General features: G+C 42.9%; 2 protein-coding genes and 1 long non-coding RNA gene across 5 annotated transcripts; 2 read left to right on the plus strand and 1 right to left on the minus strand.

Moving 5' to 3' along the window:
- The first annotated feature begins 14772 nt into the window (after nucleotides 1-14772).
- On the plus strand, nucleotides 14773-34246 carry SH3BGRL3 (SH3 domain binding glutamate rich protein like 3). Its single transcript, XM_089686225.1, has 3 exons — nucleotides 14773-14928; nucleotides 22480-22647; nucleotides 33762-34246. The coding sequence occupies exons 1-3, from the start codon at nucleotides 14857-14859 to the stop codon at nucleotides 33825-33827; spliced, it is 306 nt and encodes a 101-aa protein (XP_089542351.1). The 5' UTR covers nucleotides 14773-14856; the 3' UTR covers nucleotides 33828-34246.
- Nucleotides 34247-35492: 1246 nt separating this feature from the next.
- Nucleotides 35493-84565, minus strand: UBXN11 (UBX domain protein 11). Of its 3 annotated transcripts, none has more exons than XM_089686222.1 (14): nucleotides 84481-84565; nucleotides 84189-84229; nucleotides 66186-66254; nucleotides 66002-66102; nucleotides 65868-65925; nucleotides 65717-65796; nucleotides 62047-62131; nucleotides 61750-61964; nucleotides 60650-60727; nucleotides 54816-54933; nucleotides 46014-46117; nucleotides 37964-38031; nucleotides 36129-36263; nucleotides 35493-36052 (listed from the first exon to the last, which is right to left on the minus strand). In XM_089686222.1, exons 1-14 carry the CDS (start codon nucleotides 84489-84491, stop codon nucleotides 35926-35928), a joined length of 1290 nt encoding a protein of 429 aa, XP_089542348.1. In that variant the 5' UTR covers nucleotides 84492-84565; the 3' UTR covers nucleotides 35493-35925. The 3 variants fall into 3 exon arrangements, with proteins under 3 accessions (XP_089542348.1, XP_089542347.1, XP_089542350.1); XM_089686221.1 differs by having other exon boundaries at nucleotides 84312-84502; XM_089686224.1 differs by lacking the exons at nucleotides 35493-36052; nucleotides 36129-36263; nucleotides 37964-38031 and adding an exon at nucleotides 45047-45322 and having other exon boundaries at nucleotides 84312-84502.
- On the plus strand, nucleotides 81657-82402 carry LOC149455386 (uncharacterized). Its single transcript, XR_016314056.1, has 2 exons — nucleotides 81657-82016; nucleotides 82122-82402. It is a non-coding gene; the product is annotated as an uncharacterized LOC149455386 (long non-coding RNA).
- Nucleotides 84566-144179: the final 59614 nt, after the last annotated feature.

The raw sequence follows: 144179 nt of genomic DNA on the forward strand, positions 1-144179 counted from the left end.
GCCTAGCAGTGTACATCAATGCCACATATCAGTGCCCATCTGAGCTGCCTTTGTGTCACCTATCAATGCCAGTCAGTGCCGCTTATCAGTGCCATATATAAGTGCCGGCTTTCAGTGCCCATCATTGATGCCTGTCAATGCCACCTACTAGTGCCTCCTCATCAGTGCCACCTATCAGTGCCCATCACTGCAGCCTCATTAGCGCACATCAGTGAAGGCAAAAAAATCACTTATTTACAAAATTTTATAACAAAAACTAAGAAAAAAACGTGTTTTTTTTTTCAACATTTTCAGTTGTTTTTGGTTTGTTTAGCAAAAAATAAAAAAAACCCAGAGGTGATTAAATACCACCAAAAGAAAGTTCTATCTAAAAAAAAAAAAAAAAAAATGCTAAAAATGTTATATGGGTACAGTGTTGCATGACCGCGCAATTGTCAAAGTGCAACAGTGCTGAAAGCCAAAAACTGGCCTGGGCAGGAAGGACATATAAGTGCCCTGTAGGAAAGTGGTTAAACAGCACCCTAAAAACATGTTAGATTTTGTCTTGAACGCCTCTTGAGAAAAACAGTGCACTAACTGGTATGTGCCTAGGCACCTCTGTGCATGCAACCTAATAGCTATATATCTGCACAACAAGATAAAAGGCCCTGTTGCCTCTGACGGCTAATTTTACACGGCTCAGCATCAGATTAACCTCCCTAGCAGTATGATTATGTCCATATTTCTGTGCTGAAAGCGGTACTTTTTTTGCATGGAAATATGTTGTTGTTTTTATTGTAGGCCTGTAATTTTTTAGGAATAATTCACTGAAATCTGTCTGAACAAGAGTCTAGTAAACATCCCAGGTATGATAAAATTTGAAACACAAAATCATAAATTAACTGAAGCTCCGCAGAGGATGGGTGATGCTACAGGACAATGACCCAAAGCATACTAGTAATTCAACAAAACAATGGCTGCAACAGCACAGAATACGCCTTCTGGAGTGGCCCAGTCAGAGTCCTGACCTCAACCCAATTGAAATGCTGTGGCATGACCTTAAGAGAGCGATTCACACCAGACATCCCAAGAATATTGCTACACTGAAACAATTTTGTGAAGAGGAGTGGTCCAAAATTACTCCAGATCGTTGTGCAGGTCTGATCTGCAACTACAGGAAACGTTTGGTTGCGGTTATTGCTGCCAAAGGAGGGTCAACCAGTTATTAAGTCCAAAGGTTCACATACTTTTTCCTCCCTGCATTGTGAATGTTTACATGTTATGTGCAATTAAACCATGGCAACATCTAATGTTTGTGTAGTATTATGTTCAGCAGACTGTGTTCTTCTATTGTTGTGACTTAGATGACGTTCAGAGCGCATTTTATGCCAAATTCATGCAAAACTCCACGTAATCCCACGTTTTATTAAATAAAACGTGCTCCTAGGAAGTTATGATCACAGAACCAAAGAGACTGAAAAACATCTAAAATGACCTTGAAACGAATCAAATCCATGCCTCAAAACTTAATTTCACATTTGTCATTTTGATGGGGAAAAGGCATTACAAAGACAGCAACACAGCAAGAATGTTGAGTTATTGGTAAAAATTAAACCATTTGATAATTGCCATGTAGAGCTGCAATAAAGCTATCAGCACCATATAAGTGTGTTTCTGCCTACGTTTTACAGTCCTACATTTCCTGTTACACCTCAATGCTTATCAATTTTTAACAGAACCAGAGTTTTATGTCAACAAACATGACTGGTTGGAAATTTACTGACATAACCTGTCTTTAAACCTAACTGCATGTGAGGGACTTAATCTAGATTAACCTGGATAGAAGTTTATGATCCATGTACATTTTGGGCCTATGCTCTGCGTGAATTAAATTGAAAACCAACACAGATACCTTAGAAGAGTTCACTTTAAAGAAAACCTTTACTTGGAGAAAATACTAGCTGTCCATCCCAAAGAGGACATTTTATTACCCTCCTTTTGCACATTGCCTTCTCATTCTCTTGCAAAAGGGCCTCTATAATGAATAGTCACTGTATGCAGATGCCTCCTTGCAGCACTTTCTCTGTGTGGCCTATGGACCTCTTGTATGAATTCTTAATTTCTCTGCAGAGTCCCCCTCTCCTCATACACAGGGAATGATATATATTAGCCCAGGATCCCGGGCGGTCAGCAGTCTCTGATCGGAGGATCGATCCGTACATCTCCGGTACACACAGCCACACACGATTCTCCAGCTGTAACAAGGAGCCGGCTAGTGACCCAATGGGATGTGTCCAGTGCTGGCTCCACCTTCTTCTACAAAGCTGGAGCCAATCAATAGGCGGGGTTGTGCTCTGGTTTCAGGGTTAACCCTATCCTATGTGAGTAGGATGATTGGGGCCAGATATTTATGAGAGGGAAGCGGTGTAGTGCTTGGAGGATGCCTGTCCTCACTGAGAGCCACAGTCTGGACTCTGCACCCCAGCAGGAGCCATCAGAGGTGAGCTGAGCTGAGCCTAGGAGGATAGCAGGTCATGGAGGTGACAGGAGGAGGAGGGGGGCGGACAATGGCCGGGGTTAGGGGTGCAGATGCTGATTGATCGTATGGGATGCTGCCACGTCATGAATAATCCTTCAGCTGAGGGGAGGGGCGTCAGAGGGGGTGGAAAAAAGGACAGAGGAAGATGCTGGGTGTCTGGAGCCATTGTTACAGCTGAGCTGCCAAACCTTCTAGTGTTCCTCTCAGACTCAGTCTCTTACTGTAAGTCGGTTGGCGGCTGCTGATCACTGTGGAGTTTTTTTTAACTATGTCTCTTTTTTTTTTTTTTGGTTTCTCTTTTCTGATTGGTTAATACAGTTAATTTATATTTGGTTAATATATATTTTGTCTTTAATATAGGTGCTGGTGGCATCTTATGGCACTTATTTTGCAAATTAAAAGAAATTTAGCAGTTTCATGTTTTGTTGATTTAATATTTTCTACTGTTTTTAAAAAATTTTATTTTTATTTTTGGGAGGAGGGCCCAAGTAGCTGGACTTTCCTAAGGAGCAAAATAGTCTAGCACAGGCCCTGCCTCTTTGGCCTTATGGCACCAGACTTACCATCACCTCTGCAAGGTGAGTTTCTGAGCTAGCAGCTTTATCTTGTACAGAATCTTTTCTGGTGCTACACAGTGAAAAGGGTGTTGTGGGGCCTAGGCCTCCTTTTTTCTAAGTTGGTTCTCCCTTTCTTCTTAACCAAGACATATTGCTTCCATCTCCCTACCTTGCACATGTACACCCCAAGGAAATATCCCTTCATTGTTTGCATGTGGTAGGATTTGTTTGAATTACTTTCTTTTTAACTGACTGACCCCCTTTTCATCATTCTTGAAGATTCCTATTACTAGATGGCTCGCAGCTCATAATTAGACCTAAAGGCTTAGGTGGAGATTCAACCTTCATGTCTGGTGCACTCCACTGTATTAGCGAGTGCCTCTTGAGCTTCCGTATCCAGCATCAGTTGCACAGTCTCACAAGGCCGCCACCTGGTTTGCAGTACATGCGTTCACTAAGTTTTACCAAATGGATGCCCGGCCTTCTTCTGATGCCAACTTCAGATGTAAGGTCTTAAGGCAGCTCTTGAGCTGCATGCTACCAGGTCTTCATACAAGAAGTTATGCTGTTGTTGGTGGGCTTGTTAGCATTTCACTGCTGTGTTGCCCACCCCCTCCGTTGGATTGCATTTGAAGCCTCATTCACACCATACATGCAGAAAAACTGAAGGAAGGTGATGCACAGATTTGACGGCCGAGACATCAGAAAAGTAATAGACGCAAACTGTTCAAATGGGGATACTAGTTCTAGTGCCCTGGGGCCCCCAAGGAATTCCCTTAGTTTGCAGGGATTTTCTCTCACTTACTGTTTTGGCTATTGGAGAGGAAGTGAAGGTAAATCTCCCCAATGGGACAAAGATGGCAAAAAAATAAAATGATGGTTCTAACCCTCCCTTACTCTATCCAAAATGAAAAAAAAAGTTTTGCCTATAGTTCTTCGTTAAGGGACACAGGTCCACCCCTCTGTATTTATGCTCCACTGTTTTTCCATAAATCTGAAGCATGATGGCAGCGGGAGGGTTAATTTTTAACAAACAACTTTTTTGTTAGTGTGACATTTCCTGTAGGCAGAAGTATAACCCACTTGTCTCAGAATTAATAGTGATCTTTGGTCTCCTAATAAACTCCAAAAAAAGGATTTTATGATAAAAAAAAAAACCTGTTTTCTCCATCATTCACAAAAGAACACAGCACTGGTAATGTTCAATAACTTGTGGGACATTCAAAAGCACTCCCAAACTGAAGGGATGAGCAAGAACAGTAAAACAATAGGAAGGCAAAGCTGCCTGAAAGACCTTATGGTCAAAACTAGCATCCAACAATGCAGATACATCCATTCTGTAAAGCTTGGTAAAGGTGTGGATGAAGAAAACAAGGTCACAGCCTGACATACCTAGGAGACAGAAGGCTAGTATCAATAGGCCCAGGAAGCACGTAATACACTGGTATCTTTCTGGATAGCCTGAGTCGGGGTAGTTTGGCTTCAAGTGTGACCATGTTCAGATGTATTAGCAAGACTATTTTCCAGGCATATGATTTGAAGCATCACAATCCTCCTTTCTCTGTTACTGCTTACTCTGCCAGAGCAGTAAGTGCTTCCTGGGTCCTGTACCACCAGGCTTCTTTCTTCTTGGTTCGCAAGACTGTGACTTGTTTCTCTTCATTCACACCTTGCTAAGTCCTACAGAATAGATGTAGCTGCATTGCTGGATCCTAGCTTTGACCATAAGATCTTACAGGCTGATTTAAATTGCCCTTCAATCAGTGTAAGGCCAGTTTAAGTGTAGCATCCTCTAGTGTGCTACTAGAATAGTGTAGTATATTATAGGCAAAATCATTGTTTATAACTCATGGTAGTTATGACTCAACAAGTTGTGGCTCTATTGCCTCCTCCTGACTCTGGAGGACCATAGATCCTTCCAGAAGTTGGTAAATAGGAAGGGGCGGAGGCCTAATCTGCATATTCATGGGGGTCCAGCTAGTCCCAAGTTTGGAAGCCCTGGCAGAGTGGTGGACAGGCCCATAAGTATGGGAGAGTCAGGCTAACAGAGGAGTCGGGTGGAAGATGGAGTGTTGAGGAGACTGTCAGTGCCTAGAAGGGGTCCCCTAGGTCTGGGGGGGTGGCCTCCAATTTAAGATTGGGCTGGCTCAAGAGGATACATTCAGCAGTGAGGCATGAATGGATCAAGACCTGGAGCAGCAGGGAGCAAAAAGGACAGTGTGCGTACAGCAGCGCACTCTGGGATCTACAAGGGGAAAGACTGCCACATGCAGCAACCTTTCTAAGGACAGCACTGAGCTCAATCCTTAATCCTTGTCCCGGGAGATCTCCTGAGAAGATAAGAGGCTGGTTGTGCTTGCAGGCTGTGAAGCTAGGAGCAGCTCTATAGGGGGATAGATGTCTCTGCATGTAGCTACGAGAAGTAAAGTGATTTTTGAGGAGCTGCTAGTTCCGCCCGTAATGGGCAGCTTCTACTTATCTGCAATGACTGACAGCTTTCAGGAAAAGAACAGAACAGGATCTGCTTTTGTACTTAGGAGAGAAGTGTCCCCCTTCCATTGATTCAAGCCAAATTGGGAATCCCATAATCCCTATTTCCCTATCCAAGTTGAATTCCGCTAATAAAACAACAAAACCAAACCCATGGACTGGTCACTGTCTTTGAATGCAAATCTGTGTGAAAAATACCTGTTGCCTGGCTGTCCAGAGGGAAGCTTAGGGGTACCCATTACACAGCTGCCCTCACGAGGGTAGTGTTACATAAGGAAAGTGGTGGCATTTAGGTACACTTTTACAGCTTATGCCAGTAAAAAGAAGTGTAGAGACATTTCCTTGGAAAAGACTGGAGAGTGACAAAGGCATGGAAGAACAATGTCTTTATAGTGATGAAAAAAGGGCATAACCTTAAGCAAAATAGACATCATAGGTCCTAAAATCACTAAATCCTTATGGAGAACAAGGAAATGATTCTTGCAAGACAAGCCTGCCAGCTCTGAGACGCTCTCAGCCAAAGTGATGGCTTTATGGGTTGGAACAGAGGTTTCTAAAAATACTGAGAGAACACAAATTAGAGTCAAGGGACCACAAAGGCTGAGACCTGTCCCTTGATGGTACTGATCCACTCCCATCTGAAGGAATGCGGGTAAAACCAAGACATTTACACCACTGAAAGTAAGCCTTCCAAGTGTGGTGGTGTATCCTGCAAGAGGTCATTTTACAAGCCATAAGCGTGGTAGGAATGACAGACTCAGTGGACATCTGTTACTTAGCATACAACTTCAACAGCCATGCTGTTAAGTCCAGTGAATTAGAAGCTGAGTGCCAGAAGATTTGGTGTGAATGCATATATCATATTATTGTAACCCCAGGGAGTAAGAGCATCCACCTTCTTTGCAGTGAGTCTTTGGTTCTTGCTTGGTTTCCATGTCCAGTTTTCTGTACTGTAGACAAATCTGATGAAACACCTCCTGGTGGAAAGATCTTTTCCCATATTCGAGATATTGAGATACTGTTTTCCTTGCTTGTAATATGTACTCTGGAAAGAGCTGGGATATGTATTTCTGCATATCTGAGAATGTGTTTAACCTCCCATGCTCTGATAGTGCTTTGGGTTCCTCTCTGATTCACTGCTATGTCCATTAGGAGATCTTTAGAACCAGACTCCTTCTGCAGCTGTGTAGCGCTACCCCTGCAGGAGCCACTTGCTAATGCTTGTCCCCAGTAGTTGCCCTAGCCTTGCAAGCCTCTGGACACCTCTGACACTTTGGGTTCAGACATATTTCAACAGTATGAAATAATAACGCAAGAGACACCATTTCTTAGACCACAGAATTAAGGTTTAGGAAGTACATCTCCAGTTAATGCGTAAAAGCAAAACAGCAACAGATTATATGTTCACAAATGGTAAGCTATAACTATGTAACTGCTACAACAGCAGCAGCATACTCTGGCATAAATGAGTATATACACCCTCATTTGAATAACAGTGACTTAGATGTGAAGAGTTCCCTTTAACCAGAAATAGCAACTTGAGTCTTGAGATGTTTAAAGTTCCTGATGTGATTGCAGCAGTTGCCTTCTGCTAGCAATGGTGGGGCCCATATACAGTAGTAAGCAATGGTAATTAAATGAAGATAACAGATAAGCTGCGGCAAATGCTTAAAGCAAAGATCTCTTCATACTGAGGTGTAAATATATTTGCATGCAGTGTCTTTAGACTGCTAAAAAGCAAAAGACAAAGAGGGCATCTGCCCGCTCACCAATCCCATGGATAACACGCCTCCTAGGAACAGGGTTCTTGCATAGGCTTTTGGCTGTTTGCAGAGAAGTGTAGGGTTACTGCCTGACAGCCTGTTAACAAGGCAAGTAGAGATGACAGGCTGAAGACTGGATAGTGACAGTCCCGATGTAGAGAAGCTGATGTGATCCCAGTATGGCAATCATCATCACCCCTGTGCTGAACTGGTATGCAGAGTCCCTGGCTACAGCTGTATAAGGCCTGCACTGATTTTTGAGCTGTTTGTCTTTATTCTAAAGTGTCTGCAGCTTTCCTGATGCGGACTTCCAGCTCTTGCTGTGATGAAGCACTAGGTGAAAACACAGAAAGTGTTGGTGGCCAAAATATATAGGGAGGTGAACGTAAACATCCCAAATACTGATGGAGGCCAGAAAGTCTACTTGGTGCAGGGAGGTGAACACCAAGCAAACTTATTCCATGCAACCTTTATGGAATCATAAAAAGGCATTTAGGGACTTCAAACTGCTCTGAGTCAAGAACTGAGTCAATGAACCTTTACAAAGACAAACATTCCATAGCTTTAAAGAAAGCCTGCAAAACATTGAAAAGTGGGATAGAGAATGTAGGGGAAGAATCTTAACGAAGTAGAAAACTGGATCTCTTTTTAGCCAATTGACACCTCCAGGACCAAGCCATCCAGTCTGTTTTAAAGTCAGCAGTCTGTAAAAGTTAAAGGACATCACTCACCTTGAGAACAGTATCAGAGAAGCATTCATGCTGAGGTAGATTTATCTCCAGGTTTAAAGTTTCTCTTTCCCAAGGTCGCTTAGTGTAGGGGAGGGATCCTTATTGTTGGAACAAAAGGCATTGGTGGATGTTCCTTGCGAAAAAAGAAGGTTTGTGTACAAAAAAAAAGGTAAGAAAAACTCTTGTGTTGTGGGTTCCTAGGATTGCTAGAAAGGAGAAGACTAGTCAGCTATGTAGGAAGGTTGTGCTAGTGCCTTCTTAGAAGCCTGGTTCGCTGATCAGTATTTCAGTCCCAGAGCTCTATGCATGACTGAGGTCACACTGATGCAGCTAAAATCCAGAGATGCATCCCGAGTGCCTGCACCATCTGATCCATCAACTCAAGAAGATGCTGTGGAGAATGTTCCTGGACAAGGATATTACCTTATCTGATGGGTTTCTAAACACAAAGACCAATGACAAGTGTGACAGTTGCCTTGTTCAAGTGATGAATGGTAAGATCCACTAATGGGGAATTTTAGTGAGGTTCTCTGAAACAGGTACAGGACCAAGACAGGCTTGGCAAGGGAAAAGACAAGGTCCAGTCATTTCCAGTTCCTGTACAGAAAATCATCATAGGTTTATAGAAACTCAGAAAAGCTGCCTTAGTGAAGTAAGGCACAGGTGGACTTTCCCTTGTCCAGGTAGATATGTTTATCACAAACTGTTAAAGATCTGTCCTCTGAAATTAACCTTTAACCCTACTAAGTGCTAGACAGCCATTTGTCACTGTGTCCCAGAGCAGGGGGTTGGAGTAGATACCCAGAAGAGGGTGCTGACAGACAGTGCCACACATGCAACGTGAATATTCTGTAGTCACAAAAGAAGACTAGAAGGCACACTGAGAACACTCCACCCTTATTCTTTGGCATTGTACACCCAATTGACACCCATTATACCATAAAAGCATATCTAAAAATGAAAGTAAATGCATGATAAAGGTTGTGGGTAAACTTTAGGTTGCTGTCCTTTCCTTGGGTTTAAATAAATGTTAATCATGAAATAAACTTTAACCTTTATTACCAAAAGAGAACCATTGGCAACCATTAACAGACCAGCATGTTTAGTCATGTTAAACTGATTGTAAAGGAAATTTTTTTATTTTTAAAAAAAATTATTTATCCTCTCTGTGCAATGGTTTTGCACAGAGCAGCCCCGATCCTCGTCTTCTCGGGTACTCCACCAGCGCTCCTGGCTAATCCCCCTCCCCCCACATGAGTGCACCCATGAGTGCCCCCACAGCAACCTGCTTGCAATGGGGGCAATTATGTGGGCTCGGACTCGAGCCACCTCTTTGTGTCCATAAGACCACTGCAAAACCACTGCACACAGCAGGTAAGTATAGGTATGTTTGTTATTTTTTAAAAATTAAGCCTTTAGAATCACTTCAATTTTGATGATTATAGCCTTCAGCTAGTGAAACCCCAAAATTCAGTAACTCAGAAAGTTAGAACATTACATAAAACCAATAAAAAAAGGATTTTTAATACAGAATTGTTAGCTTACTGAAAAGTATGTCCTTGTACAGTATAGTGTGCACTCAATACTTGGTCAGGGTTCCTTTTGCATGAATTACTGCAATAATGCAGCGTGGCATGAAGGTGATCAGCCGTAGCACTGTTGAGATGTTATGGAAGCCCAGGTTGCTTTGATAGCGGCCTTCAGCCCATCTGCATTGTTGGGTCTGGTGTCTCTCATCTTCCTCTTGACAATATCCCACAGATTCTCTATGGAGTTTAGGTAAGGCGAGTTTGCTGGCCAATCAAGCACAGTGATACCATGATCATTAAACCAGGTATTGGTACTTATGGCAGTGTGGGCAGGTGCCACGTCTTGCTGGAAAATGAAACCAGCATCTCCATAAAGCTGGTCAGCAGAGGGAAGCATGAAGTGCTCCAGAACTTCCTGGTAGATGGCTGCGCTGACTTTGCACTTGATAAAATACAGTGGACCAACACCAGAGGATGACATGGCTCCCCAATCACTGACTGTGGAAACTTCACTCTGGACCTCATGCAGCTTGGATTCTGTGCCTCTCCACTCTTCCTCCAGACTCTGGGACCTTGATTTCCAAATAAAATGTAAAATGTATTTTCATCCAAAAAGAGGAAAGCGAGGATCCCTGGGTTTTTCCTGTTGGACTTCTGTGAGGAGGTAAAACCCAACTGTAGCAGAACTGAGCTCAAAGAGGAGAAATGCTTAGTGGACTTGGTTTCTTCCTTGGTTCCCCTCTATGGAACAAAGAAGATCAATGGAGGACATAGATGAGAAGAGAAAGCAGGCTAATCAATTCTGTCCAAAGCTTGGGACATGAGCTTCTCTTAGCCTGGAGGAGTTGAGTACTACCCCCACTGTTGCTGCTAATCAATTTATTCAGTAAAAGAAATTGTTCCTAAGACTTGACCTCCATGTGGGAACCTGGGGAAATGTTAGAGCATGTAATATCTGTATCTGTAATATGTCCTCTTGCCTCTGTAAGTGATCAGGTCCACTGCCCACAGAGGAGATGGACGTACATTTGTTCCTCGATCTCCTCTGTGATGATTGAAACTGGATGAGTATTTTGTCACGTGCGGTTGCAGTGCTGTGCTTCTCTAGCCAGTGAAGCAGCTGATCAAACAGAGGAGACAAATGAGGTATTAGGGGTCTAACAGACCCCTGATCTCCTCATAAACAGTATCTGTCACTGCCCAAAGCTATCACAAGGTGTTATGTTCACCTTGTGATAGCAATAAAGTTGAATAAAAAAATTTGAAAAGTGTAAAAAAAAATATAATAAAATTTTTTTTTAAAAGCACGCTTCTACCCCTTTGCTCACATGCAAATGAAAAGCGACTCTCCTGCACCAGATTATTAGGGTAGGAGATCTGTGCTCCTACGCCCTGGCTGTGCTGTGATTAGTCACAGCACAAGCCGATCAGTGGGTCTCGGCCAATGATTGCCGGCTAGGACCTGCTGATCAGTGAAGAGGAAGACATGAAAAAGCTCTTTGAATGTAAACAACACAAAGCTCTGTCCTGTCCATGGGGATGTGCCATTTTTTGTTTCCCTGCAAAGGAATAAAAAAAAACAGCACATCCGTTAGAAAAAACATCACACAGTGAATGCACCAAGCACTGTTAGGCACACAGTTAACCCTTTGATTGCCCCTAGATGTCAATCCCATCCCAGCCAGTGTCATTAGTACAATGTCAGTGTACATTATTAGCACTGATCACTGTTATAGTGTCACTGGTTCCCACAAAGTTTTGAAAGTCTCAGTGTCAGATTGCCTGCCATATTATCACAGTCCTGCCATAGGTCGCTGAGCACCACCATTACTAGTATAAAAATAAATACATAAATAAATAAAAATTCCAGTATATATACAATATGTTTGTAAATGGTATAACTTTTGCACAAATCAATCAATATACACTTATTAGGATTTTTTTACCAAAGATATGTAGCAGAATATATTTTGGCCTAAATTTATGAAGAAATTCGATTTTTTTATTTTTTTACTGGATATGTTTTGTAGCAGAGTTTTCAGTCTTTTTTCATTTATATAATAAAAATTAAAAGCCAGTGGTAATCAAATACCACCAAAAGAATGCTCTATTTGTGTGAAAAAAATTATATAGTTTTAATTTGGATACAGTGTTGCATGACCGCGCAATTGTCAGTTAAAGTAGCGCAGTGCAAATAGCAAAAAAAAATAAGCTGGTCATGAAGAGGGTAAAATCCTATGGAGGGTAAGTGGTCAAAGTTGGTTTATTGTTTAGAATTTCCTTTAAAGGATAACTAAACCTCAGAATAACAATGTAATTGTTTTGCTTCTTGCAGTCATTAGATGTGGTGGCTCCATTAGTTTTCTTATTTTTTTTAAGCTAAGAACATTTTCAGTAAATACAGAAACTATCCGTAGGGATCTGCTGCCCTCTACTGTTTGAATATGTAAATGCCTGCAAATATATTCTGTACGCACTTCCTGTCTCTGGGTTGTTGGCTTTGAAACCCTGGAAGGAGGAAGAGAGAGAGAAAAGGTCTCAGCTACATGTCCTGTCAGTGCTGCTAAACCCCAAGCAAAAAGGAATTACTATGCAAGCATTCCTATGATCTAATAGTCTAGCTGCAGGGTGCATATCTAAGTGCTTGTGACTCTGCTCTGTCATTGGTATTATTTCACATGCACAGTACTTGATAGCTAGGTCTGTGCTACTGTATGTGTGTAGTGAGCACTTTTCAGTATATTGGTAGGGATACCTGTTTATAGCAAAATAGTCGATATGCAGCTCCTGTTATTCTAGTTAACCCTAATAATTCTGGTCTTGGATTCAGTAGCTAGTTTTAGCTTAGTGCTTGATAACCAGCATAGATTACAGCCAGGTTAGGCTTTGTTGGGATCATAGGCTTTGAGGTCCAGTCGCATGCCAAATTAGAAATTATTAGGGAGGGACTAAGGCAAAGAGTAGACTGACTCTGAGTTCCAGTGCTATACCACAGTTATTGGTGAGCAGCTTTGTTCCCCACTGGTTGGACAGCAGTTGGAGGATCTACCCATGACCATTGATATTGTCTTCAGGTCCTCAGGGGCCCCTGCAACTGGACTGGCTGCAACATTCATCTGGAGGTATCTCTGTTAATAGCTATACTTGGGCATATGTGCACAATTCCGTCTGGGTTCTTGTTAGCCCTTTCGCTGATAATACCTATTTGTACATTGGATGTATGTACTGTTATTAAACATTTCTTATATAAAGCTTGTATTATTTCCATACTATTTCATTCCATGCGTGAATCTGTGTACTTATGGACTATATTATATGTGGATTGCAAGTTGGAAGAAGAATGAGAGAAGAGCGCTGAGGAAGGACGCCAGGAGGTTAGGTAAGTTAATGCTCTTTGTAATATCAATGCACAGCAGGTAAGTATAACAACTTTTTTAATTTAATAAAAAATTAACCTTTACAATCACTTTAAGAAGTAGAGGTGAGTACTCTTGCATTAGGGTCAGCCCTGTTCTTCCAGTCTAGGATTCCTAGGTCTGTTACACTGAGCAGTGGCTGACACATCTCTGGGAAATCATTTGAAATGTAGTCAGCTGTAAAGTATGATCTCCAATGGGCATGCTGGGACTTGTAGTTCTATGAGTGTGCCAGCCCCTAATAGCAGTAGTGTGGGATGTACAGGCTTGTCTCTGCAGGCATCTGGGCTCAGACATCCCTGTGGTAGCAGGTTGCAAAGAGCCACCCACAGGGACAACCCAGGATCCTTCCGTGTCAACTGTCTTCTTAAGTCACCTCCTCCAACTGCCCTACAACCCCGCCTACCCCTGGCCACCAACAACTGACATCATTGTGGCTCATACAGTGTCCATCAGTGCTGCCAGTCAATGTCCATCAGTGCAGACCTCAGTGTCCATCAGTGCTGCCAGTCATTATCCTTCAGTGCTGCCTATCAGTGTCCATCAGTGCCACCAGTCATTATCCATCAGTGCTGCCTATCAGTGCCGCCAGTCAGTGTCCATCAGTGCCACCAGTCATTATCCATCAGCGCCACCGATCAGTGAACTTCAGTGCTGCCTATCAGTATTTATCAGTGCCACCAGTCATTATCCATCAGTGCCGCCTATCAGTGACCTTCAGTGCTACCTATCTGTGTCCATCAATGCCACCAGTCATTATCCATCAGTGCCCCCTATCAGTGACCTTCGATGCTGCCTATCAGTATCCATCAGTGCCGCCTATCAGTGACCTTCAGTGCTACCTATCCGTGTCCATCAATGCCACCAGTCATTATCCATCAGTGCCCCCTATCAGTGACCTTCGGTGCTGCCTATCAGTATCCATCAGAGCCACCAGTCATTATCCATCAGTGCCGCCTGTCAGTGACCTTCAGTGCTACCTATCTGTGTCCGTCAATGCTGCCAGTGTCCGTCAATGCCGCCAGTGTCCATCAATGCCACCAGTCATTATCCATCAGTGCCCCTATCAGTGACCTTCGGTGCTGCCTATCAGTATCCATCAGAGCCACCAGTCATTATCCATCAGTGCCACCTATCAGTGACCTTCAGTGCTGCCTATCAGTGCCACATATCAGTGTAGCCTCATCAGTGCGGCCTATCAGTGACCATCAATGAACGAGAAAAATGGCCTGTTTGCAAAATTTTATAAAACCAAGAAAAAAATGTTTTAAAAATTTGGGGTCTTTTTTCGTTTAGCAAAAAAAAAACCCAGTGGTGATCAAATACCACCAAAAGAAAGTTCTCTAAGTCTCAAAAAATGATAAAAATGTCATATGGGTACAGTGCTGCATGACTGCGCAATCGCCAAAGTGCGACAACACTGAAAGCTGAAAATCGGCCTTGGCAGGAAGGTGGTGAAAGTGCCTGGTAGGCAAGCGGTTAACCGCAGCCCAAAGCTCTCCATTTTCAGCCAAATGTCATATAACTAAACTGAAAGAAACTGTCGTTTGTTCAGAAAACAAGGCTACTTATCCTGCTTCATTAACTTTGAATTGAGTCCCATGTCAGCTAAAGAATTGTCAGTCCTTCTGACACAGAGAACTGCTAACAAAGTTTTATCATGTCCCGCTCTAAGCGGCTACTACCAGCGCCCTGTTTATCCCCGGAGACAGCGGGACTTATAAATTAATAAATAACAGTTCTCCGCGGTGCACTCTGGGAAGTGTAGTTCACAGCTGCTAGTCACGTGTCACGCGGAGATCCGCGATAGGTTAGAGCGCTGTCACGTGGCTGGGAGAGGTCGGAAATCGAAATGGCAGAAAAAGAAGACGCTTGCGGGATGGTTCTGAAGATGTATATGACATCGGTGACCAGTTCCCGGGAGGTGAGGCGGGATGAGGCACCGTGGGGGGACATGTATCCGGGATTGAGGTGGTCTGCACATAGTCGGCATGGGGGGGGGGGGGGGGGGGTCAGTGCGCAGATACAACAGGTCGTGTTGCAGCATCCATGTATCCCTCCTCACAATGATTCCTGTCGGGCCACCAGCAGTCGTCCACCCTCACTAATCCAAAGCAGTGTGTCACCATTGAGGCTGTTGGGGACACGCCATGCTGATTGATTCCCGCTTGTATCTTGTCATTCATTTCATCATCAGACCTAGACAGTCTGCTCGGTCCCATTGATTGTTTCTGCATGCCAGCAATTGTGAAATCTCCGTGTTACAACACAACATTGAAATCATACTGAGAGAGGAAAGCTGCTCTGCTGAATCCAAGTCCTTACACACTGAGCGGTCTATTTAGAAATGTTTCACCCAACTTTCGCCCACGATTCACATGCTACTTGCCCTGCAGAGGATTTTACCCCCCTTCCTGACCAGGCCAATTTTTGTGTTACTTTAACTGACAATTGCGCGGTCATGCAACACTGCACCCAAATGAAATTTATGTCCTTTTCCCCACTAATTGAGCTTTCTTTTGGTCGTATTTGATCGCCTGTGCGGTTTTTATTTTTTGCACTATAAACAAAAAAAGACTGACAATTTTGAAAAAAAAACCCAATATATTGGATTTTTTGCTATTAACCACTAGCCTACAGGGCACTTACACCCCTCCTGCCCAGGCCAATTTTCAGCTTTCAGCGCTGTCACACTTTGAATGACAATTGCGTGGTCATGCAACATTGTACCCATATGAAATTTGTATCATTTTTTTTCCCACACAAATAGAGCTTTCTTTTGGTGGTATTTACTCGCCGCTGGGGGGTTTATTTTTTATAAACAAAAAAAAGAGCAAAAAAATTGAAAAAAAAAACGTTTTTCTTTGTATCGATTTATAACATTTTGCAAACAGGTAGTTTTCTCCTTCACTGATGTGCGTTGATGAGGCGGCACTGACAGACGGCACTGATTAGCTGGCACTGATAGGTGGCACTGTTGAGCTGGCACTGATGGGCACAGGTGGGTGGCACTGCAGGGCACAGGTGGGTGGCACTGCTGGGGACTGATGAGCTGGCACAGGTTGGTGGCACTGCAGGGCACAGGTGGGTGGCAAAGGTGGGTGGCACTGCTGGGGACTGATGAGGTGGCACTGTTGAGCTGGCACTGATAGGTGGCACTGTTGAGCTGGCACTGATGGGCACAGGTGGGTGGCACTGCAGGGCACAGATGGGTGGCACTGCTGGGGACTGATGAGCTGGCACTGATAGGTGGCACTGTTGAGCTGGCACAGGTGGGTGGCACTGCTGGGGACTGATGAGCTGGCACAGGTGGGTGGCACTGCTGGGGTCTGATGAGCTGGCACTGATGGGCACAGGTGGGTGGCACTGCAGGGCACAGGTGGGTGGCAAAGGTGGGTGGCACTGCTGGGGACTGATGAGCTGGCACTGATAGGTGGCACTGTTGAGCTGGCACAGGTGGTTGGCACTGCTGGGGACTGATGAGCTGGCACTGATATGTGGTACTGTTGAGCTGGCACAGGTGGGTGGCACTGCTGGGGTCTGATGAGCTGGCACTGATAGGTGGCACTGCAGGGCACAGGTGGGTGGCACTGCAGGGCACAGGTGGGTGGCACTGCTGGGGACTGATGAGCTGGCACTGATAGGTGGCACTGTTGAGCTGGCACAGGTGGGTGGCACTGCTGGGGACTGATGAGCTGGCACTGATATGTGGCACTGTTGAGCTAGCACAGGTTGGTGGCACTGCTGGGGACTGATGAGCTGGCACTGCAGGGCACAGGTGGGTGGCAAAGGTGGGCGGCACTGCTGGGGACTGATCATCAGTGCCGATCCCTTCGCTGACAATTGCCAGTTCTCAGCAGTACTTTCCTTACGCGGCAACAGCGTGAGGAAAGTGCAGCTGATAACCAGCAACTGCATTTACCCAGTGATGGCTGTGTCATTGGACACAGCTGATCACGTGGTAAAAGGCCACCGTGATTGGCTAATTACCGTACTTCGTGATCAGCTGTGTCTGTCGGACACAGTGATCACCAGCGGGGCCACTGGGCTGGGTACACGCAGGGGGGCGTGTCCTGGAATGACATCCCTGGATGTCGTCCCAGGATTACACAACCGCGCTGTAGCCGTCCTTCGACTATAGCGCAGTTGGGAACTGGTTAAACATATCCAGTAAAAAAAAAAATTAAAAATCAAATTTCGCCATAAATTTAGGCCAAAATATTCTGCGACATGTCTTTACTAAAAAAAAAAATCCCAATATGTGTAAATTAATTGGTTTACGTGAAAGTGATAGCGTTTACAACTGGTATATATACTGGGATTTTTTGTTTTATTTTTACTAGTAATGGCGGCGATCAGCAACTTCTAGCGGGACTGCGGCGGGCATTCTGACACTGGGGGGAACTGCTTTGGTGTCACTGACATCCGCAGTGACACCTATACAGTGATCAGTGCTAATAAAAAGTACAGACACTGTACTAATGGCACTGGGCAGGAAGGGGTTAACATGTGGGGCGCTCAAAGGGTTAACTGTGTGCTGTTTTACTATGTGGGCTGTGTGTGTGCTTCACTGTAAGCGCACTGCTTTGTATGGCTGTGCTGTGCAAAGCCATGCATAGCAGTGTGCAGGAGCCAATGGGGGAAAGGGGAGAGAACTGTATTGTTTACATTTATTTATATATTGTATTGTTTACATACAGTTCTCTCCCCCCCCCTTTCAGTAAAGCTCCTCGATCACCAGGTGCCCGGCGAGTAGTCACCAGCCTGGACCCAGTGATTGACAGCTGAGGCCATGAATAGTGGCGTGGGTAGCGCACGTGCGCCCCCTACCTGGAACTGCAAAATTATATATATATATTATATATTGCACACCCCTGGACAGGAAGCAGTTAAATGACAACATTAATAAACAGATCCTTTTTTATTTTTTTAATTTGACATCCCCAAACACTACTCTAATATCTCTAATCGTACCAAAACTGCATAGCTGTGCGTGGCAACCAATCAGCTTCAGCTTGTTCAGTAAGGCTCCATTCACACTTGTGCTGCAAAGTCCTGCGCTTCCCATTGCGACTTTGATGCAGCTTTGGATGGGTGCGACTTGGATAAGACTTTAGTTGTTACACCCCAGTTACACCGGTCCAACTTTGAAATTGTGCGACTTCCGTTGAAGTGTGGTAGTGATCAGGGATACTGAATGGTGACAGTATGCAAAAAAAATAAAAAAATTAACATTTAATTTTTTTTTTTTGTATATATTTTTAACCACATGCCGCCCAGCCACTGTATAAATACGGTGGCAGGGCGGCACGGCTGGGCAAAGCCACGTTTTAAAACGTGTGTTTTGTAAACATGTAGGGGGCGCGCACGAGGCAATTGTCAGCCTTTTTTTTTTTTTATAGAAAATAAAATAAAAACCGCACAGGCGATCAAATACCACTGAAAGAAAGCTCAATTTGTTGGGGAAAAAAAGATGTAAATTTCATTTATGTACCGTATTGCATGACTGTGCAATTGTCCGTTAAACTAGCGCAGCGCTGTATAGCAAAAAAATGGTGTAAATTGCAGTATCTACACCATAGTTTGTAGACGCTATAACTTTCACACAAAGCAATCATTATACACTTATTGGGATTTTTTTTACCAAAAACATGTAGCAGAATACATTTTGGCCTAAATTTATAACCAACTTTGAGTTTACTATATATTTTTTATAGCTGAAAGTAAAAAATATTGTTTTTCTTCAAAATGTTTGGCCTTTTTTTGTTTACAGCGTGAAAAATAAAAAGCACACAGGTGATCAAATACCACCGAAAGAAAGCTTTATTTGTGTGAAAAAAAGGATGTAAATTTCGTTTGGGTGCAGCATTGCATGACCACGCAATTATCAGTTGAATTAGTGCAGCGCCGAGTACCAAAAAGAGGCCGGGTCATTAAGGAGGGTAAATCCTCTGGAGGTCAAGTGGTTAATACATAATTCTTTCTTTTTTTTTTTACAAATTTTTTTTTTTCAACAGAACACGGTGACCAAAGCAATACAGTGTTACCATAGTAACATTGAACTATTCTGGGCAAGTGATCAGGATTTTTTTTTTTTTTACACATTATGATTGCTAATACCAATGTATTTCATTAACCACTTGCCTACCAGGCACTTATACCCCCTTATTTACCAGGCCAATTTCCAGCTTTCAGCGCTGCCGCACTTTGACAATTGCGCGGTCATGCAACATTGTACCCATATGAAATTTTGATCATTTTTTTCTCACAAATAGAGCTTTCTTTTGGTGGTATTTAATTGCCACTGGGCGCTTTACTTTTTGCGCTATAAATAAAAAAAGTGCAAAAAATTTGAAAACAAAAAAAAGTTTCTTTGTTTCTATTATAAAATTTTTCAAACAGGTAATTTTTCTCCTTCACTGATGTGCGTTGATGAGGCAGCACTGATGGGCACTGATAGGCGGCACTGATGGGCACTGATAGGCAGCACTAATAAGGTGGAACGGATAGGCGGCACTGATAGACAGCACTAATGAGGTGTCACGGATAGGCGGCACTAATATGCAGCACTGATAGGCGGCACTGATGATGGGTAGTGATAGATGGCACTGACTGGCATCACCACTAGGCACTGACTGGCACAACCGCTGGGCACTGGTGGGCTGCACTGGTGGGCTGCACTGGTGGGTGGGCACAGGTGGGTGGCACTGGTGGGCACAGGTGGGTGGGCACAGGTGGGTGGCACTTCTGGGCACAGGTAGGTGGCACTTCTGGGCACAGGTGTGTGACACTGCAGAGTGGCACAGGTGGGTGCACTGCTGGGCACAGGTGGGTGATCTGCTGGGCACAGGTGGGCGGAGCTAGTGGGCGCACTGCTGGGCACAGGTGGGCAGAACTTGCGGGTGGCACTGCTGGGCACCGATCATCAGGGCACTGATCATCAGTGCCCTGATGATCGGTGCCGATCCTCGCTCTGACAACTGCCGGTTCTCGGCAGTACTTTCCTCACGATCTGACAGCGTGAGGAAAGTGCAGCCGAGAACCGGCACTTGCATTTCCCTGTGATCAGCGTGTCATTGGACACCGCTGATCACGTGGTAAAAGGCCACTGTGATTGGCCTTTTACCACATCACGTGATCAGCTGTGTCCGTAGGACACAGCGATCACGGAGATCGACGGGGGCGCGCAGGAGAGCGCGTTCTGGGAGGACGTCATATGATGTCCACCCAGAACTGGCCGGCCGCAGTGCAGCCGTCATTCGGCTATCTGCGGTCGGCAACTAGTTAATATTTGCAATCATTGTTACTGAATGAAACAGATTCATTCAGTCTTTTGTTGTGATTAGCTGTAATTGGGCAAAACTCATTACATGATATAGATGGGCTGTGATTGGCCGTGTCTGTACAATGTGACTGCTTTGACCAATCCCAGCTAACGACACAATTGTATACAATGGATGGTATGACAGGAAGCCATCCTTTGTATACAATTGACATGTGATCTGCTGTGATTGGTCACAGCAGTCACATGACACTAGCAACAGGCCGGTGTAGTGATATGTTATCGGCTGTGTCCCATGGCCACAGCCGATGACAGATTGAGCAAGCCCCACGGCCATGTGAGCAGCTCCTTTTGACAGGACATCATATGATGCCTTGTCACAACGAGGAGTGGCCTATAGCAGATTGATGGCTGGGTGGGAAAGTGTTAAAGATTTACTGCTGTTCAGGGGCTCTGGGCTTCAACAAAATGACAGCCTCCAGCAAGAAGAAACATGAGCAATGCTGGAGGCAATTTACAGCACACACTAATTTTGGAAGCATAATTATTAATGTGGAATATATGTTCCTTGCCAAAGAACATTATTTTTTATCAAGTTGTTATAGGTATATTAAGCTTTGAAAATGAAAACTAGAAGCTGATTGGTTGCCATGCACAGCTGGTCCAGTAAACTCCCCTCAATATGCAGCATTGTCCATTTTCTTCTAATATTTTTACTTCCCCATTTTGCGGTGACACATCTTTCCCTTTTTTATGTTTGTCGTCTGCAGTTATAATGGTGACATCCTTATTCAATATTTGCTCTGTCATACTTTCCCCAGCCATTTCCTCTTCTGTTTGAGTACCGGCCTGTTTACACCCTTTCATTGCCACATCATTTTTTTACATTTCAGCATAATGATACAGTTTCTCGGTCTTACAACACTGTACCCAATTTAATTTTTTATTATTTTGAGACAGAGCTTCTTTTTTTTTTGGCAGTTTTTAATAATGTTTATAATAGGTGTTTTTTTGTTTTTGGTTTTTTTTTTTTACTGCAGATAGGAATAAAGACCAAAAATTTTGAACAAAAATAGTTTTTCTTACTTTCTTTTTTAAGGATACACTTAGATGGGCACTGAGACCCATCCTCCATGCTGAGCTGCTTTTTGCAGCGTGTGCATCCACCTCGGAGCTGTGTGCAAGCAGCCCATAGAAGGGGATGCAGACACAGTGGTTGCACAGATACAGTCGCATGTCAAAATTTGACATGTGTGCAGGCGCACAGATTTAAATGCAAATGGTCTGGTTTCACACATGCTTCAGCTTGTATAAGAACAGTGTGAACAGCAAGCTCTGATAAAGCATTTCCAAAGCTCTTAGTAAGCTTTTAAAGTACCATTCAGTTCCAGTTTGTAAATCTTGAACACACATCCTAATGGGAGTGCTGATTGCCACTTTAAACAAACTGGTAGCACGCTTCATCATTGCTTGAAGCTTGACGAAAGCCTGATGATCATCACAGTGATCACATGGTACAGAACTGCTCAGATTGGCTTTGAAAGGTGTCTTGTGACCTGAGCTGTCTGCTGATGGCTAAGCTTGCGGTGATTATTGGGTGCGCTGGCTTCCTGTGCATTGTCTGTAATGATGGTTAAACAGCACTTAAGAAATAGACGGACATCCACCACCCGACTTTTTTTTTTTTTACAATATGGCAGTAGGGAGGTGGTTATAGTGTATCTAAAGCCGTTTTTTGTTTTTTTTTTAATTTTTAGTTTTATAACAATTCCTGTTTTTGTCTCCAGGACAGGAAATGAGGGGGAATCTCCCCAGTTGAATACAGAAAGCTGAAGATATACTGACAGGGTTCTAACCCTCCGCTACTTTGCACAAAACAAACAGTTTGGGCTTTACATACACATTAAACCTAGTCTGCCTTCCCAGTACAAAAGTGATGTTTGGATATTAGGAGGTTCACTAAATACAATCAAGTCCATGAATATTTCATGGAAGATATGCAGAGAATCATGACATTTGGAAACCTAGCCAATGGTGATTCCTGATTTGTTGTTTTGACAGATCTGAACATGTATTTTTAGGTCAACAAACATTGTGCAATTTGCCAATTCACAAGGCTTGCTAATCTGATTGCTTCTCATAGATGGTAACCCCACAGTGAGCTACCAATAACATTTCTTATTTAACTTCTAGACAAAGTCTAAACAGCTGGAAATGGTTCGGGTTTTGGACACTTGTGGACAACCCTATTCAACAGTGGATATAGCCGTGGACAACAATTTACGAACAGAAATGAGAGAGAAATGTGGCAACCCCAATGCACTTCCTCCTCAGTTGTGCCTGGGTGACAAGTACCTTGGGGTAAGAGTTCTCATATTTCTTCATTACCTTGCAATTTTGAGTTCATTTATTTTTATAGGTAAAGCAAGCTGGATTTTACTCCACTGGTGTATTGGCTCAGAAACACGACGTGAGTGGATAGTTAGTTCTGGTGTCTATGCCAGGATTCATTTTATTTCTTTTTAGATGAAAAGCATTGAAAAGGTACAAAAATCGCACAAACAGTACACAGAGGAGTTCTATTTATTAAGTGTTAAAACAAAGTGGCCTCTTCCAACTTCCCAGCCGTCAGATGCAACCCACACGATATGTCCAGTAGCAGGGCTGAGGTTTGAAGCTGTCAGTTTTCCAGACAGGATGTCTCCACAGATTCGAAGGTGGCTGCAATAGCGGTCTCTCTCTCCCATGGACCCATGGTTCAAGCTGAATTAAGGAGAGGGACTATGGATTGCATCTAGAGGTTTTTTTTCTCACATTGTCAAGCTAAAGAAGGAGGTGGCAATAGCTGGTGGATATGTAAATCCTTCAAAACGCATTACCTAGTCCCCCTCCTTGATACAGCTTGCCTCCAATGTCCTTAGAGGTGCCACAGAGAGACCGTTATCACCACCACCTTGTGATCTCTCTGTGAAACTTCACAAAGAGGGAAATCCCTTGAAATGCATTGCATAGTCCCCCTCCTCGATGCAGCTTGCATCTTGTGTCCTTGGAGCTGCTGCCCTGATATAGCTATTGCCACCACCATGCAATCTGTCTTTCAGGCTTGAGAAGAGGGAAATCCCTCTAAATGCATTGCCTAGTCCTTGATACAGCTTGCCTCTGATGTTCTTAGAGCTTCCTCCGGGACACCATTATCACCACCATCTTGTGATCTCTCTGTGCTTGACAAAGAGGGAATTCCCTTAAAACATGTTGCCTAGAGAGACCGAGATACTTTTATCACTACCACCTTGTGGTCTGTCGGTGCTTGACAAAGGGAATTCCCTTAAAACGTGTTGCCTAGAGAGACCAAGATACCTTTTATCACCACCACCTTGTGGTCTGTCGGTGCTTGACAAAGAGGGAATTCCCTTAAAACATGTTGCCTTGAGAGACCAAGATACCTTTTATCACCACCACCTTGTGGTCTGTTGGTGCTTGACAGAGAGGGAATACCCTTAAAACGTGTTGCCTAGAGCAGTGTTTCTCAAACTTTTTTTTTAGTCAAGGCACCCTTTAAAATTATGGACAGTCTGGAGGCACCCCATTCATAAATGTGAAAAACGTTTCTAATAGGTTTATATAACACAGCAACATCCACACATGTAGGACACCCAACATTAGAGGTGATTTATTCTTCCAAAGCAAATGCACTTTTGCACACCAAGTAGTATTCCAGGATTTCTCTTCTCCCTCAGTTTTTCTCCATCACTTAGCTAATGTGACCCCAGCACTGATGGAGAGGGGCAGGGGAGGGTAAAACTAGGATGCTGTACAGGCAGCTGACATCCTCCTTAACTGATGATGTCATTGGTTGTGAGGACGCCGGCAGCTAGAAGGTGGTAATGGTGCACAATGAAAACCTGACGCTTTGTGTAAGGTAATAGGTGTGGGAGGATGAGCTGATGGAGGAAATAAATGGTAGTTTACTAGCTAGAAGCAAGATGGGCTTCTTTAAAGAGAAAGAAAGAAAGGTTTTCAGGGATCGTCTAAAGGTGGATAGATTAGGAGATGGCCAGACAGATTGGGGTAGGGAGTTCCATAGGATGGGAGAAGCTCGGGAGAAGTTCTGGAGGCGAGCATGGGAGGAGGTGACACGGGAACTAGGCAGCAGAAGGTCTTGGGAGGATAAAAGAGAGCACTTTGGTTGATATTTTGAGCCCAGGTTGGTGATGTACCTGGGGACAGAGTTGTGGATGGCTCTGTAAGTTGTTGTCAGTATTTTGAATTTTATTCGTTGGGTGAATGGAAGCCAGTGGAGGGATTGGCAGAGAGGGGTAGCAGACACTGAACGGTTGGTAAGGTGGATGAGCCTGGCAGCAGTATTCATGATGGACTGGAGGGGGGATAGGCTATGTAAGATAAAACAAAGAGGAGGGAGTTGCAGTAGTCGAGGCGAGAGATAACCAGGGAGTGAATTAGGAGCTTTGTGGTATCATTGGTTAAAAATGGGCGTATTCTGAAGATGTTGCGGAGGTTGAGGCAGCATGATTTGGACAGGGAATGGATGTGGGCCTGAAAGGATAGTTCAGAATCCAGGGTTACCCCTAGCACTCTGGAATGCAGGGATGGGTTGATAATGGTGCTATTGATCCTGTCCTAGAAATCTGGGGGCAGAGGCACGTGGGGAAGGAAATATTATGATCTCAGTTTTGGATAGATTGAGTTTTAGGAAATGCAGTGACATCCAGTCTGATATGTCTGTTAGTAAATCGGTGATGTGTGAAGAAATTGATTGGGTGAGGTGAGGAGTAGAGAGAGATCTGTGTGTCATCAGAATAGAAATGATATTGGAAACCATGGGAAGCTATCAGCTGACCCAAGGAAGAAGTGTAGATCGAGAATAGGAGAGGTCCATGGGCAGAACCTTGGGGGACCCTGACAGTAAGAGGAGTAGGAGAGGATGAAGTAGAGTTGTAAGTGACACTGAAGGTGCAGTGAGGTAGGTAAGAATCAAACCAACGGAAAGTACAGTCATGGAGACCAAGTGCATAGAGTTTTTTGAGGAGGAGGGGGTGGTCAACTGTGTCAAAGGCAGCGGAGAGGTCCAAGAGTAAGAGTATGGAATAGTGACCATTGGTCTTAGCGGTTAGTAAGTAGTTTTAGGAGAGCAGTTCACTATGTCTGGTCTCCCACTGTACACAACACGGAAGTGCAATTATTTTAGTAAATATAAACTACTAAATACCTTTTCTCATGAGCAGTCTTGTGACTTCTATCAGTGTCCAGCTGAGCACTGGTTAAAGCTTGGAGGAGGAGTTTTCTTTCTGCTCAAGGAAGATGCAGAACCCCTGACCTCTGTTTGGACAGCGAAGATCGGCCCTGTGCTGATCACATGCACTCTCCCAAAGAAAAAAAAAAACCTCTAGCAATACACACCAAACTGAGCATGTGCTGCTTGCTTCTGAGCCTCTGTTCTATCAGGACATATATTGGGGACAGTGGAAGGGGAGGGTCAGAGAAGACAGGATCAAACATCTTTTACACAATGCAAAGGATTAACCCCTTCGGTTCCACAGTGATTATAACAAGCATGCTTTACTGCATATACAGACTGATTTTACTGTTGTGGGTTTTGTAACACTTTAAAACATTTTTCCTCCTTTTTTATTGCTTGACATTTGTGTGCTCTTGTGTTTTTGCCATTGTTGTAGCTTTGTGCATAAACTTGATTTCTGTGAAGCAGCAGGATGAAATGCACCCTGAATTATGCATTGCCCATTCCTTCCCAAGTCCTGTGGACTGCAAAATTCTGCTTTTTAGAGGACACTGCTTTTCAGTACTGTTCCCTTTTTTGTGTTGACATTTCTCTTGCAAATCTGTCTGTTGGCAGTAACCTGTAAAGAGGCTTCCATAGCTAACCTTCCCTTCTGAAATACTCATTTTCTGGCTGTCATGCTGATCCAAATGCTTCAGTACCTTTTCGGGACCTGTTCACACTAGTGGGTTGCAGCAACAATTGTTTTGCTGCAACACATGAAGCACAGTGCTGCTGTCCATGGACATTTTCTTTGAATGGCATTACAAAGCACCTAGGCAGTGTAGCACAAGGCAGTTGTATGTTACAGCAACTCCGCACACGGATGTCTGCTTTCTGTGTGTTGTGGTGAGCTGGGTTAGCAACATGCTGCATGTCCAGGACTGTAGTGAACTGACTATCCTAATGCAGTGCACATTAACACACATGCATGACTGCAACTTGTAGAATTGTATTAGTTTTGTCACTATGCTGGACTTCAATACTTTCAGTCACTGCTGTAAAACAAGCATGTGGAATCAGTGTGTGGTCCCAGTGCCTATGCACACCTCTGGGACAACATCTCACCAAGTACTGAAGGTCCCAGTGCCTATGCACACCTCTGGGACGACATCTCACCAAGTACTGAAGGTCCCAGTGCCTATGCACACCTCTGGGGCGACATCTCACCAAGTACTGAAGGTCCCAGTGCCTATGCACACCTCTGGGACGACATCTCACCAAGTACTGAAGGTCCCAATGCCTATGCACACCTCTGGGACGACATCTCACCAAGTACTGAAGGTCCCAGTGCCTATTCACACCTCTGGGACGACATCTCACCAAGTACTGAAGGTCCCAGTGCCTATGCACACCTCTGGGACATCATCTCACCAAGTACTGAAGGTCCCAGTGCCTATGCGCACCTCTGGGACGACATCTCACCAAGTACTGAAGGTCCCAGTGCCTATTCGCACCTCTGGGACGACATCTCACCAAGTACTGAAGGTCCCAGTGCCTATTCACACCTCTGGGACGACATCTCACCAAGTACTGAAGGTCCCAGTGCCTATGCACACCTCTGGGACGACATCTCACCAAGTACTGAAGGTCCCAGTGCCTATGCACACCTCTGGGACGACATCTCACCAAGTACTGAAGGTCCCAGTGCCTATGCACACCTCTGGGACATCATCTCACCAAGTACTGAAGGTCCCAGTGCCTATGCACACCTCTGGGACATCATCTCACCAAGTACTGAAGGTCCCAGTGCCTATGCACACCTCTGGGACATCATCTCACCAAGTACTGAAGGTCCCAGTGCCTATTCACACCTCTGGGACGACATCTCACCAAGTACTGAAGGTCCCAGTGCCTATTCACACCTCTGGGACGACATCTCACCACGTACTGAAGGTCCCAGTGCCTATGCACACCTCTGGGACATCATCTCACCAAGTACTGAAGGTCCCAGTGCCTATGCACACCTCTGGGACATCATCTCACTAAGTACTGAAGGTCCCAGTGCCTATGCACACCTTTAGTAGGACAACATCTCACCAAGTACTGAAGCTATTGTATTTGCATAAGAGCCAAGCAACTAGCATTTCCAGAGAGGTCAGTAATGGAATCTTTCACATTGCTTTTTACCACCCCCTGCCTGCCCTTAGCAGGTGAGTCCCCCCCCCCCCCCTCCCGAATGCCCACCTAAACAAAGACGTGCAGCCAGTCTGGACTGTACACTTGCAGCAGCTGAGATGCATTTGGTAGTACTGCGTCTGAACACCACTAATTAAAAGTAATGGAGCCACACCAAAACTGCATGCAGTGTATGCGATTGCGGCACAGTGGTTTGGCCGGTTTAGGGTTAAAACAGGTGGCGACGAGGTGACATGTCAGCTGCCTGTCAACTGCCCTTTGAAAAGTGATTCACAGCAGATCACTTTTCAGAGAGTGGCTAGGGCTGCCGCATTTGAGAATGACCCCTAAAGTTTTTTTGGGTTTTTTTTTGGTTTTTTTCTTTTTGTTCATATGCATATGATATATTTTTTGATTTGGTAGCCAAAAGAGGAAACCTTTTTCAGAAAAATAATTAAACAAAGCTTGCCACTATGCGTTTTTGTTACTGAAGCTCTCACTAAGAGCCTGTGCCGATGGGCTTTTGTTCACATCAAACAGGTTTTGCAGTCCTATACAAGTCCATTTGAATGCAAACCCTTCTTGAGCCTTGGTTCACATATATGTGAATTCTGATGCGATTAGAACATCAGATTTGCATGATATGTGAACTAAAATGCTTTTCTGTGGAGTCCATTTACACACATGCAGGCCAGCCGTAGTGCAATATTATTATTTTTTTCCTCCCTAAAAATGGCCCTGTGCGATTTTTCAGTGCGGTGCTGGTGCGATTTCCTGCCTGATACACGTTAACAATTCACTTCAGAATTGCACCTGTATCGAATTAACAAAATCGCACCACACCAGCCTTTAAAATCGCACCGCACCATGCATATGTGAACTGTGGCTGAAGCTGCTCAGGATATCAACTGCAGTTCAGATACACCTGACTGAATTCTGATTGGTATCAGAATTGTATCAAATTGCGGTCAATGACACAGGGCCTAAAGGTTGCTTTCTTTCTTCGCTCTCCTCAACAGATGCATAGTAGTGAACACCAGAACTCAGATCAGAGCTGTTTTCAGATGGCTATCCTATGCTCTATACTGGATTTGATTACATCGTAGCCCCATTGCTGAGCAGGCACTGGCAGTGTCTATTGATTACAATGGGCTGTTTTTTGGCAGCTCATTATAGTCAGTAGATGCACACTGGGCCCTGCGTAATGCTGTGTAAGGCTCCATGCACACGGGGCGTTTTGACAACGCTGGTAACGTTCGCTGTGTAAAGCCACGTTAAAAACTTTTTTTTAGCATTTTTGCATTCGCATTTACCTGCGATTAGCGGCGTTTTCCCGCGCTTGCGTTTTTTAGCATTTTTTTTTCCAAATAAAAAAATTTCTTTTTTTTTTGGTCAAAAAAAGTCCAAAAATGTTGGTTTTTGGCATTTTACCACGTTTTTCAGCGTTAGAGCATTTTTACAGCTAAACAACTCTAGAAACCCACTAGTTCTGTTTTTTGTTTTTTTTTTCCAGCCAAAAAATTTTGATTCCAGTCTATGTGTATGGACACATAGGGTAACATGCTGGGGGGTTTACTGGCTGTAAAAAAAATGTCAAAAGCCAAAAACAGCAGCTGTAAAAACGTCCAGTGTGCATGAGGACTTAATGTCATGATGCTCATGGAAGTAAATTTGGGCTCCATGTACAGAGGACGTTTGGAAAACACTTCTGAATGATGGAAACTGACTGCTGGAAAACGTAGGTTAAAAAAAGTCTGTTTGCATACCGCGTTTATGCACGTTTCCGTTTTAGAAGCGTTTTTTTTTTTTTAAGATAACCTCAGGAGACCTTCCCAAATGCCCAGAATGCACTGAAAAACCGTAAAAAATTTACTATTTCAGACATTTTGAGAGAAATAGAGAGAGCAGTATGTGTTGAGATCACCTTTCTTTTCTGGTTGTATTCACTATGGATCCCATCATGAGCATAATGCAGCACGTTCTACCATTTTTTTCCTTCACGCAAAACATGGAACTGACTGCACTGGTGTACCGGTCCATTTGAATACATGGAAAACACTTTGCATGCATTTCTGATGATGAAAAAAGGACAGCATTTGGATATGGAACAGTTAAAAAACGCTTCTAAACGCAAACACTTATAAACGCGGTTAGCCGCATTTACACGCATTTGGCGTTTGAAACACTGATAAAATCTACTGAACGCAAGTTTGGTGCATTAAAAAAAACGACTGTAAACTCAACTGCCTGTAAAAGAAGATGTGTACATGGACACATAGGAAATCATTAGGGAGAGTTCAGGGGCTGCTGAAAAAAACGCAGAAAATCTCCTAAACGTGAGTTTCAGCTGCAGTGTACATGAACCCTTAAAGTGCAGACTGTCATCCTGAAAGCAGAGTACGGGTGGTGGTGGCGGGTTTGGGAAAACCTTTTATTAAAGCTTCAGCATGAAGGTCATGTTGATCTGAATAATGTGATGCATGACATTGAGATTGCATGTAGTGTTTACTAGAAAGAAGGGCAAAGTGGAACTTGTTCAGAGAAACCGAATATCTTGTAGAGCAGGAATGTGTAGTTGAAGCGAGGGCCTGGAATTCCACATTGATTTTTTAAATAAACCCGTTGAATCACACATGAGAAGTATTCATTTTATTTATGTTATTTTTAGAGTGACTTCATGCATTCGTTGGTTAATTGGATGCTTTGCGCACAGTAGCATTGTGAGAAACACTATTTTACCTGATAACATAAAGCTTGTAAAATATAGTTAAGTATTTCATTCTGGCGCTGGAAATTGTGATTAAAAAAAAAGTCGATTAGCTTGCTAAGAGAAGGCGCCTACAGCACACAATCGCACTGAATGCCACACCACTCCTTTATTGTTACGGAGATTATTATCTACCGTCTACACGTCACCTCTGCCAATTTTCAGTTTCCATGTGTAAGCAGATCAAACGGGCATGCATTCCTACCCAGTAGTCTTCGTACAGAAATGTTACCTTCACCAAGTTACAGTGAAGATAAAAACCCACGGTAATGGTTCATAAAAGTAGAGTCAAAGGTTTCACATGGTCATAGTCTATATAGGTTTTAAAAGCCTAAAAACTGAACGCCAGCCAAGTAGCTAAATATATAGTGGAAATATATTTATAAGAAACACTACCTACAAGAGAATTTGTCATTCTGAGCAGCTAGTTATGAAATCTAGACACTCCTGGCAGAAAGCAGAGACCCGCTCGCCCCATAAACTGGCAGAGGCATGCGTCAGTCTGTGCATGCATGAGATCTCTTACTAAAATACTACTACCTGGGATATGATGTAGACATCCCAGGAGGCAGTTGGTCATCTAGGCAAGGATTCAGGAAGTAAAACTCTGCAAAAAGGTATTTAGGCCTCGTTCACACCAAACGTGCAGAGAAACTGATCAGCAGATTTCACTTGCAGAGACGGTCAGTTTTCATGCAAGCTTCAATGAGTTATACACGTTTCAGATTCCTGCGTAGAAAAAAAATCTGCACGTGATAATAATGTTGTGGTGTGAACATGGCACATTATTATTATTATACAGGATTTATATAGCGCCAACAGTTTGCGCAGTGCTTTATAATATAACGGAGACAATACAATTACAATACATTTCAGTACAGAAGGAATAGGAAGGCCCTGATCCTGGGAGCTTACAATCTAAAGGAAGGCACAAAGAGAACAATTGATATTTTGTTGTGTCGTTGCAGAATGTGTGCAGAAAAACTGTTGTCTCTGCACCATGGTGTTAGCGAGCCCTTACTGTTGAAAAAAAACCTAAAAATTCAGTTGCGTGAGTGAGGGACCAGATGAGAGGACATGCTTTTCATGGGTGATAGCCTGCTTTAAAATGTTACTAAACCCACAACAGTAAAATCGGTCTGTATATGCAGTAAAGCATGCTTGTTATACTCACTGTGGAACCTAAGGGGTTAATCCTCTGCATTGTGTAAAAAAGGCTGTTTAGTCCTGACTTCTCTGATCCTCCCCTTCTTCCAGTGTCCCCCTCTTATCTCATGATAAGACATATCATGTGGAGGCACTCTGCACATGTTCAGTTTGGTGTGTATTGCTAGAGTTTTTTTTTTTTCTTGGGAGAGTGCATGTGATCAGCACAGGGCCAATCGGCACTGTCCAGACAGAGGTCAGGGGTTTTGCATCCTCCTACAGCAGAAAGAAAACTTCTCCTACAAGCTTTAACCAGTGCTTGGCTGGACACTAATAGAAGTCAGACTGCTCTAACTGCTAAGAAGTATTTAGCAGTTTATATTTACTAAAATAATTGCACGTCAATGTTGTGTGTACTGTGAGAGACCAGATATAGTGAATGCAGGGTCCGGGGTTTAAGATAGGTGGGTTTGGATGCTTATGAGTGTGGCAAGAGATGTAAAAATATTGGTACATGTTTTTTAAATCCATCATTCCACTGTAAGGAAAATTATCTACAAGTGGCATACAAATGACTGCTAATTTGTCTAGGACTGGCCAGACCAGCAACTTTAGCCCAAGAGCTGACTGTTTGATGCTAAAATAAGGCACCAAAAAACCCTAACATTTCATAGCGGATTCTAAAATTATTAACTTATTGAAGTGCATTCATCTACAATCAGTAGATTACACCAATTTAAGTGATTGGAGTTATTTATGTTTTGTTAAATAACAAACGTCATACTTACTTGCTCTATGTAATGGTTTTGCACAGAGCAGAACCCAATTTTCTTCTTCTGTGGTCCCCGCCATCGCTCTGGGCTCCTCCTCTTCTCTGTGGGCCACCATAGGAAGCAGCTTCCTACGAGTCTGAGTCCATTGACACACACACAGTGCGGCTCGACCCTGCTCACCACTGTTTTGTCACTGGATTTGATTGACCGCAGCAGGAGCCACAAAAACTTTTTTTTTTTTTTTTTTACATTTTCACTGGAAATCTGCTTTAAAGTTCTATTTCTAAAAACTATTATTTTAGTTATGACAAACAAGAAGAGAGCAGTGTGGGATTCCTGGTAAAATACAGAGTAAAAGTTTTCCATAAAAACAATATAACACACTTACATGTACAAATCTTGACAATCAGCTTCAGTAGGAATGAAGACACTGCAGAGCGGTCAGCGAAGCTGTTTTAACTCTGGTTCACATATATGCGGCTGTGCAGGCCGCGTTTTGCACGGGCAAGAGAGCCCAGTCATTTGAATGGACTCCCGTGCCCGTGACACGCAGCGAAGAAGCCCCTGCACTTCTTTTGAAAACGCAGCCCACACGGGAACCTTGGTTCTCAGAACGGTTGCGTTTTCCAGTGCGGGCGGCGTGCCATTAGAAGTAATGGCACACGCCCTCGGGTCCGCATTTCTCTGTGCGAGTGGTGCATGGATTTTCGTGCGGATCTGCAGCGGCACCACTCGCACTGATGTGAACCTAGGGTAAGTCATTCTCTCTCTGGCCATCTTTGAGATTTGGGAAACAGTAGTCTGTTTCCTGCACTTGAACAACTGCCTCGTGGCGACTCCTTCATGTCTGCTGAAAGTAGGGGGTGGTGCTAGGGGCCCTCTTTTTGCTCTCTTCTTGTTTGTCTATGAGCTCCTTGGATCACCCCATATCTTTTGGCAAGCTGCAGGATCTCCTGTTTACTGGAATATTACTCCCCCCCCCCCCCCCCCCCGACTTTGAGTGAACTGGACTTTGTAGTAGTGCGCTACAAGCGGTTTGTGTGTTTTCTTTATTACTTTAGTTATGGGTGAAGCTTGGTGAGATTACTATGACATAGCAGGGATCTGAAAGAGGCCCAGATAAGTCCATTTCAGTGCAAATGTCTGCATGCAATACTTAAAGAATTCATAGTTGATATAGGGTGTTCTTCTACAATACTAGAACTCCTTTGTCTCAGAGATGGTCCAAATAAATGATGACCTCGCTGTGTAAATCCAATCACATTGTTGGTGCCATGTATGAAAAAATATCTTGAAATGGATTCTCAGATGTATTATCTATTGTGTTTCTATTTTATTTATATACAGAACCTATTTTTCACTATTTCATTTGCAGGGCTATGAAGAGGTGATGGCTGCAGTGGAAGATGGTACATTGAATAACTTCCTAGGACAAAACTAGGACTTTATCTTTGCAGTAAAAGTGGAATATCGGCAACCATTCTATACTTCCAGAGCTTGCTCCCAACACGCCTTATATCATTCCCTAGTATTCTGTAATCTACTTAAGTAGAGTAGCTTTTTTATACATGTATACTTTTTGTTTTTTTGTTGTTTTTTTGTTTTTTATTACTAAAACTTCTGGTCATTCCTGTTTTTTTAAAAAAAAAAACATTCCTAAATTGATCACCATTCCCAAAGTAGTGCAGATAAACTGGAAAGTAAGAGACCATTGACTGCCTTCCAATGTTACAGAACCCCCTTATTTCTGCTGGCAGCTAAGTGGTCATCTATCCCATTTCGACTGTGAATTCAACATGTATATTTCCTGCCAAAGAGGAAGCAAGTCTTCCAGACTATTAATAAATTTGTTTATCATCATGTAAGTTCTTGTTATTTTGCATGCTGAATTTTAGATGAGTAAATTGGTATCTAACGATCACAATAAATTTGGCACACAACAATTTGTGGACTGATATTTAAAACCTTTTGTTCAAGAAAATAAGTAGAAACTGATCTTCAGATCATTTTACTAATATGTACTTTCCCCATTTGTTTTGCTGATAATTTTACAGCCCTAAATCAGATGCAAGCTGTTATTTTTCATGATGCTTTTTTTTCAATGATTTACCAGGGAGGCAATGAGCAAGTCATCTTCTATTCCATTGTGTATAAAAATATAGATAACTTACTAGAACTTGACTTGCTGCAATCTGTTCTCCACTTTTCTTTTTTTTTCTTGCAAATACTTTTGATTTCCCAGTCCCAAAACCTTTAGGCAAGTAAGCTGGCTTCCACTTAAAGGCCAACTCCAGTGTACGGCTGGCCATACATTATACAATTTTCTGCCCAATTTCCTTTAGATTTACCTTCAACTATGTAGTGCAAGGGCCTGCCTAATTGGATACAATTGAAAGTGTTCTTTAGGTTTGAACTCATATTATATGATCCCAACCCTGGCACCACCTGCCTGGAGTTTGCATGTTCTCCCTGTGACTGCGTGGGTTTTCTCCGGGTACTCCGGTTTCCTTCCACACTCCAGGACATGCTGGCAGGTTAATTGGCTCCTGTCTAAATTGGCCCTAGTATGTATATGTATGAGTTAGGGACTTTAGATTGTATGCCCCTTGAGGGTTAGGGACTGATGTGAATGTACACTATATATGTAAAGCGCTGCGTAAATTGATGGCGCTATATAAGTACCTGAAATAAATAAATATGGTTTTTGGTAAATCTAAAGCAAAATTCCAAGAAAATTGTTTAATGTATGGCCAGCCTAAAAGTGTATTTAGTTTTGGGTTGAATGAGGAGGGGGTTCAAAGCTCAGGTTTTCATAGCAGTTTTTTTTCCCTGGTAGGGGAAATTTCCCCTCACCTCCTGTTTGGACATGAAGTGATGGAAAAGCTCTCCAGTGAAGACTAAAACACATTTATAGTAGAGTGGAAAAGAGGTAGAATTGGTGTCACAAACATGGGAAAAGAGGGCAACGTCCCCAGTGGGGTAACATACAGAAGTAAAAAAACTGACAAATTTTAACTCTTCCTCACTCTATTCAAAATCAAATATCTGGAGTTAGGCTTTAATGATAATACAAGTCACCTTGGTGTTTTGGATAGGATGGAGAAAATTCAAGTTGTATGTCAGGTTTTATTATTAGAAACCCATAATCATCGGTAGAGGTTTTGGTCAAAAGTACAAGAAATGAGGGAGAGTGTCCTAATTCCACCCAAAACTACAAGTCTATAATACCATGGCTGTTGTGTTTGGGGAAGGAACAGGTATGAATTATACTCTGAAAAGCATGGTGCTTTGTAATCAATAATCAAAGCAGAGATGTCATTTTTGATACTATTTAAATAGTTTAAATCTTATTTCTTTATAACTTTAGTTGTAGTTCTTATATGCAGTGCATTTTCTATAAAATGTAATCTCTTTCTAATATAAATTACATAGAAGCAGCATAAAAACACTCATAATTACGCCTAATTACAAAGTCTGATTCTAGTAGATTCTTAAAAGGTTGTTTGATTGCCATATGATACCCATTTACCAGAGTTATTTTAAAGTTTTCTTCTTAGAAGGAGAAAAGCATTGGGTACAAGGGCAGCTTCTTGTAGAGTACATTCATTGTTGTCATAAACTCGATAAGGCAATCGATTGATGATTTCAAAGTCATCTTCAGTAGTTCTGTGAATAAAGGAAAACAAAAGATTAAGTATGATGGAAGCATATTTCATGGTGAGTATATGAAACTACTATTCACCTGTGATTTGATAGGTACTTCCGCAGATCCCCAAGAGTCTCAGAGGACAACATTCGTACTTTGTATGTGTCTTCTCCATTCTCAGACTTGACTCGCAGCGTGCAGACAACCACATTTGTCAGGGACTTGGAATGACTTCAAAAGAATGCAAGACTAGCATGATTGTGTTCTATTCTAAATGTTTATTACTTCAGTACACTACAATGAAACACCTCGAAAATTTCACTATACACCGAGTTCGGTTTTTGGTCTTTTCTGCTGTTCTCAGTTGGTGGACCAAACACTGGAAGCAAGCACTCATACCAGCAGCTGCCCTGCGTTATCTACTTGAGCTGCTTTGAGTTTATTTACTCTTCAATGGAATTCACTGTAACTGCTGGGTCATAGGGCAAAAAGTGTGTAAGAATAGTACAACTTGCACTTTATTCTTACATATATATTACTGTGAGTTTCTGTCATTCATTGCCCAGTATGCACATGTGAATATTCTGTAGAGTAAGTGCCCGTTCACATATGTGGTTTGAACCGCATCCAATCTGCATAACCTGTGAAATAACATTGCTTCCTATGGTGCCTGTTCACATATGTCTGGTGCAGATTCAGTGCAGTTTTAAAGGGTCATGTGCGATTTCTGAGCAGTGGCTTCAGGTGAGGATTACAGACTATTGACTTCTATGGGAACCATGCCTAAACTGCATATGTGTGAACAGGATAAGATCCTGAGCTAATCCTGTCCTGTACTTATGTAAACCTGACATGAACCAGTGAACAGCTACTGTATCAGTTATCTGTGAAACCTGAGCTTCAATCCGCACCGCATAAATGTGAATCAGCTCTAAGGGTCCTTCCAAAAAGAGCACTACATTCAGCAGGGGATCTGCGAACATATTCCCTGCTGAACTGGAGTTTAATGTGATGGATGTCAGTTCTTTGACATCTGTGCCCATTCAGCTTGTCCACATTTTGACAGTAGACTCTGGTGGACCCATGGCAGATGTAAATAGACAAGTCTCTTTACATCTGCCTGCATGGAGTTTCTGATCGGGTCTGCCTGAAAAGCTGAAAATGTAGCTGAACTACATTCATCACCCAGTTAGATGGGTCATATTCAGGCATGAAACACACAACTTATTGTCCTTGACTAACTGATCTTGCAAAAAAAAAAAAGATTTGACTGACCCATTTAGTTTTTCACTGATAAGACGGTGCTGGGGATGTCCTGGCTAGCAATATCATCTAACATTTACAGCTAGTTAGAATTTTTATTTTCTTCAAAGTAGAGTTCAGCATCTGTTTATATTATCACCCCCTGTGTAATGGCATAATGCAGTATAGTTCTCACATGTATTTTCTACTGTAGTAGCTTAAAGCATCTTCAATGGGAAAGATCTGCCTGCCAAAGCCAAAATAGGCTGCTCAGAAACAGACACCAGCAGTCTATATGTGCCATTTTATTATACTTGCTAAATATTTGTCTGTTTAAAGTGACGCAAAACAGTCAACTACAGTAACTATTGATAAAAAGTCTATTACCTATGTTGGAAATATTCACCCTACAGACTGCTTATCAATAGAAACAAACATCTGGGTGTTTATGCAGAAAAATAAAAATGCAGCCCTACTCTTGAATCATTTCCTATCTGTTATTTATTGCGTATAGGGCCAGCATAAAGGCAGAGGGGATTAGGGGCTGGATGCCCACTGCAGAGACTTTTTTTTTTATTACCCAACCACTGACACAAAAAAAATAAAGTAAAATTTTGGGTAAACAGGGCCATGGAAAGCATACATATTACCCTATTATGCAAGTAAATCTATTCTCAAACTGGGCTTACCTTTTGTCCATTAATAACACATGCGGAGAGTCTATTAAGATTTCTTGTATTTTTTCTCCTTTAGATCCCTATAACAGAGACAAACAAGATAGGGAGCAAGTCTTAAACAGAGCTGCAGCTGTAAATCAGACCTATAGCGATTAAATCTAATAATTTACAGCTGGCTAGAGTAGCAGCAATTAAAATGAATGCTTGAAAAAAAATGTGAAGCTTTCAAAGTACCACATAACTTCATGACTTGAAGAATATGTAAAACCAACATTTGATATTAATTATATGTCTGCTGTACCATGTACTTGTATGAAAAAGTATCCTGTTCACTTTGTATTGTTTCCTTTGTGTGAAATCCCTGGTGTTCCTACCCCTGTTCCTATCCCTCTGTTTCCTACATTTTCTGGGAACTAAGCATGCTTTCCTCCAATGATCAGACTTGTCCTGACACCCCCCTTTCCCTGGCACAATCATTAAAGTGTTACTAAACCCACAACAGTAAAATCAGTCTGTATATGCAGTAAAGCATGCTTGTTATATTCAATGAGGAACCTAAGGGGTTAATCTTCCATATTGTGTAAAAAGGCTGTTTGATCCTCCCCTTCTTCCACAGTCCCCACAGTGGCGCGGAGTGGGGGGCGCGGAGAGGCTGGCACTGTGTGGAAGCAATCGCCAGCAGCGCTGCCGCCAAATTCTTCCACCTGACAGGTGAGCCCACTGCTTGCCCGCAGCAGGGCTAAAAAGGTAGAAAAAAAACTACCTGCCCAGAACTACATGTGTCGGGCGATAGGAATCCAACATCCCTGGATATAATAAAATATTTACAAAAATGTGAGGGATCTACTCACTTCTGCGAGATACTGTAGGTGTATGTATACACGCACGCACGCACACACACGCGATAACCACGGCTTCAGACCCCAGGCCTTCTCACCAAACTCATGACCGAAGGACTAGCCAATCTAAAACCGCGCTGTCACGTGCATAACAATGCCGTGCCCAGCTGCACTCTGCACAAAGATTTCCAGCTAATGGACCACAATCTGTGTACTTGCAGCCTGGGAGCGATTGTTACTGGGTCAGGTTAATTATGCAATTAACTCTTCACACTGCTACCACCTCCTTTTTGTACAGAGAAAGAGGAAACTCGGCAATATCAGCAATAACACTATGATGTTTGCATAAGCGTCGGTATACCACTATCACCGCAGGCCGAGATATACCGAAGCTCAAAACACACACACAGTAGCGCTCTTCAGAGGCAGGGGTTCTTAGGTTGCATTAAAGAGCTTTAAAAACAGTTCAACACTATCAGAAAGTAAGATTTATTACTAAAAGGTCAAATGGGTGCAATAAAAATATTTACAGAAAAAGATGTAGCCTATATATATATATATATAAATATACAAAGAGCAATAGCACAGAAAAGAGATAACAGAAAGTAATTCATGGAGGTAAAGCACTTGCCAAACGTCCTGGTCCAAGCAGATCAAGCTTCCCGAGCCAAAAGGGTGCTTCATCTCCCAAAGTTAGTTCCGATGCCAAAAGGGAAAATCCTCAACTCAGCTCAGCCCTCCTCTCCAAGCACAACAGCCTCACCAGCAACCCAGCATGGTGTCTCCTTGAAGCAGAGAACCAATCGCCCCACCGAGGGAGGGAGCCATAGGCGGAGGCCCAAGCTAGGACCAAAATCCCTCACAAGCTGATATCAGGGCAATAACTTTCCCTGGATACATATAACATTCTATCCACGAGTAGATTATTACGCAGAATCGACTGCTGAACGTCTAGGCATGAAACACGACACACCTGCTGGGACGGCCAAGGAGATCATTTTCTGTTCTCCTGTTGATGCCAGCTAAGGGATGTAATATATCAGAGGCCTTGTATTAACGAGACCAATCTAAATACATGCCTGGTTTTTATGTACATCTTTCATAGTCCATGACATGTAATCATAGGGGAAAAGGGGATGTTTAAATGTGAGTCCGTTTTACGACTACCTGGAATGTCTTTGAGTTCAGTGAAGGACTTGGTTTATGGTTTTACAATCCTTCTCCAAGCAGAGTCTCGCAAACATCTGGGGGCCAGGCTAATTGGGGTTTATAAACATGAGTTCTCCCACTGGACTTGATGCCTTTGATCTCTACCTCAAACAGACCACATGTCACTCAACAGAGAGGGAGGGGGGATATCGGAGGAATCTAATTTGGGAGTAGAAAATGATACAAGATGGAGGCCTTTGCCAAAATGGAGGTTCACATCCATCTCTGTGTGCGCGATTGCTACAACACACTGCTCAAAAAAATTAATCAGAGTATAGCATCAAGTCAATTAAACTCCTGGGATATTGATCTGGTCAGTTTAGTAGAGGGGGTTGTTAATTTAACACCAATGCAACAAACTGATTAACAACAGGTGTACTAGATGGGCAACAATGAGACAACCCCCAAAACAGGAATGGTTTTTAGAGGAGGCCGCCACTGACATTTTTTTCCCTACTCGTCTGTTTTTCACTAGTTTTGGCTAGGGTCAGTGTCACTACTGGTAGCATGATGCGATACCTGGACCCTACAGAAGTTGCACAGGCAGTCCAACTCCTCCAGGATGGCATATCAATATGTGCTATTGCCAGAAGATTTGCTGTGTCTCCCAGCATAGTCTCAAGAGCATGGAGGAGATTCCAGGAGACAGGCAGTTACTCTAAGAGAGCTGAACAGGGCCATAGAAGGTCCTTAACCCATCAGCAGGACCAGTATCTGCTCCTTTGTGCAGGGAGGAACAGGATGAACACTGCCAGAGCCCTACAAAATGACCTCCAGCTGGTCACTGGTGTGAATGTCTCTGACCAAACAATCAGAAACAGACTTCATAAGGGTGGCCTGAGGGCCCGACGTCCTCTAGGAGGCCCTGTGCTCACGGCCCGGCACCATAGAGCTCGATTGGCATTTGCCAATGAACACCAGAATTGGCCATTGGTGCCCTGTGCTTTTCACAGATGAGAGCAGGTTCACCCTGAGCACATGTGACAGATGTGAAAGGGTCTAGAGAAGCCGTTTTGGTGGTGGGTCAGTGATGGTTTGGGGAGGCATATCCATGGAGGGACGCACAGACCTTTACAGGCTAGACAATAGCACTTTGACTGCCATTAGGTATCGGGATGAAATCCTTGGACCCATTATCAGACCCTATGCTGGTGTAGTGGGTCCTGGGTTCCTCCTGGTGCACGACAATGCCCGGCCTCATGCCGAGTATGCAGGTAGTTCCTGGAGGATGAAGAAATTGATACCACCGAATGGCCCTTACGTTTGCCTGGCCTATCTCTGGGATATCATGTTTTGGTCCATCTGATGCTGCCAGGTTGCACCTCAGACTATCCAGGAGCTCAGTGATGCACTGGTCCAGATCTGGGAGGAATTACCCCAGGACACCATCTGTTGTCTCTTTAGGAGCATGCCCCGACGTTGTATGGCATGCATACAAGCACGTGGGGGCCATACATACTGAGTACCATTCTAAGTTGCTGCAATGAAATTTCAGCAAAACTAGACTGGACTAGTCTGCAGCATAATTTTTTCACTTTGATTTTCAGGGTTGAATTCAGTCTTCTGTAGGTTGATAATTTTCATGTTCATCAAACGATGGGGCATCCTTACATTCCTAACACATTACCCAGTTTATATCAGTATAGATATCCAGCATGAAATTTTTCCCAATTGAGATCTGATGTGTTTTCAAAGTGTTCCTTTCATTTTTTTTGATCTCTCTCTCTCTCCTTAACTTTTGCCGCATTTTGTTATGTTACAGCCTCATTCCAAAATGGATTAAATTCATTTTTTTCCTCAACATTCTATAAACAATACCTCATAATGACAACATGAAAGAAGTTTGTTTTGAAATCTTTGCAATTTAATAAAAATGAAAAAAAAAACACGTACATACGTATTCACAGCCTTTGCCATGACACTCATGACTGAATATCCATGAGATGTTTCCACAACTTGATTAGAGTCCACCCATGGCAAATTCAGTTGATTGGACATGATTAGGAAAGGCATAAACCTGTCTGTCTACATAAGGTCCAACAGTTAACAGGGCATGTCAGAGCACAAACCAAGCCATGAAGTCCAAGGAATTGTCCGTAGACCTCAGAGACTTGTATCAAGACACAGATCTGGGAAAGGGTACAGAAAAATTTCTGCAGCATTGAAGGTCTCAATGAGCACAGTGCCCTCCATCATCCGTACACGGAAGAGGTTTGGAACCACCACGAGTCTTCCTAGAGTTGGCTTGCCCGGCCAAAATTAGCAATTGAGGGAGAAGGGCCTTAGCCAGGGAGGTAACCAAGCACCCCCTCCAGCGTTTCTCTGTGGAGAAAGGAGAACCTTCCAGAAGAACAACCATCTCTGCAGTACTCCATCAATCAGGCCTGTATGGTAGAGTGGCCAGACCGAAGCCACTCCTCCCTAAAAGACAAATGGTAGCCCACCTGGAGTTTGCCAAAAGCACCTGAGGGACTCTCAGACTATGAGAAACAAAACTCTCTGGTCTGATGAAACAAAGATTGAACTCTTTGGCCTGAATGCCAAGCGTCGTGTCTGGAGGAAACGTTCACCACCTGGCCAATACCACCCCAACAGTGAAGCATGGTGGTGGCAGCATCATGCTGTGGAGGTGTTTTTCAGTGGCAGGAACTGGGAGACTAGTCAGGGTTGAAGAAAAGATGAATGCAGCAATGTACAGAGACATTCTTGATGAAAATCTGTTCCAGAGTGCTCTGGACCTTAGACTGGGGCGACGGTTCATCTTTCAACAGGACAAAGACCTTAAGCACACAGCCCACATAACAAAGGAGTGGCTGCAGGCCAGCTCTGTGAATGTCTTGGAGGCCCAGCCAGAGCCCAGACTTGAACCCGATTGAACATCTGAAAATGGTTGTGCACCGACGCTTCCCATCCAACCTGATTGAGCTTGAGAGGTACTGCAAAGAAGAATGGAAGAAATTGCCCAAAAATAGGCGTGCCAAGCTTGTAGCATCATACTCAAAATGACTTGAGGTTGTAATTGGTGCTAAAGGTGCTTCAACAAAATATTGAGCAAAGGCTGTTAATACTTACAGTTGTGTTCAAAATAATAGTAGTCAGACATCACTACCCTGATCAATCACTGTTTTTGGTAGAAATGATATTTCTACATGGCAAATAATTTACTAGCAGGTGTAGTAGAGTAATAGAAATCCAACAGACCCAACAGTCATGACATGCATGCTGCTGATTCTGTGTAATTGAATCACTAATTGAAAGGGGCATGTTCAAAATAATAGCAGTGTGGAGTTCTATTAGTGAGGTCATTCATTCTTTGAAAAACAGGTAGCATCATGGATCAGTTTGAATACATCAGAATACTTGAAGAGGTCATGCTGCCTTATGCTGAAGAGGAAATGCCCTTGAAATGGGTGTTCCAACAAGACAACAACCCCAAACACACCAGTAAATGTGCAACATCTTGGTTCCAGACCAACAAGATTGACGTTATGGAGTGGCCAGCCCAATCCCCGGATCTTAATCCAATAGAAAACTTGTGGGGTGACATCAAAAATGCAGTTTCTGCGGCAAAACCAAGAAATGGAGAAGAACTGTGGAATGTAGTCCAATCATCCTGGGCTGGAATACCTGATCACAGGTGCCAGAAGTTGGTTGACTCCATACAACACAGATGTACAGCAGTTCTCAGAAACAGTGCTTATACAACTAAATATTAATTAAGTGATTCAAAGGAAAGCAAAATCTTCAAACATTTTTCAGTTTATATAGTGAATGTTTGAGTTTGTAAAGAAGAATACAAACACTATTTTTTTGAACAGTCTAATATTCACTTTTCTTCAATTTTTTTAGAGGAACAACACAAATTTGATATATTTTTCTTCATGTTTTGATTTGGAATAGAATGTGTAGTGTTCCCAATGCATTTGTGTGTATGGAAATAAAAGCTATTAGAAGGATTTTGAGCTTTATTCACTTTTTTCAACACACTGCTATTATTTTGAACACAACTGTATATACATGTGCTTTTTTTTTTCATTTTTTATTTTTAATACATTCCAAAGATTTCTTTCACCTTGTCATTATGGGGTATTGTTTGTAGAATGTTGGGAAAAAAATGAATTTAATCCATTTTGGAATAAGGCTGTAACATAACAAAATGTTGTGAAAGTTAACTGCTGTGAATACTTTCTGGATGCATTGTGTATATATATATATATTATTATTATACAGTATTTATAAAGCGCCAACAGTTCGCTCAGCGCTGTACATTACAATGGGAGACAGAACATGCGACAGTACAATAACAATACAATGCGATACACAAGGGGTTCGAGGGCCCTGCTCCTTGGAGCTTACAATCTAGAAGGGAGGGGATAGTGGTACAGGAGGAAATAGCTGTGGGGGATGGAGTGGTAGGAAGAGTGGAGGAGGTCGGGAATTAGCAGGGGGTGGGGTAGGCTTCCCTGAAGAGGTGGGTTTTCAGGATGCGCCTAAAGGAGAGGAAAGTAGGTGATAGTCTGATGGATTGGGGTAAGGAGTTCCAGAGTATGGGTGATGCCCTGGAGAAGTCCTGGAGGCGGGCATGGGAGGAGGAGACCAGGGAACTAGAGAGAAGGAGGTCCCGTGAGGAGCGGAGAGTGCGTGTAGGGTGGTACTTGGATATTAGGTTGGTGATGTAGTTTGGGACAGTATGATGGACAGCTTTGTACGTCAGTGTTAGGATTTTGAATTTGATCCATTGGGCAATCGGAAGCCAGTGGAGGGATTGGCAGGGGGGGTGGTGGAAACGGAGCGGTTGGTAAGGTGGATGAGTCTGGCTGCCGTACTCAGGATCGACTGAATCGGGGATAGCCTGTGGCGAGGCAGGCCAGTGAGGAGGGAGTTGCAGTAATCGAGTCGTGATATGATGAGGGAGTGGATGAGCTGCTTAGTGGTTTCTGGGGTTAGGAACATGCGGATTTTGGCGATGTTGCAGAGGTAGAGTCTGCATGAGTTTGTTAGTGATTGGACTTGGGGCTGGAAGGATAGATTGGAGTCAAGAATGACACCAAGTACATATATATTTATTTACTACACATATACATACACACATCGGTTTGACTTTCATTTCTTTGTTAGACAGAATGGGTTGTTTTATATATACTTTTAGTCACCGGCCACACCGCTGCAATATAAAAGCGCACAATTTGTGTGCAATTTCAGCGTGATTTCAGCTACAATTTCTAAAAGGCTTTCTTGCTCCTTGTGAAGATTTTCTTGAAGGTTTCTTGTAATTTGCAGTGTGATTTCCATTATATTCTATGTCTATGAAAACGCAACAAAACTGCAGAAAAAAGTAATGCAAAAATGACTTTAGAAACCGCACTGCAGGAAATCGCACATGTTAAGACACTGACATTCACAATCATTGCATGATTTCAATTCGCATTGGTATGACCGGGCACTAAAAGAGAAGTTCACTTTTAAAAATATAAATAATAAATCCCATTTTTTTGCAGGTAAAACATGTGCATTTACTAAATTTTTTTGGAGCCTAGAAAGCATTGCGTCAGTGAGCTGCAGATTGCTGTTGCCATAGAGAACTGCCAACCTGTCAGTGTATAAGTGTGCCTGTACAGGCAAGCAGATACAGTCTGACAGGAAGACTCAAAGAACTACCACAGCTCAACAGAGCTGTGGTAGTTCATTGAGAACCACACTTGACAACTATGAATGAATGACGCAGCCATGCAGGTGGAGCCCTGCAAAGCTGCCCTGTTTTCAAAAAGTGACAGCTAGTATGCGGAACTTCTCACTGTACTGCTGCCACAGGGAGGGGGCATCAGGTAGCAGCTGCAGCAGTGGGAACATGTTACATGTTCCACCTTAAAAATGGGTGGAACTTGTAACATGTTCCCAAAGGTGAACTTATTAAGGTCTGTGCAGTAATATTTTATAATAAACACATAAGACTTGTTATGAATATAACAGAATAGAAATTCCCAGTGTGTCACAGATAAAGGAGTTATTCCTACCTGCAGGGCTTCTCTTATTGGACCCTGAATATCCAAGACCCGGCCACCATGCACAACAGATTTTGGAAGTCGGCTTAAAAACTGATCAACAGATAGCTGGTGACCTGTTTATTAAAAAAAGACATCAATATACCAATTTGGTTTTAATGAATTTCCTTTCCAAAGATCACATGGAAAAGCCACCACAAGTACAGTGAAGGAAATAAGTATTTGATCCCCTGCTGAGTTTGAATATTTGTCCACTCACAAACAAATGATCAGTCTAAAAATCGAATGGTAGGTGTATTGAGACAGAATAGCAACAAAATAATCAAAAGAAATGCATGTCTAACAAATTCTGCACTGATTTGCATGTTCATGAGGGAAATAAGTATTTGTTCCCCTATCATTCAGCAGGATTTCTGGCTACCAGGTGTCTTTCATACAGGTAACAAGCTGAGATTAGAAGCAGTCTCAAAGGGAGTGCTGCTAATCTCATTTTGTTACCTGTATAAAAAGACACCTGACCACAGGAGCAATCAAACCATCAGATTCCAAACTCTCCACCATGGCAAAGACCAAAGAGCTGTCCAAGGATGTCAGGGACAAGATTATAGAACTACACAAGGCTGCACTGGGCTACCAAACTATCGCCAAGCATCTTGGTGGGAAGGTGACAAATGTTGGCGCAATCATTCGCAAATGGAAGAAACACAAAACATCATGAAATCCAGAAGCTAACTGCACATTCCCTTGAGATTTTGACTTGTACAGTATTATGTTTTTATGCACGTGTGTAGCACGGTTTTTAATAAATATTGTTTACCATTGACTTTTCTACTAGGTGGAGCATTTTCATTTTTCCATGCACATTCCCCTTTGTGGCTGTCAATATATATGGTGGAGTGAAGTGGTGACATACTATATTCAGGATCTGAGCTAATCATTTTCAAGCACTATAGGACTTATCATTATGAGGGTCATACTGTTCCGGTAAGCCTTTGATTTGGACACTGGTGTGGGAGCACGGAGTGCATTGTTTTTTCCACTTGGAGGAGTCTTTTTACACCATATGAAGACTTTCATCTTTAATTCATAGTGTACTTTATTTGCATGGATATTCTGTTACAGATACACATTCTGGACTGTTATTAGTTTTGTTTTATGAGCGCTGCTCTTCAATTTGGACCCATTAGAATTATAGGTTACGTAATCTTGAGGAAAACCCAGACAGCTCCCTAGACGTGTATGTTTTCAATTTTAACACAGATTAAGCCAGAACGTTCGTCATGCTGCACACGTACATCACAGTACCCTTCGCTGCCAGGGACTGTTTGCCAATTGGAATACAAAGCATGATCCTCATAACCTTTTGGGCATGAAAAAATTCCAGTTCTTGCATTGCACATAATTTATAATTCAGTCCCACAAGCCTATTTTTCTACCTGCATGATTGGTGTGGAATATTTTTGTCCTTGTGATGAATCAATTGTGTTCTAATACAGGGTTAGTAAGGATCAAAGCCTTCAATCCAGTTTATCTATTATGTTCCTGTGAAGTTTACTCATACTGTAGCACAAAGTATGTTGTCTTAGATCCACATTGGCTAAATATATACTTGATACTGCTTGCACTTGCATCTGGAAAAATAATAAATATTAAGATGACCATACAAGGTACCTGTGGATAAAGTGACCTTATTGGTGCTGCACTTTAAACAAACATAATATGTTCAGAATAAATGGTTGGGCTCAACCTCCTCATTTTATAGAATTCAACCAGTGTTTATGTTGATATTGATACACAGCAGCTGAAACATTATAGATTCATAGTTTACCTGTTTAATATTTGGTAAAATAGCGAGCCATTCAAGTCATATTCCGTTTCCCTGTAGCAGGATGAAAACTAACCCCCTCCATTATCAGACATGGGTGCCACAACTTCTAAACAACTGGCTGATTTTGTATGGTAAGTAGGATTCAAAACTAAGAGGATGCAAATGAGGATTTTAGGCCTAAAACCCCACAATTTGTAGGCAAGTATAAAATGGAAAGCAAGTGTGAAGAACTGTGGCAACCCAGTCATACAAACACCTTGGCAAAATAAATTAGCCAGTGTTATTGAAAAAATAAACGAGTTGTTCTGCCCCCATCAATAAATGTCAAACAGAAAAGCAGGTCCTTTCCGATAAATGTGAAATCCACATCTGTGGCTAACTTGACCTGACACATAGTAAGCTTGGGTGCATCAGTGATCAACAGGAAATGACTTGGTGGGGAAACGCATGGCAAATAACTGGAGATCCAGTCATTCACCCCTTTAAAAGTATAACCTTACTTTAGAAAAACAGTATTTTTATTTCTCTAGGGCAATGCTGTCAAATTTAAAACCGCTGCAGCTCCACCAACACAGCTATGTCATTCAATCACAATTAATAGGTTACAAGGCTTGTAGTTCTAAATAGACTACAAGTGTGGTAATCAGCACATTCATAGTCCACCCACATGTTGGAGGTAGAGTGCATAGGACCCTGACATCACACCCGCAATCCAGTGATCGTAGGTGCAATGCTTTGCAGGCTCCTGTGAAAAAAAATTATGAATACACATTTTTTTTCTTGCAAAAATATATGCATTTAATTTTATTTTACTTCTTAACCACTTGCATACTGGGCACCTCTACCCCCTTCCTTACCAGACCAAATTTCAGCTTTCAGCGCTGCCGCACTTTGAATGACAATTGCGCAGTCATGCAACGCTGTACCCATATGAAATTTGCAGCACTGATGGGCACTGATAGGCAGCACTAATGAGGTGGCACTGATGAGCTTGCACTGATGATGGGTACTGATAGTCGGCACTGCTGGACACTGACTGGCGGCACTGCTGGGCACTGACTGGCACAACTGCTGGGCTGCACTGATGGGCACTGATGGACACAGGTGGGTGACACTGCTGAGCACAGATGGGTGGCACTGCTGGGCACAGGTGGGCGGCACTGCTGGGCACAGGTGGGCAGCCATTGGGCATCGGTCATCAGGGCACTGATCATTGGTGCCAATCCCTGCTCTGACAACTGCCGGTTCTCGGCAGTACTTACCTCACGCTCTGACAGCATGAGGAAAGTGCATCCGAGAACCGGCAATTGCATTTCCCAGTAATCAGCATGTCATTGGACGCGGCTGATCACGTGGTAAAAGGCCGCTGTGATTAGCCTTTTACCACATCACGTGATCAGCTGTGTCCTTAGGACACAGCGATCACGGAGATCGCCAGGTGCGTGCCCCCCGGGGGTGTGCAGGAGAGCGCGTTCTGGGAGGGCGTCATGACGCCCTCCAAGAACTGGCCGGCCGCAGTGCAGATATCATTTGGCTATCTGCGGTCGGCAACTAGTTAAAGTGGTTGAAAATTCTTACATACAGTGCTCAGCATAAGTGAGTACACCCCAACAAATTTGTCAGAAAACCTTTACTTCCTTTCAGAATCAACATTGCCTATGGGACACTATACTACAAAATACTTCCACAAATGCAGGCCACTGATTGCACACAAGACTTGCACACACAAAATATTATTTTACTAACAAATTAATTCAAGACCATGTTGTAAAAATGAATACACCACAATGAAAGCCTTAACAGCAAAGCTAAATTTTAGACAACAAAATCCTAATTAACAAGAATTCAACTACAGGTGAGTCTAATTATTCATTAAACAGGTGCCCAGCAGCCAGTTGATTATAAAAGGGCCTTATTTAACAAAGAAAACCCCTTCCTGTGTCAGCAATGGCACCACATGGAAGAGAAATGTCACAAGGCCTGAGAAAGAAAATCATTTCTTTACACAAGAAAGGTGAAGGCCAAAGGATCAGCAAAGCATCACTTATCCGTCAGAATACTGTAGCAAAAGTGATACAAAAATTAAACAAAATGGAACTGCAACCATCTCACAGAGATGTCCAGGCCATCCACGGAAATTAACACCTCAACAAGAGCATCTTCTGATTAGAAGGGTTGAAGGATATTGCCATGCAAGTTCACTGCAGTTAGCAAAAGAAGTAGAAAGCCAAACTAGTGTGATCGTTTTCCGTGGCACAATACGGTGTACACTGCAGAAGAATGGCATGCATGGGCGTCATCCATGAAGGAAGCCTCTCCTAAAGCTCATGCACAAAAAAAGCCCACCTAAAATTTTCCATGCTGAAAAGAAGACGACTACTGGGACTCTGTACTCTGAAGTGATGAGGCCAAGATATATGTTTTTGGAACAGATGGCTTCAAAACTGTATGGCGCTGCAAAGGTGAGGAGTACAAAGAAACATGCATGGTGCCTACAGTGAAACATGGTAGTGGCAGTGTCCTTCTGTGGGGCTGCACGAGTGCTGCTGGTATCGGGGAGCTGCATTTCATTGATGGTATCATGAATTCACAGATGTACTGCTCTATATTGAAAGAGAAGATGCTACCATCACTCCGTGCCCTTGGTCATCGTGTACGTTTCCAACATGACAATGATCCAAAACACACATCTAAGACCACTGTTGCATTTCTGAAGAAGAACAGGGTGAAAGCAATTCAGTGGCCAAGTATGCAAGTGTACAATCCAAATGCACACATTCCAACGTTAAAAATGGCTGTGTGTATAAGTGGGTGCTGCAGCGACCGGCGGCTGGTACCGAACAGAATCAGCAAGGGAGAATGTCACCAGCACTCCGAGGATCACCAATATGGGTCCAAAAGTTTTAATAAACAATCACATAGTTACAGCAAAGCAACATTTCAGAGTCTTGCAGGACCCCTTCATCAGGCATGTGACCAAACCAAAAGTTATATACAAAGCTATATACACTTCAATCATGAAGTCATCATCTGCTATCCAAAAAGCACAAATATGATGTATTGATATTACGTCCCCTCGGTGGTGTCATGTTGAGGGTATGCATCCAATAAGCTTCATGATGGAGGAGGAAGTTGTCACTATCTCCTCCTCTCACAGATCGACTGACGTGTTCGGTGGTCCTGCCTCTGAATTCATGTACCTGGTGTCCTGCCGAAATTAAATGGACTGCTATGGGTTTGCTCAAATCAGTAGGTTCACCCTTGATACTCTTGACTAGAGCTGCTCTAATGTCACTCCTGTGTTTCTAAAACCTACGCTTAAAAGGGACCTTTTTTTTGCCCACATAAAACTAGTGAGCAGGGGAATTTCCGAATATAAAAGCAGTAAATCAGTGTTACAGTTCAGGTAACCCTGTATCTGGTAACATTTCTCACCATGGGGATTTGTCAAATATTCCCCACAGATCAAAGAGTTGCATACATTACAATTGTAACAACCCTGTTTTTTTGAGAACTTGAACGTTCTCTTAGCGTACTTGGTCCTAGGGTCCACTTGAACTAATAGGTCACGTAGGGATCTACCTCACTTATGTGCCAATAACAGTAGATTCTTTAACCTCTTGCCGTCCGCCTGCTGTTTATAAACGGCAGGGCGGTGGCAGTCCAGGGTCGGGTTGCCGTCCATAAACAGCACCCGCCTTTTCTAGCTGTGCGCGCTCCCTGGGAGCGCGCACCACCGCAATCCGGTGCCCGCTGTGTCCTCCGGACACAGTGAAACACCGATCCTCGGACGGGACCTCTGTACGAGGTCCCGATCATGTGATCACTGATTGGCAAATCAGTGATCACATGCAAAGTAGTAAGCAAGATGTCACTTGTGACATCATTGCTTACTATTTGTGAAATCTGTGAATGATCACAGAGGTCACATGGTACAAGGCTATACACAACAGCCTTGTACCATGTGACAAGCTGTGACCACTCACAGCTCACTCAGTAATTCTCAATGACTGCAGGAATGCAGACAGAGAGAAAGAGAAATGATTGCTTTTACATCCTATATATGTGTAAAAGCAATCAGTGTAAAAAAAAAAAAAAAAAATCTTCATCACCCTCCACAAGTAGTACAGTGTCACCATGGTGACAGTGTACTGCTAGGGTGACAGTATGTAAAAAAAATTAAAAAATAAAAAATAATAATATAAAAAAAATAAAATAAAATGTAAAAAAAAATGTTTAAAAATTATAATTTTTGGTTATAAACTAATTTGGATTTTTTTTTTTACTAAAAAAATAACGGAATAAATTTTGGCTAAGATTTATGATGAAATATTATTTATTTGCAAAATTTTATTTAAAAAAACACTTTTTTTCAAAATTTTGGAACTTTTTCATTTACATAGTAAAAAAAATAAAAATCCCAGTGGTGAATAAATACCACCAAAATAAAGCTTTATCTGTCTCAAAAAAATGGTAAAAAATTCATATGGGTACAGTGTTGCATGACCGCGCAATTGTCATTCAAAGTGTGATAGCGCTGAAAGCTAAAAATTGCCCTGGACAGGAAGGGGGTAAAAGTGTCCGGACAGGAAGTGGTTAAGTCGTGTGAGTGTCATCAGCCCTAAGGATGTTCATGTTATGCATAACCGTGTTTAATATGCTCATTTTCCTGATTGAAGCCATGTATAAATCATGGCCTGCTGGTGGCCCTAGAGCTGCCTTCAAAATTTGCTGTAGCTCTTGCTAATGCCTGGTCAAGTACTCGAGTAGGATAACCTCGTTCCACAAATTTTATGTACATGGCCTCAAGTTGTTCTATCCTGTCAATTAGTGTCAGACACCACCTGGCGGTACCTCTAGCAATCCACAGGACAGGATTCCCCAGAGCGCGGGGTCTAAGCCCCAGTCTGCTTGTTCACCAGGGCCCCTGATGGTGGGATGGACTTGGAGCAGACAGTGACCAGGTCGCGGCCCCTGAGTACACTTGCCTGTGGTAGAGGGATCCGCCAGAGGTATATACTGGTAGAGAGCCTGATGTGAAGAGGTGAATAGGCCTGAGCAGCGGTGACCGGATCTGTACAGGATGGATGGATGGCAGGGTAGTGAAGCGTGATCAGACAGGTCGGGTCGGTAACAGTGGGGACAGCACAGTACAAAGCAGCAAAGAGTAGTCAGGTCACTCGCCGGGTTCGGTAACAGGAGTTCAGATCAATAGGGATATCCAGAAGAGTAGTCAAACGAGCCAGGGATCAGAGCAGAGCGCATGCGCAGACCCGTGCGCCGCCATGATTGCTGACAATTAGACAGCATTAAATGCGTAACACGCTCTTGAACTGTGAGATAGGCAGGCTATCAAGGAGATGCTTGGGATGTGCGCTCTGGTAATGCAGTGGGGTGTTCCTGTCTGTTGGTTTGGAGAACACAGATGTCTGGAATGTAGCCTGGTTATTAGTGATCCTGACATCAAGATATGTATTGCTATTAGGGGGATATCTCAGGGTTGAAAATGATACCGGGAAAAATGCTGTTAAACTGATTGACAAACTCGTAAAAAATAGATGTTTCCCCTTCCCAAATAAGGAAGATATATTGTCAATATATCTTAGCCAGCATTTGATATGATCAATGAACAAAGGCATGTTGTGCTCCTCCATAAACCCAACAAATAAATTTGCAAAGGAATGGGCAGCAGAATTGCCCATGGCAGTGCCACGTATTTGGGCAGAGATGGTCCCCTCAAACGCAAAAAAATAGCTTTCAAGTACAAAACGCAAACATTCAATAAGGTATTCCCACGGACATTTTGGGCCGTCGATCCGGACCAGAAATGTGTAACCGCCACCAAAGCTGCTTCATTAAGTATGCTTGTATACAAGGATGAAAAATCCATTGTTGCTAATTTCCAATTTACATCAAATGCCTGATGATGAAGGGGTCCTGTGAGACTCTGAAATGTTGCCTTGCTTTAACTATGCGATCGTTCATTAAAACATTTGGACCCATATTGGAGGTTCTCGGTGTGCTGGTGACATTCTCCCTCAGTGGCCAAGTATGTCTCCTGATCTGAACCCAATCGAACACCTATGGAGAATTCTGAAGAGACAAGTTGAGCACCACTCTCCTTCCAGCATCCAGGCTCTAAAAGGGGTTGTTCTTAAAGAATGTAAAAAGATAGATATTGCAATAAGTCGCCAACTTGTTCACTGCCTAAAAGACTTGGTGCTGTCCTTACAAATCATGGAGGTCATACAAAATACTAGATGGCGTAGTTTCTGTTGTGGGGTGTATTCATTTTTGCATCAACTACTTTGAATAAAACTGAAGATTTTGTAATCTAACTTATATTACTAACCTTACTTTCATGTAATGAGCTAAACAAATGTTCTATAAAACTCAGTTTTGTCAAAATTTTGGAAATTGTTTTTGTGTTCATTGAGATATTGTTTAAAATCTTGCTTTTCAAAAATTAGTGTACTCATTTATGCTGAGCACTGTATATCCATTAAAGTGGCTAGCCCTAGGTGATAAAGAGAGATGAAATAAATCCTCCTAAATATGTTATACCTGTTTATCTGCAGCCATCTCTTCTGTACAGCCGTCTAAAACACAGATTTGACACATTTCTTAGCTCTAAAAATTAGGGGCGGGGATCAAAAGTAAAACACTGCATAGCTCAGAGAGAAGAGCTCTGAGCCCTAAATGGAGGTACTTCTTCACAGTACACAGGGAATGTGCCCAGCTGAGGTTGTCAATCACACGCTGTGTGCTGGAGCTCCTCTCCCTGTCACCCTTTATTTCCTGGAGTCAAGAAAAGCTGTCAGAACTGACCAATGCAGATAACAGAGGAAGGAGGTGGCAGACAGAATTCATACTCAGTGCTTTGGGTAGAGGCAAGTGCAGTTTAGAAAGATGTGCTTTCATATTTCATGACTAAAGTGTACAACCACTTTAAAGGTAAACTTATCTTTTAACATGTATGGTCTTACCCGGTAACTCGCTGGTCTCTCTTTCAGTTCCCTCTGTGCCTCCAATAGTGTGACCAGTACCAGGAAATTCATCCCATGATCTTCTTTCTCGAAACACTACACCACGCAAGTCTTTAACCTGCACAGAAGTATAAATCTCTATATCCAGTGCTCAATTTGTGTTATAATGAACCATCCTATAACCATATGTGCAGCATAATGGAAGAACTGATTGAAGGTCACTTACAACAAGAGATTAATTTAGACCCAACCATTATAGTGATGATCAATGAAATACACTAAAAAATAAATAGTAGTCAGAAAACTATCTTTAAAGTGACGCTTAAAAATATTGAAATGGCTGTTTCCTGGAATAGAAAAACTTGTATACCCATCTTTTTCAGAATCTGCCTTCCCTCTGTTCCAATTCTTCAATCTCTCATCAGATTTTTCAGCACTGGACACTACCGGAAGTGTCAGATGCAAGTGTCCCCTGCAGTGTTCCATCCTTGGACCCGTATATCACTACAAAGCTCATATGTAGAGGTGAAGGATGAAACCATAACACACAGCAGGGGACACATACATCTACCTCGCCTGGATGCACTATGTTGAATGCTGATAAATATGACTAATGGAGGAAAGTCAAGAGATATAAGTGGCCAGGGAAATGGATATAACCTCTTCTATTAACAGGGTTACTTTGATTAGTTTTCTGTAAACAAGAGACAGACATTCTAAAGAAACTGACATTTTTATATAGCACCATGAAAATAGTTTTATCTTTTATAGTCCTACTATAGGCTAAGTCTTGACATTTAAAAAATAAATACATTATATATATACACACACATATATATATATATATATATATATATATATATATATATATATATATATATACACACATACACACACAGTTGTGTTCAAAATAATAGCAGTGTGTTGAAAAAAGTGAATAAAGCTCAAAATCCCTCTAATAGCTTTTATTTCCATACACACAAATGCATTGGGAACACTACACATTCTATTCCAAATCAAAACATGAAGAAAAATATATCAAATTTGTGTTGTTCCTCTAAAGAAATTTCAGAAAAATGAATATTAGACTGTTCAAAAAAATAGCAGTGTTTGTATTTTTCTTTACGAAGGCGTCTTCTAATTGTAACAGTACTCACAGGTAACTTTAGACCTTCTTTGATCTTCCTGGAGCTGATTGTTGCCATTTTGGCTATTCTTCTATCCGTTCGAATGGTAGTTTTTCGCTTTCTTCCACGTCTTTCAGGTTTTGGTTGTCATTTTAAAGCATTTGCGATCATTTTAGCTGAGCAGCCTATCATTTTCTGCACTTCTTTACAGTGGGGATCGAAAGTTTGGGCACCCCAGCTAAAATTTGTATTAATGTGCATAAAGAAGCCAAGGAAAGATGGAAAAATCTCCAAAAGGCATCAAATTACAGATTAGACATTCTTATAATATGTCAACAAAAGTTAGATTTTATTTCCATCATTTACACTTTCAAAATAACAGAAAACAAAAAAATGGCGTCTGCAAAAGTTTGGGCACCCTGCAGAATTTATAGCATGCACTGCCCCCTTTGCCAAGCTGAGACCTGCCAGTGTCGTGGATTGTTCTCAATCATCGTCTGGGAAGACCAGGTTATGTCAATCTCAAAGGTTTTAAATGCCCAGACTCATCTGACCTTGCCCCAACAATCAGCACCATGGGTTCTTCTAAGCAGTTGTCTAGAAAACTGAAACTGAAAAAAGTTGACACTCACAAAGCTGGAGAAGGCTATAAGAAGATAGCAAAGAGTTTTCAGATGTCAATATCCTCCGTTCGGAATGTAATTAAGAAATGGCAGTCATCAGGAACAGTGGAAGTTAAAGCAAGATCTGGAAGACCAAGAAAAATATCAGACAGAACAGCTCGCAGGATTGTGAGAAAAACAATTCAAAACCCACGTTTGACTGCACGATCCCTCCAGAAAGATCTGGCAGACACTGGAGTTGTGGTACACTATGCCACTATAAAGAGATACTTGTACAAATATGGTCTTCATGGAAGAGTCATCAGAAGAAAACCTCTTCTACGTCCTCACCACAAAAATCATCGTTTGAACTTTGCAAATGAACATATAGACAAGCCTGATGCATTTTGGAAACAAGTTCTGTGGACCAATGAGGTTAAAATTGAACTTTTTGGCCGGAATGAGCAAAGGTACGTTTGGAGAAGAAGGTTCACAGCATTTAATGGAAAGAACCTCTGTCCAACTGTTAAGCATGGGGTTGGATCAATCATGCTTTGGGGTTGTGTTGCAGCCAGTGGCACAGGGAACATCTCACGAGTAGAAGGAAAAATGGATTCAATAAAATTTCAGCAAATTTTGGATGGTAACTTGATGCCATCTGTGAAAAAGCTGAAGTTCAAGAGAGGATGGCTTCTACAAATGGATAATGATCCTAAATACACCTCGAAATCCACGGGGGATTACATCAAGAGGCGTAAACTGAAGGTTTTGCCATGGCCTTCACAATCTCCTGACCTCAACATAATTGAAAATCTATGGATAGACCTTAAAAGAGCAGTGCGTGACAGACAGCCCAGAAATCTCAAAGAACTGGAAGACTTTTGTAAGGAAGAATGGGCAAAGATACCTCAAACAAGAATTGAAAGACTCTTGGCTGGCTACAAAAAGTGTTTACAAGCTGTGATACTTGCCAAAGGGGGCAGTACAAGATATTAACTCTGCAGGGTGCCCAAACTTTTGCAGACGCCATTTTTTTGTTTTCTGTTATTTTGAAAGTGTAAATGATGGAAATAAAATCTAACTTTTATTGACATATTATAAGAATGTCTAATCTGTAATTTGATGCCTTTTGGAGATTTTTCCATCTTTCCTTGGCTTATTTATGCACATTAATACAAGTTTTTAGCTGGGGTGCCCAAACTTTCGATCCCCACTGTACATGTTTTCCCCTCTCCAATCAACTTTTTAATCAAGGTACGCTGTTCTTCTGAACAATGTCTGGAACGACCCATTTTCCTCAGAATTTCAGAGAGAAATGCACTGTAACCAGCATGTACAACATTTGCTGCCTTCCTTCCTTAAATAAGGGCAATAATTGCCACCTGTTTTTCAAAGAATGAATGACCTCACTAATAGAACTCCACATTGCTAATATTTTGAACATGCCCCTTTCAATTAGTGATTCAATTACACAGAATCAGCAGCATACATGTCATGACTGTTGGGTCTGTTGGATTTCTATTACTCTACTACACCTGCTAGTAAATTATTTGCCATGTAGAAATATCATTTCTACCAAAAACAGTGACTGATCAGGTTAGTGATGTCTGACTGCTATTATTTTGAACACAACAGTATATATATATTTGACACACATCACCGTATTGAATCAAATAGTTTCTAGAATGGGTTCTAGAAACAAGATCAACCAGCTGAGGCACTGTGGAAGTCCTTTTTCACAAACATGGTTCCAGTTCAATAAATGGTTTTGTATAGACATCCTTTAAAGTAAACCTTTACACTGAAAACACTGCCCAGGTGACCTACCACTACATGAAAGCTCCTTGTGGGCCCATTCACACTGCCAGTATGCTAAACGTTCTGTTTTAGTTTGTGGACAGCCTTCAGCTTTGGACTGCAGTGAGGCATGGTAGGGGGAGGAGTGATGCATGTTTTAGTGCATTACAAAGTTTCTTTTTCTTCTTCAACTTTATTTGAAGTACATAATGTGACACTTCATTCACATCTTGGCAGAAGCAGACTGGTGTATTGAGTAGCTGTGCAGTGACATGTGGTGCCTACCCGTGCGTTGTGATAAAATGCATCATGTCTCCATGTTACTGCAGCTCACTGCTCCACACCCCTGGGCTTCACTGCAGTGCAAACCCAATTTTTCATGCACTATCGGTGCATGGCCTTCATCTGGTGCAGAAAAACTCCAGTCACGGCTGTGTGAACAAGCCCTATCATAGGGACCTGTCTAAGATAAACTTCAAACTTTCCATGGCCTACCTAAAGTCAGTATTTGCAGAGAACTTCCTCAGGCTCCAGCAGCACTGACAGCATGCTTGTGAAGCTAAGGGTACTACATGGCAACCTGATGGGGGCTACCATTTAAGATTGGTTAAATTCAGTCCCCAACCAATTTGTGCTTTTCTTTTAATCCTTGTAAATAATAAATATGGTGTCCTGGCAATTGCATCCCAAACAGCTGAGTACACTAGCTTCTAAATGAGGGTTAGTGGCGGCAATAAAAACAAGTGGTTAAAAGGAGTTCACCTTTTAGAAAAAATAATAAATGCACTTTTTTTGCTGGTAAAAAAATGTCCATTTATTATTTTTTTCTGCAGGAGCCTGGAAAGCATTGCATCAGCGATCAGCAGATCACTGGTGCCATGCAGGTCTCCTGCAGACCTGTCAGAATATCTGCTTGCCATACAGGCGGTACACAGCACTGTGGTAGTTCATTGAGTACTACAAGTTGACAGCCACTAAGGCTGTCGGGACTTGTAGTCTCTCATTTACAGATGACTGTAAATGAGTGATGCAGCCGTGTGGGCGGAGCCCTGCATGGCCACGTTTTTTAAAATTTGACGGCTAGCATGGGGGGAAAGGATCCCCCACTAGCTGTCAAAGCGGGGAGCAGGGGCCGGTCTGAACAGAACACCTTACACCCTGAATATGGGTGTAATATGTAACAAGTTACAAAAGGTGAACTTATCCTTTAAGCTACTTTTTTACCACTTCCCAACCAACCCCTCCTCAAGCTGCAAAGGCACCCAGATGGGGGTGTACACATGTCATGATTGCAATGCTTTTCCTTGAGGCTGTGGCAAAGATAATGCTCTTGGGGGACAGGACCGCTGCCCAACACAACACATTTCCACATTAAATTTAGCAGCGTAGGGTAGAAGTATGTTTTAAAGTGGAATTCTAAAAAACAAGTTGTGGATTACAATAAGGAGAACTATATATAACTGTCATCTTGAGGTTTCTTGAGATGAAAATGGTTACTTTTTTTTTTTTTTTTTTTTTAAATCGTCACTAAATATTTAGTGAATTAAATTAAAGCAGAACTAATGCCTAATACACACCATGAGAAAATCGGATGAAAAATACCATTTATGGAGCAATCGTCTGATAATCTGATCATTAGTACACAGTTTTGAGAGCCAATAATAACAGTTCATGCGAAATTATCTGAAGGGACAAGCGCAAAAATTTTTCTTGTACAATAACAGAACTAATGATTTTCGTTTTATCAGTACAGTAGCCATCCATTAAGAAACGAGTGGCCAAAGCTGCGCAGGATGAAACACAAAAGAATACATCGCAATAAAATACAATACATTACAGCTGTATTCTGTCTTTCGAGAATTTTTGTAACTCTAATGACCTATTAGTTTTTGATATGAGACTACCATGCAAAAAAAAAAAATGGAATGATCATTTGTCTTATATTCTCATTATGTGTAGCAGTCCTAAACCCATCAATGTAACGGTATAAAAAAACAGTTACATTCCCGGCATGCAGGGAATGCCGACGGTCACATTTGGTTGTATTCTCAACCAAACTGTCAAACCATCAAATGGATGATGTCATAACTAATCACATGTGCAGTTGCAGATCAAACAGAGGCTAAGATGGTAGCCTTCTTGGCTGAAAAGGATAGGAGGGTTTAATTCCAATTTAAATTGTTTGTACTCTGAAAATGTACCTACATTTCAGAAAATGTATTTGCACTACTGACCCATACAGTGTACAACAAATGAGACTTTTGCCAACCTTTCTGCCACTTTAATCCACAAATTTGTTCCCTCTCACCTGAAATATCACACCATCAGGAAAGCGTTCCTGCAATTCAGAGGGGAAATATCCATCCATGATGTCTTTGAGACATTGCTGCAAAACAAAACCCATCAGTGTTTATATCAGGTTTTACTAGTGGTTTCTCTGATCTTCATTTAAAGTGTTACTAAACCCACAACAGTAAAATCAGACTATATATGCAGTAAAGCATGCTTGTTATACTCACTGTGGAACCTAAGGGGTTAATCCTCTGCATTGTGTAAAAAGGCTGTTTGATCCTGACTTCTCTGATCCTCCCCTTCTTCCAGTGTCCCCCTCTTATCTCCTGATAAGACATATCCTGCGGAATCACTCTGCACATGCGGTTTGGTGTGTATTGCTAGAGAATGTTTTTTTTTTCTTGGGAGACTGCATGTGATCAGCACAGGGCCAATCAGCACTGTCCAGACAGAGATCAGGGGTTCTGCATCTTCCTAGAGCAGAATGAAAACTCCTCCTGCAAGCTTTAACATGTGCTCTGCTTGATACTGATATAAGTCACAAGACTGCTCTAACTGCTGATGAGAAAAGGTGTTTAGCAGTTTACATTTACTAAAACAATTGCAGTTCCATGTTCTGTGTACTGTGGGAGACCGGTTATATTTATTGCAGAGTCCTGGGTTTAGTAACACTTTAAAGTTGAACTAAAGGAAAAATTTTTTTTTTTTTTCATTTTGGATAGCACAAGGATGGGTCATAACTCCTGTCAGTTTATTTTTTGCCATCTATGTCCCATTAGGGAGATTTTCCTCCTCTCCCTGTCCCCTAGACAAAGCAGGAAGTGAGAGGAAATCCCTGCAAATTAAGGGAATTACTTGGGGATCCCCAGGTCACTGGAACTATTGTCCCCATTGGAAGATTTCCCCTCTATTACTTTTCTGGGGCAGCCCAAAATGTAGGACTTTCTTCTACTTTCTCTTTCAAAGAGAACGGTAAACAGGGCAAACAGAGAGATAAATAAATAAATACAGTAATAAAAACTGACAGGTGTTCTAATCCATCTCAACTCTATCCAAAACTTAAAGGCAGAACTTTTTTTTTTTCTATTTATACTTTAATTTCGGTTTATAACTTACCTGAGTTGATGGTTCCTGATAAGATCGAAATGGCCCCTGAAACATAATGATCCCATTCTTATATAATGTCAGCAGGACAGGGTCAGGAGGTCTCAGACGAGCTGCCCTGTCACTGTACTCTATTTGTGAAACACCTTCTCCACCAAGAAGATTTAAATCTCTCAAATTCTCTAGAATCAGGTCATAATCTGGTTGGAAAGTCTTTGAAGAGAGCCCTGGTAATTTGTGGAGATATACAAATTAGGATTCTTAAGAACTGTGTTTTGCTGAGAATGTGGTCATTCATTGTCTGCTCACCTAAACTGCTGCTGGTGGTCTTCTGCTCTGCAGCGTTAGCCGAGTCATCTCCAACCCATACAAGACCATAATCACTCAGGAAATTCTGGGCAAGGACACAAAGTTATCAGATTTATAACGTTTGTACACAGAATGCATTTTGCTAAATACTGGCAATAAAACCATGAACACCGGGGTGAATTTACTAAAGCTGGTGCATGGTAGCCAATCCGCTTCTAATTTCAGCTTGTTCAATTAAGCTTTGCCAATAAAACCTGGAAGTTGATTGGTTTCTAGACCGCCAGATTTTGCACTCTCCAGTTTTCATAAATAATCCCAACGTGTCATATACAACAATTCATTCTACAGTGAAACCATAGCAATGCATGATATTTAGGTGTCCATTTATGAACCAGCGGTAAATGATCGCTGCTCAGTTCTCTGGCATTCTCGGAGAACACAGTTCTCCTTTGAATGCCTTTTATGAAGCGGTGTAGATCAGTTCTCCAAACGAAGGGAGAACGGTCTACAAATGCTGGAGAATGGTCTACAAACGCTGGAAAATGGCTGATTTTACTATAATCTCGTGAGATTACAGTAAAAGATCAATTTACTAAGCAGAGGTAATTTATCGCTGCTTAGTTTGCGGTTTCTCCGATTCTCCAGCTCTGGAGGGAGAACACAGATCTCCAGTGAAGGGCTGAACATGTTCTCCACTGATCTCCTGAGTATCATAAACTGTAACTGACCAGAGAATAGCTGTGATCCTCTGAATCGCAGCTATTCTCTGTGTCATAAACAGACACCTTAATTCATGAATAACTACATATATAGTTTACAACTAAGATCCTGCTCAGCATTTGTGCTCTTCCCTCAGAATCACCACTTGGAAGCACTGCAGAACCCCAGAGGAATCTGTAGAACCCTAGAGGACTACTGAGTCATCTGTGCATCTAAACCTACTATGCTGCATAATCCAAAAGCAATTAAATAAAAAAATCAACAACCTTGAAATATCACTTACTAATTATACAGATAATCTTCCTCCAACTGGCACACCCTGGAAGGATTTAAACAATATAAACCTTGCATAGCCAATCCTACTAAGAATTTCTTAGCTTGTAGAGACAAGCGCAGATTCCGCATCTCTCACCGACCCCCAGAATGTTAAAGTGGGACATACACAAACTAAGTATTCTGGCTGCCAAGGTTAGGGGATCAGCACACTTATATTAGTGGTCCAAATATCTTCAGGAATGGAGACAAAGTTGTCAGGAGGTTATATACTAAAAAATCTAAACATCTAAAATTTTTTATATTTTTTATTTGTTTGTTTGGTTTTTTAGTGCATTTGGATCAGGCTTTCTATTTCACTACCACCTTCAAGGTAAACAACGGAGTTTCAACATGATGGTACACAGCATGCAGCCAAAAGGTCTCACTTTACTGCATACTGACAGATTCTTCATTTGCAACACATTAGGGGACCCTTCACACTTATCAGTTTTTGGTAGGTTTTTCAAATAAAAACTGCAGAAATACGCCTGAAAAGAATGTATCCCTTTAAGCCTAGGTTCACAATACAGCCCATGTGATTCGCACAGGAACCGCACCACATTCCTGTACAAATCACATGCTATTTGTATGCGGTGCGATTAGAGTCATACATTTTGTATGGCTCTATTCGCACCGCACCAAAAACGTGTAGGACCCTTTTTTGGTCCGCACTAGAATCTGATCGCATAGGTATTCACGCCTATGCGATCCGATTCTGCACATCACACCGCGTTTTGCGGTCTGATGTCATGGTGTTGTTAACTTAACATACACACCCGTGTCAGTTTGTATGACTACTAACACTGACATACAAAGCCATTCATAACGCTGCCCCAAACTACCTCACCGACCTGATACCCAAATACCACCCAACCCGTAATCTTCGCTCCTCACAAGACCTCCTACTTTCTAGCTCCCTGGTCTCCACCTCCCACGCCCGACTGCAGGATTTCTCCAGGACTTCCCCCATCCTCTGGAACTCACTACCCCAATCCATTAGACTGTCACCTACCCTCCTCACCTTTAGGCGCACCCTGAAAACCCATCTCTTCAGGGAAGCCTACCCCACCCTCACCTAACAGCCGATCTCCTCCACGCCTCCTACCACTCCATCCCCCACAGCCACTTCCTCCTGTACCACTTTCCCCTCCCTCCTAGATTGTAAGCTCCAAGGAGCAGAGCCCTCGAACCCCTCATGTATTGTTTTGTTACTGTATTGTCTCATGTTCTGTCCCCCACTATAATGTACAGCGCTGAGCAAACCTTTCTGGCGCTATATAAATACTGTATAATAATAATAATGAACGAGGTGCTATGCGGTACGGAATTTGCACTGAAAACGCTGCGCATCCTACACCGCGCATCAGTGTGAACCAGGGCTTAATCCTATGGAACTCTTCACACCGGTCAGACGCATTTCAGTTGCATTTTTGGCTGCTTTCACATTGCTTTGTTGTAAAAACTGATCATTTTCGGGGGGGGGGGGGGGTTTAAACTGAAAAACTGATCAGTGTGAAACGGTTCTAACATGCACCAAACGCGCATCAAAAATGCAGCAAGTGGGACTATTAAAAACGCAACTGACAGGTGGAAAGAGTTACTTAGGATTTAAAGGGATGCATTATGCATTTTTACAACAAAGCAGTGTGAAAGCAGCCAAAAACGCAACTGAAACAAAACCGACCAGTGTGAAGTGTTCCATAGGATTCAAAGGGATGTATTTTTCAATGCATTTTTCATCTCCTTTTTTTTTTTCTTTAACTGAAAAACTGATTAAAAACTGATCAGTGTCAAAAGGGCCCTTACCTGACAAGTTATCCTGTAAACTTTTGGAATTATCAATGTGAGCAACAAGGGGTTAACCTTGTGCCCCTTCTCTAACAAATTATGAAGGCTGCAGTTGTCCCTTTCATACCTGCAGTGCTTGTTCCTTTGTTGCAAGGCTCATTTCTCAGCCTTAGTTTAAGGAAAGCATGTGCTGCAGGGGTTAACAGAACCCGGTGGACCTGTCATATCAAGTGTGTCGATTATGCCTGCCCTTTCCACCCATGTCCTCCATTCATAGAAGCTGTACTATAGCTTCTATGAATTAAAAATGATCTATGAATGAAGAACGGATGGATGAATGAAAGGTCAGCGTCTCCCATTCATAGAAGCTATATTATGGCAATGTTAACCCCTGAAGCACCGGAAGATTGCAGCTGCAGGGTATGGGAGGGGGACAGAGGACTTCAGATTTCCTCTATTACTGCATTAACCGCTTCTGTGTCAGCTAACCATAAAAAGTATGCATATCAGGATTTCTGACTTCACTGTCTACATGCTTATTCCAGGTGAGAGAGACTTAGAAAAGTATTGAAGTCAGCCAGACATGCAGCTATCATTTTGGAAACAATGGAAGCCTATGTTTCTCTCTTGGCACAGGTTTCCTTTAAAATTCTTATATGCAAACAAAAATCAACAATCATCTGATGTGTGCATGAGTATTCCTAACAGAACTAAATTTTGGAATACAGTGTATTCAGTCTTTAGGATATCAAAAAACATCTTTAAATAAATGCAAACTTGAGGAGCTCAGGGTACTCTTCTTTTTACACACAGACTTTCATACTTCACAGTTTATACTCTCACTGACCTCCATATCAGTAATTCTTTTCTGTAGTCCCTGGCACCTTTTCTCCGCTTCCAGAACATTCTGCTCCGGTGAAGAATGACCTAAGCGGAAAATGTGGTCGTGAGAGAAGAGAGTTGCTGGGAATTCTCATATGACCAAGCCTACTGCCCACCTGTCTTTTGCTTTTGCAGCTTCTTAAGCTTCTGCTCTAGCGTGGCAATTTCTTGATCCTGAAAAATGCATAAGTGAGATTTTCACAGCTTTAAATTACATCATCCAAAAGGGTTTTTTTTTTTTATTTCTGACCTTCATTTGGATGTCCCGCGCTTGAAGACGCACTTTAGCCTCTAACTCGCTTACTCGTTTCACTGTGGTGCTCAACAGATCAAAATCGCTGGGAACAGAACCTATAGAAAAATTAACGTCAATTTTTTTTCTGAAATAATGCTCATATCTACTGTGTAAGGCTGTGACCTGTTTAAGTACTGACCCTGCTCTTTCCCCAGTGTGTTGTGGTCTTTCACTTGTGGGAACATGTTCAAGAATCGTGGACTGGATACTGAGAAGAACAGAGAAAACATACCGCTGTCATCTATAAAATTGATTAAAATAACATGGTGATATTAATGGGTGGGTTCACCCAAAAGTGATATTTCAGTTTTGGGTAAAGGCATGTACTGAATTACTTGTGGATTTCTATGAGACACTCCTGTCATGGGAAGTCATATAGGAGCAGCAGTTTTGTCACTTTACCCTCCCAGCAGACTAGAAGGACGTTGTCCAAGTCCAGTGGGGAGGCATTGGACCAGAGCTTAAAATTTCAAGTCCTGAGCTACTAGCCAGGCCTTAGAGTTACTCGCCACCAACAAACACACACAAACAGAGACACCTGTACACACACACAGACATGTACATACACACACAGAGGCACATGGATACACACACAGGCACGTACAGACACACATACATGTACATACACAGAAATACACACGCACAGACACATGTACATACACACACAGACACATGTACGTACATACACACACACGTACATACACACACACATAGATACTTGTACACACACATACATGTACATACACGCAGACACATGTACACACAGTGTCAGGAATGGACTTGCCAATAGTGGTGGGACTCACCTGCCTTGTGGGCTGCAGTACCAGGGCTGGCCAGCGGGTGCTCTCAACAACCAGAGGTTCACTTTGGCAATTAGCCATCACCTGGGGCTGATTGCAGGTGGTGTATTTAAGGGATGGCCAGACCTGCAGTCTGTGCCTTGGTGTGTGTTTTTCCATGGGCCCCTGTACCTTGCAACCTGCGTTCCTGTTCCTGCCTGACTTGTTGCCGACCCTGCCTGATCCTGACCTCTGCTGACTTCTCCTGTTTGATCCCTGGCTTGTGACCCTGACCATTCTCTCCGCCTGCTCCTCCTGTACCTACCTGCCCGATAGTTATCGACCCGGCCTGCCTGATTACGTTGTGCTCTATATGTGTATGTACCTGTGTATCTTTATCAGTTTAGGTTTGGGTTTGTTTCACCTTGTTGTATGTATTTGTGTTAGCTTGGGGTTTGGTGCACTGCATTTATGTTTGTATTGTTAGTCTTAATAAATTGTCTTATTTATACCATATCTGAAGCTTGCGTTTCCCTGTGTCAGTCCATACACTTCTGGTCACACCCGCATCCCTGACACACAGACATACATGTACATACACGCAGACACATGTACACACACATGTACATGCACGCAGACACATGTACAGATATACACATGTACACACACACAGACACATGTACAATTGTACATGCATACACAGACACACACAAACACACATACACACCCCTCCCCCCCATAAAAAGTTGCAGTACTTCGTTGTTCATTCACAGATCCGGGTACTGCACTCTAGGGGGAGGCAGAGAGCACAGCACACACTCATTGCATTGCTTTCACTGCGCTCAGCTATTGAGCAGCCTGACTGCTCCCAGTGCCAATGACAGATCCTGCCTGAGCTCCGAGCCTGCTCAGCAAGACGGCCCTGGGGGACACACTCGCCCCCACCATAATTTCCACTTGCCATTGGCGAGCAGACGAGTGGAAATTTCAAGCCCTGCATTAGACCATATTTTGGCTTGTAATAACAGTGCCCATATGGAAGAAAAATATATTTTAAAATTATTCTTCCCAAATATATTCCAAAAATCTGAAGAATATATTTTTAAAAAATATTTTTTTAAATATATATATTTTTTAAATATATTCTTCAGATTTTTTTGAACATTAAAAAAGTCATTTTAACATATATTTGCAAATGCATTCCAAAAATGTAGATTTGTATTGTTAAAGACATTAGGTATATTTGAAATGTATTTTTAAAAATATTTTTTCATATATTTTCTAAGAAAAATGCATTTCAACATACAGTGTGTATATATATATATATATATATATATATATATATATATATACACACACATACACATACACACATATATATATTTATTTATTGAAATACATTGAATATGGCCAAAATTGTGGCATTTCAAATATATGTCAATATATTTGGGAAGAATATTTTTAAAATATATTTCAAATACATTTTTCTTCCATGTGGGTGGCTATTGGGTAGAACTGATAAATGTGGTGAAGACATCTCACTGATGGAGTCCCTCAAATATATAAGAAGCCATCAAGACTTAACTGGCCGGTACTATGACAACCTGAAAATATAATACCAAAGTATAATGATAAGATAGAACCAGATTCCAGAGACGGACAACAAAAATGATGAAAGGTCTGAGGGATAAAACATATCAGGAGAGACTTCAGGAACTTAATATGTACCGGCTGGAGGAAAGAAGAGAAAGGGGAGACATGATTGAAACCCTTAAAATACATCAAGGGGGTGAATAAGGTTCATGAGGGCAGGATTTTCATTATCAAACCAAGTTGAAAAAATACAGAGATATGACCTCAAACTATCAGGAAGAAGGTTCAAAACTATTCTTAGAAAGTATTATTTTACTGAAAGGGCAGTTGATGGACTACTTGGTCTTTTTTTCTGCTGACCCTTTTCTATGTTTCTAAGCTTATATATAAATGTATGTAAGGGGAACAGAAAATAGCAGCTACAGTTGCAAGAAAAAGTATGTGAACCCCTTGGGATTACGTGGAGTTTTGCATGAATTGGGCATAAAATGTGCTCTGAACGTCATCTAAGTCACAACAATAGAAGAACACAGTCTGCTGAACATAATACTACACAAACATTAGATGTTGCCATGGTTTGATTGCACATAACATGTAAACATTCACAGTGCAGGGAGGAAAAAGTATGTGAGACCCTAGTTTAATGACTTCTCCCAGAGCTAATTGGAGCCAGGAGTGAGCCAACCTTGACTCCAATCAGTGTGATGATATTGGATGTGTTGCTGACAGCTGTCCTGCCCTTAAAAAACACACACCTGTTTTGGGTTTACTGGTTTCAAGAAGCACTGTCTGATGTGAACCATGCCTCGCAGAAGGGAGCTCTTAGAAGACCTACGATCCAGAATTGTTGACTTACATGAAGCTGGAAAGGGTTACAAAAGTATCTCCAAAAGCCTTGATGTTCATGTGTCCACGGTAAGACAGACTGTCTACAAATGGAGAAAGTTTAGCACTGTTGCTACTCTCCCTAGGCGTGGTTGTCCTGTATAAATGACTGCAAAAGCACAACGCAGAATGCTGCATGAGGTAAAGAAGAATCCCAGAGTGTCAGCTAAAGACCTACAGAAATATCTGGCACATGCTAACATTTTTGTTGACACATCTACAATAAGGAAAACATTAAACAAGAATGGAGTACATGGAAGGACACCACGGAGGAAACCATTGCTGTCCAAAAAGAATATTGCAGCACGTTTGAAGTTTGCAAAAGAGCACCTGGATGTTCCACAGCACTACTGGCAAAATATACTGTGGACAGATGAAACCAAGATTGAGTTGTTTGGAAAGAACACACAACACTATGTGTGGAGAAAAAAAGGCCCAGCACACCAACATCAAAACCTCATCCCCACTGTAAAACATGGCAGAGGGAGCATCATGGTTTGGGGCTGCTTTGCCACTTCAGGGCCTGGACGGATTGTTGTCATTGATGGGAAAATGAATTCCAGAGTTTATCGAGACATTTTGCAGGAAAACGTACGACCATCTGTCCGCCAACTGAAGCTCCACAGAGGATGGATGATGCAACAGGACAATGACCCAAAGCATACAAGTAATTCAACAAAACAATGGCTGCAACAGCACAGAATACGCCTTCTGGAGTGGCCCAGTCAGAGTCCTGACCTCAACCCGATTGAAATGCTGTGGCATGACCTTAAGAGAGCGATTCACACCAGACATCCCAAGAATATTGCTACACTGAAACAGTTTTGTGAAGAGGAGTGGTCCAAAATTACTCCAGATCGTTGTGCAGGTCTGATCTGCAACTACAGGAAACGTTTGGTTGAGGTTATTGCTGCCAAAGGAGGGTCAACCAGTTATTAAGTCCAAAGGTTCACATACTTTTTCCTCCCTGCACTGTGAATGTTTACATGTTATGTGCAATTAAACCATGGCAACATCTAATGTTTGTGTAGTATTATGTTCAGCAGACTGTGTTCTTCTATTGTTGTGACTTAGATGATGTTCAGAGCACATTTTATGCCCAATTCATGCAAAACTCCACGTAATCCCAAGGGGTTCACATACTTTTTCTTGCAACTGTAAATATGTCCGCTACGCGTCATATACAAACTTAAGCTGTTCAGAACCTTGGTCTAAAAAGTACTAATATCAAGAAAAAATAGGTGATCATCAACCAGTAATTCCTTTGGCATCTATCCAGTTGGACCGGATTTTGTCAAATTTTTCTTGGACAGTTGCGATTAGTGTAGGTTAATTTGTATAGTGGGAGAACTGCATTAAGAGCTGCCTTCTACTCTGCCACAGTAGGAGGCTGAGATACCTTCCACTTATTCAGTATAGTCCTCCTAGCACAGAATGTTAAATAGTATATGAACAACTTAACCCCTTGGCCCCGACGTCACACAAATATGCAGCCTCACAGAACTGGGCTTTTTTTCCGCATATTTGCATACCTGTGTTTGTGCTGGGAGCGTGCTGCACGGCACACTCCCAGCACAAAGACTGGGGTGTCACTAAGAGCCCCGGGTCCTGTTCTAATGATCGGGACCTGGAACTCTCTATTCTGGGTCACATGATCGCTGTGATAGCCTCTGATTGGCTATCACAGTGATCAGTTACTGTGAAGCCCACACTGTTTTTTTTTTTCTCTGTATGGGGAAGAGAGATACATTGTATCTATCTCTCCTTGCAGAGAGAAAAAAAACAACTGTGTGTAAATAAATATACAAAAAGAAAAGAAAAATAACTAGATCAATTTTCCTTAGGCATTAAGATTTGTGTTACCCTTAGGCATGAAGGGGTTAATCTAGTGGGTAGTTGCCATAATGTGAGTCATACCGAGTAGGAAAATAAGAGAATCTCAGGCAACCAACAGACCATCTACAGCAGACTCTCAAAATTTTCAACAGGAAACCCTTGAAATAATTTTCCAGTCTCAGGGAACCCCTGCTAAAAATTACTATATGTACAACTCATGATGCATCACTGTTATGGTCAGTGAGAAGAATGCTCCTTACACTTGTGGTCATTGGGAAGGATTACTCATTTACAGATAGTTAAAAAAATCAATGGTGTCAGGGGGAACTTATCTAAAAGGCAAAAACTGGTAATTGCTGAAGGAACCCCTAGTAACCTTTGGAGGAACCTTAGGGTTCCACGAAAGCCTGGTTGAGAAACTCTGATCTACAGAGTTGACAGTGGATACTACTTCTTCCCAATAGGGCTGTAGATGAGGACAGGTCCACAGCATATACATAAGAGTACCCCCTTCTAATGGACAATGCTGACAAGTACTGGAGATGTTTGGATGTATACCGTATGAGACAGCCTTTGCAGGGTGTAGTGGGCTCTGTGTAGGAGCTTGAGCTCAATAAACCTGTCTCTAGCTGATATCGTATTTGTTAAGAAGTGATCCAAACATTCAGACCAGTCCAGTAAGAGTGGGGAGATCTGCGTGCCATCCAGCCTAGGCCCACTAGGGGATAGGGGTTTATATGACTCCTCTGTCATTCGTAGTAGGGATGCACCGAAATATCAGTGGCCGAAATGTATCAGCCGAAAATAGTGTTATAGGCATTTTGCCGATAATGGCTGCTGAAAACGCACAATTTTATTGCAATTTTGCCTGCAATTTTACCATATTTAGGGTACTTTTATCATAGGTCATGTGACTAAAAATACCCCATCAAAACACAACACGTGTGCATTTTTTATGGGTTTTCAATGCATTTCAGGCCTAGTTCACACCAATGCAATTTGAGTTTTGTCCGTTTTCAAATGTGTTTTTGACACTTTCTTTGATACATGTTGCATTTTTTTAACATTAATTTTTTTTTGGCCAACTTGTTGCTGGGCAGATTAAAAACGCAAAATGCATAAAAAAAGCAACATGTGCATTTGTGATGCGTTTTCAATGCATTTCAGGCCTAGTTCACACCAATTCCATTTGCATTTTGTCCATTTTGCAGTGCGTTTTGCATGCACATTTTTTGAATATTTTTTTTTGGCCAACTTGTTGCTGAGCAGATTAAAAACACATAAAAAAACAGCATAAAACTCAATACGTGTGCATTTGTGATGCGTTTTTTATGTGTTTTCAATGCATTTCAGGCCTGGTTCACACCAATGCAGTTTGCATTTTGTCTGCTTTGCAGTGTTGCACATGTTCTTGCACACACATTTTTATGTGTTTTGCGCATAAAAAATGCAAACCACATGCAAAAGCATGAAAACATGTCAGAAACACACTGTGTTTTATGTGTTTTCTGCAGCACTTCCTTTGAAGTCTATTGGTTCAAAAAACAGATGTGGATCACTGGTACAGATGTGGAATTTACACTGGTACACTGTGACAGACGTGGATCACTGGTATGCTGTGACAGATGTGCATCACTGGTACAGATGTGGAATTTACCCTGGTACTGTGTGACAGATGTGGATCACTGGTGCACTAAAAGCTGTGTGGGGGACACTATGGGGTGATGTGTGTGTGTTTTACACAGATCGGCTAGCTTCTCCTCACTAGCGGGCTCTGTGTGAGGAGAGGCAGAGCCAATCAACAGACTGTCGGCTTTGTTGACATCACATGATGGCTGAGATTACACACAGCCATTATGTGATCAGAAGGGCCAATCAGAGAACCCTTCTGCCGTGCGGCGTTGCGCTGTGTCCAGGGGACACAGGCACATGCCTACATACTCAGTATCTAGAAAGCCTCCTCGCTGCTGTATAATTTCTAGACATGTTTATGTTGCACTACTGATATTGATTTTGATGTTCACTGGTACAGATGTTTATTACTGGTACAGATGTGGATTTGACACTGTTACACTGTGACAGACATTGATCACTGGTACAGGTGTGGATTTTACTCTGGAACACTGTGACAGATGTTATTCACTGGTACTGATGTGGATTTTACACAAGTACTGTGTGATATATATTGAGCACTGGTAAATTGTGACAGATGTAGGGATTTGACACTGGTAGGCTGTGACAGATGTGGATCACTGGTACAGAAATCAATGAGTACTGCTACACCGTGACAGATGTGGATCACTGGTACAGATGTGGAATTTACACTGGTACGCCGTGACAGATGTGCATCACTAGTACAGATGTGAATTTTATAGTGGTACACTGTGACAGATGTGGATCAATTGTACAGATGTGACTTTTACACTGGTACACCATGATAGATGTGGATCACTGGTACAGATATGGATGACCACTGGTACGCCGTGACAGATGTGGATCACTGGCAAGAATGTGGAATTTACACTGGTACACCTTGACAGATGTGGATCACTGGTACAGATGTGGATTTTACGCTGTGACAGATGTGTATCACTGGTACAGATGTGGCATTTACACTGGTTCGCCGCGTCAGATGTGGATCACTGGTACAGATGTGGAATTTACACTGGCACGCTGCGTCAGATGTGGATCACTGGTACAGATGTGGAATTTACACTGGTACGCTGTGACAGATGTGGATCACTGGTACAGATGTGGAATTTACACTGGTACGCTGCGTCAGATGTGGATCACTGGTACAGATGTGGAATTTTCACTGGTACTCCATGACAGATGTGGATCACTGGTACAGATGTGGAATTTACACTGGTATGTAGTGACATATGTGGATCGCTGGTACAGATGTGGAATTTACACTGGCATGCTGTGGCAGATGTGGATCACTGGTACAGATGTGGAATTTATACTGGTATGCTGTGACAGATGTGGATCACTGGTACAGATGTGGAATTTACACTGGTATGCTGCGACAGATGTGGATAACTGGTGCAGATGTGGAATTTACACTGGTATGCTGTGACAGATGTGGATAACTGGTACAGATGTGGAATTTACCCTGGTACTGTGTGACAGATGTGGATCACTGGTGCACGAATAGCTGTGTAGGGGACTATATGGGGTGATGTGTATGTGTTTTACACAGAACGGCTATGCTTCTCCTCACTAGCGGGCTCTGTGTGAGGAGAGGCAGAGCCGATCAAGAGACTGTCGGCTTTGTGGACACAGCCATCATGTGATCGAAAGGCCAATCAGAGAGCCCTTCTGCTGTGCAGCGTTGCTCTGTGTCCAGGGGACACAGGCACATCAAGAGCATGCAGCTGCACGGCCACGTTTTGAGGGACGTTCAGGAACATCCACTCAGAACAGCGAAGATCCCACCTGGCCCTTTATGTGCAGTGGCCAGGTGGGAAGGGGTTAAAGCGGAATTAAAGCAGGACTAAACACATCAATTTAATGATTTGAAAACAGTTACATTTAAAGTGGAACAAAACCCTCCTGTCCTTATTAGCCAAAGGAAGCTGTTGTCTCAGTTTCTGTTTGATCTGCAACTGACATGGTGCTACACATGATCAGTTATGACACCAGCTATTTCACGGTTTGACAGTTTGGTTGAGAGCACACATGTGACAGCATTTCTGGGATGCCTGGATTGTAACTGTTTTTTGAAACTGTTAAATTGATGGGTTTAGTTCCACTTTAAAGTGGAATTTCACTCTCTCAGTCAACATGGACTATTTTTAATCCTTATGCTGCTAGCATTAGTAAACATATAGTAAAGTATATCATATTTACTTGTTTTAGACTCTTTTTTTCTATTTCTTCAGTTACCTCCTGGTTTCCATGCCTAGGCAAATGATGTCATACATCCCAGAAGTCTTCAGGAGGAGAGGGAGGGTTCTCATCTCAGCCTATACCTGAGCTAAGGGCAGATGGATTCCAGGAAGTAAATGATACATGAATCATCTGCCATTGCTCAAGATGGCCACTGCCAGAAATTCTGGTTGTGTTTTTCAAAATTGTTTCTCAGCAAAATAAAGTATGGAGACATGGACGGATGGGTGAGTTTGCTTTGAATAATAACAATGAATAGCATTTTTGATGCAGTGTAGTTCCAATGCATTCTCCAATGCATTTTAATGCCCACAAACACAATATAATACCCAATTGTTTGGTAAAACATAAAATATGAGACTGCATGAAGTCAATAGATACCAAACACGTCAAGATATAAAATTGTGGTCACCTGTGAAATGGTGACAAACTACAATATAATTATCCATAGGTGACACTTTAAAATGGAAAACTGTGAGCAGTTTTGAGTGCGCATGCGTGCGGCGCCGGGACAGGTCATGAACTGACTGTGTACCACACGTCCTCAGCCATCCGAGCTAAAAATAGCAAAGGGGAGCAGAGGAGAGGCTTCAGCGGCAGCGTCCTTGCTTGGGGGAGCCCATGATGCAGCAGTAGACAGTGTGTTCCCTATCACCTGGGGGAGATATGGGGAGTACGGCCTCACCTGCCTCCTCTATGGACAAAAATATGACAGAACTAGCAGATATCATCTTAAATTAGACTAGCTCCACTTTCAAGGGATAGGGGACAGGCTGGACTCTATTGAATCCAAATTGGATTGGTTGACCAGAATTATAATCTGATCACAACTTTACAAGATCAATCAGGCTCAAGCTAAGATAGAAGACCTCAAGAATAGATACCGACACTATAACTTCAGGATCAGAGGTCTTTTCCGGAATCTTTAGTGGACCTAGAGACAGTTATACATGCCCTGATGCAGGACTTAATCCCAGATATCACACCACATCAGCAGGAATTAGACAGCTTTCACAGGGCCTTGGTGGCTCCTAGATCTGGTGGTTTACTCAGGGACATCATTTACAGGATCAAAGAAAGAATAATGATGATGGCCAGAGCCAGACAGGATCTCGTCCTACAGGGTCACCAAATTCAACTTTTTAATGACATCTCCCCACAGACCATTCAAAAGAGACGTCCGTTGAAACCACTGCTGTTGCAGCTAATGAACCGTCAAGTCAAATACTGTTGGTCCTTTCCCTTCCGGCTCTCCTTTACATTCAGAGGAAAGACATACTCATTTTTAAGTATTCAGGATGGGGAGGAAATCCTCGTGGGCCTGGGATTGATCTCACAGAACCCTCCCCCCACCAGATTATCTACCTCTCCATCCAGACCGGTCTCCCCGTTATGGTCACAGCCATCAAGATCAGCCACCAAGAAGGCCCGGTTTCCTACATGAATACTGCAGAGGGGACTGCTACAATTTTCCTGCTACCTCAGGCGGAACCATTGTTGAGCATGTTACCAGCTGTAGTTCAGAGTACATCCTCCTTCAGTATGCCATTTCCGATAGTTGTAGGGGAGGCATAGTTTCCAAACAGCACTGGAGCTGTTGTTATTGCTGCTTAGAAGAATTTAAGGTTTCACAAGTTAGAAGAATCCCTATTGGGTTATGTATGTTTCTAATAGTTGGAAACCGCCCCTCTCCTCTTGCTGTTCTCCAGATGTGTCGAAGATCATTATGTGCTGAGGCGGATCCGCATGCCACTTGCTGTGAACTTGCCTCTAGCCGTTTGTTGAAGGCAACTTTGGGGTGCTGGCCCCCACAACCAGCCTTTGTTTTTGTAATGTGGATGTTTATTTTGATGACATTCCACTGCCTGTTAAAAGGCAGCTGGGAAAAACCATTGCTATTTTCCTTAATCCTTCTTTCTATTCCTTCTCTTCTTTAGTTTCTTCCTTATTTCAGTACCCTCTTTTCTACAAGGACACAGGAGATAGGAGCACAAATGAGCGGCCCATGGTGGAGTGCGCAGTGACAACAACAGGCGAGTACAAACTGCCAACCCATTATGACTAAAATAGCCCCGACAAATTTTAAAATACCCATAACGTTCAAGGCTTTAATTCCCCAAACAAATGCACCCTGGCATTCCAACACTACCATAAATTAGGGATAGATGTCCTACTGCTGCAGGACACTCATTTCTCTCGGAAATCACACCCCAGTTATTTGAATGCTAAATACCCCACATATTACCTGTTCAATGGCCCAGATAAAAAGAAAGGAGTTCCGATCTGCATTGCTAAACGGGTGCCCTTCATTCCTAGTGTGGTTATTCAGAATAAAGAGGGCAGATACATTTACCAAATGGGAAAATGAATGCACGTGGTCAATTTTATTTCATATTATGCCCCTAATGTCAGACAAGCATCCTTTTTCAAGGATATGTTGGAGGCCCTAATGCCACACGCAGCAAGCCACATTATCTTCGGAGGAGATAGCAACACTTTGTTAGATCGAATCCTGGAAAAATCTAACGCCCTCAAAACTACCTTGAAGCATTCTCAAAAACAGATCAACAAGTTAGCTGCTACTGCATACATATGATCTCATTGATGTCTGGAGAGACAATCATTCTACGATGAGAGATTATACTTATTACTCACGTCCACAAAACATAGTCGCGCATTGACCACCTTTTTGTTCTATCCCCATTACTCCCTTTGGTCACCTCGGCTAAAATACAGACGGCATCATAGTCAGATCACTCCTCGGTTCAAATGACAATAGCGGATCTCTGGACGAAGGCTCGTCTGATAGCGTGGCGACGCAATGCTTCTTTACTCAACGATCCCTCAGTGTATACGAAAGTAGAAAATACCATACGTCAGTATTTTGCCGCGAATACTCCAGAGGATACATCCCCTACCATGACATGAGCAGCACATAAGGCGAGGATTCAAGGCAAACTTATTCAAATAGCATCTAGGGCTAAACAGGACCGGGAACTGCATACACATCAACAGGAAGAGGAGCTCAAGGAGCTACTCAGAGAACAAAAAAAACCCCCTCAAGTAGACATAAAATAGACGCAGCAAGAACATCCTTTTAGCTTAACTACGAAAGCAGAAAAATATATCCACTGGTCGAAACATCGCTTTTATACATTTGGAGATAAGTCCCATACTCTGCTTGCACGGAAGCTTACACCACAGGTTTACTCCCCGGCTTTACCGAAACTGCTCCTGAGTAACGGACATAGATCTCAGAATCCTCAGTTGGTGGTGCGTGAATTTTTTAATTTCTATTCTAAACTTTATTTTCAACCAGAACCAATTCAGACATCCAGGATTGATACTTTTTGCCAAAATCTCCCCCTAGCGCGTATCATCCCAGCTCATATGGAGCTTATGAAACGGGAATTTCTAGCTGCGGAAGTTGCTGAGGCTATAAAAAGCCCAAATTCCTCCAAGGCGCCGGGACTGGACGTTTTTTTGGGCAATTACTATAAGAAATACTCTGAGGCCTTAACCCCCCATTTATGTTCTTTCTTTAATGACATTAGCCTGGGTACCCCACTTCCACGCTTTGAAAACAATGCATTCATACATGTTATACCTAAACCAGGCAACGATCATGGTGACTGTCCGAATTACCACCCAATCTCCCTTATTAATGTAGACCTTAAGGTTATGACCAAGATATTGGCAAACAGATTAAATTCTTTTCTGGCAGGTTATATCCATCCAGACCAAGTCGATTGATAGATATTATTTCCGCACTCAAATCTAATTGGGACGTCAGAGGGCTATGCTATGATCCCTTGACCTTCATAAGGTATTTGATTCCCTGTCCTGGGAATATTTATTTTATGCTTTGGATCGGTATGGGTTCAGGAAGAATTTTCTCACAGTACTCTATATATTATATAGCAGACCAATAGCCAGATTGTCGGTCAAGGGATATGGTTCGGATTACCTCTCCATTCACAGAGGCACTTGGCAGGGCTGCCCACTATCCCCTATTTTATTTGTCCTAGCTTTGGAGCCTCTGGCCATTAAAATTAGGAATAACCTGGATGTTTTGGGTATCCCGTGTGGTGATAGGGAACATAAGTGCGCTCTGTTTGCATATAATCTTTTAATGCTCTTAACATCCCCAGCCACTTCTATACCTAACCTGTACAGTGACCTCTCATATTTTTCAGCAATCTCTGGCCTTAAGGTCAACCATAATAAGTCCCTTGCCCTCAACTTAACTTTGGATGACTCTACAGTACATTCCTTGCAACAAAGCTTCTCTTTTAAATGGCAAGCGGACAGGCTTCCTTATTTAGGAATTAATTTAACTCCTTCAGTGGCCTCCCTGTATCAACGAAATTATCCTCCCCTATATAAAAAAAACTGCAGGACGATCTTTCCAAATGGGCCCTCCATCCCCCTCATGGTTTGGTAGGTTGTACTCAGTAAAATTGAATACTTTGCCTAAAATTCTGTACTTGTTTCGTACTTTGCCGATAATGATAAACATGTCTGCCTGTGTATTTTCCAACAGAAGATATTAAAATTCATATGGGGAAATAAGAGACCCAAGGTGAATAGATGTACGCTTTTTGCTTCAAGATTGATGGGAGGACTGGGGGGCTCCAGACCTATCTAGATATTTCTATGCTGCCCAATTGGTCCCATTGATCCACTATCATTCTAAGCACGTTCGCCCCCTGTGGAATCGTCCCATGTCCCTAATATCCCGATCAGCATATGATGTGGCTGAAAGCCAGAGACAGACCCGCAATTTTGTGTCCCACGTTATCATTTTCCCTTCCCTTATGGGATAGATTGGTGAGTAAGCATGGCTTTAAATCCCCCCACACTCCCCTAGCCCCTTACTGGGCAATCTGGCATTTCCCCCAGGACTCAGCCACTCTGCTTTTGAATGGTGGACAAATAAAGGTTTTCTTCGGTTGGTGGATTTTTGCGACCATAGAGGCCCCATACCTAAGATAGTATTTCAGGAGACACATCACCTCCCCACTAAGGAACTATATCACCTCTCACAAATAACCCGCTTTCTCCATACCGTTAGATGCACCAGTGACCTGTCCTCGTTGACTCTAATGGAACATTTCTGTAGAACTCTGGATAAGCACACTGGTCATATATCCATGATATACACTATCTTACAAGAGGATCCCACCAAATTACCCTACATGGAACGATGGGAACAAGACCTGGGGGAAGTATTAGAGGTGGCAGAGTGGAATAAACTGGCGCAGCTCAATTCCAAAAATTATATCAATACTTCATTGATCGAAGCTAATTATAAGGTTTTCTTGCGGGGGTATTTGGTACCCTCCAGTTTGGCGTCTTTTTTTCAGGGGGCCTCCTCCAGTTGTTTCTGTGGCTGCGAACAGGAGGGAACGGTTCTCCATACGTAGTGGACCTGTAGCAAAGTAAAGCGATGCTGGATTCACACATATAAAACTTTACATATTCACTTACCCAGGTTTATCTTATCAAATGTCCACATCAGGCCCTCCTGGGAAAGCTGCTGGAGGGCATACCTGGATATGTGAGATGTCCGATTGCATTTATATTTACTGGTCAGAATATCCATTGCACGCTCCTGGAGGTCCCCCATGGTCTCCCTTGACCTCCTGAAGGCTAAGTTGACTTGGATAATGGTCAATGAATGTCTAACCACTATTCTTCATGATAGGATGGTCTACTTCGGAAAAACTTGGAAACCTTGGATGAAATATGGTGGACAATATGCGGTATCTATAAAAAGTACACATCTTATACCGCGCCTGGCTGCCCGCTGGTTCCTCCTCCCTGTGTCCTCTCTCCCTCTCTATTCTTCTTCTGTCGCTCTTTCCATTCGTTCCTTCTTCCCTCTCTTCTTCAATCCTTTCCCTTTATGTTTCTTTCCCCATTATTGTATAGTTAGCTAAAGGCAATGGGAGGTGTTCCCCCTTATTGCCTGCTGAACATTGGAGGGAGGTCGACCCTCCACACAGGTCATGGTCGTCTCTGATGCCAGGCCTGACAAAAAGTTTTACTTTAGCTTTCGTTTTCTCTCTTCCTTTATTGTTACTGGCCTTACATTTACAAGTCCCAATGGGACCCTTCTGGCTATCAATGACTGACAATTGTCCTAGACAATTGTCAACGTATTGACGTCACTACGCTCGGCGTCTTCACTGGGTGCGGCGCCCACGAGGCGGGAAGGAACGGCGGTGTCACAGCTCCCTGCTAGGTAGGCCCAAGACCCTCTGAGAACTACCAGTGGGCTATTATCACAGCGGTTCGCAAACGGCAATCCCTCAGGGAAACATACCTTCCACCGGTGGCAAGTTATTTAAAGCTTACGGCTGTTGAGATTTACAGAGCCTACATGGTGTTAATAGGGCATGTTTTATGGGCCTAATTTACCCTGTATACTCGGGGAATTTTTTGGAAATCCTCTTTGGAGGAGAATCTACATATATATATATATATATATATATATATATATATATATATATATATATACGCTATCCTATTCAGGTATTTTTTGCTGTGACATAGCCACATCCTTATAAAACCGCAAATAACCTTCTCAAATTGAGCAATTTTTGGAAACCCTTTATTGGGTATATTAAACTCAGGTATCTACGGCCTGCTATATGCTACATACACATTATATGTGTTTGAAATCCACGCATCGTGTATACCTGGTTCCTCACCCCCATATGCATCTTTGAAAAAGCATCAAGGACCTGATCTTATTTCAAGTCGACAGGAGTCTTCTTGATCCTTATTGATGGTAATATATCCACATTTTATGTGTGTTTTGTTTTCGGGGTCACCTGATGCCCATGATCTATACATTTATTATCTTTTTCTATATATATCCTCAGAATCATTTGGTACTGTGGACCTTGTTTCATTTGGGGTGGCTATCCAGGAAGTCCCTACACGTGAGAAGCGGGTATGATAGTCTCACTATTGAGAAGGTAACAGCAGTATCCATTGACTATTGTGGAGGGAGGCCTGGTAAATTTTGGATGTGATTTGGGTTCCATATTTCTATACATATACTATGTATTTTAGTGTTCCAGCTTGTACATTCCAGGAGGTCCCTGACATATACTGGGAACACACCTATTGAATACATGGTTCACTCAAATATAAAGCGGGAAACCTACGGAAACCCAGGATAACTATTTCATCATTACACAACTCTGCCTTATATGGTGCTCTGTTGGCTAAGATGACCCTAAATTGAAGACGCTAAGTGTTTTTTAACATGATTTTATTTTTTTCATATGTACACCGTGCTCATGTTTAACCTCCCTATGATCTATGTGATCAAATAAAGTATTGTTAAAATTCCTTTGAATTCATATTACTCCGCGTGGATTATTTAGAAACCTTCTTTTTCAGATAGGTGTGTCCTTGTCACACTATCATATTGCTTAGTATGTCATTCACCTTACTAACCGCTCCGTATCCGCCACCCCCCTCTGCCAATCCCTCCACTGGCTTCCAATTGCCCAACGGATAAAATTCAAAACGCTAACACTGACGTACAAAGCCGTTCATAACACTGCCCCAAACTACATCACCGATCTTGTCTCCAAATATCACCCTAACCGTACTCTCTGCTCCTCACAAGACCTCCTACTCTCTAGCTCCCATGTCTCCTCTTCCCATGCTCGTCTCCAGGGCTTCCCCCATCCTCTGGAACTCCCTACCCCAATCTATCAGACTATCGCCTACTCTGCTCACTTTTAGGCGCACTCTGAAAACCTGTCTCTTCAGGGAAGTCTACCCCGCCCTCAGCTAATACTGGAATTCTCTACTCTCCCAACCACTCCATCCTCCACAGTTATTACCTTTTGTACCACTATCCCCTCCCTACTAGATTGTAAGCTCCAAGGAGCAGGGCCCTTCAATCCCTCTTGTATTGAACTGTATTGTTACTGTACTGTCTCCCACCATATTGTAAAGCGCTGAGCAAACTGTTGGCGCTACATAAATCCTTTATAATAATTTGCATCTACGAGGGATGAGGGGGGCTTTGGCACTTTCAATTTTTTTTACACTTTTTTTCATTCAACTTTATTGCTATCACAAGGTACGAACAACATCCCTTGTGATAACTTTAGCAGTGGTATGTACTCTCTATGGAAATATCTGGGGTCTGTTCCATGACCCTTCAACACATCCGATCAAACACCAAAACCGGAAGTGACAAAATCCTCATTGCTTCAGGCTTCATTGATCACAAAGAAGAGGAAGGAACAGATGTTCTTCACTCTTCTCTGAGGACAACAGTCCTGGGCTCCCACGATGGAACAGGAGAGCGTAAGAATGGTGGTGGTAGGCCAAGGCTTGACAAATTTAATTTGAATAGAAGAAAAAAAAAAAAGACAGGAAACAGGTTTTTTTTAGCGTAGCGTGGGTTGTCAGTTTAAAACAAGTAAATATGATATACTTTCCTATCTATTTATTAATGCCACCAGTATAAGGATTAAAAATAGTCAATGTTGAGTTAGAAAGTGAAGTTCAGCTTTAAGACCGGGTTCACACTTTGCGCTGCGGGATACTGCATGTAATTTGCACAGGAATCGCACCGCATTCCTGTGCAAATTATATGCAAATGTCTCTGCAGTGCAATTTGAGCCATACACTTTGTATGGCTCAAATCGCATCCACACTAAAAAGGTGCAAGACTCTTTTTTAAAACTGCACCGGAATCACATCACATACGTGTTCTCTGGAAATTGCATTGCGTTTTGCAACCTGTTCCAGGGTTCCATTAATTTATTATTGGCACCCGCACCAGATTGCATGATTGTGATGCGATTGCAATGCAGTGCGATAAACGCACAGGAATTTCCAGAGTTTCCCGCACCGCATTGGTGTGAACCCGGGCTCAGTGTGTTTTTTTTTAACATTTGCATTGATGAACAGCTGCGCAAATATTATGCAACATAAAAAAATGCCATTTTATTCTCCAGGGCCCTTGCTTTCATAAAATATATAATGTTTGGGGGTTCTAAGTAACTTCCCAGCAAAAAAAATGGAGATTTTTACATGTATGTCAGAATCAGCGTGGACAACAAATGGTTAATATGTAGGTGTTGTTATTCTGGATGAATTTCATAAAGCAGCCCACTCACCTAGGTTACCAGCAGGGTCTTTAAACGGTGCTGCTCTTTTCCTGCAAATACAAGAATCATTGATGTAATTATGAGAAGAAGAGATACATCATCCCGGTCCCTCATATCCAGGGCACTAGTTACCCGGCTCTGGTGTGTCCAGCATCGCTTGAATGCTCATCCACCCTCCCGGACATCTCACTTCCTTCCCCGTGTCTCATCTGCTCCCCACTCTGACCGCCCTGTCCCGGCAGGGTCCTCAATCTTCGGGGTTTCCCTAAAGTAAATAAAGGACCGCTCATGCTGCACTCACTGCGCCGCCATGTTGTTTGGAGTCGGTATCCAGGCAACCGGAACTTCCAATAAGCAGCGCCCGGCCGGTCACCTGACATGTGAGACTGCTGTGTGTCTTAGACTGGCAGTGAGGTGCTGCTGGAATGACGTCACCTTTCCCCGTAATTGTCATACTGGGTGTACATGCGCAGAGCTATCAATGAGAGAACTCTCTCCTTACCCTCATTGTCTATGAACAGGAGTGTCTGCGTCTGTAAATTAACCACTTGCCCTCCTGAGGATTTACCCCCTTCCTGACCAGGCCATTTTTTGTGAAACGACACTGCGTTACTTTAACTGACAATTGTGCGGTCATGCAATGCTGCACCCAAATTAAATTTACGTCCTTTTTCTTCCACAAATGGAGCTTTCTTTTGGTGGTATTTGATCGCCTGTGCGTTTTTCAGCTTTTGCGTTATAAACAAAAAAAGACCGACAATTTTGAAAAACAATATTTTTGACTTTTTGCTATTAACCATTAGCCGCCCGGCCTATAGCCGTTTGGCGGCCGCAAAAATGCTTTAGATTTCCAGGGTATATGCCATTTGGCGTCCTCCCGCACATGCGCAGATTGCGCTCCTGCAGAGCCGCGCAGCGGCGCGATCTGTCACCGGCCGTGTACCTCGGACACGGTCGATGACAGATCTGAGTACCGGCCCCCGTTGCCGGTACCATGTGACCTGCTGTGACCAATCACAGCAGGTCACATGACAGTTGTATACAATGGATGGCTTCATTCATGCCATCCATTGTATACTAGTGCCTAGCTGTGAATGGTCACAGCAGGTCACATGCACATGTCATGTGATAAGCTGTGGCCAAATCACAGCTAAGCACAAAAAAAAAAAAACCCTGAATGAATCGATGTCATTCAGGTAAATGCTTGCTTATAGCAAAGTAATTCTTTGCTATAAGCAAATTGTGTAAAAAAAAAAAAAAATACTGATCACTTCCCCAAAGTAGTACAATGTTACTATGGTAACATTGTACTACTTTGGTCATAGTAAAATATGAAAAACAAATCTAAAAAAAAATTAAAAATAATAATAAAAAAATATATATATATTTTTTTTTTCATACTGTCACCAGTCAGTGTCCCTGATCACCGCCATGCCAGTTATATGATGACGCTGCACTGCACTGGTGACAGTATGTAAAAAAATAGTGAAAATATTTTTTTTAATTTTTTCATTTTCCGAAAAATTATGACAAAAAAAATACAACTTCAAAAAACTCGCCATTCCTCTTATGAAGTACATCGGACTGTCTACTTTACAAAAAGGGGTCATTTGGGGGATATCTGTACTGTTCTGACATTCTTGGACCTCGGGAAATTAGATTGGCTGTCAGTACTTCAGGATTGATCAATTTTCAGATCTATACCATAGTTTGTGAACTCTATAACTTTCCTACAAACTAAAAAATACATCCTAGTTTGGGTTATTTTCACCAAAGATGTAGCAGAATACATCTTGGCCTAAATTTATGAAGAACAATTATTTATTTGTAAACTTTTATAACAGAAACAAAGAAAAACGTGTTTTTTTTTCAAAATTTTTGGTCTTTTTTTGTTAATTTAGCAAAAAATAAAAACCCCGGCGGTGATTAAATACCACCAAAAGAAAGCTCTAGTTGTGTGAAGAAAATGATAAAATTTTAGTTTGGGTACAATGTTGTATGACCGCGCAATTGTCAGTCAAAGTGTGAGAGAGCTGAAACGTGAAAAATGGCCTGGGCAGGAAGGGGGTAAAAGTGCCCGGTATTGAAATGGTTAAACAAGTCCAGTAAAAAAATTTAAAAAATCAAATTTCGGCATAAATTTAGGCCAAAATGTATTCTGCTCCATGTCTTTGCTAAAAAAAATTCCCAATACGTGTAAATTAATTGGTTTATGTGAAAGTTATAGTGTCTACAAATGGCAGTATAGATAATGGAATTTTTTTTTTTACTAGTAATGGCGGCGATCAGCGACTTATAGCAGGACTGCGGGGGGCATTCTGACACTGGGGGGGGGACTGATTTGGTGTCACTGACATCCCCAGTGACACCAATACAGTGATCAGTGCTAACAAAAAGCACTGACACTGTACTAATGGCTCTGGGCAGGAAGAGGTTAACATGTGGGGTGATCAAAGGGTTAACTGCGCTGTTTTACTACGTGGGCTGTGTGTTTCACTGTAAGCACACTGCTTTGTATGGCTGTACTATGCAGAGCCATACAAAGCAGTGTTCAGGAGCCGACAGAGGAGAGATCTGTATTGTTTACATACAGGACTCTCCCCTGTCGGAGATACTCGGCGAGCACCGGGACCCTGTGATTGACAGACGAGGCCGATGGGAGTGGAGTGGGTAGGGCGCGCACACGGCTCGCATGCGCCCCCTACCCAGACCTGCAAAATCACACATATATACATGATTTAGTACACCCCTGACGCCCTGTAGCAGTATTTCTGCTATAGGGCGGAGGGGAAGCGGTTAAAGATTAAACTATTACAATGTCCTGTCTGGATAGTATAGGCTGTACATGTAGGACATACTCACACGGGGTACAGTTCACCCCCCCCCCATTGGTCTACAACAAGATAATGGATAATATAAGATTTCATTAACCCCTCCATAGCTGGACACTTTCATCCCCTTCCAGTTCAGGGCCTATTTTTTGGCTTTCAGAGCTGTCACACTTTAAGGCCCCGTTCACAGCTCGAAGCTCCAAAACGTTCAGGAAGAAAAAAAAATAATTATTCTGTATGGAGAGGGTTCACGTCTCCATTCTGAGTTGCCCAAACCTCAAAAACGTTTTGGAGCTACTTCTGTAGCTCAATTCAGGCAGATTGATGCAGTTTTCAAACAGGCTTTTCTCCAGAGAAATGCACTGAAACCTGCGATTTGCACATTTTTTAGCATTTTTGCATGTTTTTAGAGTGTTTTTCTGCTCTAATGAAAAACAGTTAAAAAATATTACTAAATGAATAAATAAGTTAGGTTAAACTAGAGCTATAGGCAAAACTGTTTTTTTTTTCATTTTGCATAGAGTTATAACCCCAGTCACTCTTTTTTTTTTACATCTGTGTCTCATTGTGGAGATTTCCCTATACTTCCTGTCTCGTAGCCAAACAGGAAGTGAGAGGAAATCCCTACAAATTAAGGGAATATTAAGGGCCCCCAGGTCACCAGAACTAGCCTTCCCATTGGAAGATTTCTCCTTTATTAGTTCTCTCAGGACAACCCAAAATTTGGGATTTTCTTTCACTTTCAATGATAATGGTAAACAGAACAAATAGGGTGAATCCCCCTAATGGGGACACATACAACCATAAAAACTGACAAGGGTTCTAATCTCTTTGCACTCTATCCAAAACTAAAAAAAGTTTTGGCTTTAGTTATACTGCAAATACAATGCTCAAAAAAGATAAAGGAACACTGTGAAAACACATCAGATGGTACTCAGTAGTTTGTATGGTAACAACATGCTTGTATGTATGCCTGACAACATTGGGGCATGCTCCTAATGAGATGTTGGATGGTGACCTGGGGTATTTCCTCCCAGATCTGGACCAGGGCATCACTATGCTCCTGGACAGTGTGAGGTGAAACCTGGCGGCATCGGATGGACCGAAACATGATATCCTAGAGGTGTTCTATTGGATTTAGGTCAGGCGAGTGTGGGGGCCATTCAATGGTATCAATTCCTTCATCCTCCAGGAACTGCCTGCATACTCTCGCCACATGAGGCCAGACATTGTTGTGCACCGAGAGGAACCCATGACCCACTGCACCAGCGTAGGGTCTGACAATGGGTCCAAGGATTTCATCCCGATACCTAATGGCAGTCAGGGTGCCATTGTCTAGACTGTAGAGGTCTGTGTGTCCCTCCATGGATATGCCTCCCCAAATCATCACTGACCCACCACCAAAACGGTCATGTTGAGCATTGTCCATGGCTTCTCCAGACACTTTCATGTCTGTCACATGTGCTCAGGGTGAACCTGCTCTCATTTGTGAAAAGCAGAGGGTTCCAGTGGCAGACCTGCGAATTCTGGAGTTCAGTGGCAAATGCAAATTGAGCTCTATGGTGCCAGGCAGTGAGCACAGGCCCTGCTAGGGGACATCGGGCCCTCAAACCACCCTCATGTAGACTGTTTTTTTTTTTATCAATACATTTTTATTGATTTTATACAGGGAACATACACAACGAACCGCCTCAGGCAGCTTGTAGTGCAGACATTGTTATGAATACAGAAAGGACAGAGAACATAACAAAACATAACAAAAACATAAATGAGACAAGGGTATGCAGTTGGATTACCATTCGTTAGGTCACATATTAAGGCTAGAGTGGATTACATTGAAAGTCATCAATTTGAATTTGCTAAGTGCACCTCTTCAACTAGGAGGTCCTCATGAAGACTGTTTTGATTGTTTGGCCAGAGACATCCACACCAGTGGCCTGCTGGAGGTCATTCTGTAGGGCTCTGGAAGTGCTCATCCTGTTCCTCCTTGCACAATGGAGCAGATACTGGTCCTGCTGATGGGTTAAGGACCTTCTACGGCCCTGTCCAGCTCTCCTAGAGTAACTGCCTGTCTCCTGGAATCTCCTCCATGCTCTTAAGACTGTGCTGGGAGACACAGCAAACATTCTGGCAATGGCACGTATTGATGTGCTTCCTGGAGGAGTTGGACTGCCTATGCAACCTCTCTAGGGTCCAGGTATCGCCTCATGCTACCAGTAGTGACACTGACCCTAGCCAAATGCAAAACTAGTGAAAAACAGTCAGAAAAGATGAGTAGGAAAAAAAATGGCAGTGGCCTCCACCTGTAAAATCATTCCTGTTTTGGCGGTTGTCTCATTGTTGCCCATCTAGTGCACCTGTTCTTCATTTCATTAACACCAAAGCAGCTGAAACTGATTAACAACCCCCTCTGCTACTTAAATGACCAGATCAATATCCTAGGAGTTTAATTGACTTGATGATATACTCTGATTAATACGTGTTCCTTAGATTTGTTTGAGCAGTGTACATAAAATAAATATATAAATAAAAATAATCATAAGTAATAAATAAAAGAAAGAAATATTATGTAATAATACATAATAATTAACCCTTATTCTTAACCCCTAACCCTAAAAAAAAAAGATATACAGTGGGGATCGAAAGTTTGGGCACCCCAGCTAAAAATTTGTATTAATGTGCATAAAGAAGCCAAGGAAAGATGTAAAAATCTCCAAAAAGGCATCAAATTACAGATTAGACATTCTTATAATATGTCAACAAAAGTTAGATTTTATTTCCATCATTTACACTTTCAAAATAACAGAAAACAAAAAAAGGTGTCTGCAAAAGTTTGGGCACCCTGCAGAATTTATAGCATGCACTTCCCCCTTTGCAAAGCTGAGACCTGAAAGTGTCATGGATTGTTCTCAATCATCGTCTGGGAAGACCAGATGATGTCAATCTCAAAGGTTTTAAATGCCCAGACTCATCTGACCTTGCCCCAACGATCAGCACCATGGGTTCTTCTAAGCAGTTGTCTAGAAAACTGGAAATTGAAAATAGTTGACGCTCACAAAGCTGGAGAAGGCTATACGAAGATAGCAAAGCGTTTTCAGATGTCAATATCCTCTGTTCGGAATGTCATTAAGAAATGGCAGTCATCAGGAACAGTGGAAGTTAAAGCAAGATCTGGAAGACCAAGAAAAATATCAGACAGAACAGCTCGCAGGATTGTGAGAAAAACAATTCAAAACCCACGTTTGACTGCACAATACCTCCAGAAAGATCTGGCAGACACTGGAGTTGTGGTACACTATTCCACTATAAAGAGATACTTGTACAAATATGGTCTTCATGGAAGAGTCATCAGAAGAAAACCTCTTCTACTTCCTCGCCACAAAAATCATCGTTTGAACTTTGCAAATGAACATATAGACAAGCGTGATGCATTTTGGAAACAAGTTCTGTGGACCGATAAGGTTAAAATTGAACTTTTTGGCCGGAATGAGCAAAGGTACATTTGGAGAAGAAGGGGCACAGAATTTAATGAAAAGAACCTCTGTCCAACTGTTAAGCATGGGGTTGGATCAATCATGCTTTGGGGTTGTGTTGCAGCCAGTGGCACAGGGAACATCTCACGAGTAGAAGGAAAAATGGATTCAATAAAATTTCAGCAAATTTTGGATGGTAACTTGATGCCATCTGTGAAAAAGCTGAAGTTAAAGAGAGGATGGCTTCTACAAATGGATAATGATCCTAAACACACCTCGAAATCCACGGGGGATTACATCAAGAGGCGTAAACTGAAGGTTTTGCCATGGCCTTCACAATCTCCTGACCTCAACATAATTGAGAATCTATGGATAGACCTTAAAAGAGCAGTGCGTGACAGACAGCCCAGAAATCTCAAAGAACTGGAAGACTTTTGTAAGAAAGAATGGGCAAAGATACCTCAAACAAGAATTGAAAGACTCTTGGCTGGCTACAAAAAGCGTTTACAAGCTGTGATACTTGCCAAAGGGGGCAGTACAAGATATTAACTCTGCAGGGTGCCCAAACTTTTGCAGACGCCATTTTTTTGTTTTCTGTTATTTTGAAAGTGTAAATGATGGAAATAAAATCTAACTTTTGGTGACATATTATAAGAATGTCTAATCTGTAATTTGATGCCTTTTGGAGATTTTTCCATCTTTCCTTGGCTTCTTTATGCACATTAATACACATTTTTAGCTGGGGTGCCCAAACTTTCGATCAGCACTGTATATATATAAAACACCCTAACTCCAATAAATAAATTGATAATAAGTAGACAAATTTTAGAAAATTAACCCCTAACCTAAACCCTAACCCAAACCACTGAGCCTAACCCTAACCCCAACCACTGATCCTAACACATAACCTTAACTCTAACCCCTTACCCAAACCCTAAAAATAAAAGAAATTAATAATAGGAAAAAATTAAAGCAGATGGAACAGTTAAAAAAAAAAACTAAAGTTGAAAAACCTAGCAGCCAATGTTGAAACATGATATTTTTTTCTATTGCCTATTAAAAAAATGCAAAAGATCAAAAATACTTTAAAAACACACAACAAAACACTCAAAAACACGATGTTCCGGTGTGAATGGAGTCTGAATGGCAATTACTCAGGCATGCAACACTGTACCCAAACAAAATTCATGTCATTTTTGTTTTAGACAGAGCGTTCTTTTGGTTGTATTTTTATTTTTTGCTATATAAAGGAAAATGTTATCACCACCAAGGAGAGGAGGATAATTTCCAATAAGGATGTGACTGCTCTAGGCTTAAACAAAATGGTGGCCTCCGACAAGAAGAAACAGGAACAATGCTGGAGGCAATTTACAGCACACATTAATTTTGGCAGTATAATTATTAATGTGGTATGTTTGTTCTTATATTAAAGACCATTAATTGTTATCAAACTGTTATTGGTTAAGGTCTACTTTAGTAAAACATTTGGACGTTTACTTGAAGATCTGTGGCATGCTGTCGATCTATACTTTGATCTATGACGTTACCAGTCTTCAGTTGGTGGTTGATACAGCACAGGGGCGGACCGACCATTTGGAAACTCGGGCACTGCCCGAGGGCCCGGGGTCAGTAGGGGGCCCCATGAGGTGCCTCTGGTATCTTTTTCATAGGCTTTTTTGAGTTTGGGCAAGGACACAGGGGCCCCATGATCCCCTATTGCCCGGGGGCCCCATGAGTTGTCAGTCCGCCCCTGGTACAGCATCCGTTTTCTTCTTACCTTGTACATGATACCTGATGTGATAGTGAAAAGCCAGCATTCCATCGCATGAGCAAGTTTACAGCATGGGCATTGTGTATAAGTGACCCTGTGGTGGCTTGTCAAAGGTTTGTGACACTTTGGTAGTGGAGGATGACAGCCTTGGAACATGCACCTTTTAAAAACAAGTCAGCAATGGCAGTGTTCATGTTTCTGTGCTCACAAGCTCATTTTAACACAAAACTAAACTTAAAAACCAGTAGAAATTTTTAGTGGAAGATACTTAATGGGGTTGATTTACTAAAGGCAAATAGACTGTTTGCTATGCAAGGGAATTATCCACAGAGCTTAGTGAATGAGGCGAGGCTCTGCTAACTTCCATCAGCCAATCACGTGCAAGCAAAAATGTATTTTTTTTAATTTTTCTTGCACATGATTGGGTATTCTTTGCAACTTGAAATTTTATCACATTCACTAAGCTGTGAGAAAGATTTCACTGCAAAGTGAACAGTCAATTTGCCTTTAGAAAACCAGTCCCTATGGGGCCTTTATTCTGCCAGAAAAACTGCTTTAATGTTTTCCAGCACAGTTAATTTAGAGTTGCCATCCATCCTGTGTAATAGACTGGCTTTCATGTAAAAGTGAAAGGAGCGGTTTTACAACTACCTGATTACTTTTAAAGAACTTGAAACGGGTACCCCTCCTCCCATTGCCACCCACCCCCATCCCAGGCTCTGCTGTTCCACCAGGGACCCCAGGACAACTGTAAGCAGTCAGATTGGCTGCCCACAGTGGCTAAATGGTTAGCACTTCTGCCTGGCAGTACTAGGGTCACTGGTTTGAATCCCAACCCTGGCACCACCTGCCTGGAGTTTGCATGTTCTCCCTGTGACTGTGTGGGTTTCCTCTGGGTACTCCGGTTTCCTCCCACACTCCAAAGACATGCTGGTAGGTTAATTGGCTCCTGTCTAAATTGGCCCTAGTATGTATATGTATGAATGTGAGTTAGGGACTTTAGATTGTACACTTCTTGAGGGTTAGGGACTGGTGTGAATGTACAATATATGTATGTAAAGCGCTGCATAAATTGACAGTGCTATATAAGTACCTGAAATAAATAAATAAAATAAACATCCATTCCCAGATCTTCTCTGTTACGAATACAGTCATTTTCATCACTTCTGGTTTCAGTGCTGTGTTTTCCTAGCTGGTACAGCCATGGAAGCAGCTGATCAAACAGATCTCTGTTTGATCAGTTGCCCCTTTGATCAACTGCCTTGAGGGGCAGAGGAGGGATCAGGGGTTTAAAGCCCTGTACACATGATGAGAATATTGGACGAATGATCATCCATTGTTTTCTGCATGCTAGTCACATATCGAAAGTGAAGAGGTTACTAAAGTTACGAAAATGATAGTACGACAGAAAGAAAATTTGGAAGTGATGTAATGTATTTGTATTGTATTTTCAGATGAAAACTGTGCTGATTAACCACTTCAAGTCCGGACACTTTCACCCCCTTCCTGTCCAGGCCAATTTTCAGCTTTCAGCGCTATCACACTTTGAATGACATTTGCACGGTCATGCAACACTGTACCCATATGAATTTTTTTAGCATTTTTTTGAGACAGATAAAGCTTTATTTTGGTGATATTTATTCAGCACTGGGATTTTTATTTTTTTGCTATATAAATGAAAAATTTCAAACATTTTGAAAAAAAAGTGTTTTTCTTATAATATTTTGCAAATAAATAATCTTTCTTCATAAATCTTGGCCAAAATGTATTCAGCTATCTTTTTAGTAAAAAAAAAATAGCCCAAATTAGTTTATAACCAAAAGTTATAATTTTTCAAAAAAAAAAATTTATTTTATTTTTTTTATATTATTATTTATCTTTTGATTTTTAACATACCATCACCCTAGCAGTACAGTGTCACCATAGTGACACTGTACTACTTGTGGGGGTTGCTGAAGATTTTTTTTCTTTTTTTACACTGATTGCTTTTACACCTGTAAAGGTTGTAAAAGCAATCATTTCTCCTTCTCTCTGGCTGCATTCTTGCAGCCATTGAGAAATACTGTGAAAGCTGTGATTGGTCACAGCTTGTCACATGGTACAAGGCTGTTGTCAATAGCCTTGTACTGTGTGACCTCTGTGATCATTCACAGATTTCACAAGTAGTAAGCAATGAGGCCAGGAAGTGACAGCCTGTTTACTACTGTTGGCCAATCAGGGATCACATGGATCGGGATCTCACACAGAGGTCCCGTACAGCGATCTGTGTTCTGCTGTGTCCTCCAGACACAGCGGGCACTTGATCACAGTGCCGCGCGCTCCCAGGGAGCACGCACAGGCAGTGAATGCAGGGGCCATTTATAAACGGCATCCCGCTTTCGCACTGCTCCTGCCCGGCTGTTTATGTACATGGGCCGGACGGGAAGTGGTTAAATGAAAATCTTATGATCTGGTATTGTACGAGAAACATTTTCGTGCTTGTCCCTTCAAATAATTTTGGACGAAAGCTGTGTACTAACGATCAGATTATCATACAATAGATTTGAAAGCGGGATTTTTTTGTACAATATACTGATCATGTGGCTTAATAGAGTAACGAGTACCTGTCACTGCCTAAAGCTATCACAAGGGTTGTGTTCACCCTTTGTGATAACAAAGTCAAGTGAAAAATAAAAATTAAAAGAGCTGTAAAAAAACCTAAATTTTAATTTGAAAAAAAAAACCGTTTTAGAGCTAATGTTTAATTCTAAACTAATAACCTGTAAAAGTTTTAAAACGTTGCCTATAGATAATTTTAGGTACCATGGCTTGTCACCATTTCACAGGTGTTTACAATTTTAGATATTGACGTGTGGAATCTATTTACCTGCTGCAACATCATCTTTCATATTTTATAAAAATGGGTATTATTTTGTGTTTACTGACAATAAAATTCATTTAAGTGTATTTTTACATGAAAAATCACGTTTGAATATTGTGTGACATGAAATATTGTAACAGGGCCTCTGCTTTCAGAAAATATATTATGTTTGGGAATTCTGGCAAAAAATGCTAGTTTTAACATTTTTGTGAACAATGTCAAAATTGCCCCGGACGGTAAGTGGTTAAAAAGGATTTCACCCATTCCTATTAAATCCAAAATATTCCACTTACCTTAAATGATTGTTTATCAAAGACCGTAACATGTGATGTCCTTTTCTCCCTTTTATTGTTCTAGTACACATCCTGTACCATCATTCTTTACTTTGTCATCAGGAGCCAGCCATCTGATGGCACTGCGCCAGATAAACGGTGATTTGATTTGCGCTGTGAGGAAGCCTTCTGTAGCCTCCTGGGATATGTGACGTGTGTATTGCAGAGGCTTCATCTCATTCTTGCCTAGGCAAAAATGATGGCGGGGTAAGTATTAAAAAAAGATGCGTTTTGATGTTGTGGAGGGGGGGAGGACTTTAAACTGTTTGTGTATGTTGGCCATACCCACTGTCTGGTGCAGTGCACTACATGTGCCTCAGTTGGCCTTCCCCATCCTGCTCCATATTTTGCCGGAAAAAAATGGTGACACCCCTAAGTGCAATGTACACTCCAGTCATCTTAAAGATGTTGAGAATGAAGCTGTTTTTCAATGTATTTTTCCTATATGTTGTGACATTATAAAAGGCAAGGTGATTGATGGATGCTACGTGTCACCTCGTATGCGTTCATATCTAGGAGACTAAGATGGAGTTCAGTCCGGGTTTTCCAGGCCACTTTGACAAAGTTGGTTCCAGACTGGATTTATGAGGTCCACTGATGACCACCAGCAGGTGGTATACATAAAGCAGGACTGGAGTAAGAGGATGCTTTGTACAAGAAAGGAAAAGGTTTGTTCTGTTGGTGGCAGATTATTATTATATTATTATACAGTATTTATAAAGCGCCAATAGTTCGCTCAGCGCTGTACATTACAAAGGGGGACAGAACATGTGACAGAACAATACCAATACAATGCAAAACATGAGGGGATCGAGGGCCCTGCTCTTTCGAGCTTACAATCTAGGAGGGAGGGGATAGTGGTACAGGAGGAGATAGCCGTGGGGGATGGAGTGGTAGGAAGAGTGGAGGAGGTCGGCAAGTTAGCAGGGGGTGGGGTAGGCTTCCCTGAAGAGATGGGTTTTCAGGGTGCGCCTAAAGGAGAGGAGAGTAGGTGATAATCTGATGGGTTGGGGCAGGGAGTTCCAGAGGATGGGTGACACCCTGGAGAAGTCCTGGAGGCGGGCATGGGAGGAGGAGACCAGGGAACTAGAGAGAAGGAGGTCTTGTGAGGAGTGGAGTGTGCGTGCTGGGCGGTACTTGGATATTAGGTCAGTGATGTAGTTCGGGGCAGTATAGTGGACAGCTTTGTACGTCAGTGTTAGAATTTTGAATTTGATCCGTTGGGCAATCGGAAGCCAGTGGAGGGATTGGCAGAGGGGGGTGGCGGAAACAGAGCGGTTGGAAAGGTGAATGAGTCTGGCAGCCGTATTCAGGATTGACTGAAGCGGGGATAGCCAGCGGCGAGGCAGGCCAGTGAGGAGGGAGTTGCAGTAGTCGAGTCGTGATATGATGAGGGAGTGGATGAGCTGTTTAGTGTTTTTTGGGGTTAGGAACGCGCGTATTTTGGCGATGTTGCGGAGGTGGAGTCTGCACGAGTTTGTTAGTGATTGGACTTGGGCTGGAAGGATAGGTTGGAGTCCAGAATGACACCAAGTACTCTGGCCTGCAGGGCGGGTTTTATGGTGGCGTTGTTGGATGTGATGGAGAAGTCAATGGGGGGTGGTGTCCGGGCTGGGGGGAAGACAAGAAACTCGGTTTTGGAGAGGTTCAGTTTAAGGAAGTGGAGCGACATCCAGTCTGATATGTCGCTCAGTAGGTGTGTGATTCGGTCAGAGACTGAGTGTTATGATCCGCCAGGTGGTGCCTCAGGCTGCCAACTGACAGACCTACTCAGAGCGTGGGGTCTAAGCCCCGGCTGTGCTTTCACCAGGGCCCCTGATGGTGGGGATGGACTTGAAACAGTCCCGGGCCAGGTCACGACCTCCGAGCAGGCCCACCAGTGGCTGAGGAGACCTTTGGGGACAGGTACCGGGAGAGCCAGATATGAAGAGGATGGCGGCCCCAGCAGGGTAGTAACGGATCGTGGGCCCGTGAGGGTAAGCGGGGTACAGAATCGGTAGGCGAAGAGTAGTCGGGTCACACGCAGGGTCAGCAGGGAAGTCAGTCCGTAGAATGGTCAGGGCAATCCGGGTCAAACGCAGGAGCAGGCAGAGTAGTCAGGACAATCCGGGTCAATCACAGGAGCAGGCAGAATAGTCAGGGCAATCCGGGTCAATCACAGGGGCAGGCAGCGTAGTCAGGGTCAATCAGGGTCACTAGACGGGTGCAGGAACTCAGGATCACAGAAAGACCTTGCGGCAATCTGTGACAGTGCAGGGCATCTTAAATAGTGCGCCCTGCACTGTCATTGGCCGGCTAGGACGCACCCCCGGCTGTCATTGGACGCCTGAGGCGCACCCGCGGCTCCTACTGCGCATGCGCGGCGTCCTGTCAGCCGCGGCTCGCCGGGACCTAGTGCCTGTGTCCCGGCACGATCTGCCGCCAATGCGCATGCGCGGGGGACAGAGCCGCGATCGTGGACCACAGAGCCGCGATCCCTGACATTGCCCCCCCCCCAATGGGCACCCTCCGGGAGCCCCACTGATCTCTCCACCGTGGGTGACCACGACAAAATTCCCGGATGAGCCTGGGTGCGTGAACGTTCTGGGCGGGTTCCCATGAGTTCTCCTCAGGGCCATAACCCTTCCATTTTATCAGGAACTGTGTCTGGCCCCCCCTCCTTCGGCAACTGAGGATAGTCTCCACTTCATATTCCTCCTGGTCACCTATGGTGACTGCCTCGGGAGGTCTGGATTCACGGTCCGGGAAGGGATCCGGTCTGGATGGCTTCAGGAGAGACACATGGAACACAGGATGTATCTTGAAGGTCTGCGGAAGCTCGAGTTCGTAGGCCACCTCGTTGACTACTCGTTTTACCGGAAATGGGCCAATGTACTTGGGTCCCAGCTTCCTTGAAGGGCACAGCATCTTCAAGTTGGTTGTTGCTAGCCAAACCTGATCCCCTGGTTGAAGCAGTAATTCTCCTCTTCTCTTTCTGTCGAATGCCCTTTTACTGTCCTCTTGGGCTTTAGCGATGGCTTCCTGAATTGTCTTGTTATTGACAGAAAAGAAGTTCAAGATGTCTTGAGACGCCGGTACCGGATTCTCAGGCATAAGATCAGGGAGGAATGTGGGATGATACCCGTAATTGGAAAAGAACGGGGATTGACCCGTAGCTGAGTGACTCGAGTTGTTGTATGAGAATTCTGCGGAAGGCAGCAACGACAGCCAGTCATCCTGAAGGTAGGATGTGTAGCACCGTAAGTACTGTTCCAGCGTCTGGTTGGTCCTCTCAGTTTGGCCGTTGGTCTGTGGATGGTAGGCGGATGAAAGCGACAGCTTGATTCCCAGTGATTTACATAAGGCGTTCCAGAACCTGGAGGTGAATTGGACCCCCCGATCTGACACTATATCTTCGGGAACCCCATGAAGCCTCACCACTTCCTTGATGAAGATCCGTGCCGTTTCCGGTGCTGATGGGGTCTTCTCCAGAGGCACGAAATGTGCCATGTTTGAGAAGCGGTCGACGATCACCATTATTGCAGTGTAGCCCTGGGATGGTGGAAGTTCGACCACGAAATCCATGGCTATCATTTGCCAGGCCCGCTTGGGTATGGGTAATGGACGTAACAATCCCCATGCCCTGCTCCTGGAGGGCTTGTTCCTTTGACAGGTGGGACAAGTCCGGACGTAACGCTCACAATCCTTGATCATGTCCGGCCACCAGAACGAGCGCCGTAGTAGATCCAGAGTTTTCGTTACCCCGAAGTGGCCCGCCATTGGATGGTCGTGGCAGTGCCCTAGGACCAAGGTTCGCACTTCTTCTGGGACCATGATCCGGTCTTCCTTCCAAAATAGCCCACCATGGCTCTGGAGGGGTGACCCAGACGGAACTGGTAGTCCTACAGAAGCATCGAGAAGCCGGAAGCGAAGTTCCGTTTGTAGAGCGAGGAAACTTCCAGAAGGTAAGATGGTGTCAGGTACCACGGCGTCGTCGGGGTCCTCAAACATGCGGGACAGAGCGTCTGGTTTAGTGTTCTTAGTACCGGGTCGGTACGTTATATGGAATGTGAATCGAGAAAAGAAAAGAGCCCATCTCGCTTGGCGAGGTCTCAGTCGTTTTGCCGTTCTTAAATATTCAAGGTTTTTGTGATCTGTGAATATTAGGATTGGGTGCGTGGCTCCTTCCAGTAAATACCTCCATTCTTCTAGAGCAGTTTTAATGGCCAGGAGCTCCCGATCTCCAATGTCATAGTTACGTTCCGCTGGTGTCAACTTCCTGGAGAAGAACGCCACAGGGTGCAGTAGTTCCTTGGTACCATTCCTTTGGGACAAAACCGCTCCTACCGCATTTTCGGAGGCATCCACTTCCAAAACATATGGGAGAGAAGAATCTGGGTGGCAGAGAATGGGAGCAGAGGTGAACAATTTTTTGAGCTTTTCGAATGCCGTCTGAGCTTCGGGAGTCCACTTAAAGCGGACCCCTTGTTTCGTCAGTTGCGTGATCGGGGAGACCAGACCGGAGAAGTTCCTAACAAACTTCCTGTAAAAGTTAGAAAAACCGATGAAACGCTGTATTCCCTTTTTGTCGGCGGGTATTGGCCAATCTAAGATCGCCGTGACTTTCTGGGGATCCATCGCGACCCCCGCGGAAGAGAGAACCAGTCCCAAGAACGTGATTTCGTGCTGTTCGAAACAGCACTTTTCTGCCTTCGCATATAGCCCGTGTTGACGCAACCGTTCTAATACCCGTATCACGTGACCCCGATGAACCTCCAGTGAGGGGGAAAAGATTAGGATGTCATCCAAATAAACCACCACAAAAATATCGAGAAAATCACGAAAAACATCGTTGATAAAGTGCTGAAAGGTCGCCGGAGCATTACAGAGCCCAAACGGCATCACCAAATATTCATAGTGACCGAATCTCGTACGGAACGCCGTCTTCCACTCATCCCCCTCCCTGATACGGACAAGGTTATAGGCCCCCCGCAGGTCTAATTTAGTAAATATCGTTGCCGATCTCAATCTCTGGAGGAGCTCGGGGACTAGGGGTAAGGGATAACGATTCTTTACTGTTATTTTGTTCAGATCACGGTAGTCTATGCAGGGCCGTAACGATTTGTCCTTCTTCTCTACGAAGAACAACCCGGCCCCGGCTGGGGATGTGGATGGACGAATAAATCCCTTCCGAAGGTTTTTGTCAATGTATTCCCTCAGCACTCCTGATTCCGTTTCAGACAAGGGAAAGATACGGCCGAATGAGATTTCAGATCCGGGTAGGAGGTCTATGGGGCAATCGTAGGAACGGTGCGGAGGAAGAATGTCAGCTCCTCGCTTACTAAAGACGTCTAAGAAGTCATGGTAGGCCGGAGGAATAACCTGGGATAGATTGGTGTCGCCATCCAAGCACAGGAGGAACCGGGGAACCACGGATCCTGTGACGTGGCAGTGACTCAAACAATAAGGTGAGCGAAATTGAATTGTTCCCTTTTCCCAGTCAATCTGGGGGTTATGGGCCCTCAGCCAAGGGAGCCCCAGAATGACTGGAAAAAGGGGGGATGCGATGGCATCCAAACGGAGGAACTCCTGGTGATGGTCTGCCATTGTGGTGAAAATGGGTGGTGTCTCCTGGTCCATCACCCCTGATTTTATACGGGACCCATCTGCCAAGAAGATGTTGAACCCCGTTTCTTTGGTCTGGAGAGGGATTTTTTGCCGGTGGGCAAAAGTCAGATCGATGAAGCAACTACAGGCTCCTGAGTCAACGATTGCGGTCACCGACAATGTTCCTCCGGGGAGCTGTAAAGACACAGGAATGGCCAGGTAACTCGACTGATCATCCCTTCCTGCAGGTAAAGTAAAAGAAACGGGCGTGGACTTACTCATTTTTGCAGGACAGGAGCGCACCTGATGACCAGCTTCCCCGCAGTACAGACATAGGTTCTGTGATCGTCTCCTCTGACGTTCCTCGACCGATAAGTGGGAACGGGCCAGTCCCAGTTGCATGGGTTCCGGGTTGTCCCCTGTTTCCGTGCTTCGCGGATGGTTCCCTGGGGTTGGAGCTGTATCTCTCGATGGAATCCATGCCACCCTTTGACCCTGGCTGCTCCTTTCCAGCCGACGTTCCCTTAGTCTACGGTCAATTTGAATGGCCAACTCAATCAGTTTTTCCAGGGAGTCAGGTAGGCCTACTCGTGCTAGTTCGTCTTTGAGAGACTCAGACAGCCCGATGCGGAACTGGTGACATAAGGCCGCATCGTTCCATCTGGTGTCTCCCATGTAATGCCTAAAATCGGACGCGTATTCTTCGGCCGTCCGGCGGCCCTGCCGCAGAGAGTATAGGGTAGCCTCTGCGGAAGCAGCCCGCTGAGGGTCGTCATACAAAATGGCCATGGCCTGAAAGAACTCGGTCACGGAGTCAAGATGGGGGTCGTGCTTCTCCATCAGACGGTGAGCCCAATCCTGGGGCTCATCCTGAAGGAGGGAGACTATAAACCCCACCTTGACGGTCTCGGTGGTGAACGTGCGGGGCTGTAAGTCGAAGTACAGGGTGCAAGCGTTCCGGAAGGCTCGGAAGTGGCTCCGGTCACCACGGAATCGTTCCGGCAGAGGAACGCGGGGTTCAGGAGCTAGGGGTGTGGCAACCGCTCCGGATACCGGGTTAGCGGGAGGTTCTGCAGATGGAGGAATCTGAGCAGGGGGAGTCAGGGGAGCTAATGACTCCATGCGGTCCTCCAGTCGGGCGCAGCGACTGTGGAAATTCTGGAAAGCCTGGGTCAAGGTTGCCAGGTGCTGACAAATATCCTCTAGGGACGCCGGTCCACTTCCTGGCTCTGTAATGGCCGCAAGGTACTGTTATGATCCGCCAGGTGGTGCCTCAGGCTGCCAACTGACAGACCTACTCAGAGCGTGGGGTCTAAGCCCGGGCTGTGCTTTCACCAGGGCCCCTGATGGTGGGGATGGACTTGAAACAGTCCCGGGCCAGGTCACGACTTCCGAGCAGGCCCACCAGTGGCTGAGGAGACCTTTGGAGACAGGTACCGGGAGAGCCAGATATGAAGAGGATGGCGGCCCTAGCAGGGTAGTAACGGATCGTGGGCCCGTGAGGGTAAGCAGGGTACAGAATCGGTAGGCGAAGAGTAGTCGGGTCACACGCAGGGTCAGCAGGGAAGTCAGTCCGTAGAATGGTCAGGGCAATCCGGGTCAAACGCAGGAGCAGGCAGAGTAGTCAGGACAATCCGGGTCAATCACAGGAGCAGGCAGAATAGTCAGGGCAATCCGGGTCAATCACAGGGGCAGGCAGCGTAGTCAGGGTCAATCAGGGTCACTAGACGGGTGCAGGAACTCAGGATCACAGAAAGACCTTGCGGCAATCTGTGACAGTGCAGGGCATCTTAAATAGTGCGCCCTGCACTGTCATTGGCTGGCTAGGACGCGCCCCCGGCTGTCATTGGACGCCTGAGGCGCGCCCGCGGCTCCTACTGCGCATGCGCGGCGTCCTGTCAGCCGCGGCTCGCCGGGACCTAGTGCCTGTGTCCCGGCACGATCTGACGCCAATGCGCATGCGCGGGGGACAGAGCCGCGATCGTAGACCACAGAGCCGCGATCCCTGACACTGAGGGGGTGAGGTGGGGGGTTGAGAGATAGATTTGTGTGTCGTCGGCATAGAGGTGGTAGTTGAAGCCGTGTGAGTGTATGAGTTGGCCAAGGGAGGAGGTGTAGATGGAGAAGAGAAGGGGCCCAAGGACAGAGCCTTGAGGGACCCCAACAGAGAGGGGGAGTGAGGGGGAGGTGGTAGCATTATAGGTAACGCTGAAGGAGCGTTGTGACAGGTAGGATGAGAGCCAGGAGAGAGCAGAATCTCTGAGGCCGAGGGAGTGTAGTTTTTTGAGGAGGAGGGGATGGTCGACTGTGTCGAAGGCCGCAGAGAGGTAGGGAGTAGGAGCAGATAGGAATCTCCTCTGTTTAGTTGGTGCCTGGATGGCGAGGGTTTATTTTCTGTTTTGTTTTGTTTATGATGCATTCAACCTTTTAAATAAAACTGCCTACAAGTCAGATTTTTAAGAAAGACCTGCCGTCTGGACTACCTTTTTCCCATGGAAGGTGATCCCCCACCTGAGCTAACTCCCACATAGTATACCATCTTTGTTTTACAGACAAATATTTAAAGTTTACTAAACCCACAACAGTAAAATCAGTCTGCATATGCTGTAAATCATGCTTGTTATACTCACTGTGGAGCCTAAGGGGTTAATCCTCATCCTCAAACGCTGTGTGATCATGACTTCTCTGATCCTCCCCTTCCTCCAGTGTCCCCCTCTTATCTCCTGATAAGATATCATGTGGGGTCAGTCTGCACATGCTCAGTTTGCTGTGTATTTCTAGAAAGGTTTTTTTTTCTTGGTAGAGTGCAGGTGATCAGCACAGTGCCAATCAGCACTGTCCAGACAGAGGTCAGGGGTTCTGCATCTTCCTAGAGCAGAATGAAAACTCCTCCTACAGTTTATACACTGCTCAAAAAAATTAAAGGAACACTTTTTAATCAGAGTATAGCATCAAGTCAATTAAACTACATGGGAACATGCACCCCCAAAGCACCCCCATGTTGTGGGCATGTGGCCTGGTATGGCTCAGAAGTGGGGGAGCTTGCTCGTGTCCCCCATTTCCTGACATGCCAGGTTACATGCTCGGATAAAGGTCTGGTATGGATTTTGTGGGGGAACCCACGCTGTTTTTTTTTTTTTAAATTGACTTGAGGTTCCCCTTAAAATCCAGACCCAAAGAGCCTTGTATGGATAGGAGGGACACCACACCATTTTTTTTTTTGTTTTTTCTTTGCCGGCAATTCTTTTTTTTTTTTTTTTTTAACATTCAGCTGTCAGTGGGGAAACCACTGACATCTGAGTCATCAGTTGTTAAGGATGTGGCGGCTGGCCCTCTCCTTAACAACCAGCTATTCTTCACACAGAATTCGGATAGATTGATAAATTTTCTACCGATTCGAATTCAAATTTGGAAATTAATATCAATTAAATTCATTACTATTGTTATTCAGAAATTTGGATACATTCGAATCCCTGAATAACCAAAAATCTGTCCGAATCTAGATTATGACTGAAACTAATTGCACATGTCTACTCTCTGAACTCTGCATGGCTTTTGACTTTTGACTACGGATTTGACCCTGACTATTCTGAACCATGCTTGCCTTTTACCTTGACTGTCATTGAACTACCCTGCCTGTCTGCCAGCTGCAAGTGCCTGTTTGCTGTGCTCAGTTTGCGTCTGCCCCGCCGTGGTGACCAGGCACTATAGCATTGTGTATAAGACATGAGGGCAACCGAGTACCGATAGGCCTGCTTGCATTATGGGAAAGGGGGCTGCTATAGATGAAGAACACAAAAGCCAAGTAGAGTGCCTGACCACCTGCGCTAGGGGTAAGCATGGCACTAGAGTTGTAAGTGTGTGCTGCTGCTATCCCTCTTGCATCAGAGTCAGATTGTGTTTGAAAATGGACATGGTTCATAGTGTCCCTGTGTTGCTCAGCCCATTATTTGCTGCTGCAAGGAGTGCGCTCAGAATCTTTAGGAGGAAGACAGGTGAGACATACTGTATAGGGGGTTATTTACTAAAACTGGAAAGTGCAATATCTGGTGCAGATCTGCATAGAAACCAATTATCTTCCAGGTTTTATTGCAAAAGCTTAATTGAACAAGCTGATGTTAGAAGCTGATTGGCTACCATGCACAACTGCACCAGATTCTCCAGTTCTCCAGTTCTTCATAAGACACCTAGAGCCGCGGCTCGCCCCCTCCCCTCTCGCTGTCTTGGCTCACTGGCCGTGATTGACAGCCGAGACTATTTTGCACATCGTTGGGTCAGAGGAGGCTCGGGTAAGGATTGGGGAGTTGGGGGCGCTGACAGAAGGTGTTTTACCGTCATTCATAAAATGCATGAAGGTAAAAAACCTTGAGCCCTTAGAACCATTTGAAATATTTTCAATAAACCACCAGAAAGAATACCCCTAGACCAGGGGTGAGCAACTGTGGCCCTCCAGCTGTTGTAGAACTACAAGTCCCATGAGGCATTGCAAAACTGGCAGTTACAGTTGCAAGAAAAAGTATGTGAACCCCTTGGGATTACGTGGAGTTTTGCATGAATTGGGCATAAAATGTGCTCTGAACGTCATCTAAGTCACAACAATAGAAGAACACAGTCTGCTGAACATAATACTACACAAACATTAGATGTTGCCATGGTTTAATTGCACATAACATGTAAACATTCACAGTGCAGGGAGGAAAAAGTATGTGAACCTTTGGACTTAATAACTGGTTGACCCTCCTTTGGCAGCAATAACCTCAACCAAATGTTTCCTGTAGTTGCAGATCAGACCTGCACAACGATCTGGAGTAATTTTGGACCACTCCTCTTCACAAAACTGTTTCAGTGTAGCAATATTCTTGGGATGTCTGGTGTGTGTCTCTTAAGGGCATGCCACAGCATTTCAATCGGGTTGAGGTCAGGACTCTGACTGGGCCACTCCAGAAGGCGTATTCTGTGCTGTTGCAGCCATTGTTTTGTTGAATTACTTGTATGCTTTGGGTCATTGTCCTGTTGCATCACTCATCCTCTGCGGAGCTTCAGTTGGCGGACAGATGGTCATACGTTTTCCTGCAAAATGTCTTGATAAACTCTGGAATTCATTTTCCCATCAATGACAACAATCCGTCCAGGCCCTGAGGCAGCAAAGCAGCCCCAAACCATGATGCTCCCTCCGCCATGTTTTACAGTGAGGATGAGGTTTTGATGTTGGTGTGCTGTGCCTTTTTTTTCTCCACACATAGTGTTGTGTGTTCTTCCCAAACAACTCAATCTTGGTTTCATCTGTCCACAGTATATTTTGCCAGTAGTGCTGTTGAACATCCAGGTGCTCTTTTGCAAACTTTAAACGTGCTGCAATATTCTTTTTGGACAGCAATGGCTTCCTCCGTGGTGTCCTCCCATGTACTCCATTCTTGTTTAATGTTTTCCTTATTGTAGATGTGTCAACAAAAATGTTAGCATGTGCCAGAGATTTCTGTAGGTCTTTAGCTGACACTCTGGGATTCTTCTTTACCTCATGCAGCATTCTGCGCTGTGCTCTTGCAGTCATTTTTACAGGACGACCACGCCTAGGGAGAGTAGCAACAGTGCTAAACTTTCTCCATTTGTACACAGTCTGTCTTACCATGGACACATGAACATCAAGGCTTTTGGAGATACTTTTGTAACCGTTTCCAGCTTCATGCAAGTCAACAATTCTTGATCGTAGGTCTTCTGAGAGCTCTTTTCTGCGAGACATGGTTCACATCAGACAGTGCTTCTTGAAACCAGTAAACCCAAAACAGGTGTGTGTTTTTTAAGGGCAGGACAGCTGTCAGCAACACATCCAATATCATCACACTGATTGGAGTCAAGGTTGGCTCACTCCTGGCTCCAATTAGCTCTGGGAGAAGTCATTAAGCTAGGGCCTCACATACTTTTTCCTCCCTGCACTGTGAATGTTTACATGTTATGTGCAATTAAACCATGGCAAAATCTAATGTTTGTGTAGTATTATGTTCAGCGGACTGTGTTCTTCTATTGTTGTGACGTTCAGAGCACATTTTATGCCCAATTCATGCAAAACTCCACGTAATCCCAAGGGGTTCACATACTTTTTCTTGCAACTGTACCTTTGCCTGAACAATGTCCAGGACCATCACCAAATACTCCAGGCTCTGCACTGGTTCCAGGGCCGAATTCATTAAGTTGAGCACCCAGCCCTGCTGTTCCAGGATCTGCATTGTAAGGACCACATTCTGCTTCAGACCTGGCACTGACTGACTTCTGAGCATTTTATGCCCAATTCATGCAAAACTCCACGTAATCCCAAGGGGTTCACATACTTTTTCTTGCAACTGTACAAGCATGACTTCCAAAGGCAGAGGCATGATGGGACTTGTAGTTCACCAACAGCTGGAGGCCCCAGTTGCCCACCCCTGCCCTAGACTGATCATTGAGCTGGAAGAGTGTCAGAGTGCTTGGCTGCTAGTGCACTTTTTTGGAAAGGAACCACTGACCAAATCAGTGTGCCCTTTTGGAGATGAGCACTACACAATTTAAAGCGGTTCTAAAGGTATATTTTTTTTTTCACCTTAATGCATTCTCTGTATTAAGGTAAAAAAAGCTTCTGTGTGCAGCTCTCGCAGGGCAGCCCCCCCCCCATACTTACCTGAGGCCGCTGTTGATCCAGTGCGGTGCATGAGAGCAGGAGCGGGGCCGAGATGCACTGTGAGTGTCAATGGACACACACAGTCCAGCTTAGTAATGAGCAGGGGCGGACTGACAACTCATGGGGCCCCCGGGCAATAGGGGATCATGGGGCCCCTGTGTCCGTGTCCACACTCAAACCACACCAAAAAAAGCCTATGAAAGGTACCAGAGGCATCTCATGGGGCCCCCTACTAACCCTGGGCCCTCGGGCACTGCACGAGTTTCCAAATGGTCAGTCCGCCCCTGGTAATGAGCCTGCATGAATGTCCCCATAGCAAGCGCCTTGCTACGGGGGAACTCAACGGGGGAGAGTGGAGCCAGTAGCTCTGGAGGGGGACCCCAGAAGAGGAGGATCAGGGCTGCTCTGTGCAAAACCATTGCACGGAGCAGGAAAGTTTGCCGTGTCTGTTATTTTTTTCTTTTAAATCCCTTTACAATTTCTTTTAACCGGAGCTCTCTGTTGCTAAGCTGAGATCTAAGAGGTTTGTCATGTAATATAAACTGTACATAACATCAACTGATTCTGCTAACTGGGCAGTGAAATAAACAATACAGTTGTTCCCTAGAGATGGTAAAAAGAGTGTGTTTGTTTTTTTACAAATTCAGGAAGTAACCACATCCTGGAAACTGATTTGCACAATACCAGTTCAAGCAAGACTACAGTGTACCAGAAGGAAGTGTTCAAGAATAAAATGCATCTTGCTTCGCACATGGGGGTCTGCAAAACTTTATCTACATATCTTTACAAGCAGACTTTAACTGTAAAGTCTCCATAACAGAACATATTGGTATGATAGACATTCTGGAAAGGTAGGTTTGAGTTCTAATAGTTGCTTTTCTTAAAGCAGAGCTTGACTCAAAATGTAAAAAAATTAAACGTCAGCAGCTACAAAAACTGTTGCTGCTGACTTTTAAAAAACAGTCACTTACCTGTCCAAGGATCCAGCGGTGTTCTCACCATAGCCGGTTTCACTGGCTGTTCTCTCTCTCAGACGCCAGCATCCTAAGTGTGGGCACCCAGCTGTGACTTCTTGCGGCTTCACAGCCGAATGCCCACTGTGCATGCTTGAGTAGCGCTGCACCTTGTGAACGGTCCTGCAGTCTTCTGGGACCTGTCATGTGTCCCAGAAGACTATTGGGAAAGAAGGGGAGGGTTGGGAAGGACACCTTCTGTTTTGCAGCGAAAATGGGAACAGGTACCTGTCAAAACTGCGTACCCTCTCCCCAAAGGTGCCAATCCTTTTTTTTTTTAAAGAAATATTTATTGGGTTTTCATAAGTACAAAACTGCAAAGAAATGCAGGCAGCTTACACAAAATGCATTAAAGGAAAAATAAAAATAAAACCACATGATTGTCTTGCTCTGATGACCGCGAGTCAAATTATACCTAATATGCAGGTAGAAATTTTGGGCATATGATAACACTTGGCCTGTTACAAGGAAATTATTTTAAACATGTATATCATTTGGAGATATAATACTAAAAAGGCATGGGCAGCACAGTGGCTAAATGCACTTCCACCTGGCAGTACTCGGGTTGTTGGTTCAAATCCCAGTCACGGCACCACCTGTCTGGAGTTTGCATGTTCTCCCTGTGCCTGCGTGGGTTTCCTCCGGGTACTCCAGTTTCCTCCCACACTCCAAAGACATGCTGGTCGGTGAATTGGCTCCTGTCTAAATTGGCCCTAGTATGTGTATGTATGAATGTGAGTTAGGGACCTTAGATTTTACGCCCCTTGAGGGTTAGGGACTGATGTGAATGTACAATATACCGTATTTAAACCTTTTTGTGATATACTATCTATAAAATAAATAAATATACATATAGATAAATAAAGTACATAAATCCTAAAGTGTCCAATTCAACAAAAGTCCCACATGTGTCCAATAAAATCCAAAGATCCAAATTTGCATCCAGTAAGAAGGATTGACTCCAATTAATCCAATGATACCTCAAAGAAATAAGAAATATACACCATAGTGCATTACCTTTTACATTTTCAAAAATAAACCAATATTGTGCAAACACAAGATCACGCAAAAATGTGGAAAAGAGAAAAAAAAAAAACATATAGGGATCCCTTCAGACGAAGTCCGTAAGTGACGAAACGCGTTAGAGGAGGTGACGTCAAGACGCACGAACGCTAACCGAAAGTGTCGCTGCGGCCATTTTGTTGGTTACCTACACATGGTGTGTGCCAGTGTTTGGTAAACCTCTACAGAAAGCCTTTTGTCAGAGCTGGAAGTTGGTTACTATAATGTAAGTTACTATTAAATTTTATCTATGCTTGGAGATCTGTCCTAAGACTCTTCTTGTCTTTGTAAGGACCTTGGAAGGAGTATACATAAAGGAAGAATGGAAGATTATGGTCCCATATTATCGATATGTGTATAATTACTCACAGAGGGTAATAGTACCTAGCACTATTGGGTGTTGTCCCACGGAGTGTTCACAGTGTTGCAGTTTATCACAGAGTGCTCACAACTTGGGGTTTAGTGTGTGTATGTGTGTATGTGTATGTGTACACAATATATATTGTGGGGTTAGCTCAGGTGGGGGATCTCCTTCCCTTGGAAAAAAGGTAGACCGCACAGCAGGCTTTCTTCAAAAGCTGACTGGTTGTCAGTTTTATTTAAAAGGTTTGCAAAATATCAAAACAAACTAAACAGCAAAATAAACCCTTGCCATCCAGGCACTAACTAAACAGGAGACGTTTCCTCTCTCAGAGGTGAAGGGCTTCTCCCTGTCACCCAAAACAAAACAAAAGAAAAGCAAACCTTTTCTTGTAGGTATAGTACATACACACAGCTCTCTCAGAATACCCCTCTGAGTCCCAGGCCACAAGCGACTCCTTGCCCCAGCCCTGCCCTTTTTATATCACCTGTTGGTGGTCATCAGTGGAGCTAAAACTCTGGTCCGGACCCACCTCCTCAACTGTGGCCCCTGAAAACCAGGAGTGGACTCCACCTAAACTTCCAGGTATGAGCGTATGCGAGGTGACACATAGCGTCCCTCTATCACCTCGCCGTTCATTCAGTCACAATATATATATATATATATATATATATATATACCGTATTTTTCGCTCCATAAGACGCACCTGACCATAAGACGCACCTAGGTTTTAGAGGAGGAAAACTAGAAAAAAAATATTCTGAACCAATGAACTGCAGACATAGTACAGGAGATGACCAGACTGCGGACACAGTACAGGAGATGACCAGAGACTGCGGACACAGTACAGGAGATGACCAGAGACTGCGGACACAGTACAGGAGATGACCAGAGACAGTGGACATAGTACAGGAGATGACCAGAGACTGCGGACACAGTACAGGAGATGACCAGAGACTGCGGACACAGTACAGGAGATGACCAGAGACTGCGGACACAGTACAGGAGATGACCAGACTGCGGACACAGTACAGGAGATGACCAGAGACTGCGGACACAGTACAGGAGATGACCAGACTGCGGACAGAGTACAGGAGATGACCAGAGACTGCGCACATAGTACAGGAGATGACCAGAGACTGCGCACATAGTACAGGAGATGACCAGAGACTGCGGACATAGTACAGGAGATGACCAGAGACTGCGGACATAGTACAGGAAATGACCAGAGACTGCAGACATAGTAACGGAAATGACCAGAGACTGCGCACATAGTACAGGAGATGACCAGAGACTGCGGACATAGTACAGGAGATGACTAGAGACTGCGGACACAGTACAGGGCATGACCAGAGACTGCGGACACAGTACAGGGCATGACCAGAGACTGCGGACACAGTACAGGAGATGACCAGAGACTGCGGACACAGTACAGGAGATGACCAGAGACTGCGGACACAGTACAGGAGATGACCAGAGACTGCGGACACAGTACAGGATATGACCAGACTGCGGACACAGTACAGGAGATGACCAGAGACTGCGGACACAGTACAGGAGATGACCAGAGACTGCGGACACAGTACAGGAGATGACCAGAGACTGCGGACACAGTACAGGAGATGACCAGAGACTGCGGACACAGTACAGGAGATGACCAGAGACTGCGGACACAGTACAGGAGATGACCAGAGACTGCGGACACAGTGCAGGGGATGACCAGAGACTGCGGACACAGTGCAGGGGATGACCAGAGACTGCGGACATACTGCATCATATAAAGTCCCAACAGGGCCCCTCCACCCAGAATATCAAATGATCTGACACCATACATCAAGGAAAAGGACTACAACTCCCAGCATCTGTCATTTTTAACTTACAGAAGGCAGGCTATAGAAGGCAGGGGGGCGCACTGAGCTCCAAGGACAGGCCCTACTAGCAGATAGGACCGGACTGCAGAGCAGGGAATGCACTATGGACACATGCCAGGAGCGGGGAGGAGTTGTAAGGACAGGCCACACCTGCAGCCCAGACCGGACTGCAGAGCAGGGAGCACACTATGGACACATGCCAGGAAAGGGAAGGAGCTGTAAGGACAGGCCACACCTGCAGACCGGACCGGACTGCAGAGCAGGGAGCGCACTATGGACACATGCCAGGAAAGGGGAGGAGCTCTAAGGACAGGCCACACCTGCAGACCGGACCAGACCACAGAGCAGGGAGCGCAGTACATAGAAATGCCAGGAGTGGGGAGGAGCTCCGAGGACAGGCCACACCTGCAGAGCAAGCTGGCTGGGTTCGGCGAGGGGACTGCCTGCTATGAAGAGCCACAGGGACAGCCCGCTGAGAGAGGGGATAAGGTAGGGTGAACTTCGGTGACCGCCTGCAGTGGGAGGGGACAGGCTGCTGTGGGATGGGACAGCTGCTGGCCCTAACATGGCGGCGGTGACAGGTGGAGGACTGGTCAGTATTCGCTCCATAAGACGCACAGACATTTTCCCCCATATTTTTTGGGGAAAAAAGTGCGTCTTATGGAGCGAAAAATACGGTGTATATATATATATATATATATATATATATATATATATATATATATACATATATATACATATATATATATATATAATTTTTTTTTTCTCTATTCCACATTTTTGCGTGATCTTGTGTTTGCACAATATTGGTTTATATTTGAAAATGTAAAAGGTAATGCACTATGGTGTATATTTCTTATTTCTTTGAGGTATCATTGGGTTAATTGGAGTCAATCCTTCTTACTGGATGCAAATTTGGATCTTTGGATTTTATTGGACACATGTGGGACCTTTGTTGAATTGGACACTTTAGGATTTATGTACTTTATTTATCTATATGTATATTTATTTATTTTATAGATAGTATATCACAAAAAGGTTTAAATATAGTATACTTTCTAGGGAGAAAGTGTGACTTTTTGGTGGGTTCACAGAATAGGAGGTTATTAATTGAGTTGAATATACCGTATTTGCCGGCGTATAAGGTGACTGGGTGTATAAGATGACCCCCTAACTTTCCACTTAAAACATAGGTTTTGGGCTATACTTGTCGTATAAGACTATCCCCCCTTGTAGTACTACATCCCCCAGACAAAGCTACGTTTTCCCTGTGGCGCAATGCATTGCGGAGGGGCAGTGACGTCACCACGCATCTGACCATCAACATGGCGAGTACTGATGGAGTGTGTTAACACACCCACGAGGCTGATCCTCACCACATTCAGCGGTTTAATTGTATTACAAGCGCATTTTAATTTGAATAATGTGAGTGCATTATGGGAGCATATTAAAGACTGTCTTTACATACCTTGGATGAGGCACCATATTTTCATTCCTTTTTTTCATGGGTCATACGAGGATATATTGAGCATTGGAGTGAGGAGAGGTTCTAGAAGGGAGAAATCCTTATACCTATACAGGCTCATAGAGAAGCCGCAGGATCCCAGCTACACAACCACAAGCTGCTTGAAAGGAGAGTATATTATTACTACCATTCTTCTGTTGAACTCTATTCACTTTTTTTGCACATTGGACTTTATGAATTTAATAATTTCTTTTTAATCAGTAATATTTATATTGTATATTTATCATAATTAGATTCATTTAAATATTTTTTATTTATATAAGGATTTTTTAGTTTTGGTGACACATCGTGTGAATATAATTTGACTAATTAAGGTGATGTAATTTATTTTTATAGTACACAATATTGAATAGGTACACTTTACATGCACGTTTTATTGGAATGATAGTATTAGAGTGCGGTTAATATTATTATTATACAGTATTTATATAGCGCCAAAGGGTATGCTCAGCGCTGTGTAATCATTTATTATTTATTATTGAAAGGTAAAGTCCCACCCTTTCGGGTAAAGGCACACTCTACCAGGAGTGTGGGGGCATCTTGGGCAATCTGCCATCAGGCGTCAGTGGCTCAAGTTTGCAAAGTTGCTACATGGTCTTCGGTTCATACATTCACAAGTTTCTACCAGGTGGATGTCAGAGCCGCAGAGGATTCTGCATTTGGCTGCAGTGTTTTATGGCTGGCTGAGTAGGTCCTCAGGGATTATGGACGGTGGCTAGCATGGTTTCACCCTCCCCTTCAAATTTCTTTATTGCTTTAGGACATCCCACATAGTCATGAATAGCCTGCTCTGTGTCCCGTGATGTGCGATAAAGAAAAACTGGATTTTTTTTCTACATACTTACCTGTAAAATCCATTTCTTGGAGTACATCACGGGACACATCTTTCTGGAATGTCATTGCTTGCTACAAAAACTGAAGTACTTCCTGTATAGAAGGGGTTATATAGGTGAGGATCTCCTCTCTGATTGGTCGGCCAGTGTCCATTCACCTATATGTGGCCTATAACTCACATAGTCATGAATAGCCTGCTCTGTGTCCTGTGATGTAAAACAAAAATGGATTTTACAGGTAAGTATGAATCTAAGCTGTTTTTCATTTATAATTCAAAAATAAAAACTGTTTGCTTTTACCAATATGGCTGGCTGGTGATCCAGACCCCCAACATATCACATTATACATTAGATGTTTGAGGGCTTCAACCTGGGAAATTCATAAAATTAAGCCCATGCCTCCTTGCCTGGATTCCCAGTAAAGAATGGAAGATTTTTATGACTGGTGAAATGAGAGCATTTACTCTCTCATTTCTATACTTCCTTGATCACATCTGAAGCCCTATCTGAACTACCGTTTCTACAGCATTAGGAAAGGGATCTGAATACTACCTTCTCTCAGAAGCAGAAAGACATGATTTTATATTTTGCTCACAAGGCCTCCCTGGCCAGAAGATACCAGGAGGGGGGATACAAGCTTCTTACTAGATGGTAGAGGATGCCAGAGGTACTTCATCGCATGTTCCCCCAGGTCCCAAACATCTGCTGGAGATGCCAGGCTTCTGAGGGGTCCTTGCTCCATATTTTCTGGGAGTGCCCCAAACTGAGGGATTTCTGGACTATGGTGGAACAGAAGGTACGCACGTTAACGGGGGTAACTCTTCTAGAAAGCCCTGCGGCCTTTCTTCTTCAGGACACACCTATGTCAAACAAAAGATACAAGCATTCTCTCTTGAAACACCTGCTTAATGCAGCAAAAGCCTGCATCCCTGCAATGTGTGCCCCCTACAAAAACACATTGGCTGGCTCACATTAAGGAGATTCAGGAAATAGAAAACATGACTATGTTGCTCAAGGAGCAAGGTGATAGATATTGGAAAACTTGGACCCCATATTTTTTCTATACAGATGAAACCATGTTAGCTTCTCAGTTTTGAGTTACCTATTAGAGAGACTCAACCCTTCACATTGTCCGGTAGTCTGGGGCAATCACATATGTGAGTGGCCGGGTGGTTAGGTGGAAGGTCAGGTCTTCCCCTTTCCCCCCCCTCTATTCTCCTCTTTGCAATCCCCTCCCCTCGCCCCCCCTTTTTTTCTTTTCTCTCTCTCTTCTCTCTTCCTCTTCTTTCCGTTCTTCCACTGGTGTTTAAATGTTGTATTCTATATGTTATTGTTATTGATAAAAAGACAAAATGTAAGGAAGAGGTGGTGTGACTTAGGGATGTGGTTGGCTTGGTTCATCTCTACCTGGACTATACTTTATTTGTATCAGTGATTTTCCGCGTGTAATCTGTACAGGCTCCTGATGCCTGGGTTCTCCCACATTCTGTCTTGATGTTCTTTTTCTTTTTGTATGATTTGTTATGCCATTTGTTCAAAATAATTTACAAAAAAAAAAGAATTGAGGATTTTTAGGCTTCACACGTTAGTGAAACTCATGTTACCAGCTGGTGTAAAAATGCCCACACCAACCTGTGACATCTTCCCCATGTAGCATTCAAGGAGAAAAACAATAAGGTGGATTTAATCACAATTAATACACTTGTTAATCTTTCTGAGATGTACTGTATAGAGCTTTGTGTTGAAAAAGAGAAACATCCTTATATTTGCTTTGTATCAGGGTTCACTGCCATGATGGCAACATGAAAAGTACCACTGATGGCTTGTCTTTAATGGCTCAAGCTTTGGGAATGTCATATTGATCCTGATCTTTACTACCCAGTAAGTCACTTTAAAGTCAAAACTAAACACCTGCACATTTGTATCATGTCAGTAACTCACTAAATAATAAAGCAAGGATGACAGTGACAGCTGTATCATTAACAATTCACCAGTGATAGATTCCACAGTTATTACAGGTTACCATTAAAGAGACACTGTTACCCCTTTACTGTTACAACTTACCAACAATCCCTGGCTGCCTTTTGCCCCCCCCCCCCAACTGACAATAAAATTACTGGAGAAATGATACTTTCCTAGTCATGTGACAGTGATTGAGCCTAGTTAGTGGCTGCTAGCACCAATCATTGTCACAGAGAAAAAGATCTCATGACCCTTCATACCTGGAATTGCAGGGTAGTGTACAGTACCTGGATTCAGAGGAGGAAGGACTTATGGAGGAGCACTGTAAGTATAAGGTGGTCGTGAGGGGAGGTGATTAGGGAGGGTTGCTTTGCACAGACAATTTAAATTTTCCTGCATGGCCAAAGTGACAGTGTCCCTAAACAAAGTCAATATAATGCAGTCCTGAATAGCTTCAGTCATAAGTGTGACTACCTTTAAAGCAGAACTAAACCCATTGATTTAATGGTGTCAAAAAGCAGTTACATTCCCAGGATGCCAGTAATCTAACCAGGGGTGGACTGACCATTTGTAAACTCGGGCACTGCCTGAGGGCTCGGGGTCAGTAGGGGGCCCCATGAGATGCCCCTGGTACCTTTTTTCATAGGCTTTTTTGAGTTTGAGCAAGGACACAGGGGCCCCATGATCCCCTATTGCCTGGGTGCCCCATGAGTTGTCAATCCACCCCTGATTCTAACTGACACATTTGCGTGTGCTCTCAACAAAACTGTCAAACCATCAAATGGCTGGTATCATAACTGATCACCTGTGCAGCATGATGGCAGTTGCAGATCAAACAGAGGCTAAGATGGCAGCTTGGCTGAAAAGGATAGGAAGGTTTAGTTCTGATTTAAGCTCAAAGAGATGTAAGTTTACATTTGAATAGTTCTGGGAACGATTAAAAAGATTTCCTTGTACTTACTGTTCTGCTGACACCCTGTGTGACACTCTGTGATAGGAAGTCACTGGGACAGAAAGTAATTGGAAGTCTAACAAAACAAATTGTCTGGAATTGGGCTTTACAACTCCAATCCTCAGTAAACTACAGATTTACACTCAAAGCACAGCAATGTGCCCCCAACATATGTCAAGTTAAAATGATGTAAGTTCACTTTATGTGGCTTGGTGTACTCTGAAGGCTAGATAACAAAACAATAGTCATTGCTGAAAATCGGACCCATAACAGGATACACTTTACAATAATTTATCTATAACAACTAACTAGATATTTTGTTATGTGGTTAAAGTTTGCTCTGCATATTTATTCATTATGAAAAGTGAAGTATTGTGAGACAATACTTTTTTAACATGTTTATTCTTGTGTGTTAGGAGAAAATCTAAATTTGACAGCCAAAATACCTTTTTGCTGACTCTGTGCCTGATGAGTTATGCGTACCTCAGGAAAACATGTACTGTTATAAAGCGAAACACCAGATAGCTAGTCGTGACATGCTTCTTTACTTTCTTTCCACGGTTGGATTCATTTCCTTTTGTCGAATATATAAAGAATGTATACAAAATTGATTTGGAATGGCCCTGTAGATAAATCTTACCTATGAAATAAAGAAAATACATTTCTGTTTCTAATTTGAATTACTATTATAATGCAGGATTTATATCAGCAACAGTTCACACAGCATTTTACAAAATAAAGGAAGACTATACAAATACAATAAATCTCGATACAAGAGGGCCCTGCTCATGGGAATTTACAATAATAGGGAGGGTCAAATGATACAAAAAGGTATAGGGGTAAGGGTAGAAAGTAATAGTACAGTTTTTAGGTGTGAAGCAGGATAGGCTTCCCTGAAGAGAAGAGTTTTCAGGTATCATCTAAAGGTGGACAGAGTAAGAGACAGACGAAAAGATTAGGGTAAGGAGTTCCAGAAGAGAGTGAGGAGATATCCTGAAGTCTTGCAAAGAAGGGGGTGACAAGGGAGCTAGAGAGCAGGAGGTCTTGATAGGAGCAGAGAGAACGGTTTGGGTAATGTTTTAAGAGGAGGTTGGTGATGTAGCCTGGGGCAGAGTTGTGTGTGGCTCTGTATGTTATTGCTAGTATTTCGAATTTTATGTTGGGCAATATGAAGATATGAAGCCACTGAGGGGATTGGCAGAGAGGGACAATGGCCATTCAACGGTTGGTAAGGTGACTAAATCTGGAAGCAGTATTCATTATAGACAGAGGAGGAGATAGTCTATGTACATTTAGGTCAACAAGGAGGGAGTTGCAATAGTTAAGGCAAGAGATAAGATGGAAGGGAATTAATAGTTCTGTGGTGTAATTTGTTAAGAAGGGGTGAATTTTGGAAAGATTTTGGAAAGATTTGGACATCAATTGGATGTGAGGCCGAGAGGAGAGGTCAGAGTCCAGGATTACAACTAGCACCTGGTATTAGTGGAGAGGCCAATAATTGTGCTATTGGTCTGAATGGAAAAGTTGGGGAAGGCGACACAGGATGAGATGGTGGTTGGGGGGGAATATTATGAGCTCAGTTTTGGAAATATTGAATGTGAAAACATGGTGTGACATCCATACTGATGTCAGTTAGTAAATTGGAAAACGTGAGGAGACTGAAGGGGTAAGCTGGGGAGTAGAGATAGACTTGGGTGTCATCAACATATAGATAGCATTAGAAGCATCTTTGACTCAATTTCCCACAATTTCCTTAGTTTCTTGACATGTCCAGGAAAGATAGGTCCCTCCCTTAGCACCCGATGAGGCAGAGGTAGTTGAGCAAGTGATCTGCAGCAAGGTGAGAGACTCTCCACTGTCAGTACCAGCATGTATGCAGCTGAGCCAGGACCTCATAGCAAGCAGATTCTCCAAAGACCCAGCTACTATGGGAAGCCCTTTCCAAATTGCCACCAGTAGCAGTAGGGTGCAGATTTATTCTTGGGCCTTGGATTCCTGCAGGCATTCACCAGTGTTACCAAAGCTACCCTGAACTTCATTGTGAGAGATACTGTCTATATGCTGAGTATAATCACAAGCAGCCATGTTCTTCACTGTTTTACTGAACATGGGAACATTGTCTTGAATTTTAGTTTCTATAGAGTTTTTTAGAGACTATATTATGCAGGCATGTGTTACTCTGAGCCAGAGAGACATTGCCATCCTGAACCTATTTTGATTTATTTCTTATTTTGCACCTGTTAAGTAAACTGCAAGTTACAGTTACTGTCTGTCCAATCAGCTGGTTACCCACCCTGTTACACCTGGCATCTATAGACAAGATCTGTCATGTTAGACAACAGTGATGACAATAGTGAGACAACAGCACCTGGTAGTACTACTACAGAGGAGAGCAGGCAACCTAACACCCCTGCAATAATGATACATTTTATCATATACCTGGTGGTGGAGGCCAATGAAGAGAGGTCTTCCCATGTGGCTAAGTTCCAGACTCCCCTGAAGATGGGACAGAATGATTCAGGCCAAAGTAGCATGGGTCACATGCAGGAGTGCTTGTAGAGATGATCTTATTGAGGATGCTTGTCACAGGTACACCCAGGAACACAGCCAATGGACTGGAGTGGTGTCTGCAGACAGGTGGCACCCATGAGAGATAGCAGGTCTTCAGTGTAGCAGAGGACAGAAGAGCAGCCAGTTCAGAGTCAGGGTCAGGTGACAGGTGGAGAGCAAGCAAGAGAATCAGTTAGCAAAGCCAAGGTCAGGTCAGGAGATGGGCAAAGAAGATAGGTCCAGGAACAAGTCGGTAACAGGAGATCACAATAGCAAGGAAACACGGGAGAAAGGTACTCTGGAGCCAGAGATCAACCAGCAACCATCTTATAAAGGCGGTCTGGCTCCAAACTGAGCTAGTAGCAAGTGTAACTATGCACCAAGGAATGCCAGGTCTCCGAGTACCTCTGTTGTGGACAGAGCCCTGACACCCTTATTCCTGGCAGGATTTCTGCCTCATCAGTTACCCAGTTACAAAGGGTCAGATCAGGACTTGGGTGATTGCAGGGCCTGAGTTAATGATATGGGATCCTGTTCACTCAGTAAGCAGAACTAACCAATCATCCCTTGGAAGGGAAAGCATGAAGGGTAATCCTGGACCTACCAGCAGGAGATCAGGGTGCCTTTGACAAGATAGTTAACTCTTTAAAAGCAGTGTATAGCCTAATTGTAACATTAGGGGGCCTCAGAACATTTTAACACTGGGAGGGAGAAAGTAGGAAAATCCATTCCACAATATGCTTTGGAATGCAGTCAAATATGAGCATGATAGATTATGGATTTTAAGTTGTATATGTCAATCGATTAAATATAAACTTTTTTTACACTATTCGAGCCCTTTATCTCCTCTGTTTTATGAAATCCCTGATTATGGTGAGAGAAAGGAGTGGTGGTACTATGGATGGGGGAAAGAATCTCCTAGATTGTAGGCTTCAAGGAGCAGGGCCCTCCTATCCCTCTTGTACTGAACTGTATTGTTGATGTATTGTCTCCCGTTATATTGTAAAGCGCTGAGAAAACTGTTGGCGCTATATAAATCCTGTATAATAATAATAATAACTGATTGACCTACTCTACCAGGGAGTCAATTCTGTCCAGTGAGATTTTGCATGTGGTGGTGGCTGACTGCTGAACACGAGAGCACTTTTTGAAGGACACTTCATGATAAACAGCATTTAGTTGGCACAGTTTACACCGAGCACTTTTTGAACTGCATTGCACAAAGTAAAGGATAGAAGCAAGCAGCACTTGAAGAAGATTATTAAAGAATGGATGCTTTTATTTAAAGTTGCATTACATGGGATATTATATATTTAATTATTTAGTAATTTAGTATTTTGCACAATTGTTGGTTGTTAGTTTAAAGCACTATTATAAACCTTTTCACTAAAACTCCTACCTCTCAATAACACCTGCTCAAAAATGTTTTATACCCTTAAACGTGTCTCAAAAAAAAAAGTCATAATCCAAAATAGTCCAAAGTAGTAATACTGTCCAAAATATGAAAATCTTCAAAGATTCTACAGTGTGTCCAACTCAATTCACCAGTCCAGATCCCGTAAATCCTCTTGCAGCATAAACCAGCATTTCAGGGTATAGTATTTCCTTGTCAGCTTCCACCATGCTGGTATACCCTTTTCAATTTCCCCAATTCCTCGTGGAGGTAAAGAAGAGATCCATCAATTGCATAATAAAAGGTATAAGACCAAATTTAATAGAATTCTTACATTAAGGATTGTTAGATCCATCAGACCAGTCCCCAGCAGTTCGTATGCTGAAATTCCAATACTCAAAATGGCCACTCCACTCCTTCTGGTTTGGCGTCAGACGTCACGGCCCTGACACGTTTCGTCCCTTCCGACTTCTTCTCGAGGGATCAACTTTTGAGACATGTTTAAGGGTATAAAACATTTTTGAGCGGGTGTCATTGAGAGATAGGAGTTTAATTAGTGAAAAGGTTTATAATAATTTACATTCAAGGGTGAAAGTATGACTTTTCTTGGGGTGTTATTGGTGAGAGTTTGTTGGAGATATAGTTTAAAGCACTGTGATTAGGAACAAAATTTTATAGCAGCAAAGATACTGCATAGGGAAAGAAACTGAATAGAATGACCCACCTGGAGTGAGGAAGGAACATATTCAATAGTTTAACCAGGAATTTTTTTTCTTGTTTATTTTTGTGTGTGGGAGTATCCCCTTTAAATCCATCTGGTCTGGTGTGTATTTTCATAGGGAACCTCATAATGTTTTTTTTTTTTGTTTTTTAATGGGGTCCCTCTTACAAACTATAGCAGACCGCCATCTAGGATAAGGCTATGATGTAGATAATGGGAATTCTCCTCCACTTTGTTTACAAGCAGAACAAAGCTGTTGAAAAATGTAATTCAGCAATCTAAATAGTATTTTTTTTACTTTGTAAATGTCACTTTTGCTTGTGTACATCCTAACAGTGAACCACTTCACAGACAGGTTTTAGGTATTCCCCAAAGCATGAAATTTAATGTATTGTATATTTTTAATGTTTCCCTTTGAGCCTTATTAAAAGAGCTGCCCTCCACTAAATTATATTATTTTATTATTTTTTATTTGTATTGGTACATGTCCCCCAGGACAGTGTTCAGCTACCCATGCCCTTTTTTTTATTTTGGCTCGTCCCTATGTACAGTTGTGTCCAAAATTATTCAACCCCCACTGAAATTGAGTGTTTTGGCCAGTTTGACATTGCTTTTGATCATTCAGTCATCTTGCTTACATTTACATTAAAGAGGCACTTGTAGGTCAGACAAATATAACATAACAGTTATAATGAAATAACCACAAATGTCTTTTCTGTGCTCACAGCATTATCAGTTTTATTCAACCCCCAAGTGACATTCAATCTTAGTACTTAGTACAGCATCCTTTTACAGTTATAACAGCTTTTAAACGTGAAGCATAGCTTGACACAAGTGTCTTGCAGCGATCTACGGGTATCTTCGCCCATTCTTCATGGGCAAAGGCCTCCAGTTCAGTCACATTCTTAGGCTTGCGCACTGCAACTGCTTTCTTTAAGTCCCACCAGAGGTTCTCAATCGGATTTAAGTCTGGTGACTGCGATGGCCACTCCAAAATGTTCCAGCCTTTCCTCTGCAACCATGCTCTAGTGGACTTGGAGGTATGCTTGGGATCATTGTCCTGTTGAAAGGTCCAACGTCTCCCAAGCCTCAGGTGTGTGACGGACTGCATCACGTTTCCATCCAATATCTCCTGGTACTGAAGAGAATTCATGGTACCTTGCACACGCTGAAGCTTCCCTGTACCTGCAGAAGCAAAACAGCCCCAAAGCATGATTGACCCTCCACCATGCTTCACAGTAGGCAAGGTGTTCTTTTCATCATAGGCCTTGTTCTTCCTCCTCCAAACATAGCGTTGATCCATGGGCCCAAACAGTTCTAATTTTGTTTCATCAGTCCACAGAACACTATCCCACAACTTTTGTGGTTTGTCCACATGGCTTTTGGCATACTGCAGTCGACTCTTCTTATTCTTTGGAGACAGCAAGGGGGTACGCCTGGGAGTTCTGGCACGGAGGCCTTCATTACGCAGTGTGCGTCTTATTGTCTGGGCTGAAACTTCTGTACCCACATCTGACAAATCTTTTCTCAGTTCCTCAGCAGTCACACGGGGACTTCTCTCCACTCTACGCTTCAGGTAGCGCACAGCAGTCGAAGTCAGCATCTTCTTTCTGCCACGACCAGGTAGCGTTTCAACAGTGCCCTTTGCCTTGAATTTGCGAATGATGCTTCCTAAGGTGTCTCTTGGTATGTTTAACATCTTTGCAATCTTCTTATAGCCATTGCCCTTCCTGTGAAGAGAAATCACCTCTTCTCTTGTCTTCCTGGACCATTCTCTTGCCTTCACCATGTTTGTAACCACACCAGTAAATGTCTAGAAGGAGCTGAGTATCACAGTCATTTTAAAGCTGCCTAATTGGTGCTTATTATGCTTGATTGCTGCTCGGTGACATCCACAGGTGTTTTCAATACCTGATGGAAAGCACCTGTATGAACCTCTGTTCTTCAGAGTGGTAGTCTTTAAGGGGTTGAATAATTGTGGCAATGAAGAAACCACATAAGAACCATTTACTACTGTATTACATAAACAATTGATGTCATTTTAGTTGCATTTGGGTAGTTACAACGTCCTTGTAGGATTTGATTCTGAATACAATTCCAAATGTACACTATAGTCCCTAAACCCCTTTACAGCATTGGGGGTTGAATAATTTTGGACACAACTGTAATTTTTTATCAAAAAAAGCCGACAAGGAATTGCTATTTAAAGGCAAATGTTTTTTTTTTTTTTTTGAGAGAGAGAGAGATGTGTGGAGCTTGGATAAAGGTACATTTAGTTCATGTTCTAGCACAGTTGTAATATTTGCAGGATAATATAAGTGGCTTACTGAACATTTTCACTCGTTCCCAGAAAATCATGAAATTCCCTGAAATTCTGAGAGTTACAGTGTTGAAAGGGTATTCATGTAGCTGTGATAATAAGTATTATGGAATGTCTAAGTGTTACTAAATCCAGAACAGTAAAATCAGTCTGTATATGCAGTAAAACATGCTTTTTATACTCACTGTGGAACCTAAAGGGTTAATCCTCTGCATTGTGTAAAAAAGATGTTTGACCATGACTTCTCTTCCCCTCCTCTTGTTCATATGTCCATGCTGATTAGATTGACTGAACCCTTAGCCCTTCTGCACATGCTCAGTTTAGTGTGTATTGCTAGAGAGGTTTTTATTTTTTCTTGGGTGCATGTGGGTGCATGTGATCAGCACAGGGCCAATCAGTACTGTCCAGACCGAGGTCAGGGGTTTTGCATCCTCCTAGAGCAGAAAGAAAACTCCTCCTACAAGCTTTAACCAGTGCTCTGCGGGACATTTATAGAAGTCACAAGACTGCTATATACTGCTGATGAGAAAAAGTATTTAGCAGTTTGTATTTACTAAGAACAGTGGCTTAGTGGTTAGCACGTCTGCCGTGCAGTAAATGGGTCATGGGTTCAATTCCCAGCCATGACGCCTCCTGCATGGAGTTTGCATATTCTCCCTGTGTTTGTGTGGGTTTCCTCCAGGTAACTCCCACGCTCCAAAGACATGCTGGTAGGTTAATTGGCTCCTGTCTAAATTGTCCTAGTTTCATCCCTGGCTGTGTGGGATCTCCTGCATGGTAGGGGTTGGGGAAACACCTGGCAACCTACCCTGTAAAATAGTTGCTAAGAGAATTCATGAAAAAAGTCACTTACGAGTGATGGTCCATGCAATCACCAAGGGTTGGATACGATTGAATGGATAAATAGATAGATTTACTAAAATAATTGTATTTCTGTGTACTGTGGGAGACCAGATACAGCGAATGCAGGGTCCTAGGTTTAGTAACACTTTAATGCTGGGAAGCTGGGGTGTTTATAACTAAACTTCACATTAGTTTAGGCCTCCAATAATATGTTTTGCAATTGGATGCTGGAACTGCAAACATAGCAGTTTATTAAATATGTGCCAGGTCCCAAAATAATCAGATTCACGAAGGAAAAACCTACCACTTAAGGGAAACCTTAGAATCTACCTCAACCAGCTTTGTTGACTTCAGCAAAAATCAAATTCCAATTCTTTATATTTTAAAACTAAAGCATCAGCCATCTAGTATCTGGTTCCAAAAATGTGGTGCAGAATCCTGTAATATTTACAATTTGATGTATATCATTTTTACATATCACAACATTTGGTGCTGGTAAGTACAAAATTTACCACACCCCTAGGAACCAGCATAAAACAAAAGTAGAACAAAAGATAGGACTTTCAAACTGTGTAAACACATCCCCAAAGAAACCACAAGTCATACATAAAATCAAAAAGGTTTATAGTTAAATACATAATATGTGCAGGAATTACAATGAATAACATTTTAACTACATACACTTTGGGTGAAACAGTATTGTAATTGTAGCGATGGATAGAAATGTGGAGGTAATGTGATGGGCTGCAAATGTAGAGGGTTTTTTTGATAGATGACATTATAACATTACAATATGAAAATAAATCTACAAAATGTGTCATTGGCACATATAAAAACTTTGACATAACTATTTCATGTAAAAATCCTGAACTTATGTTTGCAATGATGGCAGATGTCACCTTCTAATTTTATAATATTAAAGCTCATGTTTTTTTATCTAAACTGTTATCACTTTCTACAGTTACTTCTGTCCTTTCCCACTTTTAATTAATCGGATTCTTACTTTTTAACTGCTGTACCATTTCCTGACTTGAGTTGTGGTTATGCTTCTGCTAACGGTTTACTTTCAGATCAAGTTTCTTTTACGGTTATGACACTTCTATTTTCACAATTCCTCCTACACAGTTATGACTGCTGAGCTTTGGCCTGAACTTGTGTTTAAGTGCACTTTTATTGGTAAAACACATCTTATTCAATACCTTCATCAGAATTTTATACCCTGTTAGTCATCTAATTTATTAATAATTTAGAACAGCGCCAGATGGGTAGAAAATTAAAAAAAACTATAATTGCTATTAATTTAGTATCAACAATTTTAGCTGCACTTTACAGATATATTGTATGTTCACATCATTCCTTGCCCTCAAGGAGCTTACAATCTAAGGTCCCTAACTCACATTCATACTTACACATACTAGGGCAATTTAGACACTTAACCTACCAGCATGTCTTTGGAGTATGGAAGGAAACCCACACAAGCAAAGAGAGAACATGCAAACCCCAGGCAGGCAGTATCGTGGTTGGGATTTAAACTGAGGACCCTAGTGCACCCAGGCAGACGTGCTAACCACTACACCACTATGCTGCCAATCATGTGTGTTTAAATATAAAATATCATTGCGGTTAAAGCAGAACGCCAGCCAAAACATTCAGTTTCATTCCAGAGCTCTCCCCCATAGTACTGCTTTTTTGCCACTCAGTCAGAGGAGCAGCAACCCACTTCCACTAGATTACTGTGAATAGTGAAGCACTATAAATCAATTCTATCTAATATGTAAAAATAGTGCTAGCTGTGCCAACACATTAGTGCTGTGAAAAAATCTTGCAAACAAATAAATGTCTTAATCAACAAACATAAGTGAAACATAACATTAAAATTGTGACAAAATCCAAATAATTGTGATAGTGGTTCTTTAAAAAAGAAAAAGCATCCCGTGCTGTTTGACAATAACTCTTAGGGACACACTGTGTATGAACAACCGAAAGGACAATCAAAAATATATCTGTGTTTTTTGGAACATAAAGTCCATGCAAGTGAAACTGTGCTGACGTGATCTTCTATGGGAGCACACGTGTGTTCATAGATGGCCCTGCTGTCGGTCTCTGTTCACAGAATTTGATTGACAGCAGCAAGAACCACTGGCCCCTGCAGAGATGCTACAGATGGGCACAGTGCTGGATCAAATGAGAATTCAAGTAAGTGCTTAGAAGTGTGATCGGGAGGTACTGATACTGGGACATTTTATACCTTAATGCACAGGTGTCAAACTGGCAGCCCTTCAGCTGTTGTCAAACTACAAGTCCCATGAGGCATTGCAAGATTGACAGTTACAAACATGACTCCCAAAGGCAGAGGCATAATGGGACTTGTAGTTTCTCAACAGAGTTTGACACTCCTGCCTTAATGCATGGAATGCATTAAAGTAGAAAATATCTAGCCTGTAAAACAACATTAAGGAACAGAGTTGGGGATTTTACATGGGGACTATTCTCCTCAAGCACTATGCCTTGGACCAGGGGTCTCCAAACTGCAGCCCGTGGGCTGGATGTGGCCTTTTGCTTACCTTTATCTGGCCCTCATTGCACCATTCCTTCCACTGGCACCAATAATGGGGTATTATTTCTCCCACTGGCACCAATAATGGGGCACTATTCCTTCCACTAACACCGATAATGGGGCACTATTACACCCACAGACACCAATGATGGAGCACTATTCCTCCCAATGACACCAATGACGGAGCACTGTTCCTCCTACTGTCAACAATGATGGAGCACTATTCCTCCCACTGATGCCAGGGAATTTTGTACTCCCACTGGCCAAAGTCTGGTCCCCCACTAAAGTTTGAAGGATAGTAAACTGGCCCTTTGTTTCAAAACTTTGGAGATCCCTGCCTTAAACTATTCTCTCACACCAAGGTATAACTGTATCTGTTGAGATTTGTAACACCACAACATCAATATTTCCAGACAAAAAATTGTATGACAATTGATAGCAGGGTCCTTTTGTTTGCATTGGAAAACATTTATAGACTATTAGCAGCCGGCCAAGAGACATGAAAATTGCCATCAGGAGGACAAACCTACAGCACTTTATGATGAATTAGCCCCCACTGGTTCAATTAATTATTTTTTTCCCACAAAGCAGCCAAGATGAAACAGGCTGCAACACTTCTGGTTGACCAGGCTCACCTGGTTCAAAAACTGATGAATTTTCTAGATTATTTCCTGCAGACGCTACCGACAACTAGGCCCCTCATGGTGCAACTTCAGTGAAAGTTTCTAGGTAATTTCCAGTACAGGCACATAATGGCAGGAGACATTTGCAGCACCTTTACCTAACTAGCAATCAACTGCTATATAAAAAGTACATTTACGGATCATTTTTAGAATGCAAACAGAATAGCAGAAGCACCTCCTCATAACCTAACCCCACTGGTCCTATTATGAAAAAATAATAAATTCCATTAAGCAAACAAAAAGGCAGCCGCACCCAATTGTAAGCACACAGCCTGAATAGCAGGCAATAATGGCACTGCTAAGAAGATGACCCTACCCCCACTAGTTCTAAATATAATAAAATATTCTATGTAATATATAGCAGTCAGAAAGAATGTTAGATCACAACAGCATGAAAATGACCAGGCACCCACTGTTTCAATAAAAGTAACATTTTATAAACATTTTTCAGCACACAGAATAAATGTAAGAATATAGGAGGATGAACATGCTTCTACAAGTTCTAGCATAACAAAATTATCTAAATAATTAAAGCTGAAGTTTAGCTAAAATAAAAAAAACCAAATTCTCTGCAGTTTTGATTATATTACTTGCCTGCCCACAATGTGCAGGATGCTGGATTCAGTAGAAATCTTCACTGCATGCCCCCTCCTGCCTTCTCTGTTGATTACATTGATTACATTTAATTGATTACACTGCCTGTAACAGGATCTGTGACTGCAGGAGAGTCTCATAAGTCACAGGAGTCTATCCCCCATTCACAGATCATGCTCATAATCAGTGCAAGAACATTTCTCTTTGTCCCCATCAGATCATCTTTAGCCTCACTGAGTCCAGAGACTTGAATCCATTAACTCCCACAGCATCGGAAGTTTGGCAGCAGGAAGATGACAGGGCAGCCCTGTAGTGAAGATTTCTACAGTAACCAGCAGTCTGCACATTGTGGGACATACATCACTACAGGCATATAATGTAACTAAAGCTGTTGAGAAAAAAAAAAATAAACGTAATCTTTAATAGCAGGCAGACACAATACCAGGAAGATGACCAGAACACAGATAGGATGTTAATAGGTGACTAGGCTCCCTCTAGTTCCAGTATAAAACTTAAAACAACAACCACTTACAACTCACTAATGCTATCTCCCTGTTCACCAGTCACAACCACTCATAACCCACAAAATGAGTAACCACAGGATGCCTGGTGAAAGGGAGGGGGATGAGCATTCATTGATTGGTTGCTAGGGGTGTCTTGGGAAACGTCACATGGCTTCACAAAGCAAAACAACAAGGTGTTCTTAAAGATAATATGTTTTTCGCTGTATAGTGAAATTAGAGACAAAGGTCTTCAACTAAATTTGGTTGGCCATCATCATTCTGCTCATCTTTAGTTGCTAGGTTGGCAGAAGGTTTTCAGGTGTTTGCCATCTTTTAATGGATGAATCAAAGGTAAAACATTCTTTATTGCCCGCCCCTTACCAACTTCTCCCCCACTGGACTTTAGCCAAGTTTAGTCATTTAAAGTGTACACATTGTATAACATCAGAAATTGGGGGGAAAAGGGGAGGCAGGGAAGCCGGGGAGTCCACCTACAATCACTATACATATAATTGAGGTGCCACCAGATTATCTGGAAGGGTGCCAGCAAAGAAACAAAGAATAAAAGAAAAAAAGGCTTCACACCTACTTGGCTAACCTCAAATAAAGTTTATTGTACAACAACCATAAAAATGACATCGGAGATACAACATACAGATCCAGCATCAAGAGGGGCACCAACCCCTGGAGAAGAGGGGACCCTCCATGTGACACATCAGATGATGGAAGAGGTGTCCACTAGGTCTGGCCTACCCCGATGGTATAATCCCCCAAAGATCCAATCCCTACTATCTCCCACCCTACCGACCACTCCCAACCACCCACCGAACCCTCTAAACCCACAAAGCACCCCCAGTTGGAAAACCCACCCACCCTATCACCCCCCCCTCCCAAAGGGAGAGAGAGGAGCTGAGGGGAAAACACCAGCCCACTGACACCCCCGACCCCCCGGCACCCGCTAGATGGACACCTATTTCACCTGCACAACAAGAGCTCCTGGAGTACAAACACAGAAATTGGGATTATACCATTGGGGTAGGCCAGACCCAGTGTACACCTCTTCCATATCATACTTACAGCTCATATCATCCCAATTACTGAACCTTCACACTTCAGCTCACCTCAAATCCTGCACTTTCATAGCTCAGATCATCTCCTTTCCTGCAACTTCACACATCTGATCACCTAATTAATGTGCTTTCACACCTCAGCCTACCCCAATTCCTGCATTTGTTACTCATAACAGATTGCTGTGAAAGGGGTTAATAGCCATTTGAAGATAAATCTCTCTAACTATATCCCCTCCAAGCTAAGCCAGGTGTATGGATGCTGAGAGACAGAAATGTTTGGAGGGAGGGCAGGTACACTGATAGTAAAAGGCTGGCCATGAGCCGGCTCAGGCTAAAAAAGAGTGCTGTACCGCAGAGGAAGAAAAATACTGAAGATGATTGCCCTTTCAAAGTGAGAACAAGCAGCCTGGGGAATCCGGCTCAACACAGCTTTAGTGTGGAGAAAGCAAAATAGGAACCGAAACAAGCAGGAATGGGGGGGGGGGGGGGGCAGGCACCAGCCACGCATCTTCTTCTGTATGCAGCCACTGGCCAGCTTTATTGTTTGGGAGGTGGGTCTCCCAGGACTCCCCTTGGATGCTGTCCTTGATGCTGTTGCGTGCCACCTCTGGCACTAGTGCCGGAGGTTGCCTACCCCTGTGTTATTGACATAAGGCAGAAAAAACAAGAAATATTGTCCATAATACAGAGACAGCAAATCAGTTGGTGTACATTTAAAGTTTGACAAAAAAAGAATGCAGCTGTAAAAATATGTACTAAAAAGAGTGTTTTTTACACTTTGTAAAGAAAGGAATATTGTGCACTACATTTCTGCTCTTCTCTGCCATTTCTGATGGGCCTTATTGCCACATTCTGCTATAGCATTGGAGCAACAAAATCAATTTTTTTTTTTTTGATTATAATAGAAGTAATATGCTGCACACAGCGCCAATAATATTTCCACAGTTCATTGTACACCTCATTGGCTTTGCCACATTCACTTTTTTCTTGTGAGGGCTTAACTATAAAGGTATTAGTTATATTTCTCAGAATCCTATAAAAGTAATATGTCATACACAGCATACATAGTATTTGTACAATTTCCTGTAGACATCATTACTAAACCACATCCCCATTTAATTTTAAAGTAGTAAAAAATTTATTTCCATAGAAATAGGACGAAATGCACATAGAAAGAAGCTGAAATGCAACAATTCTACAATTTAGTTTAACCTTCATTGGCTAAATCATATACACATTTAGCTTTGGTGCGTCCAAACAAAATTAAAATAGATTTTTTTTTTCATTAAAATGGAAGGAATATGGTATACGCTGCATAAACATTAGATCCTTTAGATTGTAAGCTCCACGAGCAGGGCCCTCATATTCCTTCTGTACTGAAATGTATTGTAATTGTACCATCTACCTTATATTGTAAAGAGCTGCACATACTGTTGGCGCTATATAAATCCTGTATAATAATAATAATAAACATAATTTTTTGAAATTTCTGGGATGCATTATTTGATAAAACACTTGGTTTCATGCAGCTTTTGAAGACAAAGCTAATTTTTTTTCACTTTGAAAAAAGAAGGAATATTGTACTATTGTACAAACTGTATAGATTGTATTGAAAAATTATCTTTTAGTTCATTCAGTCCATTTTTGAAAATGACAGACTGCGTGCAGTTTTTCAGGACAAAAATCTGTATTTAGGTTTATATATTTCATATTGAAAAGAGAAATAATTCAATAACTCCATAGAAAGTATTTAAGCTATTTAGGTTGCATTTTGAATAGGAGGGACCACAACTAAGTTTTATTCAAAAATTCAACTTTAGAATATATTTTTTCCCCAGAAGACAGAAAACACTTACTGATTTTCTACACTCTAAATTGTCTGCACTTTGAACAACTTGAATGTATGATATTTAAGCACAATTACCAGCCTGCAATTTATTATGGAGAGACAAGACAATTTTTAAGGAGAAAAATACTTTTAGACTACACTATTTTAGAGAGAAAATAGCCACAAATAGCAGATCACAGGAATGGGCTGAAAAATGAGAGACAAAGAGCATGTTTTAGACTGCATCACGCACTGATGAGCAGTTGTGAAAAAAATAGATGTGGCACCTTGACTTTGACAGAGCAGGTGCTACAGTATGCAGGAATAAACCTGTATAAAAATATTTACCAAATTTTGCAGCTGGGAAACAACTGCAGAAATATTAGGTGTGACACCCTGGCATTGCATGAGCAACATAACACATAGCAAACATTGAAGCACAAACTATGAATAATTAGCTGTGATACCCTGACAGTGCGTAATAGTAGTACTAGAGATAAAGAGGCAGCACAAGATGGTAATGCTGGTGGGCCTGCATCAGTGGCAGGAGATGGTAATGGTGATAGACCAGCAGCAGTGGCAGGACATGGTAATGCTGTATGGCCTTTTTCATGAGTGCCCACGCATATTCTCTGTGATCCACTGTCACTAGACAGTGGATCACAAACAAAAGGCACAGGGCCAATCAGAGTGGCTGTGCCTTGTGACTGATGTCATGGCTAATCATGGGGATCACAAATGTTAACACAGCTTGTGTTTACCTTTGAGAGCCCTTCTCTTTCTCCTCTCCCACTGCGTCTCCCTTGACTGTCTGTCTTTCTTTCTCCTCTGCCAGCTCCTTCCACCAACCCTGTGAGGAACAATGCTCCCACTGACCACCAAAGGATGGCACACTGAGAAGTTGGGTCTTACTTACCACCAATAAGAAGTAAGCAGGGCCACACTGATGACCATTAAGCAGTTAAGAGGTTCCCAAGGGACACACTGACCACCAATGTAGGGGGGCACAGACACTGACCACCAATATTAGGGGCACTGCTGTATTCCTTTAAACACCACTGCTGGATTGTTAATACAGGAGCGGTGAACTGACAGGAAGGAGGGGGGGGACCTCCTCCTGGCTCTCTCCTCACCACTTCCAGTGCTCAGCTGACAAGAGTAGCGATGCTGCTCTCACTACTCTTGTCAGCATTGTTGCAGAAGGAATGAGTTATATGGTGGCCATACCCCCATACCTACAATAAGCTGCTGTGCCCAGGGCAGCCTATCCTTCTGCCCCAGCCCTGCATCTAACTTACATAGTTACATAGTTAGTCTGGCTGAAAAAAGACAAAAGTCCATCCAGTTCAACCATTAGAAAAAAAAAAAAAGTTCAAACTACTACCCTGACTGCTTTAGAGGTTGTGCAATAGCAGGTACACACTTCCACATCTGGTGGACATGCCCGATAGCCCAAACGTTTTGGGCTGGCATCTTCAGCATCTTGTCTAGACTTAGCGCTAAAACACTCAAGCCTGACCCAATCACAGCCCTTCTCAACCAACGCCCCCCTGACATCACTAAACCACAATTCAAACTTCTCTTGCAGGTAACTACAGCAGCTAAACAGATCATAGCCAAATCCTGGAAATCTCCCTCATTAAGCATCATAGCAGTAAAAAACAAGATCACACAGGCTATGATCCACGCTAAAGTGGAAGCCACACTACTTGACACTATCCCCAAATTCCTGAATATCTGGAACCCATGGGTAGAATGCTTCCTCCTGTCAAACTTTGATGACTCACGCCTTCTCCCTTGATATCCCCATGCACTATGTACTATCTCGATACCAGGTTGACCTACATTTCATTTAATCTTAAGCACGACTTTATCACTCTCTGAGTCACTTACCTCCCTCCTCCCTCCTTCATCCCCATTCAGACCCCCCCTGTTAGTACCCTCCTCTCTTCCCCCCCATGACCTTGTACCATAGGCTTACACTCTTTTTTTTACCCCAAATCCTCTACAATACTTCAGGGAGCTTGTTTCTATTCCCAGGAAAATATCTTGTCTGTATCTGAACATATTAATATTGCTCATCTCCAGCTACTTGAAATGCAACATTCATGTATCTGTGCCTTCCTCCCCTTTCTTATAAAGACAATACTGCTGCAACCACTAATGTTTATACACTCATGTATGTGTGCAGAATGTCTTCTACCTATGTTCCCAATCCCTTGTTAAAATGTTAATAAAATATTTGAACAAGAAAAAAAAAAGAAAGTTATAATCCTACACCCACAGTTCATACAGAGGAAGGCAAAAAAAACCCCAAGCAAAGCATGATCCAATTTGCTCCTGTTTGCTAACTATGGACTTCTATTATTTCTTAGTGTTCATGGACATCTTCTCCAAGTTCACCATAGTGGTTCCCACCTGCGATCAAAACGCAGTCACCATGGCTAAATTGTTCTGGTATGAATCGAATCTTGTTGAATCAGAGCAATGAAGCTTGTGAGCGTTTCAGCCATACATTGCTTAGTATGCTTAGGACACTGGAGCAAAAACATTGAGATCATTGGCCACAGCAAGTGGTTTGGGCCTACAACCATACAATGCACAAACCTAGTACATCCTGGTCTTTCACATACCAGCACTGCAGTATCACTTGGTGACATGGCGAGTCCCATAAGTGCAGTATAAGCTGGTGCGATGGCGAGCACAAGTATTGTCTGCAGCCAACAAGAATTCGCACACAGGCCCGTAGAGCCCCTAGTATCTTTCCGGATGTGCTTGCAAATCCCAAATGGCAGCCCACAAATTCTGCAGCACCCGTACTTCCCCCATTCACTGCCCAACCTGGAATTCAGGTGGAAACAGCAAATTTAACTACTTCCCTTGATTTTGTGGAGCTGTTTTTTATGAAAGATCTGTATGCATTGATTGTAGATCAAAGCAATTTATATGCACAACAATTTATCTCCGCCAACCCAAATTCAAACCTTGCCAGACAATTCACATGGAAATCCATTACAGTTTCCAAATTTAAATGTTTTTGGGGGCCTAACTCTCAACACGGGCATTACTAAAAAAAAATGAATTGCGGTTGTATTGGTCCACAGACCCGTTTCATCATATGCCCGTGTTCTCTGGTGCCATGGCCAGGCATAGATATGAGAGTATAATGTGTTTTATGCACTTCAATGACAACACACTCTGTCATCCTCGGGGTGACCCTGAATTTGACCAGCTCCACAAAATTCAGCCCCTCGTAAATCACCTTAACCAAAAATTTGCAGATGTCTATACTCTCCAGCAAAACATCTGCGTTGATGAGTCCCTCATTAATTTTTCTGGCCGCCTTGAATTCAAACAATTTCTCCCCAGCAAGCGTGCCAGATATGGGGTCAAGATGTAGAATACCTGTGAGAGAGCAACAGGCTATACATATAAGTTTTGGATTTACAAGGGAAAAGATAGTCACGTGGAGCCCCCCACATGCCCTGACTACATGGGGAGCAGTGGCAAGATAGTTTGGGACTTGCTCTCATCTTTTTACCGTATGTTGTACCACTTATACGTGAACAATTTTTATTCAAGCGTGCCACTGCTTAAGACATTTGTACAATCTTGGAATTGGCACATGTGGCACCGTGCAACCTAATGTGTGCCCACCATTAGAAGTGGGTGGCTGCAGAGCGGTATATTCTAATGGCTGTCATACCACACACTTTTTTTGTCAGAGATTTCTTCTCTTTTTTTCATTCAGCCCACAGGCTGCAATAAAAAAAAAAGAACATAGCATACTGGTACATCACTGGACTTTGACTGGTTATACCAGGATGATGCCTGCTGGTATCGTTTTTTTCAGCCAGAAATCGACTTTCATCCTAGTGGCTAATTAGCTGCAGGATTGCTGTTACAAGCAGCAGGAGACGATGCCCCTCCCCCTCTGCCTTTTTGGGCAGTCCCATGCCATCGGGTGAACCTGAGAATGCAGCCGGTGTTTCTGCCAGCTGAACATACAGCTGATTGGAGACTGGAATGGTGCCAATCATCTATAGTCTAAGAAATCGGAAGCTACGAGCATTTCATCACTTCAGTTTCACAGGATATAAACAGCGCCATTTGTAAATTGGGAAAGCATCTGATCACGCTGATCTTGGTGAGATTAGATAATGTAAAGGCAGAGGAGATATCTAGAGTCTGATAGACCCCAGATTTCTCAAAAAAGAAGATGACTATGCCCATTGAAGTTATAGGGGATATTTGCATTCCCTGCGATAGCATTAAAAGTGATACAAAAAATGAAAAGGACAGTGTAAAATAATTAAAAAATCAAAATAACTTAAAAAAAAAGTACCCTCACCCCACCTGCATGCGCTAGCGTTGACCCTGTGCCAGTATGTAAACAGTGGTTGCATCATGTATGTGAGGTATCGCCACGAACGTCAGATCAAGGGCAGTAATTCTAGTACTAGACTTCCTCTGTAAATATAAAATGGTAGCTTGTAAAGGCTTTTAAAGCGTTGTCTGTGGATATTAAAAATGTATGCAGTTTGTCGCCATGGCACGGGGCATGCGCAGTTTTAAAGCATGTCATGTTAATTAAAACATTAAAAAATGTTTGAAAAATCTCTGCACGAGTACTATGTGAGATAAAAAATTGCAGCACCCACCATTTTATTCAATAGGGTGTCTGCTTTAAAAATATATAATGTTTGGGGGTTAAAAGTAATTTCCTAGCATAAAATACAGATTTTTTTTCATGTGAACAAAAAGTGTCAGTAAAGGCTTGGTCTTCAGGTGGTTAGAAGAGTGAATGATGTGTGGCATAAACTTCTAATGCTGGGTATAAAATGCCCCTACCCCCCAAAATGACCCCTTTTTGGAAAGTAGACACCCCAAACATGTTGAGTCAATAGAAGAATTTATTTTTTTACCACAAGTTTTTGGAAAATGACAAAAAAAATTTTTTTCTTTTTTACACAAAATTGTCACTTAAATGATTTATTGCTCACACACGCCATGGGTATATGTGGAGTTACTCCCCAAAATACATTCTGATACTTCTCCCGAGTATGGGGGTACCACATGTGAGAGACTTTTTGGCAGTCTAGCCAAGTACAGGACCCCAAAATCCAATAAGCACCTTCAGGCTTTTAAAGGGCTTTATTTCCTCATTACACTTCCTGACTACCTATCACAGTATCGGAGGCCCTGAAATGCTAGGATAGCACCAAACCTGCCCCAAATGACCCCTTTTTGGAAAGTAGACACCCCAAGGAATTTGATAAGAAGCATGATGAGTATTTTGCAGATCTCGTTTGTTGCCACAAGTTTTTGTAAAATGAAGAAAGAAAACAAAAACATTTATCTTTTCTTTTTTTATATTTCAAAACCTTGTGAGAGAGAATTAGATCTGCAAAATACTCACCATGCCTCTTTTTAAATTCATGCAAATTAGGGGGCGTTTGGTGCTATCCTGGCATTTCAGGGCCTCCAAAACTGTGATAGGTAGTGAGGAAGTAAAATGAGGACGTTACGCATCTTCAGGCTTTCAAAGTGCTCACTGGATTTCAGGTTCCTGTATGTGGCTAGGCTCCCAAAAAGTCTCACACATGTGGTACCCCCATACTCTGTAGAAGTAGCAGAATGTATTTTGGGGTGCAATTCCACATATGCCCATAGCTTGTGTGAGAAATATATCATTTAAATGACAACTTTGTGTAAAAAAAAAAATATTTTGTCATTTTCCAGACACTTGTGGAAAAAAATAATCTTCCATGGACTCAATATGCCTCTCAGCAGATATCTTAGGGTGTGTAATTTCCGAAAAGGGGTCATTTGGGGGTGTTTGTACTGTCCTGGTATTTTAGCACCTCAAGAAATGTGATGGGCAGTCAGAATGTAAAAGCTCTGTAAATTCCATTATCTATACCATAGTTTGTAGATGCTATAACTTTCACATAAAGCAATCAATATACACTTGTTGGGATTTTTTTTAACCAAAAACTTGTAGCAGAATACATTTTGGCCTAAATTTATGACGAGATTTGGGTTTTTTGGATATTTTTTATGACAGAAATTAGTTTTTTTTCAAAATTTTTGGTCTTATTTTGTTTATAGAGCAAAAAATAAAAACAGGAGATCAAATACCACCAAAAGAAAGCTCTATTTCTGCATTTATGTACCGTATTGCATGACCTCGCAATTGTTAGTTAAACTAGTGCAGCACTGTATAGCAAAAAATGGTGTAAATTGCAGTATCTATACCATAGTTTGTAGACGCAATAAATTTCACACAAAGCATTCATTATACACTTATTGGGATTTTTGTTTACCAAAAACATGTAGCAGAATACATTTTGGCCTAAATTTATGACTAACGTTAAGTTTACTATATATTTTTTATAGCCGAAAGTAAAAAATATTGTTTTTCTTCAAAATGTTCGGTCTTTTTTTTGTTTATAGTACACAGGTGATCAAGTATACCAAAAGAAAGTTTGGGTGCAGCATTGCATGACCGTGCAATTATTAGTTGAAATAGTGTGGTGCCGAAAAGTAAAAAGAGGTCTGGTCATTAATGGGAGTAAATCCTCAGGTGCAAGGTGAAGAGAGAAAGTGGCAGGGATTTAAAATCCTTGCTGCTTTCTCTCCTCTCCTTCTGCTGACAATATGGAGCATCCGTTTCCATAGCATACATGCCCACACGCCTGCATAGGATGCCTGCAGGGAGGTTTCCCGCACCGCCCCAGTGTGAACTCAAGCTATGACAAGTCTGTGGTTCCACAGAAGCAGTGGGGAAACCGAATGCAATTTGTACAGGAATCACATTACTGTTCAAATTGCATGCTAATCTTTGGGGTGCAATTTGTATTGACGCAAATCACACCAGAAAGTATCAGTTTCTGGTATCAGTATGAGTTCATCACTAATTTTTATGAAATTTATTAGTAACTCATTGCTAGAGATGAGCGAATCGAAGTAGGCGAAGTGGAATTCGTTTCGAATATTGGAAAATTTTTTTCTAAAATGGCGGCGACATGTGCGGCGACGGAGCGGGGATGTCTGGGAAGGCGCGCAGACAAGGCGCGCTGACCCATAATGCATTCATTAATGACATGTGATCGCATTAGCCAATCAGCAGCCAGCCAGCCAGCACTGTGTAATGGTCGAGCTATAAATGGCGGCCATTTTAGAATTCTCCATTTGCCTCCAGTCATTCAAGAGAGGCACACCGCTCTGTATTTGGGACAGAGTTAGGGCCACAGAAACGTTACTTAGGGACAGAGAAACGTTACTTAGGGACAGAGAAACGTTACTTAGGGACAGAGAAACGTTACTCAGGGACACAGAATTGTTACTGAGGGCCACAGAACCGTTACTTAGGGCCACAGAAACGTTAGTTAGGGCCACAGAATTGTTACTCAGGGACAGACACAGAATTGTTACTGAGGGCCACAGAATTGTTACTGAGGGCCACAGAACCGTTACTTAGGGCCACAGAAACGTTAGTTAGGGCCACAGAATTGTTACTCAGGGACAGACACAGAATTGTTACTGAGGGCCACAGAATTGTTACTGAGGGCCACAGAAACGTTACTCAGGGACACAGAATTGTTACTGAGGGCCACAGAACTGTTACTTAGGGCCACAGAAACGTTAGTTAGGGCCACAGAATTGTTACTCAGGGACAGACACAGAATTGTTACTGAGGGCCACAGAACCGTTACTTAGGGCCACAGAAACGTTACTCAGGGAAACAGAATTGTTACTGAGGGCCACAGAATCGTTACTTAGGGCCACAGAAACGTTAGTTAGGGCCACAGAATTGTTACTCAGGGACAGACACAGAATTGTTACTGAGGGCCACAGAATTGTTACTGAGGGCCACAGAACCGTTACTTAGGGCCACAGAAACGCTACTCAGGGACACAGAATTGTTACTGAGGGCCACAGAACCGTTACTTAGGGCCACAGAAAGGTTAGTTAGGGCCACAGAATTGTTACTCAGGGACAGACACAGAATTGTTACTGAGGGCAACAGAATTGTTACTGAGGGCCACAGAACCGTTACTTAGGGCCACAGAAACGTTAGTTAGGGCCACAGAATTGTTACTCAGGGACAGACACAGAATTGTTACTGAGGGCCACAGAATTGTTACTGAGGGCCACAGAAACGTTACTCAGGGACACAGAATTGTTACTGAGGGCCACAGAACTGTTACTTAGGGCCACAGAAACGTTAGTTAGGGCCACAGAATTGTTACTCAGGGACAGACACAGAATTGTTACTGAGGGCCACAGAATTGTTACTGAGGGCCACAGAACCGTTACTTAGGGCCACAGAAAAGTTAGTTAGGGCCACAGAATTGTTACTCAGGGACTGACACAGAATTGTTACTGAGGGCCACAGAATTGTTACTGAGGGCCACAGAAACGTTACTCAGGGACACAGAATTGTTACTGAGGGCCACAGAACTGTTACTTAGGGCCACAGAAATGTTAGTTAGGGCCACAGAATTGTTACTCAGGGACAGACACAGAATTGTTACTGAGGGCCACAGAACCGTTACTTAGGGCCACAGAAACGTTACTCAGGGACACAGAATTGTTACTGAGGGCCACAGAATCGTTACTTAGGGCCACAGAAACGTTAGTTAGGGCCACAGAATTGTTACTCAGGGACAGACACAGAATTGTTACTGAGGGCCACAGAATTGTTACTGAGGGCCACAGAACCGTTACTTAGGGCAACAGAAACGTTACTCAGGGACACAGAATTGTTACTGAGGGCCACAGAACTGTTACTTAGGACCACAGAAACGTTAGTTAGGGCCACAGAATTGTTACTCAGGGACAGACACAGAATTGTTACTGAGGGCCACAGAATTGTTACTGAGGGCCACAGAACCGTTACTTAGGGCCACAGAAACGTTAGTTAGGGCCACAGAATTGTTACTCAGGGACAGACACAGAATTGTTACTGAGGGCCACAGAATTGTTACTGAGGGCCACAGAAACGTTACTCAGGGACACAGAATTGTTACTGAGGGCCACAGAACCGTTACTTAGGGCCACAGAAAAGTTAGTTAGGGCCACAGAATTGTTACTCAGGGACTGACACAGAATTGTTACTGAGGGCCACAGAATTGTTACTGAGGGCCACAGAAACGTTACTCAGGGACACAGAATTGTTACTGAGGGCCACAGAACTGTTACTTAGGGCCACAGAAATGTTAGTTAGGGCCACAGAATTGTTACTCAGGGACAGACACAGAATTGTTACTGAGGGCCACAGAACCGTTACTTAGGGCCACAGAAACGTTACTCAGGGACACAGAATTGTTACTGAGGGCCACAGAATCGTTACTTAGGGCCACAGAAACGTTAGTTAGGGCCACAGAATTGTTACTCAGGGACAGACACAGAATTGTTACTGAGGGCCACAGAATTGTTACTGAGGGCCACAGAACCGTTACTTAGGGCCACAGAAACGTTACTCAGGGACACAGAATTGTTACTGAGGGCCACAGAACTGTTACTTAGGGCCACAGAAACGTTAGTTAGGGCCACAGAATTGTTACTCAGGGACAGACACAGAATTGTTACTGAGGGCCACAGAATTGTTACTGAGGGCCACAGAACCGTTACTTAGGGCCACAGAAACGTTAGTTAGGGCCACAGAATTGTTACTCAGGGACAGACACAGAATTGTTACTGAGGGCCACAGAATTGTTACTGAGGGCCACAGAAACGTTACTCAGGGACACAGAATTGTTACTGAGGGCCACAGAACTGTTACTTAGGGCCACAGAAACGTTAGTTAGGGCCACAGAATTGTTACTCAGGGACAGACACAGAATTGTTATTGAGGGCCACAGAACCGTTACTTAGGGCCACAGAATTGTTACTCAGGGACAGACACAGAATTGTTACTGAGGGCCACAGAATCGTTACTTAGGGCCACAGAAACGTTAGTTAGGGCCACAGAATTGTTACTCAGGGACAGACACAGAATTGTTATTGAGGGCCACAGAATTGTTACTGAGGGCCACAGAACCGTTACTTAGGGCCACAGAAATGTTACTCAGGGACACAGAATTGTTACTGAGGGCCACAGAACTGTTACTTAGGGCCACAGAAACGTTAGTTAGGGCCACAGAATTGTTACTCAGGGACAGACACAGAATTGTTACGGAGGGCCACAGAATTGTTACTGAGGGCCACAGAACCGTTACTTAGGGCCACAGAACCGTTACTCAGGGACACAGAATTGTTACTGAGGGCCACAGAACCGTTACTTAGGGCCACAGAAACGTTAGTTAGGGCCACAGAATTGTTACTCAGGGACAGACACAGAATTGTTACTGAGGGCCACAGAATTGTTACTGAGGGCCACAGAACCGTTACTTAGGGCCACAGAAACGTTACTCAGGGCCACAGAATTGTTACTGAGGGCCACAGAATCGTTACTTAGGGCCACAGAAACGTTAGTTAGGGCCACAGAATTGTTACTCAGGGACAGACACAGAATTGTTACTGAGGGCCACAGAATTGTTACTGAGGGCCACAGAACCGTTACTTAGGGCCACAGAAACGTTACTCAGGGACACAGAATTGTTACTGAGGGCCACAGAACTGTTACTTAGGGCCACAGAAACGTTAGTTAGGGCCACAGAATTGTTACTCAGGGACAGACACAGAATTGTTACTGAGGGCCACAGAATTGTTACTGAGGGCCACAGAACCGTTACTTAGGGCCACAGAAACGTTACTCAGGGACACAGAATTGTTACTGAGGGCCACAGAATCGTTACTTAGGGCCACAGAAACGTTAGTTAGGGCCACAGAATTGTTACTCAGGGACAGACACAGAATTGTTACTGAGGGCCACAGAATTGTTACTGAGGGCCACAGAACCGTTACTTAGGGCCACAGAAACGTTACTCAGGGACACAGAATTGTTACTGAGGGCCACAGAACTGTTACTTAGGGCCACAGAAACGTTAGTTAGGGCCACAGAAATGTTACTCAGGGACAGACACAGAATTGTTACTGAGGGCCACAGAATTGTTACTGAGGGCCACAGAAACGTTACTCAGGGACACAGAATTGTTACTGAGGGCCACAGAATCGTTACTTAGGGCCACAGAAACGTTAGTTAGGGCCACAGAATTGTTACTCAGGGACAGACACAGAATTGTTACTGAGGGCCACAGAATTGTTACTGAGGGCCACAGAACCGTTACTTAGGGCCACAGAAACGTTACTCAAGGACACAGTATTGTTACTGAGGGCCACAGAACCGTTACTTAGGGCCACAGAAACGTTAGTTAGGGCCACAGAATTGTTACTCAGGGACAGACACAGAATTGTTACTGAGGGCCACAGAATTGTTACTGAGGGCCACAGAACCGTTACTTAGGGCCACAGAAACGTTACTCAGGGACACAGAATTGTTACTGAGGGCCACAGAATCATTACTGAGGGCCACAGAAACGTTAGTTAGGGCCACAGAATTGTTACTCAGGGACAGACACAGAATTGTTACTGAGGGCCACAGAATTGTTACTGAGGGCCACAGAACCGTTACTTAGGGCCACAGAAACGTTACTCAGGGACACAGAATTGTTACTGAGGGCCACAGAACTGTTACTTAGGGCCACAGAAACGTTAGTTAGGGCCACAGAATTGTTACTCAGGGACAGACACAGAATTGTTACTGAGGGCCACAGAATTGTTACTGAGGGCCACAGAATTGTTACTGAGGGCCACAGAACCGTTACTTAGGGCCACAGAAACGTTACTCGGACACAGAATTGTTACTGAGGGACACAGAATTGTTATTCAGGGCCACAGAATTGTT

This window comes from Staurois parvus, unplaced genomic scaffold, assembly GCF_062004578.1.
Source record: "Staurois parvus isolate SC_StPar_1 unplaced genomic scaffold, SC_StPar_1.0 ptg000394l, whole genome shotgun sequence".
NCBI classification, from domain to species: Eukaryota; Metazoa; Chordata; class Amphibia; order Anura; family Ranidae; genus Staurois; species Staurois parvus.

What these genes read in the sequence shown, in the direction of transcription:
- SH3BGRL3 (XM_089686225.1), top strand. Translation starts at nt 14,857, where the DNA reads ATGGCAGAAAAAGAAGACGCTTGCGGGATGGTTCTGAAGATGTATATG. An exon ending in CGGTGACCAGTTCCCGGGAG is followed by an intron (nt 14,929 to 22,479) that starts GTGAGGCGGGAT and finishes TTTAACTTCTAG; the next exon opens with ACAAAGTCTAAACAGCTGGA. An exon ending in TGGGTGACAAGTACCTTGGG is followed by an intron (nt 22,648 to 33,761) that starts GTAAGAGTTCTC and finishes TTTCATTTGCAG; the next exon opens with GGCTATGAAGAGGTGATGGC.
- UBXN11 (XM_089686221.1), bottom strand. Translation starts at nt 84,469, where the DNA reads ATGAGCGGTCCTTTATTTACTTTAGGGAAACCCCGAAGATTGAGGACC. An exon ending in ATCAGGAACCATCAACTCAG is followed by an intron (nt 60,728 to 61,749) that starts GTAAGTTATAAA and finishes TTTGTTTTGCAG; the next exon opens with CAATGTCTCAAAGACATCAT. An exon ending in CAATAAGAGAAGCCCTGCAG is followed by an intron (nt 38,032 to 46,013) that starts GTAGGAATAACT and finishes TCTCTGTTATAG; the next exon opens with GGATCTAAAGGAGAAAAAAT.